Raw genomic sequence first — 116,837 nt, 5'->3', positions numbered from 1 at the left:
CACACAGTGAACGGGTCAAAGGCAGTCAGCTGTGACAACCTTAATCCATGACACTGTAGCCTTGGCTATACTTTGCTGTACAATAAATTAGGAACCACATAAGCGTTGTTCCATTTCTGTCATTAACCACTTCATCTAATTAGACAAAGTCCTTACGGTCTTAGCAGATGTGAAGGACTGAATGCATTATATGATGACAGCACCCACATAACATCTGCCACAGCCTGCTTTCACCTTAACAATTCTCTCAGATCTGTCAATATTGAAGGGGTAGTTGTGGCTAGAGATTTGCATTGAGCATTTGCCAGACTCTCCTTAGTCAGTTTGTTTGTGTATGTTCCCTTCTTTAAAAAATGCACTCATGTAAAGAGCTGCTGATCATCAAGCACAACAACCACCTGAGCCCCGCTACCATCCAGAAGGCGAGGTCAGTACAGGGAACACTGGTCACTTTAACAATGTTTACATATTTTGCATTACTCATCTCATATTTATATACTGTATTCTATTGAATTCTATTCTACTGTCTCTTAGTCTATGCTGCTCCGACCTTGCTCGTCCAAATATTTATATATTCTTAATTCCATTCCTTTACTTTAGATTTGTGTGTATTGTGTGTATTGTTGTGAAATCGTTAGATATTACTTGTTAGATATTACTGCACTGTTGGAGCTAGAAACACATGCATTTCGATACTTCCACAATAACATCTGCTAAATACGTGTATATGACCAATACAATTGCATTTGATCATTGACCTGCTGGTGCTGGCTGAACATGTCATTCTATAGACCAACAGAGGGCAGCCTTGCACCACAAAACTCACCCTTTTGCAATTATTCTCTCTCTCTCTCTCTCTCTCTCTCTCTCTCTCTCTCTCTCTCTCTCTCTCTCTCTCTCTCTCTGTGGCCCTTATCATCCCTTGCTTTAAATAAATCAATAGTAGTAATAAACATCTTGAATAAGGGAAGAAATTAAAACTTTTCAATTGTGACTGACGGCCATTGATAGTCTCCGCAATTCCATTGTTAGAAAGATAAACATGTCAGACGTCCAGCTGTCAGGGTGCTCATAAAAATGACCAGTGATGGGGGAGGGGCAAGGATAGAGAGGGAGAGATGGGCTCCTTACACAGTGAGACAGTTTACTTTTTTCCCTTGTCAATCTACACACATACCCCATAATGACAAAATGAAAACGGTTTTTAGACATTTTTGCAAATGTATTAAACATAAAAAATGTAAATATCTTATTTACATAAGTATTCAGACCCTTTGTTATGGGGCTCGAAATTGAGCTCAGGTGCATCCTGTTTCCATTGATCATCCTTGAGATGTTTCTACAACTTGATTGGAGTCCACCTGTGGTAAATTCAATTCATTGGACATGATTTGGAAAGGCACACACCTGTCTATATAAGGTCCCACAGTTGACAGTGCTTGTCAAAGCAAAAACCAAGCCAAGACAGGATTGTGTTGAGGCAGAGATCTGGGGAAGGGTACAAAAACATTTCTGCAGCATTGAAGGTCCTCAATAACAGTGGCCTCCATTATTCTTAAATGGAAGAAGTTTGGAATCACCAAGACTCTTCCTGAGCAATTAGGGGAGAAGGGCCTTGATCAGGAAAGTGACCAAGAACCTGACGGTCTCTCTGACAGAGCTCCAGTTCCTCTGTGGAGATGGCCTTTATGGTAGGCCTTTATGGTAGGCCTTTATGGTAGGCCTTTATGGTAGGCCTTTATGGTAGGCCTTTATGTTAGAGTGGCCAGACGGAAGCCACTCCTCAATAAAAGGCACATGACAGCCTGCTTGGAGTTTGCCAAAAGGCACGTAAAGACTCAGATCATGAGAAACAAGATTCTCTGGTCTAATGAAACCAAGATTTAACTTTTTGGCCTGAATGCCAAGCGTCACATCTGGAGGAAACATGGCACCATCCCTACGATGAAGCATGGTGGTTGAAGCATCATGCTGTGGGAGACTAGTCAGGATTGAGGGAAAGATGAACAGAGCAAAGTACAGAGAGATCCTTGATGAAAACCTGCTCCAGAGCACTCAGGATCTGAGAGTGGGGCAAAGGTTCACCTTCCAACAGGACAACGACTCCAAGCACACAGCCAAGAAATGCAGTAGTGGCTTTGGGACAAGTCTCTGAATGTCCTTGAGTGGCCCAGCCATTGCCCGGACTTCAACCTGATGGAACATCTCTGGAAAGACCTGGAAATAGCTGTGCAGCAACACTCTCCATCCAACCTGGCAGAGTTGGAGAAGATCTGCAGAGAAAAATGGGAGAAACTCCTCAATACAGGTGTGCCAAGCTTGTAGCGTCAAAGGTGCTTAAACAAAGTACTGAGTAAAGGGTCTGAATTCTGATGTAAATGTGATATTGCTGTAATTTTTATATATAAATTTGCCAGAGAGAGAGAGAGAGAGAGCACACAAACAGATATTGGTTATAATGGATAGATGACAAGAATGTGAAATGGAATGAAAAGAAAAGAAAAAAGAAGAAAGGATATAATCCCTTTATGATATGTGTAATTAACATTTTGTGGTCTGAGGAAAATGTAAAGAAATGCTATTGTTTGACTCTAGATGAAAAGGACTTCATATAGGAAACAATGTATTACTTGACTCTGATTCAGAGAGGTTGGGCTAAATGCGGTAGACACATTTCAGTTGAATGCATTCAGTTGTGGAACTGATAAGTTGTCCCATTTCACTTCCCTTTCATATATGTAGGCTATGTGATATTCCATTTGATTCTTTTCTGGCATTTAGTTAATGCAAGCTCTCTAGCTATCCGGTTTTACTTGATGTAGCCTATAGCCTATATATATGTGTATTGTTTAGTTGTAATGAATTACCTGGAACAAAGTAGCAGTCTGTTTCAATTGTTTTTGTTGTCTTACGAATTAGAACTACAACATGCTTCTTCTGCATTCACAAAACTGACGTGAATTTCCATGTAAAAAATCTTGTTTGTTTATAAATAATGTATGTTTTTCATGATGCTTTTAGGTCGAATTATTTATCAATGGGCTTTCCAATCTTCAAATAATTAACGGTAGGCTATATAATTATTGTTAGGACTATAGCCTACAATTATCGTCATTATTATTTATTTCACGAATAAGCTCTTTGTCCAGCCAATATGCTTTTTTTCTCTTGTCGATAATTCCCAAGTCACCTCACCCTAAATGTGTGCGTGTGTGCGTGTGCCCGCCCGTGTCCCGGGGGACGTGGCAGACGGATGGGCCGTAATGTGGTTGTCTCGGCTCGTCTGGAGGAACACCTGCCCCGTCCGTGGGGAGAGTGTCTGTCCGCCGACTACAGAGCGAAGCTCCGGCTCGGACACTGGCCCAGTGCCCCAGACCTCGCCTCTCCAATCTGGAGAAAATATGAAATACCCTGGCGTCACCGACATCTCTAGGAGATTTTTTTGTTTTTCGAAATTCCACCTGAACGTATGTCTATCTATCCAGAATCTCTATACAACACCAAACATTTAAGAATATTTTAACTTAAAAAGCTGTTTATTTGATTTAACAAATTCTGTTTCTGTTTCATATCCATGGGTTACTACGAAAGGACACCCTGAAATGTTGAGCAATCTTTGGAAAACAGGTATTGGCTACAGTAAACTATGGAGTTTTTGTCACCCAAAAAATGTTACTATGAAAAAAGCATGAAACCAACAAACTTCTGGACAATCGAAAAATCGAACAATGAAATTGTAAGCCTAAATTTGAAACTATCTCACCATACTAACGAAATATTGTCATTTCCCTTGCAACCTTTGGACTTAACAAGGATTTCACATTTTTTGTGGAAAATGTTAAACAGATCAAATCTGATAAAACTGCAATTAAAGAGCAACAATATCCACTGTTGTCAGAGTATAAATTGTTGTTATATAATTCAAATAAATATGCGTGTGCAAACACCAGACATAAGAAATGACACAATGTAAACATTCATTGACAAATAAATAACTTACTAGGCCTAATCCACAAACCAACAACGAATACAATATAAAACATCTAATTTCTGTAAATAAGTGCCCAGTTATATTCTACTTTGAACATCAGTGCTGATTTCAGCACGTCTCTGCAGCTATAGGTCCTTTAAATCAGCCCTGTCCACGGAGAGAAGTTTGGCCCTGGCAGTATATAAGTCTATAAGCTAACAGTACTATAGCTTTCAATTTTAGGAACATAGGCTATAAGAAGTAGGACATCCCGACATTATTGCATTTTCTGACACAACAAATTTGGATTGAGGTGACTCAGCAGCAGCACTGAATAAGTCTGTGGGAAAGTCCAGCGGGGCAGCAGTTTATTTCCATCACAGCACTGTGAAAGAGAGAGACATTAGGTCCTGTTTTATTATGTGTCCCTGGCCTAGTGGCACCACACCAGGGGACTTCGGCAGACACCATAGGCACGACAGGGCTCCGAGGCCAGATATGTGGCAACAATGTCCACCCTTCTCGGTCTCCATGGGAAGATCTCAATTACATACTCCTTGCATCCTCTCTCCTCTCTCCTTGTCTCCTTTTCAAAACCCATTGGAGGAGACGGAGGAACCTCTGGTTTTCTCATCCAATTAGTTTTGAGAAGGAGAAGATAAGAAAGGAGAGAGGATGCGAAGAGTATGCAATTGAGATCTTCCCCATGTTCAGTCTTCTCTCCTTCACTGACAGATGTCCATCCCTAACGCGTGCCCTACGCGTCCAGCACATGGTTGAGGTAGGTGATGTAGCAGATTGCCAGCCGGAGGATTTCGATCTTGGACAGCTTCTTGTCTGGCGGCAGTGTCGGGAGAAGTTTCCTCAGCTCGGCGAACCCAACGTTGAAGGCCTCGACGCGGATGCGCTCTCTCGTGGCGTGTGCGGACCGGTACTTGTCTGTGGCACGCCGCCGCCTCCTCTTCTCCTCCCTGCTGAGGGAAGGCATGGACAGAGATCGCGCCTTGCCCTCGCCCTCTGCAGGCTCCGCGGGCAGGGGGGCGCACTCCATCTTGATGCCGTTCAGCAGGGTCTCTGTGTCGGGCTGCCCACAGGGCAGGTCGGCATCTGGCTGGTCTGGACTTAGCATCATCTTCAAGCAGTCTGTTCTGTGATCAGTTTTCAGATCAAAGGTTCAACAACCCCTGTGTGAGAGATATGGGTTTAGTCTTATAACAGAGGAGAGATCAGGGGTGAGAATATGTTAGGTTTCTGTGGACAATTAGATTTTTAAAAGTGAGAGAATATTTTGGTGAGATGCATGTTCGCACTCCTGTTGTGCACTGTCCATGGTGCTGATTCTAACAACTCACTTCATTGTCTAGGCCTATCAGGCAGCTCAATTCTGATATTTTTCTGGCCAATTAGATCAGCTCTGAAAAAGATCTGATGTAAAAAGATCTGATGTGATTGATCAAAAGACCAATTAGTGGCAAAAATATCAGAAGTAGACTGCCTGTGTAAACACAATCCATATGGATTGTCTTATCTGGCTTTTTTATAAGCCCTATGTAGGGTCTATCGAAATAGCCTATTAGCCTACTACTCATAAAGTTTAGCAATTCTGGCTAGTCTGCCCATTTTAAAACTGTCTCGTATGTACATTTCATGGGAACACATTTCCACAGGCTGCATTCGATTAAATCCGATAGCTGCGAACATACATCACATAACACAGCAGACATTAATTAAGACTTAATTGAAATGAATTATTGGGAGAGCTCTGAATTCACGTGAGCAGCTGACCATCTGTCTCGCAGACGATTCACGTGCTGTATAGGCTGTGATTGGATGACGCGCGTCTGAAATATGCTGATATACAAACGAGATATCCTTTATGCGCGTTATATAAAGGCACAATATTTATCATGTTACTTTTAGTTTAGAGGGGATAACAGAAATAATTATACAACACTGGAATTATTTCCATACCAAAATAAACATAATCATTGGAAAATTGAAACAGATGTGCCTATAAAACGTTATTATGTTCTTTCAAAATGTTTGTTTCAATTGTAGGAATGTTTAAACTCACCTTATACATTTGTTGAACTTTATCCAAGAAGGGTGTACCGCTGAAGAGTTATTTCCACCTTAAAAACTGTGACTCTTGTTGGTTTCTCTCACGGTCAAACATTTCCAACCCTTCTCACCAACATTTCATGTTCGAGAAAAACTCAATTTAAAGGTGATGCCATCAAAGGTCTTCAAATGAGATGTTTGACTATTCAAAACGATTTTACGTGCCTATTAACTAGGCTATAACCAGGTGTTAATGTTTTCTTTCACTTCTTCGGAGAATCACTTGATTGTCTGAGGATAAAAATCTTCAGAAGTGCTGTCTCTTGACCTCCGCTATAGGAAAACAAAGAAAGTTGTCGTCAGGACCGGGTGCGCTCGTGGACAGAACGACTGCTCCTGTAGTCCGTCTTGTTTTTCCGTGATATTATGATCATATCAGATGCACTCTAGTAAACTGCATGCCAGGGGCCATTCTTCTTTGAGGGGACCGATTACAGGGAATCCTTCTGCCTCCTCTAGACGTGTCTCTCCTCCACACCTGCCGACCCTCTTGCGCGTGCCAGATCGTGTGAGAGATAAGACGAGCCGACCCTAATAAAGCCTCCCGCGGAGTGACGGCACAAGAAGCAATACATGTGGAATTGTATTGTCTGCTTTTTCATTCTTGCACCCTCCCTCCTCCCTCCTTCTTTCACCTGCAGGGATATATGGACACCAATTGTGACATATGGTAGTGTGTATTGGACAGATCCCGGTTCTGGACACACACTTTAATCATTTGACTAAATGTGTTCCTGAGATGATCTTGATCTCCAGAAGTGACAGGACACCATATTGATAAATACATTTTATTGATGTAATGCAACTGTTCCGGTAATGATTTTCGTCTGTTTCTGTGCCTGGTGTGGGGCACAGAATGAAATTATGTGTGTGTGTGTGTGTTGTGTGTGTGTGTGTGTGTGTGTGTGTGTGTGTGTGTGTGTGTGTGTGTGTGTGTGTGTGTGTGTGTGTGTGTGCTTAATTTGTTGTATGTGTTGTTGTATGTGTTGTATGTATATGTCGAACTGCTTTGCTTTATCTTGGCCAGATCCCAGTTGTAAATGAGAACTTGTTCTCAACTAGCCTACCTGGTTAAATAAAGGTGAAATATAAAAAAATACAATAAAAAAATGTGTATCTATATGTCATCTCCAAAACACAAATCAACTCCATTACTGAATCAACCTGAAACAGCTGCTATCTTACTCCCCCATCCACTCACACATAGCTGACCACCACAGTCAAAGCAGGTAGCCACCAGCCTGTTTTAGGAGCACCTTTAGAATTTAATAAGTAAAATGGTCTAATGGTCCGAGGCAGCCCAGCCTTGGTGGACATGGTCCTGGTGATGAAAAATGCAGGTTTAACAGCTCAATACGCTCATAGACGGTCTGGGAGCAGTAAAGGAGGAGAGAAGATAGGGCTTTGTCACCTCATATGCTGTAAAACTACAGAATTACACCTGCTCTGCTATCACTGTCACTTTAATAGGCCTGGGAAGTTAATGGAGCTACTCTACAAGGTTGGTAGGGTGATGTGGAGGAGAGATGGAGGATATATTGGAAGTCACGTGTTTCACTGTATAACCAATGAGAGACATAAACAGACCAACAGCAAGCTCAATAAACGTTACTCTATTACTTGGACCAGTTTCCTCAAATATCATTATATTAAGCTCATGCTACCACAATACACGTACACTATGCCCCCTCACACTCAGAGAAACAAGCAGACTCTAATAAATGAATGAAACTGCATAGATGAGAAAGGAACATAAGGCACCATGGTGTGGCCCCATCCCAGTCAGACTGTGTAGGGGTGTCATGGGAATAAAGAGGCCATAGGTCCAGCAGCCATACTGCCAGAATGAACACACTCTGTCACAGGGGAGGGGTGTGTGTATAGGTGTGTGTGTGTATGGGTGTAGGTCAGAAAAAAAAGTGTGTGTGTGTATAGTGTGTGTCCCACAGGAAAACAGCTGTTTACATTAATTGGACCTTACAAAGGGTAGAGTACTGCACCTCTTACCTTGGCTCAGAGGCCAGGGGTGAAGTAGAACAGGACCGAGCCAGACTGAGGGGTGTCATACAAGGCCAGGGGTGAGGAGTGGGGAGGCTCAGTGCCATCATGTAATTAGGCTGTTTCTCTGTCAAACCAACTTCCCCCTCCCCCCCACACACACAGACCCTGTCACCACTCATCACAAACTCACATATAAACTCACTGTTTCCCAGTAACTCTACAATGCATAATATGACAACGGTACTTCATGAAAACTAATTTATGAAGTACTTTGCTATTAATGCTTGAAAAAGACTTGCATAACGAAGCCCAGAGGTTAGGGTTATGGGAGGTATCATGTTGTGTACGATGAAAAGGAAGTGTCTCAAGTTCCATGTTGTCATCATTTGCAGTGCTGTAATCGTGCAACAGCATATTCAGCTGCATGTCACCCAGACCGGAAGGATAGATCACACCTATTGATTTTCTGTGGCACCTTTTGACAGGATGATGAATTGGGAATCCTTTCAACAGCTTAATTCACCTTAAACACTGAATCAATGGGGATGGATTCTACCAACTTTCAGTGGGGATGGATTCTACCAACTTTCAGTGGGGATGGATTCTACCAACTTTCAGTGGGGATGGATTCTACCAACTTGTGCTCTCTCCAGCGTGCTGTAGCCTACCAACCAGTTAGCCACCCAAACAATGGACCCTTGTGGGAAGCCCTCATTGTATAGTACAACAGTAACAATATGCCAACTTCATTTTCAAGTATATTTCTGTATGGATAAACCAAAGTAAGACTCTCCCCCTTCTATTCTTCCTTTGCTCTACTCTCTCTCATTCTCTCCCTCTCTCCCTCTCTCTCTTCTGGGTACCCTAGGTCTGCTCTAGCCTGGAAACCATCTGTTCCATCATGTAAAAGGATGGAGGGAGCCCCAAACCTTATCTCTCATCTGTCTGTGTGTGTGGAACCAAGTCAATCTGTGACCCTTAAAATATGGGTCCTTCCTTGTATGTGTAGGGACATTTTATGAGAGTTGTTATTTTCTGTTTCACTGTTGGTTAGTCAAAAAGAGTGTGGAATCAGTTGTTTGGAATGGTAATTTCTATTGAGTATCTATCTAGAAACCACCTTGCTGTTTTGTGATTGGTGGAATGTGAGTTAATTTAAAGAGAGAACAGGAAGTAGCTGAGTTCCTGCATGACTGTATCTGTGTGCAGTTAATGATTAATGATCATTTACACCTGGATCTTGCAGCTAGCTAGCTGCTACCCGAGTGACTATTGGCTAACGTCGGTCCCGGAGCTAACATCAATTATTCTGGAGCATGCCAGCTGAAGAGTTCCATCAGCCACTCCTGGGCTACAATCACCTATCCGGACCCGTTTTACTGCCGATGCGGAGCCCCATCAGGCCTTCACGACTGGACTACCGACGTTATCTGCCCGAGGGAGTTTTCCAACTGGCCCCTCCGTCGCGGCGTAACCTGAACGCCCATCTGCGGCCCGCTAATCATTAACTGTCTTATCGGCTGCTATCTTAATAGGTCTATCGGACAATTTTCTCGGAAACGCACGAGGTGGCTAAAAACAGACCTCCCTCCATCTTCTGCCAGCTTGCTACCTATGGCCCGGCTATCTGTCTGAATCTCACTGGACCTGTAACGACTGCCTTTAGAGAGAGTGGACCAAAACGCAGCGGAGTTAGTGTTCAACATATTTAATTATTGCCGTAGCACTATTCAAACAAAACAAGGAACTGACAGCTAACACAGTCCTGTCAGGTGAAACACACTAAACAGAAACAATTACCCACAAAACCCCAACGGAAAAACATGCACTTATCTGTGACTCCCAATCAACAGCAACGAACTTCAGCTGTGCCTGATTTGGGAGCCACACACGGCCCAAAACAAAGAAATACAAACACATAGAAACAGACCATAGAACGCCCACCCAATGTAACACCCTGGCCTAACCAAAATAAAGAACAAAAAACCCCTCTCTATGGCCAGGGCGTTACAGGACCCTTATGATCACTCGACTAAGCATGTCTCTCCTTAATGTCAATATGCCTTGTCCATTGCTGTTCTGGTTAGTGTTTATTGGCTTATTTCACTGTAGAGCCTCTAGCCTTGCTCATTTTACCTTATCCAACCTTTCAGTTCCACCACCCACACATGCTATAACATCTTCTGGTTTCAATGATGTTTCTAGAGACAATATCTCTCTCATCATCACTCAATGCCTAGGTTTACCTCCACTGTATTCACATCCTACCATACCTTTGTCTATACATTATACCTTGAAGCTATTTTATCCCCCCCAGAAACCTGCTCCTTTTACTCTCTATTCCGGACGTCATAGACAACCAATTCTCATAGCTTTTAGCCGTACCCTTATCCTACTCCTCCTCTGCTCCTCTGGTGATGTAGAGGTGAATCCAGGCCCTGCCTAGCTCCACTCCTATTCCCCAGGCGCTCTCTTTTGATGACTTCTGTAACCGTAATAGCCTTGGTTTCATGCATGTTAACCTCTCTAGGGTAGGGGGCAGTATTTGCACGGCCGGATAAAAAACGTACCCTATTTAATCTGGTTATTACTACTGCCCAGAAACTAGAATGTGCATATAATTTTACGGCTTTGGGGTGGTACCAGGTAGGTTCATTGATCATTTGTGTGAGATTGAGGGCATGAAGCATAGATTGTAGGATGGCTGGGGTGTTAAGCATGTCCCAGTTTAGGTCACCTAGCAGAACGAGCTCTGAAGATAGATGGGGGACAATCAGTTCACATATGGTGTCCAGAGCACAGCTGGGGGCAAAGGGTGGTCTATAGCAGGCGGCAACGGTGAGAGACTTGTTTTTAGAGAGGTGGATTTTTAAAAGTAGAAGTTCAAATTGTTTGGGTACAGACCTGGATAGTAGGACAGAACTCTGCAGGCCATCTCTGCAGTAGATTGCAACACAGCCCCTTTGGCCGTTCTATCTTGTCTGAAAATGTTGTAGTTAGGGATGAAGATTTCAGAGTTTTTGGTGGACTTCCTGAGCCAGGATTCAGACACGGCTAGGACATCCGGGTTGGCAGAGTGTGCTAAAGCAGTGAATAAAACAAACTTAGGGAGGAGGCTTCTAATGTTAACAACCCTCTAGACGTGCTTCAATGCCATACAACTCTCCTTCCATGGCCTCCAAATGCTCTTAAATACAAGTAAAACTAAATGCATGCTCTTCAACCGATCGCTGCCTGCACCTGCCCGCCCGTCCAGCATCACTACTCTGGACGGTTCTGACTTAGAATATGTGGACAACTACAAATACCTAGGTGTCTGGTTAGACTGTAAACTCTCCTTCCAGACTCACATCAAACATCTCCAATCCAAAGTTAAATCTAGAATTGGCTTCCTATTTCGCAACAAAGCATCCTTCACTCATGCTGCCAAACATACCCTCGTAAAACTGACCATCCTACCGATCCTCGACTTCGGCGATGTCATTTACAAAATAGCCTCCAATACCCTACTCAATAAACTGGATGCAGTCTATCACAGTGCCATCCATTTTGTCACCAAAGCCCCATATACTACCCACCACAGTGACCTGCATGCTCTCGTTGGCTGGCCCTTGCTTCATACTCGTCGCCAAACCCACTGGCTCCAGGTCATCTACAAGACCCTGCTAGGTAAAGTCCCCCCTTATCTCCGCTCACTGGTCACCATAGCAGCACCCACCTGTAGCACGCGCTCCAGCAGGTATATCTCTCTGGTCATCCCCAAAGCCAATTCATCCTTTGGCCATCTCTCCTTCCAGTTCTCTGCTGCCAATGACTGGAACGAACTACAAACATTTCTGAAACTGGAAACACTTATCCCCCTCACTAGCTTTAAGCACCAGCTGTCAGAGCAGCTCACAGATCACTGCACCTGTACATAGCCCATCTATAATTTAGCCCAAACAACTACCTCTTCCCCTACTGTATTTATTTATTTATTTTGCTCCTTTACACCCCATTATTTATATTTCTACTTTGCACTTTCTTCTACTACAAATCTACCATTCCAGTGTTTTACTTGCTATATTGTATTTACTTTGCCACCATGGCCTTTTTTGACTTTACCTCCCTTATCTCACCTCATTTGCTCACATTGTATATAGACTTATTTTTCTATTGTATTATTGACTGTATGTTTGTTTTACTCCATGTGTAACTCTGTGTTGCTGTATGTGTCGAACTGCTTTGCTTTATCTTGGCCAGGTCGCAATTGTAAATGAGAACTTGTTCTCAACTTGCCTACCTGGTTAAATAAAGGTGAAATAAAAATAAATAAATACAATTAAATCTACAAAATAGTGATCAGTCCCCATCCCAGTTTATGTCCTCTGTAGAGAGTCATCCATCCACCATTGAAAGAACCCTCAAACTACATATGTGTCATTGTGGATCCAAATAAAATATTCAAGTGTGTGTGTGTGTGCTCTCCCTGTCTCCCTTGAGTCTAGGGTGTTTGAGGACCATCTGTTACTTTGTATTAAGCCTTCTTTTTCCTTCATTTCACCATTCCTTCTCTTTCATCCCTCTCATCTTCCCTCTCTTCCTCCCTACAGTGTTTTTGTTGTCCAAGGTATCGCCAAGGTCTGTATCGCCACGGTCTGTATCGCCAAGGTTTTGTAGCCGTCCTATTTCTCTCACTCATATTGACTGTTTGCTTGTCTCTGTATCATTCATTGTTTGAGTGGAGACTCTCATCCACTGCAGATGGTGAAGTACCATGATTAACCAACATGCAGAGTGAATCTCAGTTCATTTCTCTGTTTCTCTATCTCTGTCTGTCTGGTTGCCATCTGCTGTCATCTTTTGTTTCTGGTGGTCTGGAATCAGATGGCATCTAATCGATCACCTTTGTAACCATGGCTACTGGAAGACAGGAGAGGGAGGGCATGAGGAGTAAGGGAAGGAATGAAGGAAAAAACGAGGGATGGAGTGAGAATTCCATTGCTTCACACACACACACACGCACGCACGCACGCACGCACGCACACACACACAAGTGCGTGCACAAAAAACAAAACATGTAACAGTTAAAGAAAATAATACTAAATCCTTTTTGCTGCATGTGTGTTGAAAATATTTTGGGTAATAATTCATCCCCTGCTTTTTGGTTCATGCTGAGACTGAGACTGAGTTCAGGAAAGGTGCCTGCAGAAATCAATACAAATTATTCCAAGGTTTTCCATGTTATATTGATCCGATTTGGAATGTCGTTTTACAGGCAGAGGTATTTTATTTATGGAATAATACTAGCCCAACTTTATGGCTGCTAGATGTCACGGACATACACACATTGTGTGTGTGTGTGTGTGTGCGTGTGTGTCCCCACACATTTCCCTTCAGTCATCTCCTCTCACCTGAAGCAACATTCCCCACCCCTCTGACGAAGAATGACAGGAATACAATAGAATATAGAAAATAGTACAATACAATACTGTACAGTTGTCCATCCATTCCATGTTAGCTTAGAAATCCACTCCAGTTTTTCACCCAAGCTTCCATCTTCTTAATTCACACACTGAACAGTGATTAAAATACAAGCAAGAAAAAACAACAACAAAGCAGCAGAAAAACAAACGCTTAGCAAATGTGTAATTGGTTCGGAGAAGCGTGAATGGAAAAGAAGAGGAGATGTATTCGCTGTGGACAGAACACACACCTGAGACTGAAAGCATCACTGCTGGGCATCCCCATGTATGCATTGGTGAAATGCTAATGTTAGCTTCCCCATTAAAAAATCCATCCACTTCAATTAGCGACGCACGCTAAGCAGCTAAATGCTACGAAAATCTCAGTGATGTATTGAAATAGGCATCAGACAGGACACCTGTTTCTGGTTTACAGGGTGTTCAGGAGGGAACTGGATGGGTATGTCAATGTCACAGGGATTCCTCTGAACTGAGACCTGTAATCAAAGTGAGACCTGTAGAAATGAAGAAAGAGAGAGAGAGTGAGGAGAGAGAGAGAGAGAGAGAGAGAGAGAGAGAGAGAGAGAGAGAAAGGTTAGAAAGAGAGATTACCACTTGCCTCTACCCTACCATAATGACCTATAGTGTCCCAAGGAGTGATTCTGAACAACATATGTCAGGATCAATGAACTAGTATATGGTAGATCTGTAACATGCTACAGTAATGTACAGACCCACACAAGATACTTTCAACAGAATGTCTATTATAAACTCCCTCTGTGTTGGGGCTCTCTCTGTTATGGATGAGTGAACATCACTTCAGCCCCTTGGCCCTGTGGGAGTATGGGTAAAGAAAACAGAAAACATCCAAAGATGGGTGCCCAATCATCCTTGAGATGAGAAGAAAAAGGCAGAGAGGAGTGAAAGGAGAGGTGGGGAGGAGGGAGGAAAGGAGTGAATAGGAGAGGAGTAAAGCAGAGGACAGGAGATAAGAAGAGGAGAGTAACACACTCCCTTGGAGGATGTGAGTGACCTTTCCACTATACGACTATGCAGTAAACTCAGGGTCTAATACATTTATTCAGTCCTGACTGTGACACACTGTGCTCTGAAGGTCTTCACCCAGCTCAGTACAATCTATACAGGCTGGACATCATGTATGTGTGCTACACTGGGACATGCAGAATGTGTGTGTGTGAATGTGTCTGTATATGTGTGTATATATGTGTGTGTGTGTGTGTGTGTGTGTGTGTGTGTGTGTGTGTGTGTGTGTGTGTGTGTGTGTGTGTGTGTGTGTGTGTGTGTGTGTGTGTGTGTGTGTGCCTGTGCGACAGGACCACTCCTGCCTGTTTGCTCACTTCCACAGATGTGTGTTTGCCTGTAAGCTCTGAGTGAGTCTGATAAGTCTGTTGTATGACTCTGTCTCCATAGATGCCCATCTCTCCCTCTAGGGATCTATCCAATTTTCCAGACACTGATTAAGCCTAGTTTAGGACTAAAGCATTGCCAACGGAGATTCTCCATTGAAAGAGCTTTTTAGTCCAGAATTTCACTGAACCTAAATGGTTCCATATAGAACCCTACATGGTGCAATTTATGAATTATGGCTACTACTATGAAATAGTCATATTTTAAGCTAATAATGTACTTTAATAAACAAATAAATAATGGACAAAAGTATACCTGCATAGTTTTCAGAAGTTATTGTCATTATATGTGTTGGTGGCTCGGGGTGAATCTCTTTGTTTGAATGATGGCCCTCGTCAACTCTGGCTGACTTCTTTACAGTACATTACAATACAATGCAATATACTTTGGTCATTAGTTACAGTGAACAACAGAAATGTATCTTCTGCTCCATTCTCAACCCCCCCCCCCCCCCCCCCCCAAACAGCACACCTCACACATACAGTTAAGATGATCACAGGTTCAAGCTGCATGCAGTGCCTCTGGATGGAAAGCATGTTGTGGGGTTAGGAGCCTTGCGCAAGGGCCCAAAGGTAGTGGAACGTTTTGAGGATGTGAACCCAGCAGCCCTTCAGTTGTCAGATCAATTCCACCCATTTTTGTCCAGCGCCCGTCTCGGGATTCGAACCGAACACCTTTTGACTACAGGTCCAACTCCTGCCACAGGTCCAAATCCTTAGCCGCAGGGCTACCTGTTTGACTGTACCAGAGAAAAATTTAAAAAAAAGCAAAAACATGAGTTAATCTGGAAAAATAAACATGAGTTAACCTGGAGAAATAAACATGAGTTCATCTTCAGAAATAAACATGAGTTAATCTGCAGAAATATACATGAGTTAATCTGCAGAAATATACATGAGTTAATCTGAAGAAATATACATGAGTTAATCTGCAGAAATATACATGAGTTAATCTGAAGAAATAAACATGAGTTTATCTTCAGAAATATTCATGAGTTAATCTGGAGAAATAAACATGAGTTAATCTGGATAAATAAATATGAGTTAATCTGCAGAAATTAACATGAAGACAAAACGCTATGAAGACATATAATTATTACAATGTAGAAGAACAATTTACATGCATGTATTGTTAGCACCAACCAAAAGAGATATCATCTGCCTCTGATAGTTCGGAGTAACTGGCAGGTTGAGGAAAAGATAGTGTGTTAAAAGTCATATAATGATTAAATAGGGTATTGAATCACCAAGACTTATTATATGTAATTTATTAGAAATAATTTTACATACTGTGCCTCCTCTCAGTCAGCAGATAAACAGCAGATAAACTTTGTTTGTCTTGACTGTAGTTTATCATATGACCTAGGCTTAATATATTTGAATTAAATAATCAACTTTGCTTAACATAATACATTGGAAAATAACATGCTTTATTGGTAGGGTACTTGCAAGTTGGTTCAACCACCATCCTCTTGCCTCATCATGCTGGATGGATTGGCAGTTGTTTTTTTAATCCAATGGCATTGGCAGTTACATTTTGAATTGACTGATCCAAAAGGTTCTAGATAGCAGGAGTTCCCAAACTCGGTCCTGGACTGAGTTTGGGAAACCCTGCTAAATAGAACCACTTTTTTATCTGATTTTATGCTTTTAATAAACACAATATCTCCTCTTGCTTCTAGCTAGCATTTAGTTTGCAGCAGCACAGGTTTGTATGAACCTTGTTGTTTGCCACTTAGACCTCAGCAACAATGTTGCAAAATATGAATTTGATCTTCCCCTTGCCATAGAGAGCTGTGTCGGATGTCTGCTAGCCATTTTTCTGATCAGGCAAAATCATGCAGCATCATTAATATGGATACAAATGTCAATGGAAAACAGTTACAACAAATTAAAAGCTTATTTCAGCTGTAATTTCAGAGTTTGATGTAACTGGTTTAGCTTTTGTTAGCTGTTGATTTGTAAAATCCCCATTACACTCTGGGGTAGGGATAGAACCCCTCACAGTTCTTTGCCTTCACTGGGTATATACACTCATTGGCCAGTTCATTAGTTGCCCCAATCTAGTACTGGGTCGAACCCCCTTTGCCTGCAGAACAGCTTGAATTTTTTTGGGAATGGAAACATCGCTGAATAGGTATCAGAGACCTTACGTGTGCCAGGAAAACTTTCCCACACCATTACACCACCACCACCAGCCTGTACAGTTGACACCAGGCAGGATGGGACCATGGCTCATGCTGCTACGCCAAATCCTGACTCTGCCATCAGCATGACGCAAGAGTAACCGGGATTTGTCAGACCAGGCATTGTTTTTCCACTCCTCAATTGTCCAGTGTTGCCTACTGGAGCCACTTCTTCTTGTTTTGAGCTGATAGGAGTGGAACACGGTATGGAAGTCTGCTGCTATAGTCCATTTGTGACAAGGACCAATAAGTTGTGCATTCCGAGATGCTGTTCTGCACACCACTGTTGTACTGCGCCATTATTTGCCTGTTTGTGACCCGCCTGTTAGCTTGCACGATTCTTGACATTCTCCATCGACCACTCATCAACAAGCTGTTTTTGCCCATAGGTCTTCTGCTGACTGGATGTTTTTTTGTTTGTGGTAGTCTCAGTAAATCCTAGACACTGTCGTGCAAGAAAAGCCCAGGAGGCCGGCCGCTTCTGAGATACTGGAAGCGGCTCACCAGGCACCAATGATCATACCACGCTCAAAGTGACTTTGGCCACTAGTTTTGCCCATTCTAACATTCAATCAAACAGTAACTGAATGCTTCGATGCCTGTCTGCCTGCTTTATATAGCAAGCCATGGCCATGTGACACTGTTTGTAGGAGCGAACCATTTTTGTGAACGGGTGGTGTACCTAATAAACTATGAACCTTTTTTAGTAGTGTTCTTTAATCTCATCCAAAGAACCAAAAGGTTAGAACCCCCAAAAAATAGTTTTCTAAGAGTGAATACGCTATTTTCTGGGTTTAACCTGTTGCTAGGTAACCCTGGGTCACAGCTGTTGGCTAAGTCAGACCCTTATTCTACCATTATGGTAAATCTGAGCCTAATTTATTAGTCTGATACAGACAGGATGAGCCAGGATGAGCTTGTACAGGAGTAGGGCCTTGCAAAACGCTACTGCACAACTCAATGCTATATCCAATTTCCGCTGCATTTCTTATGAAACTGTAAAGACATTCTATTTCATATGGACTATTTCTGGAGATAAATTGGACCTGCTACCTTTGTGATGAGGACCTACAGTATATCTGCATATGTCTCACCCAGCAGTCTGCTTTAGACCTACTCCCATTGTGACGTTGTTAGCATGATTCGATGTTTGTGTGCCATGGGGAAACAGGGCTTTGTGCCCTCTTCTATCTTGATTGTCGGTGTATCATTTACACACATAGGTTTACCACCGGACCATTGATTACGGGATGATGAGTTCACATTAACCCATGGGAGTGCCAAATAATTCAGCCCCATGGACAGCACACCGAAAATTGAGCTCAAAATCAGCACCATGGACAAGCATTGGTGTTGCTCCATGAAGCTGTCCATGGTCTTGAATTGTAGTTTATATTGACAGCTCTTAAAAGTGTCCTGCTGTGACATCCATCAATTTGACGTTTGGACATATTTGGTAGGACATGGCCTACGAAAATTTCATGAACAATATTAAGTGGTAGAAGACCATGGTGCTTGCCTACGGAGCTGTAAGGGCAACGGCACCTCCATACCTTCAGGCTCTGATCAGGCCCTACACCCAAACAAGGGCACTGCGTTCATCCACCTCTGGCCTGCTGGCCCCCCTACCTCTGCGGAAGCACAATTCCCGCTCAGCCCAGTCAAAACTGTTCGCTGCTCTGGCACCCCAATGGTGGAACAAGCTCCCTCACGCCGCCAGGACAGCGGAGTCAATCACCACCTTCCGTAGACACCTGAAACCCCACCTCTTTAAGGAATACCTGGGATAGGATAAAGTAATCCGTCTAACCCCCCCCCCCCAAAAAAAAAGATATAGATGCACTATTGTAAAGTGGTTGTTCCACTGGATATCATAAGGTGAATGCACCAATTTGTAAGTCGCTCTGGATAAGAGCGTCTGCTAAATGACGTAAATGTGGAACCAATCAATCCCCCTGTTTTAACTCCATAGACTTAATTGGAACATCCACGTTCTCTAAGTAAAGACGCTTTTGAGAAGTTGCTCTTCTGGTGAGAGGATAGTGTTTTTTGATGCTTTAGATCTCGGACAGTCGTGCTAGGCCGTTTTTGATCAAAACCCAACGCACCTGCACTTCTAGAAACAGTCTCTCCCTCGAGACCCGGGGACGTAGTCTCAGGGACTGTTCTGGGGGGGGGGGCAGTGCCCCTGTGACAACAATTTTGGACCCCCTTGTGGCCCCCCTAAATGTGGAGCATGAAATAATTTTTGCTATCGTTCTTTTTTTTTTTACATCCGTTATTAGACAGTTGCAACGCGGAACACCAATGATTATGAACATGGTCTTTTGCCTGCTAATGCCTACAATGCAGTGAAGAAAACAATATGACAACAATAACGTCTAATGTAACTGGCCCCTCTAACAGTACAACTGGCCCCAGCTTGGCCCCCCCCCAGTTGAAATGGTCTAGAACCGCCACTGCGTAGTCTCCCCTGGCTTGCGCCTCAACCTAATTACGCACCATCTGCCCATCTCTTCGCGCCTCCACCAAAGCCGTGGCTGATTGTTATAATATTATACGGAGCAAAGGGATGCAACTGGGGGACAGGGAATGAAGAGTGACGGAACGGGAATTAATCAAATCTAGCAGCAGAACCGAGCCATTCCCTTCAAGGATGGATGGACGGACCCGAACCTGCCCAAAAACCAATCCCATTATTTATAAACCCACAGCTGTAGACCGAAGGATGGAAAATTAGGATTTGTTTGGACATTTTAACTGTTATTTTTTCTTGGGAAGTCCACACACTGTGGAATAACACATGCAAATCGATTGCTCAGTTTGTGCGTTGAATGTGATTAACCAGATCTAGTGACAAAAAATGTGTTGAAGTTAACTATAGGACAGGAAAATCTCATGGTTCCCTACCATGCCTAACCAAGATATAGGCCTACATACAGACCTCATAGGCTGCTTTTTTGTCTGCTCGTAGGCCTACATTATTGGATGGTGGCACGAGAACAGAAGGATTTATTCTGAACAAAAATATAAACGTAACATGTAAAGTGTTGGTCCCATGTTTTATGAGCTGAATATGAGATCCCAGAAATTGTCCATACTCACAAAAAGCTTACTTCTCTCCAAATTTGTTTACATCCCTGTTAGTAAGCATTTCTCCTTTGCCAAGATAATCCATCCACCTGACAGGTGTGGCATATCAAGAAGCTGACTAAACGGCATGATCATTACACAGGTGCAGCTTGTGCTGGGGACAATAAAAGGCCACTAAAATGTGCAGTTTTGTGACACAACACAATGCCACAGATGTCTCAAGTTGAGGGAGCGTGCAATTGGCATGCTGACTGCAGGAATGTCCACGAGCGCTGTTGCCAACATCGTTTTAGAGAATTTGGCAATATGTCCGACCGGCCTCAACCACAGACCACGTATAACCACAGCAGCCCAGGACCTCCACGTCTGGCTTCTTTTCCTGCGGGATCACCTGAGACCAGCCACCTGGACAGCTTATGAAACTGAGGAGTATTTCTGTCTGTAATAAAGCCCGTTTGTGGGGAAAACTAATTCTGATTGACTGAGCCTGGTTCCCCAGTGGGTGGGCCTATGCCCTCCCAGGCCCACCCATGGCTACACCCCTGCCCAGTCATGTGAAATCAATAGATTAGGGCCTAATGACTATTTAAATTGACTGATTTCCTTATATGAACTGTAACTCAGTAAAATCGTTGAAATTGTTGCATGTCGCTTTTATATTTTTGTTCAGTATATATGCATAACAAGCCACACCAATAATGTTGGAATCCATCGAATAAAACCGATAATCTAAGAGTTTGACAGCATTGCAAGGAAACGAGAGACAACAAGACCACATCTAACGCCTCTATTGGAAGTTGTTCCATGTAGCCCGAGCATTTCATCAACATTTTCTTATAATGTAGCCTGTGTGTTCCCAATACATAGGCCTAAGGTTGGGGAGTAACTGATTACATGTAATCACATACTTTTGAACAACTAGATTACTTATTGGATTAGTTTTAAATTTAGAAACTCAAAAAAGGTACGTTACTGATTACAGTTTTGGAAAGGTAACTAGCAACGGATTGCTCTAAGCACAAAATAAAAAGGCATTTTAATTATATGAAGAGTGCCTTGGTCCTCCTTTTTGAAAGTAATGGATTGCATTTAGAAAGTAATCTACCCAACCCTGGTAGGTCCTACAGTATTATAACTGCGATATTGCCATCCGAATTAACACATGATCAATGGATGTTGGTTCAAAACAGCAAAAATGCTAATAAAAATAAAAGTGAACATGGCTAACATACCATTAATCGATGCTGTACCAGGTACCATCACAACCCGTGTCAGGCCCAGTGCAGTCGAACTTCAGTTTTTCCATATTGTACAACAGCTGATGAAACTAGTGTTATTTCCTGATAGTTGCTGGTTGAAAATACAATATACACAGGATCTTCTAATCAGCAGGTTTGCATGGGCAGGAATTTCAGCTTTCCATTGTCACGTCCTGACCAGCAGATGGAGCTGTTGTAGTAGTTTGGTGGTCAGGACGTGGCAGTCTTGTGGGTGTGTTTGAATGTTCTGTGTGTTTTGTGACTCCTGATCAGGAACAGCTGGGGATCGTTGTTCCTGATTGGGAGTCATATATGTGGGAGTATGTTTGTCACTGGGGGTTGTGGGTGGTTGTTTTGCACTGCGTTTTCTAGCCTGCCAACTGTTGCTGCTGTCGTGTTTATTGTTTCCTGTGGATGCTTTACTCCTTTTGTTGGCTAATTAAAGATGAGTATTCACATACCTGCTGCGCCTTGGTCCATTTATGAAGACAGCCGTTACATCCATGGTGACCTCCCCATGTGGTAAATTGGTTAATAGTTCCAAACCTCTGCCAACGAGAGCTAGTTTTCCCCTTGCCACTCAATCTACACCCCGAATAGCCATAGCAAAATTATTGCTTGAGAATACACTAGCATGTGAACACCACTTCAAATTAGTGGATTCGGCTATTTCAGCCACACCCGTTGCTAACAGGTGAATAAAAGCAAGCATACCGCCATGCAATCTTCATAGACTAACATTAGCAGAAGAATAAACCGTACTGAAGAGCACAGTAACTTTTAATGTGACACCGTCATAGGATGCCACCTTTCCAACAAGTCAGTTCGTTAAATTTCTGCCCTGCTAGAGCTGCCCCGGTCTGCAAGTGCTGTTATTGTGAAATGGAAGCAGCAACAATGGCCCGGCAGCAAAGTGGATTAGCCACAAGCTCACAGAACAGGACCGCCGAGTGCTGAAGCGTGTAGAAATCTCGCCACCATTGGACTCTGGAGCAGTGGAAACTCGTTCTCTGGAGTGATGAATCATGCTTCACCATCTTGCAGTCCGATGGACAAATCTAGGTTTGGCGGCTGCCAAGACAACTACCTGCCCCACTGAATAGTTCCAACTGTAAAGTTTAGTGGCGGAATAATGGTCTGGGGCTGTTTTTAATGTTTCGGGCTAGGCCCCTTAGTTTCAGCGAAGGGAAATGTTGACACTACAGCATACAATGACATTCCAGACAATTCTGAGAACATGCAGAATTCTGCTCCTTGGTGGACACATTTTGTCATGACACCGTGATGTCAGTATGACTGATACTTGCAGCACAGTAGTCAGTCCAACAGGTGTAAGACTGACCTGGATGACTAATAACCGAAATGACTAGATTGGACTCTTAAGCAATGTACTCTGAAGGTAGTCTGGTCACCTATGAATCAATTAAGTGAACGCACCCATCACCACACCTTAACCAGTCAGCATGGCTGGTCATTTTAATGTTTGCCACCCAAATGAGCAATGTTGTGCCAGTGCTAAAGGATTAACAGTAAATCGTGTTTGTTACTGTGATTAGATCAGTGACATTCATTTGGTTTAAGTTTAGTGTTTGTGTGCCTCTGAGGCACCGAGTCCTTCCAAAATACAGCCACAACTCATGGACCACCATCTGGGATGCTCATTATTCACATTCAGTGAGAAACCAAATGATTCAACCATGAAGTCTAAGAATTACAAACTCAACTGGCACAGCAGGCTATCATCTGTCTCCATCTAGTGGAGGAGTGGCAGCAAGACACCCAACATGCATTCTGCTGGTCATCTGAACATTAAGTCAGTGAACCCCCTCCAAGCCATGACAAAAAAATAAAATTCAGCAACTAGGTAAAGAAAATGCATTGCTGCCATGTTTATTATTAATTTCAGTTAAAAGTTGTGGGTAAATCACTGGAGTATGTATTGGGCTTGTTCCTCATGTACAGGACAGTTACCAGAATGCCCACACAGAGAAGGCCCAACACCATCACCAATCCCACCACGACTGCCTCTGGAGAGACACCTAGGATACAAAAGGACTTGGATTTAATGTGATCAAACAATGCTCAGGCTACATGGAATTATTTATTTTAAGACTAACACACAACTAAATTAAGGTAAAGTTTGTGTTGTAGCGTAGTTACCTGCTTCAGATGGATCCTCAGCCAACATATGAGAGTGCTGTGCTTCAGCCTGCACTTGCTGCTCTCCAGCATGTACTTCCTGGTCCCATTTCACATAGGTGTCCTGGATGAAGATTGGCCCCAGCATAGCATCCTCTTCCCACGCTACATCTGGAGAGAGAAGCACACCAGTCACACATAGCTCTTGTATAAGGCTGATTTAGCCATTGAAATCACTTAACCAACTTTCCTCCATATAGGTCAGATTCATTCTAGCACAATTATGCATCTTCAAGCATTCCCCTGCTCAGATGTTGCATGCATTAACCAATGGTCACATACCATGTCATTGGGCACCAGATTGCTATAACATGTTAGCTGACATGCAAAATACCTGTCCAGGCATTGTAAGACCTGGCATGCATCAGCAGCATCTGAGTGGGAACACAACCCATACCTGAATCAGAGGGCAGACTCCTCCCCTTCCTCTGGCCACAGGAAGTCTGACAGCAGCCACACACCTCATCATCCCCGTCAGCTCCTACCCAGCTAGAGAAGAGCGGAGAGGGGATTATGACTACCATTGATAGGCCTCTAACAATACCAATGCCAAAGAAACCCATGCATACCGGTTGGATCCTAAAGCGAAGGAGCAGGCCTTGTGCTCCATGTCTAGGGGAGCAGTTGCTATAGAGGCCTTCAGGCTACAGGTGATGTAGATCTATGAGAGATTTCTATTAGCTGGTGGAAATGTATTATGGACTCCACACACCATATGCAGTGCACACATCCCAAGTCAGATACATTACCTTTGTTTCTGATATTTACATTAACAGTCCTAAGCCATGCATACATATGGGCCCACATTCACAAAGCGTCTCAGAAGTGCTGAACTAGGATCAGTTCGACCTTTGAAACAAAGAATTTGAGAGTAGACCTAATTCTAGATTAGAATTACTTTGAGACACTGAATACAGGCCCAGATTTGGCATGTTCTAAGTAATAGCCATAGTGGTATAACCCCATCAAAGGCATGTCCGCAGCCCAGACAAAGTGACTCACATTGGGGCTGGTCTGCTGCTGGAAGCGGAAGGCATCTAGCTGGAGGTGGAGTGTGTCCAGCTGAGAGCGGACCAGGAACTGGGAGACAGAGCCTGTCTGCAGGGCATCAGTTACACACCTGGAGGGACAAAGGTAGGTTAGGAGGGTAGTGGGACATCCTGGTCCCTCTCCTGGTAGCTACTTACATTCTACCATAGCTATACAGGGATAAGGGGAAACATAAATTTCCTTAGTACAAGAGAGGTGTGGAAATCACTCATTGAGGGAAGTCTAAATTCAAGACTGTTGCGGGGGGGGGGGGGGGGGGGGTTAATGCAAATTTAAAGACAAAATATACTTTCATATTGGCCCTTACCCATGGTTCTGGATGAAGTCATATATGGGAGCAGAGTTGGTGTCAGGGACCAGGGTGGCCATACAGCTGTCCACAAACACACGCATGGGCACATGGTGATACTGCTGCACAGACGCTGCCAGATGAATAATGTCTCCCAGGAAGTAGACATTAGATGACCTCTCATACTTCCAGTCGTCTATGAAATATTTTAAACAGATGCACTCAAACTGTACAGTAAACAGAGCAGATGTGCATAGATGGATTAACAGTAGTTGTGCTCTATTGAACCCAGATTGTTCAGAGGATTACGAACCATTCATGAGTGCGAGGGTGAAGGTCAGGGAGTCCTCAGCTACTTTGGTAGCACCATAGGGAAGCCAGGTGGGCCTCAGGGCATTGCTGCTCACATTGAGTCTCCTGGGGTAGGCAGAGCGTAAGGGATCATGTTTCCATTGAGATCATAGTATAATGGTACATTGATTCTGGAACTATAGTACACCACACACCTCAGATAGTGGCACTCAATGCGGACTGTGGCATCATTGGTCCTGACAATGGAACTGACACCTTCCGGTGTTGGGGTGTAGATCAGGGTGAAGGCATAGACAAGGTAGTCCTCTGTCATCTTACACCCCAAAAAAAAAATTCACTAGACATTGCACCATATTTAAGTAACCCTTATGCAGTGGAAATCACAGTACATGTAGAACCGTAGTAAATTACTTCCTAGCTATTCCAAACACTGAAGCCCTTACCGTCAGCACACTTCCACAGGCGTGCAGCTCAGACTCAAACAGCAGGACCTGGGCTGAGAGGTCCAACTCCGTGGAGACACAACCTCCCAGGGAGACATCCTCCGCCTTCACTAGCTGGCCCGTCCCAAACAGGTCCAGTTTGGCCTCCACCCGCACCCTGCTCTCCCCACAGCGGGCCCCCACACTCCTGACAAGCTCTGGAGGGGTCAACACCACCTTCACAACAGACTGGGGATCAGGAGACTGGGCTGTGACCTGGGGCTTGGCTTTGTCCTGGACTTGCTCCCTAAACTCAGGTTTAGTTGGTGACACATCATCATAGCTCAATGAGACAGGTTGTCTAGCAGGCCCTCTCTGTGAGTTCCAATGTGTTTCACAAACCCAGCCCAAACAGAGAAGCACAAATAAATATAGAGATCCTCGCTCCAGCTGCCCCATGATGATGTTGATGATTATTATTATTATTATGACTATGGTCTGCTTTACAGCAACCACAATGAAGACCTCTCTGTACTAAGAACATATTTTATAGTCACATGACTCCTCCCTGTTTCTCATTTAGTGAATTGCCTACCAGCTAAGATTATTACACACACCTGTCAGCATTGTTAAACACACTGATTGGCTCTGCTCTTATGCTTTGAAAAAGCCTTAGTATTGTTTCCCCTTCCTTGAAGTTATCACTGATTTAACACAATCTAAGATCGTTGAAAACAAGGGTTCCACTATATAGCTTTTACCAATCCCGTCATGGAAGATCAGTCATTACTCAAACTTTCAGCACAGATAATATCGGCATCTTTGTCTTTGTAAATGGATTTGAAATGTAACAAGTAAAACATGAAAAATGTGTTAATGTTCCTATCTTAAATTGTTCCACTCAGTATTTACACCAAGGATGAACCCATGGATCGTTTTCATAAAATGCACTGGAACACTGTACAATGACCACAAGATGGCAGTAATAACTCCCATTTCCCAACCCTGAGCATCATTGGCGCTTCTGGAATGAAAATGTGTGTGTACATGAAAGAGTTTGTGACATCTGTTCACTCTGTAAACTGCATGGTCTGAGTTATACGAGGGGACCTTAAAAGGTGGGCTGCAGATGTTTCCTTCGTGCTGTTATAAACCCCTGGAGCCTGTGTGCCCCAGTCTGATATCTAACCTTACGCAACACCAGTGGTGTAAAGTACTGAAGTAAAAATACTTTCAAGTACTTAAGTAGTTTTTTTGGTATCTGTACTTTACTATTTATATTTTTGACAACTTTTACTTCACTGCATTCAAAAACAAATTATGCATTTTTTGCTCAATACAGTTTTCCGGACACCCAAAAGTACTCGTTACATTTTGAATGCTTAGCCGGACAGGAAAATGGTCAAATTCACACACTTATCAAGAGAACATCCCTGGTCATCCCTACTACCTGATCTGGCGGATTCACTAAACACAAATGCTTTGTTTGTAAGATATGTCTGAGTGTTGGAGTGTGCCCCTAGCTCTTAGTAAATTAAAAAAACAAGATGGTGCCATCTGGCTTGCTTAATATAAGGAATTTTAAATTATTTACACTTTAACTTATGATACATTTTAGCAATTACATTTTCTTTTGATACTTAAGTATATTTAAAGTATATTTTAAACTTTTCCTCAAGTAGTATTTTACTGGGTGACTTTCACTTTTACTTGTCGTTTTCTATTAAGGTATCTTTACTTTTACTCAAGTATGACAATTGGATAATTTTTCCACTACTGCACAACACAGTGAGAAATACAGTGAGTATAACAAACATTAGGAACACCTTCCTAATAATGACTTTCACCCCACTTTTATCGTAAGAACAGACTCATTTCATTGTGGCATGGACTCTACAAGGTGTCGAAAGCGTTCCACAGGGATGCTGGCCCATGTTGACTCCAATGCTTCCCACAGTTGTGTCAAGTTGGCTGGTTGTCCTTTGGGTGGTGGACCATTCTTGACACAAAGTGGAAAAAATTGAGGGTGAAAAACCCAGCAGCGTTGCAGTTGTTAACACAAACCTGTGAGCCTGGAACCTACTACCATACCCTGTTCAAAGGCACTTAAATATGTAGTATTGCCCATTCACCTTCTGAATGGCACATATACACAATCCATGTCTCAATTGTCTCAAGGCTCAAGCATCCTTCTTTAACCCATCTCCTCCCCTTCATCTACACTGATTGAAGTGGATTTAACAAGTGACATCAATAAGGGATCATAGCTTTCATCTGGAATCACCTGGTCAGTCTGTCATGGAAGGAGCATGTGTTCTTAATGTTTTGTATACTCAGTATATACCCCCCAGCACAACACATGATATAGGCAAGACTCACATTAAACATATCCCCAAGCAAAACATATGACCTACATTTGAAGTCAGAAGTTTACATACACCTTAGCCAAATACATTTAAACTCAGTTTTTGACAATTCCTGACATTTAACCCTAGTAAAAATTCCATGTCTTATCCTCTTGACGTTACCGTAGGATAGGGGGCGCCACAGCGCATTTTGAAAAAAATTTGTGCCCATTTTCAACGGCCTACTAATCAAACTCAGAAGCTAGGATATGCATATAATGAATACCTGTGGATAGAAAACACCCTAAAGTTTCTAAAACTGTTTGAATGGTGTCTGTGAGTATAACAGAACTCATATGGCAGTCAAAACCCCGAGACCGATTGAAACAGGAAGTGGAATTCTGAATTGTGGACTCAACTTCACATCTTTGCCTATGAATCACACCGTGAGCTATGGTTCATTGAGCACTTTCTATTGCTTCCACTAGATGTCCCCAGTCTTTACAAAGTGGTTTGAGCCTTCTACTGTCGAAACTGAATGAATGAGACGCTGTGGAAATTGGTCACAGGGGGAGGGCCATCACCATTATGACGCCGGTGGCCCTGTCTACCCCCTCCTTTCGAAACGTTTTGAAACACAATACAATCGTCCCCCTCAAATCTTATTGTCTCTCTTGTTGAAACAGGCCCTGAAGATTTATGTTATACAACGTTTGACATGTTTGAACGAACCTAAATGGGGGAAAAATGTTATTTTTCGAAACCGCTGTCCCGCGCCCGACGGAGCATTTGGATACAGCCTTCAGACGCGCTAACAACAGCAAGCTAATGGAACATAAAGGATGGACTTTTTCGACCAAAAATACATTTGTTGTGGACCTGGGATTCCTGGAAGTGCTTTCTGATGAAGACAACTAAAGGTAAGGGATTATTGACAATAGTATACAAGATTAGATGTGATAGGCGATTGTTCCAAGATGGCGCCGAGCTGGATTTACTAGCTAATTTTCTGAGTATCGCATCCCCTTTTATCGCAAAGTGTGATTACCCAGTAAAGTTATTTTTAAATCTGGTATGACAGGTGCTTTCAAGAGATATTCATCTATAAATCTTAGAATGACAATATTACATTTTAAAAATGTTTTCGAATAGTAATTGAGTAAATTGTAGCACTGTTTCCCGGGATGCATTTGAGGGAAAATAGTTAGTCAACGTCAGGCGCCGATGTAAAATGCTGTTTTTATATATAAATATGAACTTTATTGAACAAAAGAATGCATGCATTGTGTAACATGATGTCCTAGGTGTGTCATCTGATGAAGTTTGTAAAAGGTTAGTGCTGCATTTAGCTGTTTTTTGGTTATTTGTGATGCATGTGGTTGGTCGGAAAATGGCTATGTTGCTACTTTTACCATGTACTCCTCTAACATAATCTAATGTTTTGCTTTTCCTGTAAAACCTTTTTGAAATCGGACAACGTGGGTCGATTCAGGAGAAGTGTATCTATAAAACGATATGAGACAGTCCTATATTTGAAAAAAAATAATAATTTAATTTCGTTATGCTAATGTCGCTAGGAGTTTTTCGCTGGATGTTGATCCCGCTTACGGGACGAGAGGCTCAAGAGGATTTATGTTAGGATCACCACATCATTTTAAGAATGTGAAATGTCAGAATAATAGTAGAGAGAATGATTAATTTCTGCTTTTATTTCTTTCATCACATTCCCAGTGGGTCAGAAGTTTGTGTACACTCAATTAGTATTTGGTAGCATTGCTTTTAAATTGTTTAACTTGGGTCAAACGTTTTGGGTAGCCTTCCACAAGCTTCCCACAATAAGTTGGGTGAATTTTGGCCCATTCCTCCTGACAGAGCTGCTGTAACTGAGTTAGGTTTGTAGGCCTCCTTGCTCGCACACACTTTTTCCGTTTTTTACCACAAATTTTCTATGGGATTGAGGTCAGGGCTATGTGATGGCCACTCCAATACCTTGACTCTGTTGTCCTTAAGCCATTTTGCCACATATTTGGAAGTATGCTTGGGGTCATTGTCCATTTGGAAGACCCATTTGCAACCAAGCTTTTAACTTCCTGACTGATGTCTTGAGATGTTGCTTCAATATATTCACATAATTTTCCTTCCTCGTGATGCCATCTATTTTGTGAAGTGCACGAGTCCCTCCTGTAGCAAAGCACCCCCACAACATGATGCTGCCACCCCCGTGCTTCACGGTTGGGATGGTGTTCTTCAGCTTGCAAGCATTCCCCTTTTTCCTCCAAACATAATGGTCATTATGGCCAAACACTTACATTTTTGTTTCATCAGACCAGAGGACATTTCTCCAAAAAGTACAATCTTTGTCCACATGTGCAGTTGCAAACCATAGTCTGGCTTTTTTTATGGCGGTTTTGGAGCAGTGGCTTCTTCCTTGCTGAGCAGCCTTTCAGGTTATGTCGATATAGGACTCGTTTTACTGTGGATATAGATACTTTTGTACCTGTTTCCTCCAGCATCTTCACAAGGTCTTTTGCTGTTGTTCTGGGATTGATTTGCACTTTTCGCACCAAAGTGCATTCATCTCTAGGAGACCGAACGTGTCTCCTTCCTGAGTGGTATTTGTGGTCCCATACTTGCATACTATTGTTTGTACAGATGAACGTGGTACCTTCAGTCGTTTGGAAATTGCTACCAATGATGAACCAGACTTGTGGTCTACAATTTATTTTCTGATGTCTTGGCTGATTTCATTTGGATTTTTCCATGATGTCAAGCAAAGATGCACCGAGTTTGAAGGTAGGCCTTGAAATACATTCACAGGTACACCTCCAAATGACTCAAATTATGTCAATTAGTCTATCAGAGGTTTCCTAAAGCCATGACATCATTTTCTTGAATTTTCCAAGCTGTTTAAAGGCACAGTCAACTTAGTGTATGTTAACTTCTGACCCACTGGAATTGTGATACAGTGAGTTATAAGTGAAATAATCGGTCTGTAAACAAATGTTGGAAAATGACTTGTCATGAACAAAGTAGATGTCCTAACCGACCAGTCAAAACTGTAGTTTGTTATTAACAAGAAATTTGCAGAGTGGTTGAAAAACTAGTTTTAATAACTCCAACCTAAGTGTATGTAAACTTCTGACTTCATCTGTACCTTACCTTCACAACATACTGAGCATAATACATGTACCTTTACAGTGAACTGAGAAACATTCCAGGAAGAGCAACACATGATACACCATCAACAGCCTGAAAACACATCAGCATGGGCCAAACATACACTGAACAGAAATGTAAAACGCAACATATAAAAAGTGTTTATCCCATGTTTAATGAGCTGAAATAAAATATTCCAAAAATGTTCCAGACACACAAAACGCTTATTTCTAACATGTTGTACACAAATACACCTGAACAAATCAATTAGCTAATTAAACGGCATGATCATTACACAGGTGCTCCTTGTGCTGGGGACAATAAAAGGCCACACTAAAATGTGCCGTTTTGTCACACAACATAATGCCACAGATGTCTCAAGTTGAGGGAGCATGCAATTGGCACGCTGACTGTAGGAATGTCCACCAAAGCTGTTGCCAGAGAATTTAATGTAAATTTATTTACCATAAACCACATCCAACGTTGCTTTAGAGAATTTGGCAGTATGCCTAACCAGCCTCACAACAGCAGACCACGTGTATGGCAATGTGTGGGCGAGCGGTTTGCTGATGTCACCATTGTGAACAGAGTGCTCCATGGTGGAGGTGGGTTATGGTATGTGCAGGCATAAGCTACAGACAACAAACACGATAACATTTTATCGATGGCAATTTGAATGCATAGAGACATGGTGAGCAGATCCTGAGGCCCATTGTTGTGCCAGTCATCCACCGCCATCACCTCATGTTTCAGCATGCTAATGCACAGCCCCATATCTTAAGGATCTGTACTGAATTCCTGGATGCTGAAAATGTCTTAGTTGCATACTCACCAGACATGTCACTCCCTGAACATGTTTGGGATGCTCTGGATTGATGTATGGCAGCATGTTCCAGTTCCCGCCAATATCCAGAAACTTTGCCCAGCCACAGGCCATAATCAACAGCATGATCAACTCCACGCGAAGAGATGTGTCATGCTGCATGAGGCAAATAAGGGTCACACCAGATACTGACTGGTTTTCGGATCCACGCCCCTACTGTTTGTTTAAGGTATCTGTAACCATCAGATGCATATTTGCATTCCTAGTCATGTGCAATCCATAGACTAGGGCCTAATTAATTTATTTCAATTGACTGAGTTCCTTATATGAACTGTAACTCAGTAAAATCTTTGAAATTGTTGCATGTTGTGTTTATATTTTTGTTCAGTCTATATCATAACACTGGACTGCTACCATCTTGCAATGCCCTGTACCAGTCCACACATACCACACACAAAAAGACTCCCCAAAAAAGCAGGTCTGTGCTGACGTCAAGCAAATTTAGAGATAGATAGAATGGCGTGACAAACCAAACACATATGTCTCACTCATGTTCTGGCTCATTCTGTGTTTACATGCATGCATACCCAAGTGCTAATGTGTAGCAGTTGTTCCTTAGTACCCCCATGGAAACAGGGTTAGTGTGTGTGTGTCCAGATGTAGGCCTGCACAGGCTTTGTTGTCTTTTCCGTGTTGGTCAGAGTTCCTTTTCATGAGACCGCATCCCGTGAGTCAGTTTAACCGCAGAGAGACCAATGCCTGGAGAGGGGACGTACAACAACATTACAGGAGCAACACAGCACAGTAAAGCGCACAACTACTCAATCACATCTGCACCTAGGGTTGCACAACTACAGGTTATTTACCAAAGTTACCAGTATTTTCAGTAATTTTGGTAATTAACAGGTAAACTATGGTAACTTTGGTCATTTATACTTGATTAACTTTTTTTTTTATATATATATATATATATATATATGTGTGTTTATATTGTCCATGTGTTGTTAGAAGATCGACCATATGGTTCAAGAGAAACAAGCCAAATGAATGATTAAAGCATAATCAACAATGGTATTAACTTTGCAACTCCTCCAACTATTTACTTTTGTCACAACTGCCACCACTTTCGTGGCAAAACATTTACAACATAGACACATTGACATAGCTAGGAAAATAAATATGGTGTTCAATAAGCTGATAGGTTATCCTAAATATAACCTTTTATAGCCTTGTCATTATATTTTCTATTTTAAATCAGATTGTTTTATATTTTGTACATGTGGTAAGGCCACACAGGGCCAGAGATAATTAGACACCTGTGATAATCTGGGAGGAAAAAGGCCACTAGATGTCATGTTATAAGTTACATACAATCCTTGAAAGTTACCAAAATTCTGATAGGTTTCTAAAGGGATGGTATATTTTTGATAACATCCGAAGCTTACCAGTAAACTATCTGCACCTATAGCACACACAACTCAGATGCCAGCATGAAAAAAACTGTCAGCTCACACACAGATGCATGCACATGCACACATACACAGGCAAACCCAGGGATATAGTTCGGTCAGTCGTCCCACATTGTCTGCACCATAGGATACAAATATTGTCCAGAATAGCTTCAACAATGCTTAGCATGCTTCACAGGCAATAAGGAACACTGTCCAAAACTGTGATAAGGGGGGATATTCTCAATTACAAAAAAAGTCTGTCCTCTCCTAGACTTGTCTGTCCTCCTCTCACCGAGACCTGGAAACCGATGTGGTCGAGGAGTGTGTCAATTTGGTAGTAGGCGAACGGAAGAGTGCCCTCCTCTCCTCGATAGCCTCCTTCTGCCGAGGAAGCTGTAGTGTATCCACTATGCTCCCTATTATGGAAGGGTTTTGAAATCCACCACACCCCCTTTGAATCAGCTGTTGTTTTCTCTCATAGGAGAAAAGCATGGACAGATTTCAAAACCATGTGCTACATATCTTTTACCTATAAAATGTCTGGCGGAATCAGCTAAAAGTCGCACAAACCCAATTGAGCTTCTCCGGGGGAGAGGGAGAGAGAAATGACAGATTGATTGATTAATTGACAGATGACTAGCTTGATTGCTGATTGACAGGCAGCTGTGTGAGAGGGTTCGTTTGGTCCAAAGAGCATTACAAAAGCAGCAGTCTCAGCCATTTTTCAGTCACAGTCACTTTCCTCTCCAAGCCACCTTTATCCTTAGTGCAACACTATACAAAATGGGTAAGTGATGTGCAGCAGTCCTAAATGTTTTTGTGTGTGCCATTTTCATCTGATTTTTTTATTTTTATTTATTTATATATTTTTTTTATCTTCTGTTGCAGCTGATAAGAAGGTTCTGATCGTGTACGCCCACCAGAGTACTGGGTCGTTTAACGCTGCGGCCAAAGACATGGCTGAGACAGTTTTGACTACTCAGGGCTGTAAGGTGGAGGTGTCTGACCTCTATGCCATGAAGTTTAAAGCCTCTGCTACTGCTGCAGACATCACTGGTAATGGACTGAACCATGTGTTGCTTAATTGCGGTAGTGAATGATCTGTGTAAGCTTGAGTGCCTGTTAAATGCTTAAGAGCATAACTCTTCTGTGGGCAAGTGCTTTTTATTCTCACTTCGGTTATGCTTTACCAGGGGATGTGAAGGATGCTGAGCACTTTCAGTATGGAGAGGAGACCATGCTGGCATGGAAGGAGGGCCGACTCTCTGCTATCACTGAGGAACACCGCAAACTCTCTGAAGCGGAGGTTGTCATATTCCAGGTGATCTGCTGTCATATTGTCTAGCGTCTTAAGAAAATTGGCTTCATCAGCTTGAGCCTAGAACTTATTTTAAGTGTAGACCCTTCAGCTCTTTACTTTTTTGATGGTGGTTGAAATGCACCCATTCAAGGTACTGGTTGACTGGTGTCTCCCATATCTCAGTTCCCCATGTACTGGTTCACTGTTCCTGCCATCATGAAGGGCTGGCTGGACCGGGTGCTCACACTAGGATTTGCCTACACCTCAGAAAAGAGGTACAGCCAGGGCATCTTCAAGGTAAGGGATGCAATCCCATAATCACTGTTGAAAGCCCAATGCAGCTGTTAAACTGTAAATTATTTGTTCCAAGTACCTCATTAACAGTATTACAATAAAATAATGGTATTTTAGCAATTTTGCTTTGATTGACTGGGGAATGTAATCTGAATTAGTGCCAAGTGTTGCCACTAACTAGTTTACTGCCTGGTGTCACCTAGCAAATTCTCTCCACCTGCTGCTTTAAAGGTCCTGCGTAGATTGTAATTAGTCAGCAAGTTACACTTTTTTCATTTTTGGGGACATGACTTCTTTGTAAACATGGTCCATCCATATCAATCTCGCCTCACCTGGTTTTTCCTCTTCCTCCAGGACAAGAAAGCCATGCTGTCCTTCACCACTGGATCCCACGAGTCTATGTTCAGTGCCAATGGTATCAATGGAGACATGAATGTCACCCTGTGGCCACTGCAGGTATGTTAGGCTTAGCTGACACTACCAGCATGTAGCCTGCTATACTGCAACGAGCTTCTGCGTTCATCTGTTATCCTGGCTGTCTGCTTTTATTATAAGTATTTGACTTCCAGGTTGGCAAGTTATCATCTTGATGGGAGGATTGTGTCATTTGGATGACACGTTTTGATATATGTACTTGAGCATGTTCATGAAACTAGCTTCTCTCCCTATAGAACGGCATCCTGCACTACTGTGGCTTCCAGGTTCTGGCTCCTCAGATCTTCTGGGCTCCACCCCACATCACCTCTGAGGCTCGAAAGCATGCTGGAGGCATGGCGCACACGGCTGCAAGGGCTTCTGGGAGAAATGCCACTTACCTTCACCCCTTCGGACAGCTTTGATGGTGGGCGGGGCTTCCAGCTCAAAGAGGATGTCCAGCAGAAGCTCGCAGCCAATGAGTTTGGCCTGTCTGTTGGCATCCACCTGGGCAAGCCCCTCCGACCCAACAGCCAGATCAAAGCTGGGGTGTGAAGGATACTGGAGGACTGTCTCCTCTACACATGCTGTTTATGTGCTAAATGCGAAATAAATATGGGTTTCTTAAACTGAATGGTCTTCACTTGAATAAGAAGTGTGGTATTAAATGCTTTAACCAAGGTTTCTTTATGGGTGAACTGATTAAACTCCTCTGCAGTAAAACAGCTTTTAACAAATTCTGGTATTTGACGTTGATCACTACTCTTCTATGCTCACTACATTAGCTGCCATGACCTGTATGCTGTCTCACTGAAGGGCTGGCTAGAGGTCTCAGACCCTTGTCCATCTCCCAGAGTTGGCTTTGGTTTAGGTCAACAAGTGGTCTGTGCCCTGACACTCCAAGCACTCAGCCTCACCAGAGGACATGATGCATGTCTGTGTAGGAGAAGGCTTTCCACAGGCAAGGTCGCAAAGTGAATTGTTTACATGATCATTAAGTCATTGACTTGTGCTATGAATACGCTGCTTCTGATATTTTAGGATTTTTGCAGTAACTGTTCAGTGATTGCAAATACACCTGGCATTTGCAGCTGCTTGGTGTGGAAGAGGCCTTTAACTAGGCAAGTCAGTTAAGAACAAATTCTTATTTTCAATGATGGCCTAGGAACAGTGGGATAACTGCCTTGTTCAGGGGCCGAACGACAGATTTGTACCTTGTCAGCTCGGATTCGATCTTGCAACCTTTCGGTTACTAGTCCAACACGCTAACCACTAGGCTACGCTGCTGCCCCTATGACTCCCTTGTGGGAGTGCCCTTGTTTTGGTGGCACTCACTCCTTGCCCCAAAGTGGGAATGTGGTCAGAGCAATTGGGGTTCACCTGGGACCGCTGTTCCAGAACACAAAGGTCAACATCTAGCTTTTGCGCTGTTAATATGACCAGAGGTTTTCGTATGAGTGTAGCCATGATTGTCAGAACTAGTTGGGTTTGGGCCAGGGTATGTGTTTGTCTCTAGAGGGAGATCCCAAGTCTACAGTCTTATACCCATCCTGCTCTGCTATTCTCACACTGAATGCTAGGAAGGCTATTCGACCACACAATGGGAGGAAGTGGGTACTCTCTTGCCAGGCCCCGCTTTCCGATTACATTGTCTGAGAACAATAATCAGAATTAGGAAAAAATACCTGAGTTTTTGCTTATAACTAGGTAGTTCGTTTCTGTCTCGTTTTCCTGTTACTTTCCGATCGTTAGCCAGTTATTTCAACACTAAGTAATTCGCCGGTCATTTCTATATAGTTTCAGTGTACCTACTGGGCCTTGACACTATTCCAAAGCAATGATCTGTTATGTAAATTGTTCTTAATAGTTTGTGTACCTTAACATTACGTTCTACCTTTATTTTGATGTATATCCAATTTAAGTTCAGGCGATTTCTCCCCAGACAGATGAACACAATCACATGTAATTAAGATACTATAGTCATTAATGGCACATTTATTGTGAGGGTAGCCAGTCTGGGCCCATGTGTGAATGCGCTGGTTACTGCGTTCTGGCTTCAGGTCTGCTTGTGTTGTGGTGCATGTAGATTGAATGGACATGGGACACACTGCTGCCGGTTCTGGTATTTTATTACTGGATGAGATTAAATAAATGCAGTGCAAAGCAATAACATCAAATTACTAGCCTCTATGCTGCACTGCTATTATTCAAAAGTAATATTTTCCTATTACATTGTCTGAATGAAATTTATAATTTTTTTGTGTCACATGTTCCAAAAGACGCCTGGCTAATATACATGTATGAAGCAAGTAGCCAAAAATATGGCTCCAGCAGATACCTTCTCAGGGTACAGACGTTGTGAGACAGGATGTTGAATGGTGCAAGAGAGGATGTGTTACTGCCCCCAACAGCACGGGTGGCGAATTACATGATTAGCTAGCTCGAAGTAGCTAGTTAGCTCTGAAGTAGCGCTAGCTACCAGCTATGTCCTAGACCAGAGCTCTGGTCAGGGCGTGAGAGTGCTCCATGTTTAAACACCAACAGAGACACAAAAATGCCATCTGAGAAATTCGCAGACCAGGCGCACCATCTGCAAAAATACAAGAGTAAGACAAAATGAAACAAATACACTTGTGGACCAATTTACCTAGATTAGATTAAATACTTGCAGCAGTGAGTGAATGCACAGTAATTACATGAAAATCAAATCAAATGTTATTGGTCAAAAACACATGGTTAGCAGATGTTATTGCGAGTGTAGCGAAATGCTTGTGCTTCTAGTTCCGACAGTGCAGCAATATCTAACGTGTAATCTAACAATCCCAAAACGACCTAATACACACATCTAAGTAAAGGAATGGAATAAGAATATATACATATATGGATGCGCAATGACAGAGCGGTATAGGCAAGATGCAATAGATGGTATAAAATACAGTATATACATTTGACATGAGTGACGCAAGATATGTAAACATTATTAAAGTGGCATTACTATAAGAGGTTAAAGTGACAAGTGATCCATTTATTAAAGTGGCCAACGATTTCAAGTCTGTATGTAGGCAGCAGCCTCTCTGTGTTAGTGATGCACCTGTACAGCTTTGATGCACCTGTACTGACCTCACCTTCTGTATGGTAGAGGGGTGAACAGGCAGTGGCTCGGGTGGTTAATGTCCTTGATGATCTTTTTGGCCTTCCTGTGACATCGTGGGCTGTAGGTGTCCTGGATGGCAGGTAGTTTACCCCCGGTGATGCGTTGTGCAGACCGCACCACCCTCTGGACAGGTATGCGGTTGTGGGCGGTGCAGTTGCCATACCAGGCGGTGATACAGCCCGACAGGATGCTCTCAATTGTGCATCTGTAAAAGTTTGTGAGGGTTTTAGGTGACAAGCCAAATTTCTTCAGCCTCCTGAGGTTGAAGAGGCACTGTTGCACCTTCTTCACCACAGTCTCTGTGTGGGTGGACCATTTCAGTTTGTCCATGATGTGTACACAGAGGAACTTAAAAATGTCCACCTTCTCCACTGCTGTCCCGTTGATGTGGATAGGGGGGTGCTCCCTCTGCTGTTTCCTTAAGTCCACGATCATCTCCTTTGTTTTGTTGACGTTGAGTGAGAGGTTGTTTTCTTGACACCACACTCTGATGGCCCTCACCTCCTCCCTGTAGGCTGTCTCATCGTTGTTGGTAATCAAGCCCACTACTGTTGTGTCGTCTGCAAACTTGATGATTGAGTTGGAGGCGTGCATGGCCACGCAGTCATGGGTGAACAGGGAGTACAGAAAGGGGCTGAGCACGCACCCTTGTGGGGCCCCAGTGTTGAGGATCTGCGAAGTGGAGATGTTTCCATCCTTCACAACCTGCGGGCGGCCCGTGAGGAATTCCAGGACACAAATGCACAGGGCGGGGTTGAGACCCGGGCCTCAAGCTTAATGATGAGCTTGGAGGGTATTATGGTGTTGAATGCTGAGCTATAGTCAGTTAACAGCATTCTTACATAGGTATTCCTCTTGTCCAGATGGGAAGGAGATTGCATCGTCTGTGGACCTATTGGGGGCGGTAAGCAAATTGAAGTGGCTCTAGGGTGACAGGTAAGGTGGAGGTGATATGATCCTTGACTAGTCTCTCAAAGCTCTTCAGGATGACATAAGTGAATGCTACAGGGCGATAGTCATTTAGTTCAGTTACCTTAGCCTTCTTAGGTACAGGAACAATGGTGGCCATATTGAAGCATGTGGGGAAAGCAGACTGTGATAGGGAGAAATGGAATATGTCCGTAAAAACACCAGCCAGCTGGTCTGCGCATGCTCTAAGGATGCGGCTAGGGATGCTGTCTGGGCCGGCAGCCTTGCGAGGGTTAACACGTTTAAATGTCTTACTCACGTCAGCCACAGAGAAGGAGAGCCCACAGTCCTTGGTAGCGGTCCACATCGGTGGCACTGTATTGTCCTCAAAGCAGGCAAAGAAGGTGTTTAGTTTGTCTGGAAGCAAGACGTCAGTGTCCGTGACGTGGCTGGCTTTCCTTTTGTAGTCCGTGATTGTCTGCAGACCCTGCCACATACGTCTCGTGTCTGAGCCGTTGAATTGCGACTCCACTTTGTCTCTATACTGACATTTCGCTTGTTTGATTGACTTGCGGAGGGAATAACTACACTGTTTGTATTCGGCCATATTCCCAGTCACCTTTCCATGGTTAAATGTCCCAGTCCGCGTGATCAAAACAATCTTGAAAACGTGGATTCCGATTGGTCAGACCAGCGTTGAATAGCCCTTAGCACGGGTACATCCTGTTTGAGTTTCTGTCTATAAGAAGGGAGGAGCACAATCGAGTTGTGGTTAGATTTGCCGAAAGGAGGGCGGGGGAGGGCCTTGTATGCATCGCGAAAGTTAGAGTAGCAGTGATCCAGTGTTTTACCAGCACGGGTGCTACAGTCAATATGCTGATTGAATTTAGGTTGCCTTGTTCTCAAATTTGCTTTGTTAAAATCCCCAGCTACAATAAATGCAGCCTCAGGATATATGGTTTCAAGTTTGCATAAAGTGCAGTGAAGTTCCTTGAGGGCTGTCGTGGTATCGGCTTCAGGGGCGATATACACGGCTGCGACAATAACCGAGGAGAATTCCCTTAGGAGATAATACGGTCGGCATTTGATTGTGAGGAATTCTCGGTCAGGTGAACAAAAGGACTTGAGTTCCTGTATGTTGTTACAATTACACCATGAGACATTAATCATGAAACATACACCTCCGCCTTCTTCTTCCCGGAGAGAGGTTTATTCCTGTCGGCGCAAAGCACAAAGAATCCAGGTGGCTGTACCGACTCTGACAGCATATCCCGAGAGAGCCATGTTTCCGTGAAACAGAGTATGTTACAATCCCTGAAGTCCCTCTGGAAAGCAACCCTTGCCCTAATTTCATCTACCTTGTTATCTAGAGACTGGACGTGAGCGAGAAATATACTCGGAAGCGGTGGGTGGTGTGCGAGCCTCCGAAGGCTGAGGACTAGAAGCGAGGCAGCCCTCTCTGTTGGCGCCATCTCGCGCTGATGCCAGCATGCAAGTACTGTAAGCTCACATACAGATGCATGCACACACACACACACACACACACACACACACACACACACACACCTGCACGTACACAGGCAAACCCAGGGATATAGGCTCTCAGCTGTGTGAGACGGTATGTTTGGTCCAAAGAGCATTACAAAAGCAGCAGTCTCAGCCATTTTTCAGTCACAGTCACTTTCCTCTCCAAGCCACCTTTATCCTTAAGGCAACACTATACAAAATGGGTTAGTAATGTGTAACGGTCCTAAATGTTTTTGTGTGTGCCATTTTCATCAGATTTTTTTGATCTTCTGTTGCGGCTGATAAGAAGGTTCTGATCGTGTACGCCCACCAGAGTACTGGGTCGTTTAACGCTGCAGCCAAAGACATGGCTGAGACAGTTCTGACTACTCAGGGCTGTAAGGTGGAGGTGTCTGACCTCTATGCCATGAAGTTTAAAGCCTCTGCTACTGCTGAAGACATCACTGGTAATGGACTGAACCATGTGTTGCTTAATTGCGGTAGTGAATGATCTGTGTAAGCTTGAGTGCCTGTTAACCTCTCTGGGCTAGGTGGGACGCTTGCGCTTGCGTCCCACCTACTCAACAGCCAGTTGAATCCCGTGGCGCGTTATTCAAATACCTTGCTATTACTTCAATTTCTCAAACATATGACTATTTTACACCATTTTAAAGACAAGACTCTCGTTAACCTCTTATGGCTAGGGGACAGTATTTTCACGGCTGGATAAAAAACGTACCCGATTTAATCTGATTATTAGTCCTGCCCAGAAACTAGAATATGCATATAATTATTAGCTTTGGAGAGAAAACACTCCACAGTTTCTGAAACTGTTTGAATGGTGTCTGTGAGTATAACAGAACTCCTATGGCAGGCAAAAACCTGAGATGCTTCTGTTCAGGAAGTACCCTGTCAGACCTTTTATTTTCTTTCTTTGACATCTCTTCCAAAAACTAAGGATCTCTGCTGTTACGTGACACTTCCCACGTCTCCAATGGAGTCTCAGAGCCCGGGAAAAACAGGAATGACGTAATTCAAAGCCCTGGCTGAAACAAAGGAGAGCAAAAGCTAAGTGGTCACTCAGTGGACTAAGCCTTACGCTCGCGACCCTCCCCGCCCCCGGCTTTCGGTTTTTCCCTCAGTATACAGACAGGCAGATTCCCGGTCGGAATATTATCGCTTTTCTACGAGATAAATTGCATAAAAATTGGTTTTAAACAGAGGTTGACATGCTTCGAAGTACGGTAATGGAATATTTAGAATTTTTTTGTCACATTCTGCGTCATGCTCGTGGCCGAGATTTAGCGTTGGGATAGTGTCTAGAACGCACGAACAAAACGTCTTGATGGAACATAACGATGGATTATTTGGGACCAAACCTACATTTGTTATTGAAGTAGAAGTCCTGGGACTGCATTCTGACGAAGAACAAGCAAGGTAAGAACATTTTTCTTATAGGAAATGTGATTTTGGTGAAGGCTAAACTGGTTGGGTGTCTAAATAGCTAGCCCGTGATGGCTGGGCTATGTACTTAGATTATTGCAAAATGTGCTTCATCCGAAAAGCTATTTTAAAATCGGACATATCGAGTGCATAGAGGAGTTCTGTATCTATAATTCTTAAAATAATTGTTATGCTTTTTGTGAACGTTTATCGTGAGTAATTTAGTAAAATCACCGGAAGTGTTCGGTGGGAATGCTAGTTCTGAACGTCACATGCTAATGTAAAAAGCTGGTTTTTGATATAAATATGAACTTGATTGAACAGACATGCATGTATTGTATAACATAATGTCCTAGGTGTGTCATCTGATGAAGATCATAAAAGGTTAGTGCTGCATTTAGCTGTGGTTTGGGTTTATGTGACATGATATGCTAGCTTGAAAAATGGGTGTCTGATTATTTCTGGCTGGGTACTCTGCTGACATAATCTAATGTTTTGCTTTCGCTGTAAAGCCTTTTTGAAATTGGACAGTGTGGTTAGATAAAGGAGAGTCTTGTCTTTAAATAGCTGTAAAATAGTCATATGTTTGAAAAGTGGACGTTTTCGGATTTTAGAGGAGTTTGTATTTCGCGCCCCGCCCATCGTTGGATATTGGAGCAGACGTTCCGCTAGCGGAACGTGTAGATGTAAGAGGTTTTTAATCTAACCACACTGTCCGATTTCAAAAAGGCTTTACAACGAAAGCAAAACATTAGATTATGTCAGCAGAGTACCCAGCCAGAAATAATCAGACATCCATTTTTCAAGCTAGCATATAATGTCACATAAACCCAAACCACAGCTAAATGCAGCACTAACCTTTGATGATCTTCATCAGATGACAATCTTAGGACATTATGTTATACAATACATGCATGTCTGTTCAATCAAGTTCATATTTATATCAAAAACCAGCTTTTTACATTAGCAGGTGACTAGCATGTGACTAGCATTCCCACCGAACACTTCCGGTGAATTTACTAAATTACTCATGATAAACGTTCACAAAAAACATAACAATTATTTTAAGAATTATAGATACAGAACTCCTATATGCACTCGCCATGTCCGATTTTAAAATAGCTTTTCGGTGAAAGCACATTTTGCAATATTCTAAGTAGATAGCCCGGCATCACAGGGCTAGCTATTTAGACACCCAGCAAGTTTAGCACTCACCAAAGTCAGATTTACTATAAGAAAAATGTTATTACCTTTGCTGTTCTTCGTCAGAATGCACTCCCAGGACTTCTACTTCAATAACAAATGTTGGTTTGGTCCCAAATAATCCATTGTTATATCCAAATAGCGGCGTTTTGTTTGTGCGTTCAAGACACTATCCGAAAGGGTAAATAAGAAATATTCCATTACCGTACTTCAAAGCATGTCAACCGCTGTTTAAAATCAATTTTTATGCCATTTTTCTCGTAAAAAAGCGATAATATTCCGACCGGGAATCTGTGTTTAGGTTCAACAACGATAGAAAATAAAAACATGGGGTCGCCTCGTGCACGCGCCTCAGCCAATTGTCCTCTGATAGAGCACTTGCCAAAAGCGCTAATGTGTTTCAGCCTGGGGCTGGAATTACATCATTCAGCTTTTCCCGGGTTCTGAGAGCCTATGGGAGCCGTAGGAAGTGTCACGTTACAGCAAAGATCCTCAGTCTTCAATAAACAGAGTCAAGAAGCTCAAGGAATGGTCAGACAGGCCACTTCCTGTAAGGAATCTTCTCAGGTTTTTGCCTGCCATATGAGTTCTGTTATACTCACAGACACCATTCAAACAGTTTTAGAAACTTTAGGGTGTTTTCTATCCAAAGCCAATAATTATATGCATATTCTAGTTACTGGGCAGGAGTAGTAACCAGATTAAATCGGGTACGTTTTTTATCTGGCCGTGCAAATACTGCCCCCTATCCCCAACAGGTTAACAATTAACTCACTAGTGTTTCATTTAAAAACAACAACAACAAAAAATGGTAAAGAAACCAAATGCTTTTTAGCAACTTTCTCAAGGAAGAATTTTGCTCGGACAGTGTTGGAGGATCTTATTAGTCTAACTAGTTTACCGCCTGATGTGATGTCACTGTCAAGAAGCTACTCCACCCATGCAAAGCCTGCTGATTTAGAAGGCCGTGTGTAGATGGAATTGTCAACCAGCAATGAACAGGAAATGACTCTGATCACACTTTCATCAGCTTTTATACAATATGACACAGGAGACATGTACAGCAATGGGCCTTGAATAAACCTCAAATGGTTGGTTTTGCCATGCTCCTTCATGGTTCCCATTCTGTGGTCCCTCAATGTCTCACCTCGTTTCCCTACAGGAAAAACCATGTTGTCCTTCACCACTGGATCCCAGGGTCTATGTTCAGTGCCAATGGTATCAATGGAGGCATGAATGTCACCCTGTGGCCACTGCAGGTATGTTAGGCTTAGCTGACACTACCAGCATGTAGCCTGCTATACTGCAACGAGCTTCTGCGTTCATCTGTTAACCTGACTGGCTGTCTGCTTTTATTATAAGTATTTGACTTCCAGGTTGGCCATTGCTAATTGGCGAATTACTTCAGTTGGCTATATCAGTTTATGTTTTATCTACTTGAACATTATTGAATAACTTAATTACCTCCCTGTAGAACAGCATCCTGCACTACTGTGGTTTCCAGGTTCTGGCTCCTCAGAACTTCTGGGCTCCACCCCACATCCTCTCAGACTCTAGAAAGCATGCTGGAGGCATGATGTACACGGATGCAAGGGCTTCTGGTGTACCTTCACCCCCTCAGACAGCTTTGATGGTGGGTGGGGCTTCCAGCTCAGAGGATGTCCAGCAGAAGCTCACAGCCAATGAGTTTGGCGGTCTGTTGCAATCCACTTGGGCAAGCCCCTCCCACCCAACAGCCAGCTCAAAGTTAGTGCGTGAAGGACACTGGAGGAATGTCCTGCTCTTCTCTGTACATGCTATTTACGCTCTAAATCACAAATTGGTGTCCTTAAACCTAACGGGTTTTCACTTTAACAATTGTGGCATTAAAGGGGACATCAACACTAGGATTTAGAACGCCAGTTAACTAAATCGCCATATTGGCAGTGTTGCATCACTGGCAGACATTTTTGGAACTCCGAAAAACGGCACAATTTAATAAGAGTAGCTCAGTCTGAGAATAAGTTTATAACAGGATGAAATGACGTTAGGGAGCCAATAAACCTACTAAAGCCGTTGATGTGGAGCCTATCGTTGCCCCAGCTCAGAGTTATGCAGCCTGAAACGCCTCAGCTAGAGAGTCGGCGTAGCGGTGATAATCTGGTATGAGTGAGGTTGCTACCAGATAAAGGCTAGGGAGTACACGTGTGTGTTGTAGAGATTGTGGCAACACAGGACAAAATCCTGGTGGCTGTATTACATCCAGTCAGTTAGCTGTCTGGATGGAGATGTATTAGATATGTCACTAATCTTTATGAAGGACTTCCTGGCAAAAGAGGTTACTTGACCTGTCAGCAGCTGTTATGCCAGTTAAATAATTGAGGACATATGTTGACTATAAATTGTTGAAAGCTAACAGTGGGTAGGTGCTCTACATAAAATGGTAACTAATGTTTATCACAAGTGCGACGGTACCGCATTCCCCTTTTGATAAGAGGACCAGAGTTCAAATCTCAGACAGCATCATGATTTATGTAATCTCATTCTAACCAATAATGAGATGTGCTCATTATGAATACATTGCTTTAGTTTTGGTGTCAGACTAACTTTTCTTAGTATTTTGTTTGCATAGCATACAGGCTGGCGTCTTATTGCCAGTTCACCCTACGGGCACAAGGGAGAATTGGACGAGGTGTGCGGCGTGTCATCCCTGCGATTGTCGTCTCTTAAGGCAGCATACCCAGAAGCAAGTGGCATTTACGTAGGGTTTGAGTTTGCATAAAACCAGTTAATTTAGTAAATCTAACCTGCTGTAATTTAAGACATATGCCTGCGCCTTATGTAAAAATATGAGTTAGCTTGTAACAGGTTCAAGCATAACCAGCAACTTGCTTTGTAAACTTCTTTCAACGCGTACTAACCCCGTGTCCCTGTTGCTAGAGTAGTGACTTCAACTAGCTTTGGCTTCCATCTATTGGAATGGTAACTACTAGTTGGCAGAATCATAATTCACTTTTAATATATGCCATTTAGCAGGCGCACTTATTCAAAGCGACCTGGCTACATGGTAGTTGAAACAGGATTACAAAAATGCATAGTAAGTTACAGGGTTAAGGTGTTTTTACAAGTTCCAATGAAATGAAAGGATTCACATGAAAGGCTTGTGATTGCATGTCTTTGCCTCAAGCACAAGGTCAATAGTAGCATACCTTAGAGACAATCAGCAGCTGCAACATCCATTTTTTTTTTCACTTATAAATTAATGATAAATAACCATTGATTCTTGAATCAAACTTATAAATGCCTCATGAGCTTAGTTCAACTGTCGTACCTGATCAGAACCCCAAATATATATATTTACTGTTTGTAAAACACAATACTGCCTCAAATCATGGTTAAAACGATCAATTTGATATCATGGATTGCCAGTCCTTGCATCTATAGCTCCTTGAATTTGAGTGGCTACATTTCTTCAGCTCCATCCCTGCAACTTTTTACCAAAAGCAGAACAGTGAGGACACTATCTACTACTGATAGCCACTTTGAGGAGTTGCAGATTAAATACACACCAAAATATTAGATACTACAACAATGTCACATCACTCAGTGAATATGCAGCACAGCAAACAATCAAATGTATTTTACAAAGCCCTTTTTGTGTCAAAATAATAACCACAGTGGTTATAGAGGGTTCAACACCTCAGGAACAAATCTCAGTTGGCTTTTCATAGCTGAGCATTCATAGGTCGAGACAGCAGGTCAGGGACAAGGTAGCACACCCGTTGAAACAGGTAAAAGAAATGCACTCCCTTTATGGATATGTGTATCTTTGAATTCATTGTTTAATGGCCTGCACCTCCATTTTTGGAACACCAGCCCACTCCCCCAAAGTGACTGCTACTCTCTCTCTCTGGGCACTCAGGAGAGTCCACTGGGATGGTCCTAGAGCCAGATATGTTACACAAATCAAGGTTCTGATTTTACTATAAAATATATGACAGTACCTCTGGCTTCCCAATGGCCAGGTGTCAGCATGTGAGTCCCTCAAGTGCACCCTCACACTTGGATGCCTGTCAGTGGCCAGGGTTTTAATACTGTACCCATGGGCCTGTTAGTAATAATGGTTTTTTTATTATCCTGAAGGTTCCTACATCCTCTTCATACATCCACCAAATACAACCCTTAGGCTAGCTACAAAATATAGGTTAGGATATAGCTTACTTCAATGTGTTGCAGGCCTCTCTCTAATCCCTCCCTCTCCAACCAGTAGATGTTCTTCAGCAGTGTCCAGGATGGTGTTAGAGCCAATGGAAGCACAATGGCCTGGGTTTTCACATGTGCGTCTCCAGATACGATCAGTGGACTGTCACCAATTGTAGACAATGGCCTCCGTGTGCTGGGTCCACATGTGGTTAACCTCTGGCACAATGTAGATGCGCTGTTGTTTTGTAAACTGTCGCAGTGACATGGACCCCAGGCTGAGGAGGTGACATGATTCTACAAATATGGAGTGGGAGCTGCCAGTAAGGAAGACCTCTAATGGCACCAACAGATTCCCTGCAAACAACTTTCCCACTCTGGTCTGGGACTTCCTCCTGTGGCCCACAACACACTGTCTCCATTGTGATGGTAAAACCATTTATTTTGATTTATGACACCTGCTTGACATCCTGGCTCATGGCAGACATTGAACAACTCCTTCAGCTTGCTATGAATGACTATGTATTTCGGATCTTGCACACACTCTTCGATAGTAAACTCAGCAAAAAAAGAAACGTCCCCTTTTCAGGACCCTGTCTTTAAAAGATAATTCGTAAAAATCCAAATGACTTCACAGATCTTCATAGTAAATGGTTTAAACACTGTTAACCATGCTTGTTCAATGAACAATTCATGAACATGCACCTGTGGAACGGTCGTTAAGACACTAACAGCTTACAGACGGTAGGCAATTAAGGTCACAGTTATGAAAACTTAGGACACTAAAGAGGCCTTTCTACTGACTCTGAAAAACACCAAAAGAAAGATGCCCAGGGTCCCTGCTCATCTGCGTGAATGTGCCTTAGGCATGCTGCAAGGAGGCATGAGGACTGCAGATGTGGTCAGGGCAATAAATTGCAATGTCCATACTGTGAGACGCCTAAGACAGCGCTGCAGGGAGACAGGATGGACTGCTGATCATCCTCGCAGTGGTAAACCACGTTTAACAACACCTGCACAGGATCGGTACATCCGAACAGCACACCTGCGAGACAGGTACAGGATGGCAACAACAACTGCCCGAGTTACACCAGGAATGCACAATCCCTCCATCAGTGCTCAGACTGTCCGGAAAAGGCTGAGAGAGGCTGGACTGAGGGCTTGTAGGCCTGTTGTAAGGCAGGTCCTCACCAGACATCATCAGCAGCAACGTCGCCTATGGGCACAAACTCACCGTCGCCGGACCAGACAGGACTGGCAAAAAGTCCTCTTCACTGACGAGTCGTGGTTTTGTCTCACCAGGGGTGATGGTCGGATTCGGTGTGAATCGTCAAAGAAATGAGCGTTACACCGAGGCCTGTACTCTGGAGCGGGATCGATTTGGAGGTGGGCAGTGTGTCACAGCATCATTGGACGGAGCTTGTTGTCATTGCTGGCAATCTCAACGCTATGCATTACAAGGAAGACATCCTACTTCCTCATGTGGTACCCTTCCTGCAGGCTCATCCTGACATGACCCTCCAGCATGACAATGCCACCAGCCATACTGCTCGTTCTGTGCGTGATTTCCTGCAAGACAGGAATGTCAGTGTTCTGCCATGGCCAGCGAAGAGCCCGGATCTCAATCCCATTGAGCACGTCTGGGACCTGTTGGATCGGAGGGTGAGGGCGGACATTTCTGCAGGAATGACCCTAGCCCTCACCCTCCGATCCAACAGGTCCCAGACGTGCTCAATGGGATTGTCTTGCAGGAAATCACACACAGAACGAGCAGTATGGCTGGTGTTATTTTTTTAATCTCTCCATGAGCATGGCCTTATTTCTATTACAGCATATTGGATGACTCTCATTCATATTCCATTGTAATATCGATAGGTTTAGGCTACTACGTGAAACTCAAATTTTCCCTATACCCATCATGAGGTTACAACAACCTAGCCTATGAATGAAAGTTTACAAAGTAGGTGCACACTGGTCGGGAGACAAATTTGAGGTGATAGAGAGTGACATTCAATACCGCCTTGCACACTCTTGCCTGCATCTAGCTGACATAGGGTGTAATCATTAGTCCAACAGCTGCAAAAAGAGTTTCTGTTGGACAAATTCAGGTATGTTTATCCCCGTTTGGTTCAATTTGCTTCCATTTAAGAAAGTTTTCCAACAGAGTCGGTGGAATGAACACACCCCTGATCACGCATAAACAGAGTTCACTCTCATAACAGCCACGTTGTATTCCTTCTCTCCCCTTTGCTTGTGGACTTCAATGCACAACACATCAGCTGAATGTGACCAGGTGAAAAAACCTTTCCAAACCTTGTCATAACCGCTACACACAGCCTACATATTTTGTCACCATATTAGTTAAAGTAACATAATATTCAGCATAGCTAATAGAACTAACGCGTTAGTAAACCTGCTAAAATCGTGCAGTAACGTTAGTGTACAGTCAGTAAGCAGTTACACCGGTGGGCCCCGTTTGCAATAAATTAGTAAAACCAAAAGCTTACCTTGACTTGGAAGAGTTCAAGTGTTGTGTTGGATAGTCATAGCAAGCTAGCTAACAAAGCATCCCTTTGTTTGAGCAGGGTGTTTCAGTAGGCTAAACTAGCTAGCTGCATTTGCTAGCTAAGTAAGTCAAACTGAAAAGAAATGACAATCTCTCTTGCTTCTCCTTCATTTTGGAATAAATTAATTTGTTAAACTGTTCAACTATTGTCTTTTTCTTCGAGTCAACTACTCACCCTATTTTATACACTGCAGTGCTAGCTAGCTGTAGTTTACGCTTTCAGTACTAGATTAATTCTCTGGTCCTTTGATTGGCTGGACATGTCATGATGCAAGAGCTCTGCTGCAAGAGCTCTGCTGCAAGAGCTCTGCTGCAAGAGCTCTGCTGCAAGAGCTCTGCTGCAAGAGCTCTGCTGCAAGAGCTCTGCTGCAAGAGCTCTGCTGCAAGAGCTCTGCTGCAAGAGCTCTGCTGGGCTGGAGGATGTACTCTGGAAGTTCAAATCTAATCAAATCAAATGTTATTTGTCACATACACGTGTTTAGCAGATGTTATTGCGGGTGTAGCGAAATGCTTGTGGTTCTAGCTCCAACAGTGAAGTAATTTCTAACAAGTAATATCTAACAATACACACAATCTAAAGTAAATGAATGGATTTAAGAATATAATATTTTTGGACGAGCAATGTCAGAGCGACATATAATAAGATACAGTAGGATAGAATACAGTATATACATATGAGATGAGTAATGCAAAATATGTAAACATTATTAAAGTGACAAGGGTTCAAATTATTAAAGTGGCCAGTGATTTCAAGTCTATGTATATAGGGCAGCAGCCTCTAACGTGCTAGTGATGGCTATTTAAGTCTGATGGCCTTGAGATAGAAGCTGTCATAATTACTGTGTAAGTCTATGGAAGGGGGATGAGAACCATGAGCCTACTACGTTTTGTATTGAAGTCAATGTACCCAGAGGAGGACGGAAGCTTGCTGTACTCCGGCTACACAATGGTGCTACCCTACAGAATGCTGTTAAGGCTACTGTAGACCTTCTTCGCAAAATAGTGTGTTTAAATCAATTATTTGGTGATGTGATTATAGTTTTATCAAACATTTTTACTTGTATATATTTTACAATTAAACGTTTTATGAAATTCACTGAGGATGGTCCTCCCTTTCCTCCTCTGAGGAGCCACCAATGATGTAGGCCATATGAACTTCATCCTTAACAATTCAGACGATTTTGGAGCTGTATTGGACTGAAGACAACACACCTCTCCCTGTCTTCCCCAACCGGCTCTCCGGACTTCCAAAGACAAGTTTGCATTTACTTTCCTATATAGCATTCTTGTCTTCCTCCACAACCACCGCTCTGAGACCCAGGGCTGTTGCCTCGCGGATTTGTTCCTCCATCCACCACGGAATTTAGCATGTAGAGGATGTTTTCATTGCTTCTTGAAGACTAGAACTAGCTAGCTGGTAAATTAGGCTTTTACCCAAAGCCCATTGGCAAGACCGCTATTATACAGTACATCCTCCCCTCACACAAAGGCTGGAAATGCTTCAAGTTACTCCTATTTTAATTAAATCCCTAAGTTGGTCGTTACTATGTGGCAGTGTCATCTCTCTATCACTGAGTTGTTTTCCCTACAGTTTTAGTTAGCCAGCTAGCCTAACTTCATCTTGGCTCTAGTGCAGCGTAGCAAATTGACGAGGAAGCATGCAAATAGCATGCATATGAGAACCAATAGAAAATTTGCTCCAAATTTGAGTTAACTTCCCCCTTTTACAAGCTGGAGTTTCCAGACCAGTGAGACGCAGCTCGCGCATCAGCCAGGCAAGGTATCGGCGGCTGCTTGTTGTGAAAAGCCTTGTTCAAGTCATTTTTGGGGTTTTTCATATTCTAATCTGTTATTTTTCCTACAGTCTGAACAGCCAAAAAGCACATGTGTCACGTCCTGGCCAGTATAAGGGTTAATTAGTATTGTAGTTTGGTCAGGACGTGGCAGAGGGTATTCGTTTTATGTGGTTCGGGGTGGTGTGTTTTGTTGAAGGGGCATTTGGTTTAAGTATTCCGGGGTTTTGGGCACTGTTTGGTTTTCAGGTATTCTATGTTTAGTCTAGTATGTCTGTTTCTATGTTTGGTTAATTGGGGTTGGGACTCTCAGTTGAAGGCAGGTATTGTCTATCTGCCTTTGATTGAGAGTCCCATATATTAGGGTGTGTTTGTGTTTGTTATTTGTGGGTGATTGTTCTGTGCTTAGCCTTATGCCTAGCCAGACTGTTTTTGTCGATCGTATTTCGTTTTCGTTTTGTTATTTTTGTATGTTCATTTTGAAAATAAATAAACGTCAAGATGAGCCTACACGTACCTGCTGCGTTTTGGTCCTCCTTCACCGACGACAACTGTGACAACATGGAGTTGGGTATTTCAAGTCACAAATCAGATACAAATATGATTCCTGACCATGCGACTAGTCTGAACGGTAAAATCTTATTTATTTGCCCTCAAGTGGTTTTTAGACTTATTTGGCATATCTTGTAGCTTGCTAGCTACTCTGATAGTTTGACAAGAAGATGTGGTAGCTAACTATCTTAATAGTTTTTACAAACAAATTAGTGAATGTGTTAGAAAGCTAAATGGCTACCTAACTAGTTGACTGCTGTGCCTAGCCAAAAATGACTTGTTTTGAAAGTTAGATCATGTTTTCCTTTGAGGCTTTAAAAGTGTTCCTACACTATTTTGAACATTCGAAGCAACTGCAAAATTTCCATGGCAGGCATTGTTGTCACCTTATCTCAGGGTTTCCCAAACTTGGTCTTGGCCCAGGACAGACCCTGCCTTAGCTTTCTACATAACTTCTGAGTGATAGGAAGCACAAGCACCACCACCACCAATCAGCCTACACCACTGTGCACACACCAGTCATTACTATGACAACTATCATAGCCATGTCAGCAAATGACTGCTGTCTGAACACACACAATTCCGATTTGGTTACTTGTAACTTGTGGTTTGGACAGTCAGTTTCCAAAACAGATTTGAAAAACCAAAACTGATTTGAGCGTTAAGTCCTGTATTGTGAACAAGGCTTAAGAGGCCTCTTTGATCTATGACTGCCATGTGGTGTTTGGAGCCAGTGTGAGCATCCTCATTTCGTCTGAACTCAACGCTTGCCACACGCCCCTCCGTGGTTCACCACACAGCAGAGGCACACCGGGAACATGGTCAGAACGCTTGGGGTCAACTGGGAAGGCTGTTCCAGAACATAGAAAGCAAAACCACACAGATTATGGGGAGCTGATGCTTTTTGTAGTGTTTATGTGAGCAAGACAGTGTGTTTATGAGGTAGGACCAGGAGCTTTCCCTGAACGTATAAGAGGTTTCTGCCATCTAACATTCGCCACATCAAAAGTAGTTATACTTAAGTATGTACAGGCTCGGAAGTAGCCATGATTGTCAGAAATAGTTTAAGTGTTTGGCTGAGGTATGTCTTGAGGGAGATCTCCAGTCTTGTACCCATCCTGCTCTGCTATTATCCTCCATGGTTCTCTTCTCCCACATTCTGACTGGTAGGAAAGCTATTTTCCCCACAATGCTAGGAAGTGGGTACTCTCTTGCCAGTCCCAGAGCCCGGCTGTCTGGAAGATCAGATCTGGATCTCTCAAGGAGCCAAAATACAAATATCCATTCCGAAAAACCTTTCTGGCACTGTATTTGAAGCAGGAGCAACAGTTGTGAAACACACACAAACCAACAGAAGTTTTTAAAGGCACTGGTTGAAAATGTCCAAAAGGAACCAATAGTAACTCAAATTAAGCACACAGTAGAACCTACAGTGACTCTGACATAGTAGACCCCTTACAATGAGCCAAATCAATGTATTAAATGGATATGACACTTTTAAGAGCAGTAACTATTTATCAGGGGAGAGGTTTGAATGTATGTTTATTAGATAATGCAGCGATGAACCATATAAGTGTGCTGTGATTGATCTGTTTTCCGCTGGCCACTGGTGTTTTGACGGGGCAGTAAATTAGTCCCTCTGTTTGAGCCAGACATGAAAAAGGGTTAACAACAGGTCAGTCATTAAAAATGATGAACTGCCACAGGAGGCTACCAGGAGAAAGAGAGAGATGAAAAATACAGATTGAAGCAGAGATGGCGAGAGAGCAATGGAGTGGAAGAAAGATGGGGAGAGTTGGGCAGGAGAGGACTGAGAAAAAGTGAAGGAGAGAAAGTTTTTACATTTTTTTACATTTTAGAAAGTGAGAGATAGACGGAGAGAAAGAGAGAGTGAGAGGTGGAGAGGTGAAGACTGAGGGAGATTTATATGACCCATGTATTAACCTTTCACTCTGTCAGAGGACACATTAAAAAACAACCAATTACCACCTGTGAAAGAAATGCAGGGGTCGTGTGTGCGTGCGTGCGTGCGCATGTGTACAATGTGTACAGTATGTTAGGGGGGAGTGAGCTGCATTTACAGCAGCTGGATTGAGATTGACAGACAGGAAAAGTGTGTAATCAACCACCAATGTCTAGCTGCCCTCCTGCTCCACCTCAAATGAATAGCATGCTATTCTCATGCTTAAATTCAAGGTCAGAATAATCATAGAGAAAAGTGCATAAAAAGAGAAACCCCCCTTAGACTTTAGTACTTTTAGGCGTCCGCCATTGGTCTTTGCTCATTAGAGCAATTCTAACACACTGCCTTTTGGGTCAGAGCTCAGCAGGTGGAGAGCTAAACCTAATATACAGAGACAAACATACGGTCAACTGCCCGGCACCCTCCACAGCAACCCGCCAAAGCCCCCACCATTTCTCCGCAAAATCTGGACCCATACAAATCAGCCAGGATAGACAATCTGGACCCTCTCTTTCTAAAGGTATCTGCCAAAATTGTTGCAACCCCTATTACTAGCCTGTTCAACCTCTCTTTCGTATCGTCTGAGATTACCAAAGATTGGAAAGCTGCCGTGGCCATCCCCCTCTTCAAAGGGGGTGACACTCTAGACACAAACTACTACAGACCTATATCTATCCTACCCTGTCTTTCTAAGGTCTTCAAAAGCCAAGTTAACAAACAGATTACCGACCATTTCGAATCCCACCGTACCTTCTCCGCTATGCAATCTGGTTTCAGAGCTGGTCATGGGTGCACCTCAGCCACGCTCAAGGTCCTAAATGACGTCATAAACACCATCGATAAGAGACATTACTGTGCAGCCGTATTCATCGACCTGGCCAAGGCTTTCGACTCTGTCAATCACCACATTCTTATTGGCAGACTCAGCCTTGGTTTCTCAAATGATTGCCTCGCCTGGTTCACCAACTACTTCAGTGTGTCAAATCGGAGGGCCTGTTGTCTGGACCTCTGGCAGTCTCTATGGGTGCGCTTCAGGGTTCCATTCTTGGGCCGACTCTCTTCTCTGTATACATCAATGATGTTGCTCTTGCTGCTGGTGATTCTCTGATCTACCTCTACGCAGACGACACCATTCTGTATACTTCTGGTCCCTCTTTGGACACTGTGTTAACTAACCTCCAGACGAGCTTCAATGCCATACAACTCTCCTTCCGTGGCCTCCAACTGCTCTTAAACGCAAGTAAAACTAAATGCATGCTATTCAAACGATCACTGCCCGCACCTGCTCACCCGTCCAGCATCACTACTCTGGACGGCTCTGACTTAGAATACGTGGACAACTACAAATACCTGGGTGTCTAGTTAGACTGTAAACTCTCCTTCCAGACTCACATTAAGCATCTCCAATCCGAAATTAAATATAGAATCGGCTTCCTATATCGCAAGAAAGCATCCTTCAAAAATGCTGCCAAACACACCCTCGTAAAACTGACCATCCTACCGATCTTCGACTTCGGTGATGTCATCTATTAAATAGTCTCCAACACTCTACTCAACAAAGTGGATGCAGTCTATCACAGTGCCATCCGTTTTGTCACCAAAGCCCCATACATTACCCACCATTGCGACCTGTACGCTCTCGTTGGTTGGTCCTTGCTTCATACTCGTCGCCAAACACACTGGCTACAGGTCATCTACAAGTCTCTGCTAGGTAAAGCCCCGCCTTATCTCAGCTCACTGGTCACCATAGCAGCACCCACTCGTAGCATGCGCTCCAGCAGGTATATCTCACTGGTCACCCCCAAAGCCAATTCCTACTTTGGCCGCCTTTCCTTCCAGTTCTCTGATGCCAATGACTGGAACAAACTGCAAAAATCTCTGAAGCTGGAGACTCATATCTCCCTCACTAGCTTTAAGCACCAGCTGTCAGAGCAGCTCACAGATCACTGCACCTGTGCATAGCCCATCTATCTACCTACCTCATCCCCATACTGTATTTATTTATTTATCCTGCTCCTTTGCACCCCAGTATCTCTACTTGCCCATTCATCTTCTGCACATCTACCATTCCAGTGTTTAATTGCTATATTGTAATTATTTCGCCACCATGGCCCATTTATTGCCTTAACTTACCTCATTTGCACTCACTGTATATAGACTTTTTGTTTTCTTTTGTTCTACTGTATTATTGACTGTATGTTTTGTTTAGTCCATGTGTAACTCTGTGCTGTTGTATGTGTCGAATTGCTACGCTTTATCTTGGCCAGGCCGCAGTTGCAAATGAGAACTTGTTTTCAACTAGCCTACCTAGTTAAATAAAGGTAAAAAAATATATATAAAAAAAATACTGTATGACTCTGATAAAATGTGGAAGTGAATCACTGAACTGTAGGTTAATAACACGCTGTAGCTACAGTATATCCCATCTCTGAACCACACTCTATTGTGGTGAATTCAGACACAAGACTCACGCCAGCACTAGCCACACCGTAGCCAGCCCGATTTACTGGCGTCTGCTCTAAGGAAGACGTTTTTATGGACTTATATTCCTTCTGTCGCTCATTTAGAGCGTGTGTGTGTCTCAGCCCCAGAGAACAGTCAGAGAGATGTCAACAAATACGCTGTGCCTGTCGGTATTAATACAGTGTTCTATTTGTAACATTTTTAATAGAGGGAAAATAATCCTCAGGGAGAAAATACTACAACAAACACCAGCACCTTCCTTCACTTACTGGACTCCACGTCTTTCACCTGCTTTTTCCTCAACTTCTCCTTCCACTGTGAAAATATCCTCTCTCTGGAGGAGGAGCGTAAAGGAAGCCATTTTGACTGGAAACAGTGGAACGTCGCACACACCTTCTGGTCATTACAGTATGCTTTAGGTTAAATGATCCATGATTCAAATAAAATCAAATCAAATTGTATTGGTCACATACACATGGTTAGCAGATGTAACTGCGAGTGTAGCGAAATGCTTGTGCTTCTAGTTCCGACCATGCAGTAATATCTAACAAGTAATCTAACAATTTCACAACAACTACCTTTTGCACACGTCTAAAGGAATGAATAAGAATATGTACATATAAATATATGGATGAGCGGCAGCCGAACGGCATAGGCAAGATGCAGTAGATGGTTTAGAGTACAGTATATACATATCAGATGAGTAATGTAGGGTATGTAAACGTTATATAAAGTGGCATTGTTTAAAGTGACTAGTGATACATTTATTACATCCAATTTTTTATTATTAAAGTGGCTAGAGATTTGAGTCAGTATGTTGGCAGCAGCCACTCAATGTTAGTGATGGCTGTTTAACAGTCTGATGGCCTTGAGAAATAAGCTGTTTTTCAGTCTCTCGGTCCCAGCTTTGATGCACCTGTACTGACCTCACTTTCTGGATGATAGCCGAGTGAACATGCAGTGGCTCGGGTGGTTGTTGTCCTTGATGATCTTTTTGGCCTTCCTGTGACATTGGGTGGTGTAAGTGTCCTGGAGGGCAGGTAGTTTGCCCCCGGTGATGTGTTGTGCAGACCTCACCACCCTCTGGATAGCTTTACGGTTGTGGGCGAAGCAGTTCCCGTACCAGGCGGTGATACAGCCTGACAGGATGGTCTCGATTGTGCATCTGTAAACGTTTGAGTGTTTTAGGTGACAAGACACATTTCTTCAGCCTCCTGAGGTTGAAGAGGCACTGTTGGGCCTTTCTACCATGGATTAAGATCGATACAGCCCAAAGCACACTCACACGGTAATTCCGGCTCTAATGAATGTCTCGACATCAGCCTGCATTAGCCTCCATTCCAGCTCTGATGAATAGAGTGCCAGGCACTAAGGGGCTGACATTAGACAGCGACGGGCTGTTTCATATTTAATGGTATAGTGTGAGTGTGACTGGGAGGCTCAGTGTGGGGCTTGGTGGTGGCAGGGCAGGTTTGGAGTGACAGGGTTAAGACTCGAGTCAGCCATTAGACTCCTCTCTAAAGCCACTCTATGCTGTAATGAGAAGCAGACCTCCTCAGACAGACCCCTACTGCACTATCTACAGCAGAGTCTGGGTACTAATGGGAGAAACAGGCAGCCACATGGGGAGCACTACTCTCTCTCTCTGTCTGTCTCTCAATTCAATTCAAGGGTCTGTCTGTCTGTCTCTCTGTCTTTCTCTCAATTCAATTAAATTCAAGGGTCTGTCTGTCTGTCTCTCTGTCTGTCTCTCAATTAAATTAAATTCAAGGGTCTGTCTGTCTGTCTCTCTGTCTCTCTCAATTCAATTAAATTCAAGGGTCTGTCTGTCTGTCTCTCAATTCAATTCAATTCAAGGGTCTGTCTGTGTCTGTCTGTCTGTCTGTCTGTCTATCTCTCTCTCTGTCTCTCTCTGTCTCTTTCTCTCTCTGTCTCTGTGTCTCTCACTGTCTCTCTCCCTGTCTCTCTGTCTGTCTCTCAATTCAATTAAATTCAAGGGTCTGTCTGTCTGTCTGTCTGTCTCTCTCTCTGTCTGTCTCTCTGTCTCTCTCTCTGTCTCTCTCTCTATTCCAATCTAAGGAGCTTGTTTGGCAATGCGAAACATGTTTATATTGCCAAAGCAAGTGAAATTGATAATAAACAAAAGTGAAATAAACAGTAAAAAAAGAGCATTAAACATGCCTGTCTCTCTTTGTCTCTATCTATCTATCTCTCTCTTTGTCTCTATGTCTGTCTGTCTGTCTGTCTGTCTGTCTGTCTGTCTGTCTGTCTGTCTGTCTGTCTGTCTGTCTGTCTGTCTGTCTGTCTGTCTGTCTGTCTGTCTGTCTGTCTCTCCCTCTCTATGTCTGTTTAAGGGGCTTGATTGGCATGGGAAACATACGTTAACATTGCCAAAGAAAGTGAAATTGATAATAAACAAAAGTGAAATAAACCAAAAAAATGAACAGCAAACATTACTCACAAAAGTTCCAATAGAATAAAGACATTTCAGATGTCATTATGTCTATACACAGGGTTGTAATGACATGCAAATAGTTAAAGTACAAAATTATAATAAATGCACATAAATATAGGCTGTATTTACAATGGTATTTGTTCTTCACTGATTGCCCTTTTCTTGTGGCAACAGGTCACAAATCTTGCAGGTCTGTGTAATCTGAGGGAAATATGTGTCTCTAATATCGTCATATATTTGGCAGGAGGTTAGGAAGTGCAGCTCAGTTTCCACCTCATTTTGTGGGCAGCGTGCACATAGCTTATCTTCTCTTGAGAGCCAGGTCTGCCTTCGGCGGCCTTTCTCAGTAGCTTTTTTTTCTTAGTAGTTTTTGTAAATTCTTTTTAATGTGTCTTGTAATTATCTTTCTGTTTTCTCATCAAATCAAATCAAATCAAATTTATTTATATAGCCCTTCGTACATCAGCTGAAATCTCAAAGTGCTGTACAGAAACCCAGCCTAAAACCCCAAACAGCAAGCAATGCATGTGAAAGAAGCACGGTGGCTGGGAAAAACTCCCTAGGAAAAACTCCTGAGAAAGGCCAAAAACCTAGGAAGAAACCTAGAGAGGAACCAGGCTATGAGGGGTGGCCAGTCCTCTTCTGGCTGTGCCGGGTGGATATTATAACAGAACATGGTCAAGATGTTAAAATGTTCGTAAATGACCAGCATGGTCAAATAATAATAATCATAGTAATTGTCGAGGGTGCAACAAGCACGTCCGGTGAACAGGTCAGGGTTCCGTAGCCGCAGGCAGAACAATTGAAACTGGAGCAGCAGCATGGCCAGGTGGACTGGGGACAGCAAGGAGTCATCATGCCAGGTAGTCCTAGGGCTCAGGTCCTCCGAGAGAAAGAAAGAAAGAAAGAGAGAATTAGAGAGAGCATATTTACATTCACACAGGACACTGGATAAGACAAGAGAATACTCCAGATGTAACAGACTGACCCTAGCCCCCCGACACATAAACTACTGCAGCATAAATACTGGAGGCTGAGACAGGAGGGATCAGAAGACACTGTGGCCCCATCCGATGATACCCCCGGACAGGGCCAAACAGGCAGGATATAACCCCACCCACTCTGCCAAAGCACAGCCCCCACACCACTAGAGGGATATCTACAACCACCAACTTACCGTCCGAAGACAAGGCCGAGTATAGCCCACAAAGATGTCCGCCACGGCACAACCCAAGGGGGGGGCGCCAACCCAGACAGGAAGACCACGTCAGTGGCTCAACCTACTCAAGTGACGCACCCCTCCCATGGACGGCATGGAAGAACACCTGTAAGTCAGTGACTCAGCCCCTGTAAAAGGGTTAGAGGCAGAGAATCCCAGTGGGAAGAGGGGAACCGACAAGGCAGAGACAGCAAGGGCGGTTCGTTGCTCCAGCCTTTCCGTTCACCTTCACACTCCTGGGCCAGACTATACTTAATCATAGGACCTACTGAAGAGATAAGTCTTCAGTAAAGACTTAAAGGTTGAGACTGAGTCTGCGTCTCTCACATGGGTAGGCAGACCATTCCATAAAAATGGAGCTCTATAGGAGAAAGCCCTACCTCCAGCCGTTTGCTTAGAAATTCTAGGGACAATTAGGAGGCCTGCGTCTTGTGACCGTAGCGTACGTGTAGGTATGTACGGCAGGACCAAATCGGAAAGATAGGTAGGAGCAAGCCCATGTAATGCTTTGTAGGTTAGCAGTAAAACCTTGAAATCAGCCCTTGCCTTAACAGGAAGCCAGTGATTTGGTTAGGTCTAATTGTGTTGCTGTCCTGTGGCTCTGTGGGGTCTGTTTGTGTTTATGAACAGAGCCCAAGGACCAGCTTGCTCAGGGGGCTCTTCTCCAGGTTAATTATCTGTAGGTGATGGCTTTGTTATGGAAGGTTTGGGAATCACTTCCTTTTAGGTGGTTGTAGAAATTAACGGCTCTTTTCTGGATTTTGATAATTAGTGGGTATCGGCCTAATTCTGCTCTGCATGCATTATTTGGTGTTTTACGTTGTACAATGAGAATATCTTTGCAGAATTCTGCATGCAGATTCTCAATTCGGTGTTTGTCCAATTTTGTGAATTTTTGGTTGGTGAGCGGACCCCAGACCTTACAACCATTAAGGGCAATGGGTTATCATGACATTGGCCTATGGGTAAGGTTTATGACCCCCCCCATAAATACCTTTCTCCCTTCCCTCTCTCTCTGACTCTACTGAAGGACTCTTGAATAGCCTTTGTTAAACATAGAGAGTCTGGGAACATCAAACAAGTGGGGGGAAAGGAACCATGTTTCGGGAATAGAACCAGTTGAAAATATGCGTTGGTACTTAATGAATATGATGTCAGTTCGGTTGTCATCTGAGACATTATGACTGATGACAGGATGACATAAACTGTATCTGGGAAAGTCTACGCATTCTAGTTATCAGATTCACATGGAATTGTTGTGCAATTTAAATGTTTAAATATGACAACTATTTGTGAAAAGATGGAATGTAATTTTAGCTTCCAAATGAGAGAATTGGGTTTTCATAAGGTTAGAGCCCTGCTCAATCAGTGGCCCGCCCCTGTGAAGAGACATGGGTTATAACCTATGAAACACACCCTTCTCTCCCTCCACTATATAAGCCCTTGACAAAAATGTAACCTTCTGTTCCGAGGACAATAGGACGACGGTCCATACGTTAAAAAGGACTAACAAGTCAACTACAGAACTAAGCCAACCTCAGCGTGAGCTTTGGTTGTGAATGGTATGAACTTTGAACTCTTATTCACTAAAGAAGTGAGACCTCCTAGCCGTTGAGTTAGCAACAGCAGCTGTAAACGTGGGCTAGGAAAGGACGGACGACGTATCCAGACTAACACACAATGAAGATACTACAACATATCCAATTTACCACCAGAGACATTCTTCCGAGGACAGGAAGATATCTGTTGTCCAACACAGCCAGCATCTACGACCAACCTACCGAAGCGCAGCTCAGAGTAAATATTTATTGCATTTTCCTTTTCCAAATGGGCGGTAATTTAGAATGCATAACATACTGTATTTACGAAAGCTTAGCTTCTCCCTTTGTGTAACAACAGTTGTCATGGAGAGAAGAGGACCAAGGCGCAGCAGGTATGTGAATACTCATCTTTAATTTCAAAAAAAGAGTAAAGCATCCACTTGACAAAACAATAAATGATACCCACGACACGAAACAGTTTTGCAGGCTCACCAATGCAGTACAAAAACAACCACCCACAACCCCAAAGAAAAACACACACACCTATATAGGACTTCCAATCAAAGGCAACTCAACACACCTGCCTTCAATTGGAAGTCCCAATCAACAACCCAAACATTCACATACACAAAACTGCCACGTCCTGACCCCAAAACTAATACAATAGCTCCATCTGCTGGTCAGGACGTGACAGTACCCCCCCCTCAAGGTGCAGACCCCGGAATGCACCTACCAACAGAAAACACCAACAAAAAACCCCTAAACAATAACCCCTAAACAATAACCCCTAAACAATAAGGGAGGGAAGGGAGGGTGGCTGCCGTCACCGACGGCACTGTGCTACACCCCCCCTCCCCAACCCACCTATCCTGGAGGTGGCTCAGGTGCAGGACGTGGACCTTGCTCCACCTTCGGTGTAGCCCACTTCGGTGGCGCTGCTAGCTGCGCCGGGCATACGGGCCACTTGGGCTGACCCTGGCAGACGGACCACTCGGGCTGGACCGGAGGACAGGAGGGCCACTCGGGCTGGGCCGGAGGACAGGAGGGCCACTCGGGCTGGACCGGAGGACCGGAGGGCCACTCGAGATGGGCCGGAGGGCAGGAGGGCCACTCGGGCTGGGCCGGAGGGCAGGAGGGCCACTCGGGCTGGACCGGAGGGCAGGAGGGCCACTCGGGCTGGGCCGGAAGGCAGGAGGGCCACTCGGGCTGGGCCGGAGGGCAGGAGGGCCACTCGGGCTGGGCCGGAGGGCAGGCAGGAGGGTCACTCGGGCTGGGCCGGAGGGCCACTCGGGCTGGGCCGGAGGGCAGGAGGGCCACTCGGGCTGGGCCGGAGGGCAGGAGGGTCACTCGGGCTGGGCCGGAGGGCAGGAGGGCCACTCGGGCTGGGCCGGAGGGCAGGAGGGCCACTCGGGCTGGGCCGGAGGGCAGGAGGGCCACTCGGGCTGGGCCGGAGGGCAGGAGGGCCACTCGGGCTGGGCCGGAGGGCAGGAGGGCCACTCGGGCTGGGCAGGAGGGCCACTCGGGCTGGGCAGGAGGACCACTCGGGCTGGGCCGGAGGGCAGGAGGGCCACTCGGGCTGGGCCGGAGGACCGGAGGGCCACTCGGGCTGGGCCGGAGGGCAGGAGGGCCACTCGGGCTGGGCCGGAGGGCAGGCAGGGCACCCTGGCAGATCCGGGCAGGCGGGCACCTCTGGCAGAACCGGGCAGTCTGGCCACCCTGGCAGAACCGGGCAGTCTGGCCACCCTGGCAGAACCGGGCAGTCTGGCCACCCTGGCAGAACCGGGCAGTCTGGCCACTGGCAGAACCGGGCAGTCTGGCCACCCTGGCAGAACCGGGCAGTCTGGCCACCCTGGCAGAACCGGGCAGTCTGGCCACTCTGGCAGAACCGGACAGTCTGGCCACTCTGGCAGAACCGGACAGTCTGGCCACTCTGGCAGAACCGGACAGTCTGGCCACTCTGGCAGAACCGGACAGTCTGGCCACTCTGGCAGAACCGGACAGTTGGGCCACTCTGGCAGAACCGGGCAGTCGAGCCACTCTGGCAGTTCCGGGCAGTCGGGCCACTCTGGCGGCTTCTGACTAGCGGGCGGCTCTGGCGTCTCCTGACTAACGGGCGGCTCTGGCGGCTCCTGACTAGCGGGCAGCTCTGGCGACTCCTGACTGGCCGGCGGCTCTGGCGACTGTTGACTGGCGGGCGGCTCTGGCGACTGTTGACTGGCGGGCAGCTCTGGTGACTGTTGACTGGCGGGCAGCTCTGGCGACTTACGACTGGCGAGGCTGGGCTGACGCACTAGACTCCTGATGCGTGGGGCTGGTACTGGACGTGCCAGCCTGGAGACACGCACCTCCATGCTAGTGCGTCTAGCGGGAAACACCGGACCGAAAGGGCGCACTGGCGGTCTTGAGTGCAGGGTTGGCTTCACCCCTTCCGGCTCGATGCTCACCTTGCCCTGGCACCTGCGGGGCGCTGGTACCGGGCGGACTGGGCTGTGCGTCCGTATAGGCGAGATGGTGCGTACCTCAGCGTAACATGGCGCCCTCCACCTCATACGCACCTCCCTGTAGTCACGGGTAGCTGGCTTACGGCTCTTCCCTGGCCTGGCCAAGCTACCCGTGTGCCCCCTCCAAAAAAATTCTTGGGGGTGCCTCTCGGGTTTCCTACCCAACCGTGTTCCAGCATAACGTTCCCGTTGGTTCCTCTGTCCATCTGCCTCCACTCTCCTGAGTGCCTCCACCTGTTCCCATGGGAGGCGATCCCTTCCGGCCAGGATCTCTTCCCAGGTGTAGGCTCCCTTGCCGTCCAGGACGTCCTCCCATGTCCATTCCTCCCTTTTTTTCTCCTGTGGCTTCCTCCTCTTCTGCTGCTTGGTCCTTTGGTGGTGGGTGGTTCTGTAACAACAGTTGTCATGGAGAGAAGAGGACCAAGGCGCAGCAGGTATGTGAATACTCATCTTTAATTAAAAAAAAAGAGTAAAGCATCCACTTGACAAAACTATAAATGATACCCACGACACGAAACAGTTTTGCAGGCTCACCAACGCAGTGCAAAAACAACCACCCACAACCCCAAAGAAAAACCACACACACCTATATAGGACTTCCAATCAAAGGCAACTCAACACAACTGCCTTCAATTGGAAGTCCCAATCAACAACCCAAACATTCACATACACAAAACTGCCACATCCTGACCCCAAAACTAATACAATAGCTCCATCTGCTGGTCAGGACGTGACACTTTGTTCCTCAGTCTTCCCGCTGTTTCATTCAAGCCCAACCCACTCTGTGTAACAAGCCATCATACAGCTTCCTTCCCCCTGGGAAGTTTTCTGTATGACATAATTTGTATTCTGTGTATATGTAATTCTGTGTGATTAGTTAGGTATTTAGTAAATAAATAATTAAACCCAATTTTGTATTGCTGATTCAACTTGTTAGCCAGGGTTCGTGAAGATAACCAAGAATTTACAACTTTCAGATGAGACTGAAATAAGGTGATGATTAATATTGACTGCTATTGATGTAAAATATTACTAGGTCTTTAAGAGTTTATTCGGAAGATAACAGCTCTATAAACACTCTTTCGTTGTGCCCCGACTTTCTAGTTAATTACATTTACATGATTAGCTCAATCAGGTAATATTAATTACAGAGAAAGGATTTTATAGAATTGCATGTCATACCACTTAATCCGGCATAGCCAAAGACATGACAGGGTTCTATAACTGATTCAATTCTTTTTAGCCATGTCCTAATTGATATGTCAAATTTTATGTTCCTTTTGATGGCATCTCTCAGCTCGTTCACAGCTTTGTGTAAGTTACCTGTGGCGCTGATGTTTAGGCCGAGGTATGTATCGTTTTTTGTGTGCTCTAGGGCAACGGCATCTAGATGGAATTTGTATTTGTGGTCCTGGCAACTGGACCATTTTTGGAACACCATTATTTTTGTCTTACTGAGGTTTACTGTCAGGGCCCAGGTCTGGAAGAATATGTGTAGAAGATCTAGGTGCTGCTGTTGGCCCTCCTTGGTTGGGGACAGAAGCACCAGATCATCAGCAAACAGTAGACATTTGACTTCAGATTCTAGGAGGGTGAGGCTGGGTGCTGCAGACAGTTCTTTTGCCCTTGCCAATTTGTTGATATATATGTTGAAGAGGGTGGGGCTTAAGCTGCATCCCTGTCTCACCCCCCGGCCCTGTGGAAAGAAATGTGTATGTTTTTTGCCGAATGTAACAGTATACTTGTTGTTTTTGTACATGTGTACATGGAATGTCACATGTTTTTCCCCCAACACCATTCTCCATAATTTTGTATAGCAGACCCTCATGCCATATTGAGTCGAAAGCTTTTTTGAAATCAACAAAGCATGAGAAGACTTTGCCTTTGTTTTGGTTTGTTTGTCAATTAGGGTGTGTAGGGTGAATACATGTTCTGTGGTATGGTAATTTGTTAAAAAGCCAATTTGACATTTGCTCAGTACATTGTTTTCTCTGAGGAACTGTACGAGTCTGCTGTTAATGATAATGCAGAGTATTTTCCCAAGGTTGCTGTTGACGTATATCCCCCGGTAGTTATTGGGGTCAAATTTGTCTCCACTTTTGTGGATTGGGGTGATCAGCCCTTGGCTCCAAATATTGGGGACGATGCCAGAGCTGAGGATGATGTTGAAGAGTTTAAGTTTAGCCAATTGGAAATTTGTGCTCTGTATATTTTATCATTTCATTTAGGACACCATCAACCCCACAGGCCTTTTTGGGTTGGACAGTTTGTATTTTGTCCTGTAGTTCATTCAATGTAATTGGATAATCCAGTGGGTTCTGGTTGTCTTTAATAGTTGATTCTAAGATTTGTATTTGATCATGTATATATTTTGTTTGTTTGTTCTTTGTTATAGAGCCAAAAGATTGGTGAAGTGGCTTATCCATACTTCATCTTTTTGGAAAAAATAACTGTTTGTGTTGTTGTTTGTTTTGAGTTTTCCAATTTTCCCAGAAGTGTTTCAATTCAATGGATTCTTCATTTCCATTGAACTGATTTTTGACGTACTGTTCCTTCTTTTTCCATAGCTTATTTCTGTATTGTTTTAGTGATTCACCGTAGTAAAGGCGTAGACTCAGGTTTTCTGGGTCTCAATGTTTTTGGTTGGATAGGTTTCTCAATTTCTTTCTTAGGTTTTTGCATTCTTCATCAAACCATCTGTCATTGTTGTTCATTTTCTTAGGTTGTCTGCTTGAAATGTTTAGATTTGATAGATATTTTTGGTATTAGCTGAGGGAATCTGAGAGGTCAAATATACTGTTTAGGTTTTCTACTGCCATGTTTACACCTTCATTATTACCTTTTTGTAACGGTCTTCGTATGAAAGGGACCAAGGCTCATTTTAACTTTTAATTTAGAACACTGAAAACACAAAATGCACAGTAATGCAGGCTACACACAGCAATGCACAAACAACTTCCCACAAAGGGATAGGTGAAAACAGGGCTACTTAAGTATGACTCTCAATCAGCAACAACGATGTACAGCTGTTCCTGATTGAGAGCCATACCAGGACAACAAAGAAATACACAACATAGAAAACCATAGAAATTCAAAACAAGAACATTACCCAAAAACCCCGGAACACATAAATCAAACACCCCTCTTACATAAATACATATACCATTAAACCCCGAACCACATAAAACAAATACCCCCTGCCACGTCCTGACCAAACGACAATAAACAATAACCCCTTATACTGGTCAGGACGTGACACTTTTGTCTAGGAAATTATCTAGAAGGGATTGAATTTGTTGTTGACTATTTTTTTTTGGAGGGGGGTAGAGTTCCGCAACATTTTCCCTCCATCTATAGCATTTCTTAATATGAATTAGTTCCTTTGGCTATGATGCCTCATGATTGAGCATAGCTTTGTTCAAGTTGAGTGTGATTTTGCTGTGATCTGGTAGGGGTGTCAGTGGACTGACTGTTAACGCTCTAAGAGACTCTGGATTGAGGTCAGTGATAAAGTAGTCTACAGTACTATTGCCAAGAGATGAGCTATAGGTGTACCTACCATAGGAGTCCCCTCAAAGCCTACCATTGTTAAAATGGCGCCGGAAAGAAATGGCAGCAGTTTTACGGGCACCTAACCAATTGTGCTATTATGTTTTTTTTGTGCATTATTTGTAACTTATTTTGTACATAATGTTTCTGCCACCGTATCTTACGGCAAAAAACAGCTTCTGGATATCAGGACAGCGATCACTCACCTCGGATTAGACAAATATTTTTTTCTTCAACAAGCAGGAAGTACAGGATATACTGCGAACACCCGACAAGGCCGACATCCCCGTTATTGGCAAGAGAAAGAGACACGGGTACAGAGGACACAGAGCGGGGTGCCTCGTAAGGATCCGGAGAAGGCTAGTGGGAAAGCTGCCGTTAGCATCAATATTACTCGCCAACGTACAACCATTGGACAATAAATTAGACGAGGTACGATCAAGAATATACTACCAACGGGACATAAAAAAACTAACATCTAATGTTTCACGGAATCGTGGCTGAATGATAACATGCATATTCAGCTAGCAGGATATAAGCTGCACCGGCTAGATAGAACAGCACACTGCGGTAAGACGAGGGGGGGCGTTCTGTGCACATTTGTAACAACAGCTGCTGCATGAAATTTAAGGAAGTCTCTATATTTTGCTCGCTTGAAGTAGAGTATCTTATGATAAACTGTAGACCACACTATTTGCCAAGAGAGTTTTCATCTATACTTTTCGTGGCTGTTTATTTACCACCACAGACGGACGCTGGCACTAAGACCGCACTCAGTCAGCTGTATAAGGAAATAAGCAAACAGGAAACCGCTCACCCAGAGGCGGCGCTCCTAGTGGCCGGAGACTTTAATGTAGGGAAACTTAAATCAGTTTTACCTAATTTCTGTCAACATGTTAAATGCGCAACCAGAGGGAAACAAATTCTAGATCACCTGTACTCCAAACACAGAGACGCATAAAAAGATCTCCCTCGCCCTCCATTTGGTAAATCTGACCACAATTCTATCCTCCTGATTCCTGCTTACAAGCAAAAATTAAAGCAGGAAGCACCAGTGACTCAGTCTATAAAAAAGTGGTCAGATGAAGCAGATGTTAAACCTAGAGGACTGTTTTGCTATCACAGACTGGAACATGTTCCGGGATTCTTCCAATTGCATTGAGGAGTACACTCCATCAGTCATTGGCTTTATCAATAAGTGCATCGAGGACATCGTCCCAACCGCGACTGTACGTACATACCCCAACCAGAAGCCAAGGATTACAGGCAACATTCGCACTGAGCTAAAGGGTAGAACTGCTGCTTTCAAGGTGCGTGACTCTTTTAATAAATCCTGCTATGCCCTCCGACGAACTATCAAACAGGCAAAGTGCCAATACAGGGCTAAGATTGAATCGTACTACACCGTCTCCGACGCTCGTCTTATGTGGCAGGGCTTGCAAACTATTACAGATTACAAAGGGAAGCACAGCCGCGAGCTGCCCAGTGACACGAGCCTACCAGACGAGCTAAATCACTTCTATGCTCGCTTCGAGGGAAGCAACACTGAGGCATGTATGAGAGCATCAGCTGTTCTGGATGACTGTGTGATCACGCTCTCCGTTGCCGACGTGAGTAAGACCTTTAAACAGGTCAACATTCACAAGGCCGCGGGGCCAGACGGATTACCAGGACGTGTGCTCCGGGCATGTGCTGACCAACTGGCAGGTGTCTTCACTGAAATTTTCAACATGTCCCTGATTGAGTCTGTCTGTAATATCAACATGTTTCAAGCAGACCACCCTGCGCACAAGAACACTAAGGCAGCCTGCCTAAATGACTACAGACCCGTAGCACTCATGTCCGTGGCCATGAAGTGCTTTGAAAGGCTGGCAATGGCTCACATCAACACCATTATCCCAGAAACCCTAGACCCACTTCAATTTGCATACCGCTCAAACAGATCCACAGATTATGCAATCTCTATTGCACTCCACACTGCCCTTTCCCACCTGGACAAAAGGAACACCTACCTGAGAATGCTATTCATTGACTACAGCTCAGCATTCAACACCATAGTACCCTCAAAGCTCATCACTAAGGTAAGGATCCTGGGACTAAACACCTCCCTCTGTAACTGGATCCTGGACTTCCTGACTGGCCGCCCCCAGGTGGTGAGGGTAGGTAGCAACACATCTGCCACGCTGATACTCAACACTGAAGCACCTCAGGAGTACCTGCTCAGTCCCCTACTGTACTCCCTGTTCCCCCATGACTGCGTGGCCAGGTATACTCCAACACCATCATTAAGTTTTCAGACAACACAACAGCGATAGGCCTGATCACCGACAACAACAAGACAGCCTATAGGGAGGAGGTCAGAGACCTGGCCGGGTGGTGCCAGAATAACAACCTATCCCTCAACGTAACCAAGACTAAAGAGATGATTGTGGACTACAGGAAAAGGAGGACCGAGTACGCTCCCATTCTCATCTATGGGGCTGTAGTGGAGCAGGTTGAGAGCTTCAAGTTCCTTGATGTCCACATCACCAACAAACTAGAATGGTCCAAACACACCAAGACAGTTGTGAAGAGGGCACAACAACGCCCATTTCCCCTCAGGTGACTGAAAAGATTTGGCATGGGTCCTCAGATCATCAAAAGGTTCTTCAGCTGCAACATTGAGAGCATCCTGACTGGTTGCATCACTGCCTGGTACGGCAACGCTCGGCCTCCGACAGCAAGGCACTACAGAGGGTAGTGCGTACGGCCCAGTACATCACTGGGGCTAAGCTGCCTGCCATCCAGGACCTCTACACCAGGCGGTGTCAGAGTAAGACCCTAAAAATTGTCAAATACCCCACCCCAGTCATAGACTGTTCTCTCTACTACCGCATGGTAAGCAGTACCGGAGCCCCAAGTCTAGGACCAAAAGGCTTCTCAACAGATTTTACCCCCAAGCCATAAGACTCCTCAACAGTTCAATCAAATGGCTACCCGGACTATTTGCATTGTGTGTGTCCCCCCCAACCCCTCTTTTACGCTGCTGCTACTCTCTTTTTATCACATATGCATAGTCACTTTAACTATACATTCCTGTACATACTACCTCAATTTGCCCAACTAACCTGTGCCTGTATATAGCCTCGCTACTGATATTATTCACTCTTTTTACTGTTGTTTTTTATTTCCTGACTATTGCTCACCAAATACCTATTTCTTACTTAACCTGTTGGGGTGTAGGGGGCAGTATTTTCACGGATGAAAAAAACGTACCCAATTTAAACAGGTTACTACTCTGGCCCAGAAACTAGAATATGCATATTATTAGTAGATTTGGATAGAAAACACTCTGAAGTTTCTAAAACTGTTTGAATGGTGTCTGAGTATAACAGAACTCATATGGCAGGCAAAAACATGAAAAAATTCCAAGCAGGAAGTGGAAAGTCTGAGAATTGTAGTTCTTCTTTTACATTTACATTTACATTTAAGTCATTTAGCAGACGCTCTTATCCAGAGCGACTTACAGATTGGTGCATTCACCTTATGATATCCAGTGGAACAACCACTTTACAATAGTGCATCTAAATCTTTTGGGGGGGGGTTAGAAGGATTAGTTTATCCTTTTGATTCTCTATCGAAACTACAGTGTCTGTGGTGTGACGTTGCACTTCCTAAGGCTTCCATTGGCTGTCAACAGCCTTCAGAAAGTGGTTTGAGCATTCTCCTGTCACTGGGCAGATAATAGGAGCTCAGTTACTGAGTGGACTGCCTGTGGACAAAGGGATTGGATATGCGCAGTCACGCGAGGGCGCCGTTCCTTCTTTTTCTTCTTGAATGAATATGCTATTGTCCGGTTGGAATATTATCGCAATTTGACATTAAAAATACCATAAAGATTGATTTTAAACAGCGTTTGACATGCTTCTAAGTACGGTAATGGAACATTTTGACTTTGTCTCTGGTAACACGCTCGCGCGTTATGCCTTTGGATAGTGACCTGAACGCACGAACAAAACAGAGGTATTTGGACATAAATATGTATTATTTCGAACAAAAACAACATTTCTTGTGGAAGTAGCAGTCCTGGGAGTGCATTTTGACGAAGATCAGCAAAGGTAAGCCAATATTTCTAATACGAATACTGAGTTTAGGTTGCCCCGAACTTGGCGGGTGTCTGTATAGCTCGCTGTGATGGCTGAGCTATGTACTCAGAATATTGAAAAATGTGCTTTCTCCGTAAAGCTATTTTAAAATCTGACACAGCGGTTGCATCCAGGAGTAGTCTATCTATAATTCTTTAAATAATTGTTATATATTTTGTCAACATTTATGATGAGTATTTTTGTAAATTGATGTGCACATTCACCGGACGTTTTGGTGGGAATACATTTTCTGAACACCACGCGCCAATGTAAAATGCTGTTTTTGGATATAAATATGAACTTTATCGAACAAAACATACATGTATTGTGTAACATAATGTCCTAGGAGTGTCATCTGATGAAGATCGTCAAAGGTTAATGCTTCATTTAGCTGTGTTTTGGGTTTTATTGACACACGTTCTTGCTTAGAAAATGGCTGTGTGATTATTTTTGTCTATGTACTCTCCTAACATAATCTAATGTTTTGTTTCGCTGTAAAGCCTTTTTGAAATCGGACAATGTGGTTACATCAAGGAGAAGTGTATCTTTAAAATGGTGTAAAATAGTTGTATGTTTGAGAAAGTTGAATTATGACATTTTGTTGTTTTTGAATTTGCCGCCCTGATATTTCACTGGCTGTGTCCCGCAGGTGGGTCCCACGTAGCCCATAGAAGTTAAATTACACTGTTGGTTAGGTAAGTAAGCACTTCACTGTAAGGTCTACACCTGTTTTATTTGGCGCACGTGACAAGTAAACTTTGATTTGATTATGTACATACCCAGAGTCCGACACAGCTGCAGGAGTTGTCACCCATTTTTGATCAAATCAAATGTATTTATAAGGCCCTTTTTACATCAACTGATATCTCAAAGTGCTGTACAGAAACCCAGCCTAAAACCCCAAACACAAGCAATGCAGGTGTAGAAGCACAGTGGCTAGGAAAAACTCCCTATAAAGGCCAGAACCTAGGAAGAAATCTAGAGAGGAACCAGGCTATGAGGGGTGGCCAGTCCTCTTCTGGCTGTGCCGGGTGGAGATTATAACACAACATGGCCAAGATCTTCAAATGTTCATAGATGACCCACAGGGTCAAATAATAATAATCACAGTGGTTGTCGAGGGTGCAACAGGTCAGCACCTCAGGAGTAAATGTCAGTTGGCTTTTCATAGCCGATCATTCAGAGTATCTCTACCGCTCCTGCTGTCTCTAGAAAGTTGAAAACAACAGGTCTGGGACAGGTAGCACGTCCAGTGAACAGGTCAGGGTTCCATAGCCTCAGGCAGAACAGTTGAAATTGGAGCAGCAGCACGGCCAGGTGGACTGGGGACAGCAAGGAGTCATCAGGCCAGGTAGTCCTGAGACATGGTCCTAGGGCTCAGGTCCTCCGAGAGAGAGAGAGAAAGAAAGAAAGGAAGAGAAAGAGAATTAGAGAGAGCATACTTAAATTCACACAGGACACTGGATAAGACAGGAGAAATAGATAATACTCCAGATATAACAGACGGACCCTAGCCCCCCGACACAAACTACTGCAGCATAAATACTGGAGGCTGAGACAGGAGGGGTCGGGAGACACTGTGGCTCCATCCGACGATACCACCGGACAGGGCTAAACAGGCAGGATATAACCCCACCCACTTGGCCAAAGCACAGCCCCCACACCACTAGAGGGATATCTTCAACCACCAACTATGAGCAGTAAAACCTTGAAAACAGCCCTTGCCTTAACAGGAAGCCAGTGTAGAGAGGCTAGCACTGGAGTAATATGATCAAATATTTTGGTTCTAGTCAAGATTCTAGCAGCCGTGTTTAGCACTAATTGAAGTGTATTTAGTGCTTTATCCGGGTAGCCGGAAAGTAGAGCATTTCAGTAGTCTAACCTAGAAGTGACAAAAGCATGGATACATTTTTCTGCATAATTTTTGGACAGAAAGTTTCTGATTTTTGCAATGTTACGTAAATGGAAATAAGCTGTCCTTGAAACAGTCTTGATATATTCGTCAAAAGAGAGATCAGTGTCCAGAGTAACGCCGAGGTCCTTCACAGTTTTATTTGAGAAGAATGTACAACCATCAAGATTAATTGTCAGATTCAACAGAAGATCTCTTTGTTCTTGGGACCTAGAACAAGCATCTCTGTTTTTTGCGAGTTTAAAAGTAGAACATTTGCAGCCATCCACTTCCTTATGTCTGAAACACAGGCTTCCAGCAAGGGCAATTTTGGGGCTTCACCATGTTTCATTGAAACATCCGATAGGATAGGAACGCTGCATATGGCCCAGGAAGCCTGTAAACAGTAGCTATGAAAAGTGATTGAGTAGGTTGCATAGATTTCATGACTAGAAGCTCAAGAGACGAAAACATATATTGTTTCGTAAATTGAAATTTGCTATCAGAAATGTTAGCAACACCTCTGCCTTTGCAGGATGCGCGGGGGATATGATCACTAGTGTAACCAGGAGGTGATACCTCATTTAACACAGTAAATTCATTAGGCTTAAGCCATGTTTCAGTCAGGCCAATCACATCAAGATTATGATCAGTGATTAGTTCATTGATTATAACTGCCTTGGAAGTGAGGGATCTAACATTAAGTAGCCCTATTTTGAGATGTGAGGTATCACAATCTCTTTCAATAATGGCAGGAATGGAGGAGGTCTTTATTCCAGTGAGATTGCTAAGGCGAACACCACCATGTTTAGTTTTGCTCAACCTAGGTCGAGGCACAGACACGGTCTCAATGGGGATAGCTGAGCTGACTACACTGACTGTGCTAGTGGCAGACTCCACTAAGCTGGCAGGCTGGCTAACAGCCTGCTGCCTGGCCTGTACCCTATCTCATTGTGGATCTAGGGGAGTTAGAGCCCTGTCTATGTTCATAGATAAGATGAGAGCACCCCTCCAGCTAGGATGGAGTCCGTCACTCCTCAGCAGGCCAGGCTTGGTCCTGTTTGTGGGTGAGTCCCAGAAAGAGGGCCAATTATCTACAAATTCTATATTTTGGGAGGGCCAGAAAAAAGTTTTCAACCAGCGATTGAGTTTTGAGACTGCTGTAGAGCTCATTACTCCCCCAAACTGGGAGGGGGCCAGAGACAATTACTCGATGCCGACACATCTTTCTAGCTGATTTACACGCTGAAGCTATGTTGCGCTTGGTGACCTCTGACTGTTTCATCCTAACATCGTTGGTGCCGACGTGGATAACAATATCCCTATACTCTCTACAATCGCCAGTTTTAGCTTTAGACAGCACCATCTTCAGATTAGCCTTAACGTCGGTAGCCCTGCCCCCTGGTAAACAGTGTATGATTGCTGGATAATTCGTTTGAAGTCTAGTACTGCGAGTAATGGAGTCGCCAATGACTAGGGTTTTCAATTTGTCAGAGCTAATGGTGGGAGGCTTCGGTGTCTCAGAACCCGTAACGGGAGGAGTAGAGACCAGAGAAGGCTCGGCCTCTGACTCCGGCTCGCTGCTTAATGGGGAGAACCGGTTGAACGTTTCTGTTGGTTGAATGAGCGACACCGGTTGAGCATTTCTACAGCATTTCCCTCCGGAATCCATGAGAAAGTTGTCTGGCTGCGGGGACTGTGCGAAGGGATTTATACTACTATCTGTACTTACTGGTGGCACAGACACTGTTTCATTCTTTCCTACACTGAAATCACCCTTGCCTAATGATTGCGTCTGATGCTGGGCTTGCAGCACAGCTATCCTCGCCGTAAGCCGAGGATAGCGACTGCAATTAGAAGGAATCATGTTAATCCCAAAGATTGGAAAGCAGCTAAAGTCATCCCCCTCTTCAAAGGGGGGGGACACTCTTGACCCAAACTGCTACAGACCTATAACTATCCTATCCTACCCTGCCTTTCTGAGGTCTTCGAAAGCCAAGTTAACAAACAGATTACCGACCATTTCGAATCCCACCGTACCTTCTCCGCTATGCAATCTGGTCTCAGAGCTGGTCATGGGTGCACCTCAGCCACGCTCAAGGTCCTAAACGATATCATAACCGCCGTCGATAAGAAACAATACTGTGCAGCCATTTTCATCGACCTGGCCAAGGCTTTCAACTCTGTCAATCACCATATCCTTATCGGCAGACTCAACAGCCTTGGTTTCTCAAATGATTGCCTCACCTGGTTCACCAACTACTTCTCTGATAGAGTTCAGTGTGTCAAATCGGAGGGCCTGTTGTCCGGGCCTCTGGCAGTCTCTATGGGGGTGCCAAAGGGTTCAATTCTTGGGCCGACTCTCTTCTCTGAAAACATCAATGATGTTGCTCTTGCTGCTGGTGAGTCTCTGATTCACCTCTACGCAGACAACACCATTCTGTATACTTATGGCCCTTCTTTGGACACTGTGTTAATGAAATATAGTTAGTTGTGAAAAACAGATTTGTTCCCGAACTTTGTACCCAAACTAAACACTGGATAGCTGCAGGAACAGGGTTGGAGAGCCCATGGCATACAAAGTTGGGGCGGAATATCCAGCTAGGTCACCTGTGACACAAGAAACATGGATGAATGTCTAACTCTGACATGAGACTTTTAGAGCTGGTAGCAGCACAGCGAGAGGCTGCATGCTCCTCTAACAGTGGTTGATGCATGGAGTGAAATAAGTGTTCTTATAAGCCCAGACATTTCTATATGGAATTCTGTGTGAAAGCAGAGTTTTTATGGTTTCCACTAAAAGAGGAGGATCCCAGCCTTCTACTGCTACAATATTTATTTCTCAGCTTCTGATATTAAGCATTGTCCCGCTATAAAACCAGAGGAGCCTACCAGCCTCCATTCGCTATTCAAGTGCATATGGATGACGTGTATTTTTTCCCCTACACCTGTTCTTGCCCATTTGATAACGGGCCATTCTAAATCAAAACTAATTGTATATATTAAATAGTTAAATTGAGAATAGTTATATGGGGAAAAATATGATCGCTTGCGTGTGCAGCCTGAGGAAAGAGTAAACAGTATTGCTTCAAGTCTCAGAGCGAGTGATGTCACCGATTGAAACGCTATTAGCGTGAACCCCGCCAACTAGCTAGCCATTTCACACCGGTTACACAACGAACAGAGCACAAGCCTTTTTTTTACTTTTTTATATCAATGGCTTATAGCCGCATCATGCAGCCCATATTAGTTTTGATTTCTAAGACATTCCAGAGTTTGTATCATTCACAAATACATTTGCCATGTAACTCTACATCTGGAGTACAGGACCCATTTCAAAGTATGACTTTTATGCACAATATAGTTACTTCTTAAGCTAAACCGTAATGGACCAGTTTCAAATGATATACTTTTACATTCAACATATAGTCACTTCATATGCGCACTCGCTCCGGAATGGGAAAAATATTATTTATATTTTATTCAACTAAGTTCAAGTATATTCTTCATACTAGAAAGTCATATAATATAAAATAATGGCACGGGACTTACAAGCATACCTTGTCTGCTAAGCAAACTAGCCTACAGCCTATGGCATGGCGCATACAGTAGCCAGCATAGCCAGCTAACATACAGTTGTCTGACTCATATTCTGTTCTTCTGGAATACATTTCTTCATATTATAATGTTTCTTTAGACCATTGGATGTGCCTCAGAGGAGGACAATCCTCCTCAGTCAATTTCATAAAAATAAAAATGGCAACATTTTTAAAAAGTTATCCTTTTTAGATAAAACTATACTAAATATAATACAGTCACCAAATAATTGATTAAAACACACACTTTTGCAATGAAGGTAACAGTAGCCTCAACAGCACTCTATAGGGTAGCACCATTGTGTCACCAGAGGACAGCTACTGTAACTACTGTCCCCCTCTGAGTACATTGACTATAATACAAAACCTAGGTGGCTCATGGTTCTCAGCCACTCCCATAGATTTACACAGTAATTATGAAAACTTCCAGAGGACATCCTCCAACCTATCAGAGCTCTTGCAGCATGAACTGACATGTTGTCCACTCAATCGAAGGTGAGAATGAATCTACAACAAGTTCTCAATTACAACTGCGACCTGGCCAAGATAAAGCAAAGCAGTGCGACACAAACAACAACACAGAGTTACACATGGAATAAACAAACATACAGCCAATAATACAATAGAGAAGGTCTATATACAGTGTGTGCAAATGAGGTAGGTTAATTAAAACTTCTTTGGGGTAGGGGAGATATTATTAGTAGATTTGGATAGAAAACACGCTGAAGTTTCTAAACCTTTTTGAATGATGTCTGTGAGTATAACAGAACTCATATGGCAGGCAAAACCCTGTGAAGAAATCCAACCAGGAAGTGTGGAAATCTGAGGTTTGTAGTTTTTCAAGTGATTGCCTATCTAATATACAGTGACTGTGGGGTCATTTTGCACTTCCTAAGGCTTCCAATAGATGTCAACAGTCTTTAGAACGTTGTTTCATGCTTCTACTGTGAATGGGGAGAGAATAAGAGCTCTAGGAATCAGATGACTGAGAAAATGACATGAGCTTAATCATGCGCGCTCCCGTGAGAGTTAGGTGTGTTCCTTTTCATTTCTGAAGACAAAGGAATCGTCCGGTTGGAATATTATGTAAGATTTATGATAAAAATATCCTAAAGGTTGATTCTATACATCGTTTGACATGTTTCTACGAACTGTAATATAACTTTTTTGACTTTGTCTGAACTTACTGCACGAGCACAGTGCATTTGGATTACTCGACTGAACACGAACAAAAAGGAGGTATTTGGATATAAATATGGACTTTATCGAAACAAAATCAACATTTATTGTTGAACTGGGATTCCTGGGAGTGCATTCCGATGAAGATCATCAAAGGTAAGTGAAGATTTATAATGCTATTTGTGACTTCTGTTGACTCCAAAATGGCAGGTATCTGTATGGCTTGTTTTGATGTCTGAGCGCTGTACTCAGATTATTGCAAAGTTTGCTTTCGCTGTAAAGCTTTTTTGAAATCTGACAGAAGTTTCTGTAATTCTGTGCATAACACTTGTATCTTTTATCAAAGTTTATGATGAGTATTTCTGTAAATTGATGTGCTCATTCACTGGAAGTTTAGGAGGCAAAACATTTCTGAACATTACACGCCAATGTAAAATGGGGTTTTTGGATATAAATATGAACTTTATCGAGCAAAACATACATGTATTGTGTAACATTGAGTCCTGGGAGTGTCATCTGATGAAGATCATCAAAGGTTAGTGATTAATGTTAGCTGTATTTCTGGTTTTTGTGACGCCTCTCCTTGCTTGGAAAATTGCTGTGTGGTTTTTCTTGTCTAGGTGCTGTCCTAACATAATCTAAAGCTATGCTTTCACCGTAAAGCCTTTTTGAAATCGGACACTGTGGTTGGATTAACGAGAAGATTATCTTAAAATGGTGTATAATACTTGTATGTGTGAGAAATTTGAATTATGAGATTTTTGTTATGAATTTGGCGCTCTGCTATTTCACTGGCTGTTGGCGAGGTGGGACGCTACCGTCACACATACCCCAGAGAGGTTTTAAGGGGGATGAGGCAATAAATAGGCCATAGTGGCAAAATTATTACAGTATGGCAAATTAAACACTGGGGTGATAGATGTGCAGAAGATGAGTGTGCAAGTAGCGATACTGGGGTGCAAACAAGCAAAATAAATAATATGGTGATGAGGTAGTTGGATGTGCTATTTACAGATTGGCTATGTACAGGTGCAGTAGTCTGTGAGCTGCTCTGACAGCTGGTGCTTCAAGCTAGTGAGGGAGATATGAGTCTCCAGCTTTAGTGATTTTTGCAGTTCGTTCCAGTCATTGGCAGCAGAGAACTGGAAGGAAAGGCGGCCGAAGGAGAAATTGGCTTTGGGGGTGACCAGTGAAATATACCTGCTGGAGCGCGTGCTGCGGGTGGGTGATGCTATGGTGACCAGTGAGCTGAGATAAGGCGGGCCTTTACCTAGAAATGACTTATAGATGTCCTGGAGCCAGTGTGTTTGGCGACGGATATGAAGCGAGGGCCAGCCAACGAGAGCGTACAGGTCGCTGTGGTGGGTAGTATATGGGGCTTTCGTGACAAAACGGATGGCACTGTGATAGACTGCATCCAATTTGCTGAGTAGGGTATTGGAGGCTATTTTGTAAATGACATCGCCAAAATCAAGGATCGGTAGGATAGTCAGTTTTAGTAGGGTATGTTTGGAAGCATGAGTGAAGGATGCTTTGTTGCGAAATAGGAAGCCGATTCTAGATTTAATTTTGGATTGGAGATGCTTAATGTGAGTCTGGAAGGAGAGTTTACAGTCCAACCAGACACCTAAGTATTTGTAGTTGTCCACATATTCTAAGTCAGAACCGTCCAGAGTAGGGATGCTGGACGGGTGGGTAGGTGTGGGCAGCTATCGGTTGAAGAGCATGCATTTAGTTTTACTTGTATTTAAGAGCAGTTGGAGGCCACTGAAGGAGAGTTGTATGGCATTGAAGCTAATCTGGAGGTTTGTTAACACAGTATCCAAAGACGGGCCAAAAGGATACAGAATGGTGTCGTCTGCGTCGAGGTGGATCCGAGAATCACCAGCAGCAAGAACAACATCATTGATGTATACAGAGAAAAGAGTCGGCCAGAGGATTGAACCCTGTGGGACCCCCATAGAGACTGCCAGACGTCTGGAAAACAGGTTCTCCAATTTGACACACTGAACTCTGTCTGAGAAGTAGTTGGTGAACCAGGCGAGGCAGTCATTTGAGAAACCAAGGCGGTTGAGTCTGCTGATAAGAATGTGGTGATTGACAGAGTCGAAAGCCTTGGCCAGGTTGATGAATACAGCTGCACAGTATTGTCTCTTATCGATGGCGGTTATGATATCATTTTGGACCTTGAGCGTGGCTAAGGTGCACCCATGACCAGCTCGGAAACCAGATTGCATAGGGGAGAAGGTACGTGAGTAGATGTGGTGAGTAGTTGACTCAAAGAGAGAGAAAGACAATAGTTTAACAGTTTTGAACAAATTCAGTTCTTCCAAAATGAAGAAGAAGCAAGAGAGAGAGAGAGTAATTTTTTCCCACTTTCAGTTTCACTTACTTAGCTAGCAAATGCAGCTAGCTAGTTTAGCCTACTCAAAAACCCAGCTCAATCAGAGGGATGCTATGTTAGCTAGCTGGCTATGACTATCCAAGACCGGAACTCTTCCAAGTCAAGGTAAGCTTTTGGTTTTACTAATTTATTGCCACCGGGGCCCGCCAGTGTAAGTGCTAAACTACTTACACTGTAACGTTACTGCATGATTGTAGTGGGTTTACTAAAGCTTTAGTTCTATTAGCTATGTTGACTATGACGTTACTTTAGCTAATATGGTGACAACTATCTAGGCTGTGTGTAGCGGTTATGATATGGTTTGGCTTGAAAGGTTTTTTCGCCTGGTCACATACAGTTGATGTAAGTCCACAATCGAAGGGAAAAAGTGAGAGGAGGAGAGTGCATAGATGCGAGAAGGCATACAACGAGGTTGCTATAAAAGTGAGCTGTGTTTACCCATGATCAGGGGTGTATTCATTCCGACGATTCTGCTGAAAAACGTTTCTTAAACAGAAGCAAACAATTTTTTGCAACTGTTGGAGTACTGATTACACCCTATATCAGCTAGATGCAAGCAAGAGTGTGCAAGGCGGTATTGAATGTGTCTGTCCATGTGTCACTGTCTGTCACCTTCGTGGTAAACTATAATTCATAGGTTATGTTGTAGCATGATGGGTATAAGGAAAATGTTTGTATCATGTAGTTGCCTAAACCTATCACTGTTACATTGAACTGGGTGAATAGAATATGAATGACAGTCATTCAATATGCTGTAATAGAAATAAGGCCATGCTCATGAAAAAATAAAACTGATTTAGACCTGCCTAAATAAAATAATGGATGTATTGTGATGGTGTAGGGCAGGCTATATTCAATGGATTTATTGTGATGGTGTAGGGCAGGCTATATTCAATGGATTTATTATACTTTTTTAAATGAAGCTGTTCCAAAGTTCTGCATCAGCGGCTTGTGTGCATGGAGGCCTGGAGATGCTAGATGTGTATATGCTCTTTAATAGTAAATTACCATGAGACCGGCAGTCATTTGCATAACAATTGCCAGCTGACAAAATGCAATGACTGCCAGAGCCCTAATTTCACTTAATTTTAACATTCTGTCATAAAAAAAAAATAGTTTTCCCATCTCAAGAGGTTAAATAAAAAATGACTATAGTAAGTGCCTATTAAGTGCCAAATAAAGTAGCTAGGTCACCATAACAGGGTTTTCTATTTCTTCTTAAATCAGCCATAAATCCCTAGCTTGTGACAGGGGAAATGGAGGCTTGTTATGTGAAAAAGGGAAGGGCAATGGAATACAAGCCTGATTTTTTAAAAATGTTTTATTGTTAAAACATTTCTAGCCTGTATATTGGTTGATGTGCTATGCTTGACCTGCTCAGTTTTCCACCAGAAAACACCAGAACATTTCCAAAAAGAGTAGAACCAGCTCACCAGCTTTTAGATTTTCAGTGTTCTTTTTTTAAAGGAATAGTTTCACTATATTAAAATGAGAGTTCATGTTGGGGTTGACCTTAAAATGAGTGACAGACGTAAATTAATCACTAATCACATCTTCAGAAATGACCTTGTCAAAACAACAAAATAACTAGGGCTTTACAATGATGGTGAGACATTTTGGGAATAAGTGGGTTAAAATCACTCCTAGAAGTGACACAGGGTTGACGGAGGGACAGGTCAAAATGCTGGATTTTGGCAGTTTAGCGAGCGTTTATTCGTATAAAAAAATGTGAATGCTGCATGTGGTCTACAGTATGTTACTTCATTTAATATATAAGGCTTTTAAAATTCAATGTTGGTGCACAGTTTCTACTTAAATTATCAAAGGGATGCAAAAGGCACTCTTTCCATGGAACAATCCAGGATAAGCCAGGTGAACCCTCATTCATAGAGGTCATACTCAGGTGAATGAAGCTCGAGACAATGTGTTTTCTCCAGTTATTAAACTGTGATGATAGAAGGATAGACATCCTCAGGCTGGATGAGATGTGTTCAAGATAACAGTACATAGGGGCTCTGAGTGACTGAACAAGTGAGCACTACTGGAGAGGGAGAAAGAGTGAGAGAAGAGAGAGAGAGAGAAGAGAGAGAATGCAAGAAAGGGAAAGACAAAGAGAGAAAAAGTTGTTACCGTCTCTCCTTCGCTCTAAGACATTTCAAGCGAAAGGTAAACTGAGAAGAAGTAAGAAATAAGTATTTCGCACCTGTATGCCTCCATAACAAAGCGTCTTGGTAAACTCTGGCTTTTCCTGCATATTTGACATTTAGTCAGTAATCAGGATTCAGCGGTGTTCTATTCATGGTCACTGTGAGGGACACAGTCAGTGTATGGAATGTCTTTATGACCGTGCTACGTGACAGGAACACACTCTCTCTGCCAAATATACACCTGCATGAGTCTGACCCTGAGACACAACATGAGATCACATGACTCTCCTCCTACACACACGCAAAACAACAACATGAGAGTGTGTCACATTTTCTTATGAAACACACACAACAACATAACATCCACAGAAATACAATTTCTATGGTAACACCTGAGATCTCTTCACCACACAAAAGCATTTAATTACGTATGTTGTCTCTAGGAGCAAGGAGTTGAGGGGGGGATGAGAGAAAATGTGGAGAGTGAGAGTGGGGGTGTGGTGAGAGGCAGGAGGGAGGAAGAGAGGGGGTGAGGTTGCGTGTAGCAGGAGGGTGGGTTGTACAGTGGAGACAGGGTTGAGAGGGTGAGGAGTATGGGGTTGAGGAAGGTTGGGGAGTAAAAGAGTGGGTCAGGGTGAATAGAGTACATGGGATTGGAGAGGGACCCTCTGAATGGAGATTTGAACCTCTGTCTCAGCCCCCCTTAACTCTTAAGGATCTGCCCCTTTTTTTCAATTTTCACCTAAAATGACATACCCAAATCTAACTGCCTGTACCTTAGGACCTTAAGCAAGGAAATGCATATTCTTGATCATATTTGAAAGGAAATACTTTACAGTTTGTGGAAATGTGAAATTAATGTAGGAGAATATAACACATTAGATCTGGTAAAAGATAATACAAAGACAAAAAACATGCGTTTGTATTGTGTACCATCATCTTTGAAATGCAAGGGAAATGCCTTAATGTACACTGCTCAAAAAAATAAAGGGAACACTTAAACAACACAATGTAACTCCAAGTCAATCACACTTCTGTGAAATCAAACTGTCCACTTAGGAAGCAACACTGATTGACAATACATTTCACATGCTGTTGTGCAAATGGAATAGACAACAGGTGGAAATAGGCAATTAGCAAGACACCCCCAATAAAGGAGTGGTTCTGCAGGTGGGGACCACAGACCACTTCTCAGTTCCTATGCTTCCTGGCTGATGTTTTGGTCACTTTTGAATGCTGGCGGTGCTTTCACATTGTCCGTAAGCTTGAGTTCATTTGCACACAAAAAATCATACAATCATATCCTTGTTAATAATTCAGACAGAGAAGAGCTCCAACTTCTTAATCACAGACTAAATTTTGTCCCAAACATTGAATATAGTTGCGGAGAGTCCCTGTAATCCTAGATTCAGATCATTCACGCGAGAAAAAGCATCACCCAGATAGGCCAGTCATGTGAGAAACTCGTCATCATGCAAGCGGTCAGACAACTGAAAATTATGGTCAGTAAAGAACTTTAAGCTCGTCTCTCAATTTAAAAAAAACATGTCTATACTTTGCACCTTGATAACCAGCACACTTCTGTATGTTGTAAAAGTGTTGCATGGTTGCTGCCCATATCATTGTGTATTGCAGAAAATACACAAGAGTTCAGGGGCCTTGCTTTAATGTCCAAATCCTCTTTCAAGCTGTCAGGCATTCCCTTGGCAGCAAGAGCCTCTCGGTGGATGCTGCAGTGTACCCAAGTGGCGTCAGGAGAAACTGCTTGCACGCGTGTTACCACTCCACTATGTCTCCCTTTCATGGCTTTTGCTCCATCAGTACAGATACCAACACATCTTGACCACCAAAGTTCATTTCATGTCACAAAGCTGTCCGGTATTTTTAAAATATATTTTGTCCTGGTTTCCAATGGTTTGCAGAAGAGGATGTCTTCCTTACTTGACCCCTCATAAACGTAACGGACATATACCAGGAGCTGTGCCAGGCCCGCCACATCTGTTGACTCATCCAGCTTTAATGCATAGAATTCACACTGGCTTGTATGCAAAGCAGTAATTGTTTCAAAACATCTCCTGCCATGTCACTGATGCTTCATGAAACAGTGCTGTTTGATGAAGTCATTGGCTGTATAGTTTTTTGGGCCTTTTCCCCCAGCATTGTCCCAGCCATATCCGCGGCAGCAGGAAGAATTAAGTCCTCCACAATAGTATGGTGCTTGCCTGTCCTAGCCACTCAGTAGCTCACCATATAAGACGCTTATAGCCCCTTCTTATGGTATCTGTTGCTTTTATACATGTCTTACTACTCGAAAGTCGTCTTAATTCTCACTCAAAAACCCACGTGGCTTATTTTTCAAATTGGCATGTTTTGTTTCTAAATGTCTGGGCAAGAGTGACGGTTTCATTGAGTTGTGAGATATGTGCAAAAGTACTATAACACACTGTGGCTGAGGAAAGGCCCTACTCCCAATATAAGTGAACCCCAAATCAATGTAGTTCTCATCATATTTGCGCCTCTTCGATGGTCCAACGTCTCTGTCTGTTGTCCATAATAGCTGTCAGTGTCCATAATAGCTGGGCTAACAACAAATGTAGAATTACTGATGCTAGCATTGGATGTGCTCGTGGAAGCAAAACAACTTGTATCTTTGACAGGTACAGGTGTAGTACTGCTGCTAGTAGCAATACTACCGGTAGAGCTGGTATGTCTCTCTATGGACGCGGTCCTTACTTTTGTAAACTATTTATCAATTTTCGAGCAAACGGAATGAGCAGCAGCTACGTTTTGCTACATTTGGCAGTGAAACGAGGCTACTCGGGCGGGAAAAAAACCTCATCCAAATGTATAGCTCCGTTCGGAAAATATAAATGAACTTTTCGAAAATGTGAAGAAAAATATAATGTATATCTTTAAAAAATAAATGTGAATCACATTTGTATTTGGCGTACTCCCAACAGCATTGCGCATACCCCTCTCTTGTAACTCACTCTCAGCCTCCTCTACTACACTGCTCTATCAGCCCCTCTACTGTAACTCTCTCTGAGCCTCCTCTACAGCACCGCTCTATCAGCCCCTCTACTGTAACTCTCTCTGAGCCTCCTCTACAGCACCGCTCTATCAGCCCCTCTACTGTAACTCTCTCTGAGCCTCCTCTACAGCACCGCTCTATCAGCCCCTCTACTGTAACTCTCTCTGAGCCTCCTCTACAGCACCGCTCTATCAGCCCCTCTACTGTAACTCTCTCTCAGCCTCCTCTACTGTAGCTCTCTCTCAGCCCTACAGGTATACAGGGTGGGAGGACAATGCCACGCTGAAGAGGGCTTAACATGAAGGACTTTTGTTTCTTTCTCTCGCTGTCTGTCCTCCATCTCTCCCTACCTCTGTCTCTAAACCATGATGACCTTGAGCAGTGCCATATGAGGATAGTTTACAGCGACCACCCTGTCCACTGCTGAACATCATTAAACTACAAGATTGCAGATAAAAACAGCTCCTGTTGAACTAGTGTATAAGTAAACTCAAACAGAGAGAATGTCTTGTACGCCAGTTAAGAAATAAACAAACCTTTCCAGCCCGCAGGCCAACAGAAACAGGTACCTGGGTTTAGACTGAGACACTACCTTGTATTTCCTTCTGTCTCTAACTCTGTCTCTGTCTCTAATAAGGTTGCATATTTGGGGGAATATTCAGAGGTGGAAACTTTCCATGGGAATATATGGGAATTAACAGAAATACATGCAAATTAATATTAATACCATTTAAATGTAGATGGTTTTTGTATTGGATATATTTACCATATCATATGGAGACAGAAACATAAACATTTTACCTTATCATAAATATACATAATTGCAAATGATTAAATCCTTCCAATAGAAATTTTAAAAAACTATTAAGTTAAGAATTTTACTTTAATTAAATGAGTTGACTCTTCACATGGGATGATTCCACTGAACAAAAATATGCAACCGTGTTTTGGTGTGTGTGTGTTCCCAAACAAGGACCAGTTGTGCTCTGAGGCGGTTGATGTTGGTGGGATTTGGAGGATGATGGAGGCAACAGGGGAAAGAGCCTCAGATCCACAAAGTCCTTTCCACCAGGTGGCTGAAGAGATGTGTTGGCACAACTGCCATATTGCATCTCCATCCCAAAGACAATGCAAATAGTCCGGGTAGCCATTTGATTACCTGTTCAGGAGTCTTATGGCTTGGTGGTAAAAACTGTTGAGAAGCCTTTATGTCCTAGACTTGGCACTCCAGTACCGCTTGCCATGCGGTAGCAGAGAGAACAGTCTATGACTGGGGTGGCTGGGGTCTTCCTACGTCTTATTGGCAGACTCGACAGCCTTGGTTTCTCAAATGATTGCCTCGCCTGGTTTACCAACTACTTCTCTGATAGAGTTCAGTGTGTCAAATCGGAGGGCCTGTTGTCTGGACCTCTGGCAGTCTCTATGGGTGTGCCACATGGTTAAATTCTCGGGCCGACTCTTCTAACCAGGCATCCTCTACTGACGGGATGAGGTCAATATCCTTCCAGGATACCCTGGCCAGGTCGATTAGAAAGGCCTGCTCGCTGAAGTGTTTCAGGGAGCGTTTGTCAGTGATGAGTGGAGGTTGTTTGACCGCTGACCCATTACGGATGCAGGCAATGAGGCAGTGATCACTGAGATCTTGGTTGAAAACAGCAGAGGTGTATTTAGAGGGCAAGTTGGTTAGGATGATATCTATGAGGGTGCCCGTGTTTGCGGCTTTGGGGTGGTACCTGGTAGGTTCATTGATAATTTGTGTGAGATTGAGGGCATCAAGCTTAGATTGTAGGATTGCTGGGGTGTTAAGCATGTCCCAGTTTAGGTCACCTAGCAGCACGAGCTCTGAAGATAGATGGGGGGCAATCAGTTCACATATGGTGTCCAGAGCACAGCTGGGGGCAGAGGGTGGTCTATAGCAGGCGGCAACGGTTAGAGACTTGTTTTTAGAAAGGTGGATTTTTAAAAGTAGAAGTTCAAATGGTTTAGGAACAGACCTGGATAATAAGACAGAACTCTGCAGGCCATCTCTGCAGTAGATTGCAACACCGCCCCTTTGGCCGTTCTATCTTGTCTGAAAATGTTGTAGTTAGGGATGGAGATTTCAGAGTTTTTGGTGGTCTTCCAAAGCCAGACCTAAAGCAAGGATATATATATTCTTGATACCATTTGAAAGGAAATACCTTGTAGTTGGTGGAAATGTGAAATTAAATTAGGAGAATATAACACATTAGAACTGGTAAAAGATTGTTTTTTGTACCATCATCTTTGAAATGCAAGAGAAAGCCATGTATTATTCCAACCCAGGTCCAATTTAGATTTTGGCCACTAGATTGCAGCAGTGTATGTGCAAAGTTTTACACTGATCCAATGAACCGTTGCATATCTGTTCAAAATGTTGTATCAAGACTGCCAAATTTGCCCAATTGGTTTATTAATACATTTAAGTTTATAATTGTGCACTCTCCTCAAACAATAGCATGGTATTCTTTCACTGTAATAGCTACTATAAATTGGATAGTGCAGTTAGATTAACAAGAATTTAAGCTTTCTGCCCATATCTGATATGTCTATGTCCTGGAAAATGTGCGTTACTTACAACCTCATGCTAATCACATTAGTCTACATTAGCTTAACCGTCCCCTGGTTGGGACACCGATCCTTTAATTTAACTCTTTCAGCTTCCTCTACTGCACTCTTCTATCAGCCCCCTCTACTGTAACTCTCTCTCAGTGCCATATGAGGGTAGTTTACAGTGACCACCCTGTCCACTGTTGATCATTAATAAACTACAAGATTGCAGATAAAAACAGCTTATGTTGAAACAGTATATAAGTAAACCCAAACTGAGAGAGAATGTCTTGTACGCCAGTTAAGAAATAAACAAACCTTTCCAGCCCGCAGGCAAACAAACAGGTACCCGGGCTTAGACTGAGACACGGCTCTAACTCTGGCTCGGACTCTGGCTCGGACTCTGGCTCCGACTCTGGCTCGGACTCTGGCTCGGACTCTGGCTCGGACTCTGGCTCCAACTCTGGCTCCAACTCTGGGCTCTAACTCTGGTCTCTAACTCTGGTCTCTAACTCTGGTCTCTAACTCTGGGCTCTAACTCTGGGCTCTAACTCTGGGCTCTAACTCTGGGCTCTAACTCTGGGCTCTAACTCTGGGCTCTAACTCTGGGCTCTGGCTCTGGCTCTGACTCTGGCTCTGACTCTGGCTCTGACTCTGGCTCTGACTCTGGGCTCTAACTCTGGCTCTAACAACGTTTTTTGTTATGTTTGCACATGATTTTGCCTTGTGTTTCTTGACTATACCACATCCACTGCATTTGACATTGTCATCAGGATGTCAGACAGACGTCAAAGTAATAGACAGTTTATAATTGCCATACATTTTTTTTTCAGTTGGTACATATTTTAATCATATTGGGTGTTTTTGGTCTCACATGTCTGGAGGCGCTGGGTTGAGCCGGTTTTGTGGTTGCTCTGAGTGAGTGGAGGGCTGTGGGTGTGAGTCTATGGGTAGCTTTATGTTGTTGACCTCAGTTTCATAAATAGTCACTAACAGTTGAGAGGAACTGAGAGAAGACGGGTGTGGGCTGTGAACTTTATTTGTGTGGAAGGGAACAATACATATTTTCATACTCACGATTGAATAACACATTTTAAATACAGAATTCATGGTATAGGGTACAACCACAAGCTTGAATTGGCAAATGCAATACATGTTATATGAAGTTAGATGGGTCTATCACCCAAACCACAAGAATGAAAATGACAAAATTAGTCTAGTTGCTATACATTGAAATGAGGAATGTGCACAAAAAAAGTATAGATTTCTATCATAAACATATCTCAGATGATATATGACTGCTATTAGCGTCTCACTTTGGCAGTCTCTGCACACCAAAAATCCAGCTGTGTACAAAGCACAAACGTGTTTCAGTCTCTTGGGCAATTGTTTGTGGGATGTAAAGTGGAAGGAAATCCGACGCCTTTTCCACTCTTGTAAGAAACAATGAATGTGTTGTGGGACTTGCCTTGGAAGGCGTATCACTCACTACGCAGTATATTAACAAGTGCAGTGGGAGGTATGAGGCCAGGTTCACTATCGCTGGGAGGAGACGGGACACTCACCCACTCAGTCAAAGCCAGATAGCGGAGAGCTCACAACCACCATCTCCCCATCTCGGACAAAGCATAACATAACTGGACATCACTTCGCACTAGACACTGTGCCATTTCTTCGAAGAGGCCACAAATAAGGGATTTTTTCTCTCAATTACAAGTAAGGCATTTTACATACATTTTAGTTTATTTTGCTAACCAATTGACAGGAGCATCTCCATAACAAGAGGCTGCGGACCAAAGAGCTGCAGTCCTATAATGTCGGTTCCAGAAACACTTATGTTTCAGCAAACACTGTATTTGTTAGGCTAATGGTGTATTATTGCAGCGGAGTTTTGTGTAACATATTAGCCTAATGTGACTACTGGCCTCTGAAACTTCTCAAGTCATTCTAGTCATAGATAGAGACATCCTCTTTCGCAGCGGGGCGCGCGGATTAGCTGTGCCCATTCAATGAGCGCCGCCAGTTTACTACACTGAGTCCGCTGGCATTTGATAAGGAATGTGGTTTGTTGTCACGGCAGATGTAAACCTGATTACAATGGGACGGAATTGAATGTGCACTCAGATAGATAGGCTTCAGGTCGTGTGTAAAGGTGTCGTTCCACGAAATGAGTCCCTTTTGCGACCCATTCATATTTTATTTTGTAGAAATTGTGCACCAATATTGCAATATAGCCTGTCATATTAAATGTGAAGTTCCCGTTAATATTGACAATACATGGACAATTCTATAAATCAGATTTATAATATGAAGAGACTTTATAAAGTGCAAAAATTGGCCCTCTGTGCAACCTCTGACTTCTAAGAAGATTTTAATCCACTCAACCGCAACATTTCCCAAATCATTTTAAAGCCCAATATTTTTTTTTGCTTTGTCAAAGTAATTTCTGAAGATTATTATTTATTTCATGCAGTTAATGATTCATTTAAAACTGTCACTCATTTTGCAAACTGGTCTCAGTGCATTTGAATTATTCTGTACTTAAATCCGAGACACTCCCTTTAGTATGATATGCATGATTGGGGAGTAACGGATTACATCTAAGGGATTACAAAAATTACAGCAAAAAAAAGAACTGTAATCCGGTACGTTACCAACAAAAATATTGTAATCAGATTACAGATACTTTTGAAAAACTAGATTATTACTTCGAGGATTACTTTTACATTCAGAAAGGATGGTTGCGAGAAGAAAAAAAAATATTTGACACTTCTGTTTTCTTAATGACATTCAAATCAGCATTGGAAAAAATCTGAATGTGGTCTCTGACTTGTGTGTTTGATCAATGTGTGATCAATGTGTGTTTGATCAATGGGGAAAATAGCAGGAATAGGCTTTTTGTAGGCTACAGTCCAAGCTATGTCTTCCAATGATGTGACTGCTGTCGGCATCCAAAGATTATCCGACTTGAATAAACTCTTGGAGGTAAGGATGACAGTAGAGGTGTAGTCTACGGCGATACGGATATCACTTATTACTGATATCTACATAGCTCATTGATGTAAATCATTGCTGCGCTCTCATTCAGCTATTTGCGCTTTATGGACTGTGGTTGTTGTGGATGGCTGTTCACAAATCTAAATGTGTATTTGAAACCAATAGTCGTTGAATTTAAGAAGTTTAAACTGCCTATCAATCATGGTTTTTGAAACCAGTGGACAGCCAGTGAAAAATGCGCTCTTGCAACAGCTGCATAGTTCGGATCCAAGCCTATGGAATTAAAGTGGGGCTTTTATTGCTCAATCTAATTCATGCTGATGTAAGAGTGTAGGTTCCGTCCCTCTTCGCCCCAACCTAGGCTCGAACCAGGGACCCTTGCACACATCAACTACTGACACCCACGAAGCATTGTTACCCATCGCGCCACAAAAGCCGCGTTGCAAGGGAAACCCTACTTCAAGTCTCAGAGCGAGTGACGTCACTGATTGAAACGCTATTAGGGCGCACCACCGCTAACTAACCAGCAATTTCACATCGGTTACACTGATAAAATACATCCATAGGCCTAATGGACACAAGCTCAAACTCGCACACTTTTGATTGCCTCTAAGCATGTAGTTGCTTTCATCCATTTTTGGATGGATAGATATAAACTCATGAGGCATGTATAAATTATATTCTTCAGTAATCAATGGATATATATATATATATCCATCCATTGATTACTGAAGAATATAACTTATAAATGCCTCATGAGTTTAGTTCAACTGTCACACTCCATGACAACCCAAAATATAAGCTTGTTTTTCTCCAATGTTTGTAAACTTTGTAAATGTAAACAAACACTTTTGCCTCATATGGTTAATAAAAATATTTGTATCAGGGATGGTCAGTCCTCGCATCCATAGTTCTGACTATTAATTTGAGAGTGGTTACATTTCTCCAGGCCCATCCCTCAGTTTATCAAAACTTATAATGCCTCTTAAGGGGAAAGTAATCTAAAATTAACGGAATCAGATTAAGTTACTGAGTTTGGGTAATCCTAAAGTTACGTTACTGATTACAATTTTGGACAGGTAACTAGTAACTAACGGATTACATTTAGAAAGTAACCTACCCAACCCTGATGATATGTTACGTTTGGTATGGTTATTTAAAACAGATGGTTATTTAAGGCAAAAACAAAAGTAGGATGGTTGGTCGGATTGTATGGGTAGCTGTATAACGCAAACGTCTAGCATCTCAAAGGTTGCAAGTTCAACTCTCATCACGGACAACCCCTAAATTTAACACTAACCTTAACGTTAGCCACCTTGCTAGAATTCGTAGCATGGTATGCAAATTTATAACATTGTATGTTTCTCAAATTTGTTACATACTGTACGTTTTGCAAATTCGTAACATTCTGTTATGTGAACTGAAGTCTCGTTTTAATATGATGACGCTAACCCTTAAAAGAAAACATCTAAAGAAGCATTGAACGTCTGTTAGTCAAATGTAAAAGCAGGTGAACTGGTTCAACTCCTTTTGGCCATTTTCTGGTGTTTTGTGGTGGGTTAGAAATGTTTGAACAAGAAAAAAACATTGAGGCTTTCATTCAATTACTGCTCGCTGTTGCACACAAGCTTCCATTCCCCTAGTCACAAGGGGCACGTTCACATAGCACCTTAGCCCAGGACTAAGAGCCTCATCAGCCCTGGACTAAGGGAGATTTTAGTCCGTGGCTAATGCAAGTGTTCACACTTGCACATTCTAATGTGGGATAGCACCAGCCTTAGCCCAGAAACACGGTGCCAAAGTAGCCAGTGTGAAATGGGGTCAAGAACACATGTTCTCTGTCCAATCACAAAATCAAAATATTCCGTCCAATTTCAAAAGCTGCACTTAATTTGCAGATGCTCGTGATCCCTGGGATGTGTTCCTCACAAAGGAATGGTATATGATTTCATCCTTCCATCTGAGGATAAAAACCTAATAAAATAATACTTTTGTCCATGCAAAAACATTGGTTGCTATGGTTAACAAAAACGGTTGCTATGCAGGCTGGCGTCTTCTCATTTTTATAGCCAACTGCTCCACAAACAGCTGAACGGGCAGAAAACGCTCAATTGTCATCAGTTTTCATAGCTTTTCTATTGATATTTAATTGGATATATGCTAGCAAACCATTATAATAATAGTGTTGCATGATTTCGCATAGATCAGAAAAGTGAATGTCTCGTCCATGCACAGCATTCTCTGTACAGGGGCAATATATTTCAAAATCGAAACATTGTTTCCGAGGTCTGACAAGCAGACAGGAAGGTTTATACAAACCATCGCTGTTGGAAATCGAAGTCTAGAAGCAAGAGGAAATAGGTTAATAAATGCCATAATGCTTATAACATTGGTCGCTTGGTAGAGATAGAATGTTGGTTGCATGTGTGTTCGTCTGTTAGCCAGGACTTTGGTATATAGTAGTGTGAAACGATTTACAAATCTACCAGTCACTCAGATTTTTACCAGTCAAAATATTGTTTCCGGCTAAGATTACACAAATGAAACACAAACTGATGATCATGCTTTGTAATGTTTCTAGAACAAGAACTGTGTTACTAGTAAGAAGTAATGTGGTATATTGTTTAATTTCATTTAAAAAAAAACTTTTTTACCAAAATATCATATAAAATATATTTGTGTAATGTGTAACTCTGTGTTGTTGTTTTTGTCGCACTGCTTTGCTTATCTTGGCCAGGTCGCAGTTGTAAATGAGAACTTGTTCTCAACTGGCCTACCTGGTTAAATAAAGGTGAAATAATATATTTAAAAAAAGCACAGATGAGACCAACATGTTCACCTGCCCCCTTAACTGCGGGAGGTTACCGTGGTAGTGCGATTTGAGTCATGTTTGCACTTGTGAGATCGAGTCTGACTAGACTAGAGGCATTGTCTTCTCATCCATAGCAGTTGAATCTCAAACATAGAAAAACAAACTAGCTTGTCAACAAAACAATGTAAATAGCCAAGAAACACAAGGACTCAATCTCACTTCTGTAGACTTTTGTTTCAAGTAAATTAGACCAACTGTTATGCCTGTGCACAGCGCTTCTAAAATCTTTCAATCAGCTCTTCACATGTTCACAGCTGCCAGCCAGGCAGTTGTAGTGCGATTCATTTACCAGCTATGAAACAAAACGGCTACTGCAGCATTTCTTTAACTATAAATGTGATCCTACTTGACTATACATGTGATCACACGTGACAATTTTTATTCACAAAATAATGTTAGTGAAATGCTCGCAATGTGAAGCCCTGACAGACATCTTACCTGCCAGTGCTAAAATCTACCCGCATGTGGCAGGTGTTAATTTTAGGCCCTGCTAGCTCTCATGGTAGGTAGTCTATCTATGTTGTAACCAGCTCAGCCTCATTGGGTGTTTGGAGTGTGATGAACTAAAGGTTTGTGATCTGAATATTCCCCTTTTGCTTTGGGGGCCAGATGACAGGGGGAGGAAGGAGAAAGAGCAAGATAAAAGTGTGCAGCTGCTGCTATTAGGGAGAATGACAAAACTACTGTAGTAAAGGGCAAGAAGTTACGGACACCGACGTCTCGCTTCCAGACAAACTAAACACCTTCTTTGCCCGCTTTGAGGATAATACAGTGCCACCGACGCAGACCGCTACCAAGAACTGTAGGCTCTCCTTCTGTGGCCGACGTGAGTAAGACATTTAAACGTGTCAACCCTTGCAAGGCTGCCTGCCCAGACGACATCCCAAGCCGCGTCCTCCGAGCATGCGCAGACTAGCTGGCTGGTGTGTTTACGGACATATTCAATCTCTCACTATCCCAGTCTGCTGTCCCCACATGCTTCAAGATGGCCACCATTTTTCCTATACCCAAGAAAGCAAAGGTAACTGAACTAAATGACTATTGCCCTGTAGCACTCACCTCTGTCATCATGAAGTGCTTTGAGAGACTAGTCAAGGATCATATCACCTCCACCCTACCTGTCACCCTAGACCCACTTCAATTTGCTTACCGCCCCAATAGGTCCACAAATGATGCAATCGCCATCACACTGTACACTGGCATATCCCATCTGGACAAGAGCAATACCTATGTAAGAATGCTCTTCATTGATTATAGCTCAACATTCAACACCATAGTACCCTCCAAGCTCCTCATTAAGCTTGAGGCCCTGGGTCTCAACCCTGCCCTGTGCAATTGGGTCCTGGACTTCCTGACGGGCCGGAAACAACATCTCCACTTCACTGATCCTCAATACTGGGGCCCCACAACGGTGCGTGCTCAGCCCCTCCTGTACTCCCTGTTCACCCATGCCTGCGTGGCCATGCACACCACCAACTCAATCATCAAGTTTGCAGATGACACAACAGTAGTAGGCTTGATTACCAACAATGACGAGACGGCCTACAGGTAGGAGGTGAGGGCACTCGGAGTGTGGTGTCAGGAAAACAACCTCTCACTCAACGTCAACAAAACAAAGGAGATTATCGTGGACTTAAGGAAACACCAGAGGGAGCACCCCCCTATCCATATCAACGGGACAGCAGTGGAGAAGGTGGAAAGTTTTAAGTTCCTCGGCGCACACATCACGGACAAACTGAAATGGTCTACCCGCACAGACAGTGTGGTGAAGAAGGCGCTATAGCGCCTCTTCAACCTCGGGAGGCTGAGGAAATTTGGTTTGTCACCGAAAACCCTCACAAATTTTTACAGATGTACAGTTGAGAGCATCCTATCGGGCTGTATCACCACCTGGTACGGCAACTGCACCACCCACAACTGCAAGGCTCTCCAGAGGGTGGTGCAATCTGCACAACGCATCACCGGGAGCAAACTACCTGCCCTCCAGGACACCTACAGCACTCGATGTCACAGGAAGGCCAAAAGATCATTAAGGACAACAACCAGCCGAGCCACTGCCTGTTCACCCCGCTACCATCCAGAAGGCGAGGTCAGTACAGGTGCATCAAAGCTGGAACCAAGAGACTGAAGAACAGCTTCTATCTCAAGGCCATCAGCCTGTTAAACAGCCATCACTAACACAGAGAGGCTGCTGCCTACATACAGACTTGAAATCATTGGCCACTTTAATAACTGGATCACTAGTCACTTTAATAAGGTCACTTTAATAATGTTTACATATCGTGCATCACCCATCTCATATGTATATACTATATTTTATACCATCTATTGCATCTTGCCTATGCTGCTCTGTCATTGCTCATCCATATATTTATATGTATATGTTCTTATTCCATTAATTTACTTAGATTTGTGTGTATTTGGTAGTTGTGGAATTGTTAGATTACATGTTAGATATTACTGCGCTGTCGGAACTAGAAACACAAGCATTTCGCTACACTCGCAATAACACCTGCTAACCATGTGTATGTGACCAATACAAATGATTTGATTTGATGTTGTGTGCCAGAGGTGAAGGGGTCAAGTGCCAAATAGCAATGAAAGGGGCTATCAATTGAATAGCGCCATGATCGTTGAAAGAATGAGCTGAAACCACAGACAGCCCTAACACAACACACACATGTCTATTGGCCACTGCTCCAGGTACATGCACTAACACACTCAGTCACAGATATCGCAGACAGCTTGGAGTGGGCAACGTGGTATTCTGCAGTCACACACTATCACACAGCTCTCACACACCAGCTGCTCTAAGCGGTCACGTTTCAATGCACTTTAACACGCTGTGTCGCCCAGCGGCGCTGACTGTCTTTGACCATGGCTGGACCGGGTCTAAAGTAGTTAAACCCCCCGGCAACACAGTGTTTTCCAGAAGCACATGGAGTAGCTAGCCAAATAGAAAAAGTAGCCAGCCAGGATCCTGAAAAGGTATTCATTCAGTGTATTGTTTTTTTGGGGGATATCTTCTAGGCTTATATGATCAGGACTATTTTCTAGGTAAGAAAACATAAACCTTTTTTTTAACAATTAACCTGTCCTCTCTTGAGATTAAAGTATTTTATAGCAAGATATGCATTTCCCACAATTATGGCTCCCCAGTGGGTGGGCCTGGCTGCCAAGTGGTTGGGCCTATGCCCTCCCAGGCCCACCCATGGCTGAACCCCTGCCCAGTCATGTGAAATCCATATACTAGGGCTGTCACGTCCTGACCAGCAAAGGGAGTAATTGTATTATAATTGGTCAGGACGTGGCAGATGGGTATTTGTTTTGTATTGTTTAGGTTGAGTGTGAATTTTGTAGGTGTGTTTGATTTATTATTTCCGGGTTTTGGTTTATGTTCTATGTTTTGTATGTCTAGGTTCATTCTAGTTCTATGTATTTCTATGTCTAAGTAATGGGTGTTGGACTCTCAATTGGAGGCAGGTGTTTCTGTTGCCTCTGATTGAGAGTCCTATATATAGGTTTGTGTTTTGGTTGTAGTTTGTGGGTAGTTGTTTTTGCATTGTGTTGTATATAGCCTGCAAAACTGTTCCTGTCGGTCATTGTGTCTTGGTTTTTTCGTGGTGTTCACATTTAAATAAAATATGATGAGCACGCAACCCACTGCGTATTGGTCCACTTTTTACGACAGCGATTTCTCCATATCTTCAGACGAAGAGGAGCGTGACAGAACTACCACCACAAAAAGACCAAGCAGCGGAGGAAGTCTGGTGAGGACCGGGGAACACGGCTGGTAAGGGAGCCCGAGAGGCAGCCCCAATAATATTTTTTGGGGGGGCACCACAGGTAGTTTGGCTGGGCGAGGATTGAGACCCAGGCCAAATCCCCGTACTGTTTTTGGGCGACATATGACTGGACAGGTCCCGTGCTTAGGAGTAATGGGTGCTGTGGCGAGGCGGGGTATTTTCAGGCCGGTATGCGCAAGTACCAGCGCCCTGCATCTGCAAGGGGAAAGTGGGCATCCAGCCAGTAGGGGTGATGCCAGTCCTGTGCTTGAGACCGCCAGTGCGCCTCTACGGTCCAGTGTTTCCCGCTAACGCACTAGCCTTGAGGTGCGTGTCTCCAGGCTGGCACGTCAGTACCAGCCCCACGCATCAAGCTTCCAGTGAGTCAGCCCAGTCCAACTCAGCCTGTTCCCGCTCCTCGCACTAGCCCTGAGGTGCGTGTCACCAAGCTGGTACCTCCACTACCAAGCCCCACGCATCAGGCTTCCAGTGCGTCAGACCAGGCCCGAGTATTCGGCAAAAGTGCCTCGTCCAGAGTGTCCAGCAACAGTTGCCTAGTCCAGAGGTGTCCGGCAACAGTTGCCTCGTCCAGAGTGTCCGGAAACCAGGGAGACGGCCGCCAGTCCGGAGACGGCCGCCAGTCCGGAGCCGCCGGGGCGCCGCCCGCCAGCCTGGAGCCGCCAGGGCCACCCGCCTGTCGGGCGCAGCAAGAATTGCTCGCCGGGCGCAGTCAGGGTCGCCCACCACCAGTCCTCCGGCGCGGCCAGGGGCGCCACCTAAGTGGGCGACGCCGAGGGTGGAGCGGAGAGTCCACGTCCCGCACCTGAGCTACCCTCCAGTATAGGTGGGTGTTGCACAGGTGCCGTCGTTGACGGCAGCCACCCTCCCTTCCCTCCCTCTAGTTAGGGGTTTATTTTTTGGTTGTTTTGTTGTCTAGGTGCATTCGGGGTATGCACCTTTTGGGGGTGGGGTACTGTCACATCCTGACCAGCAAAGGGAGTAATTGTATTATAATTTGGTCAGGGCGTGGCAGATTGGTATTTGTTTTGTATTGTTTAGGTTGAGTGTGAATTTGTAGGTGTGTTTGATTTATTATTTCGGGGTTTGGTTTATGTTCTATGTTCTATGTTTTGTATGTCTATGTCTTTGTATTTCTATGTCTAAGTAATTGGGTGTTGGACTCTCAATTGGAGGCAGGTGTTTTCTGTTGCCCTCTGATAGTCCCTATATATAGGTTTGTGTTTTGGTTGTTTTTGCATTGCGTTGTGTGTGTATATAGCCTGCAAAACTGTTCCTGTCGGTCATTGTTTCTGTTTTTTCGTGGTGTTCACATTTAAATAAAATATGATGAGCACGCAACAGCTGCGTATTGGTCCACTTTTTTCCGACAGCGATTTCCCCATATCTTCAGACAAAGAGGAGCGTGACACGGGGCCTAATGAATTATTTCAATTGACTGATTTCGTTATATAAACTGTAACTCAGTAAAATCTTTGAAATTGTTGCATATTGGGTTATATTTTTGTTCAGTATAAGTGGAAAATGTACCCGGCTGGAAATTTGTGTGTAACCCGGTTGTACAGCCCGGCGCTAGTGGCAAACACTGATATCCCGGCTCTGATGTCTCCCCACATCTCAGTATGTGGACATGTGTGCCAATCAGGAGGAAAAGGAGAGGTTATATCTTTCATGTTTAGGGTTTGTTCTTCAATCCCTCACATCCCTCCCATCATGTTCTGACTGTCAGGGGAAGAGAGACATCATACCTGAGTGTAAGAGGACCAATCATAATCAGACATACAGAGAGGTCAGAGGTTGTGCTGTAATAAATATTGAGCAGTGTGTGTAAGTGTTCATGATGCATGTTGCATGAGTGTGTAGGATCCCTTTGCGTGAGTGTGTGTACTGTATATGATTAGTCTCAAATGTTTTCAGATCACATAGCTGTGGTTATGACCGAGCTGTCCTTTGATCATCTTGCGATGACAGCTCTTCCCTTTCTGGAGGTGCAGAGGCTAATGTTTCCCTTGTAACAAACACCAAAAAGGAGGAGAATTATTTTAAGCGGCATCCGGGTTTCTCATCCCGACTGACGCTGGATCTGGGAACGCCAGGAAAGTTTAGAAAATACATAATGTTTGGGTTACAGATCCCACTTCCTCACATTTAATCTGATGTTGTGTTTTTTTGGACTAATGGCAACATAGCTGGTTGCTGCCCTCTGACTGGATGCAAAAGACAGCTTTGGCAGGTCATTCCTCAATCATCCAAAACAACAGAGCTATTATGAATTAATAAAGCATTGTTTTAAGAGTTAACTACATTTAGATTTCTGTCAGATCTGGTGGCTTAAATAAGCTTGTGTTTTTTTTTTTGTTAATTTCATTTGGGTGCCTATTAGATCTCATAACATACTGTAGAATGCAGGGCTCTGTTAAGAAGTGAATTGCTTTTCCTGATCTAGCTCTGCCCCAGGAACGAGTGAGGGTCAGGACTGATGGGGTTGAGATCTTGTTAATAAAAGTCAAAGGAAACTCAGGGCAGCGCTCTCTAAATGTAGTTCAAACATTTACTGTGCCATGGCAAACAGACAGATCTGATAATCAGGACTGAGGGCTGCTGTCTTCTTGTCTCTACAGATCCCAGATCAGTGAGGTGTGCGTTGATCGTTCCCAGCCAACGGCCAGAAGGATGAACGCTCTCGATCTGGTATGAGCTGTTAGACACATGGGAGGACCTGAACCTCACAGGCCTCCTGGAGAACGGGACGCGGGTGGAGATGGGGTGGCTGTTCCCACGGCCTTCGACCGCAGCGCCCTTGCTCCACTCCATGTGCATCCTCTACGTCTTCATCTTCGTGGTATGTTTGGCCGCCAACGGCCTCGTCCCTCTGGATCAAACATCCGTGCCCAGCACACCACCTCAGCTCGCCTCCCCCTCGCCACGAGACGCACCTCTACATCGCCCATCTGGCGGCGGGCTACCTGTGCGTGTGCGTCACCACTGCCCGTGTGGGTGAGCTCCTGGCACAGCACGGCCACTGGCCCTTCAGCGAGTTGGCGTGTAAGCTCACCCAACCTACTCTTCTCCGTTAACCTCTTCAGCTCCAATCTTCTTCCTGGCCTGCATGAGCGTCGGACCGCTACTGCGCGTGACCGCGGCCGGCCGACAGTGAGGATGGGGGCCGGCGCCGAAAGCTGATTCGCCACGGCGTTGTGCATGGGGGTGTGGCTCCTGGCTCTGGTGGCTTCCCTGCCGGACACGTACTTCCTGCGGGCTCTGAGGTCATCACAAGGGGAGGTGAGTGCTGTGCAGGCCGGTGTACCCAGAGGAACACCCTAGGAGTGGATGGTAGGGGTCCAGCTGAGCTTCATCCTGCTTGGTTTCATCATCCCCTTCCTGTCATCACTCTGGCCTATGCCCTCCTGGCCAAAGCACTCTCCTCCTCCTTTTCCTCCTCGGCAGTGGAGCAAGAGCGTCGTGTGAGCCGCAAGGTGTCCTGGCCTACATAGTGGTGTTCCTCGGCTGCTGGGGCCCCTACCACGGGGTGCTCCTGGCCGATGCCCTCTCCCTGCTGGGCCTGGTTCCTCTGAGCTGTGGGCTGGAGAACGCCCTCTACGTGGCGCTGCACCTCACCCAGTGTCTGTCCCTGCTCCACTGCTGCTTTAACCCCATCCTCTACAACTTCATCAACAGGAACTACCGCTACGACCTGATGAAGGCCTTCATCTTTAAGTACTCCACACGTACAGGCCTGGCCAGGCTCATAGAACAGACCCATGTTTCTGAGACAGAGTACTCTGCCGTCGCTGTGGAGAACACACCACAGATCTGAGACTGAACTCTAGAACACACTCTGGAACTCAAAAACACATCAAGGACATTTAGAACATAGTCTAGATCAGTGGTCACCAACTGGTCCATCTCCAAGGCTTTCCTAGTCGATCGCCAAACATTTCTGTAAAAAGCCCAACGATAAAGCCTTGCGTTCTTAATTGATTTGCACTGTTTGCGGTAGGTGCACTTCATTCAGCTGCCCTGCGTGCTGGGTAGTCGAAGTGTTTCCATTTTTTATCATTTAAGGTACAAACTCTGCCTACCCGGTGGTCCTGGAGATCAAATCAAGTTCACCTATAGGCCTACCGCTGGCCAATCAGATACACTATATATACAAGAGTATGTGGACACCCCTTCAAATGAGTGGATTCGGCTATTTCAACTTCACCGTTGCTGACAGGTGTATAAAATCAAGCACACAGCCATACAATCTCCATAGACAAACATTGGCAGTAAAATTGCCTTACTGAAGAGCTCAGTGACTTTCAATGTGGATGCCACCTTTCCAACAAGGATGCCACCTTTCCAACAAGTCAGTCAAATTTCTGCCCTGCTAGAGCTGCCTCGGGAAAATGTAAGTGCTGTTATTGTGAAGTGGAAACGTCTAGGAGCAACAACGGCTCAGCCGCGAAGTGGTAGGCCACACAAGTTCACAGAACGGTCTGTCCTAGCATTGCCTGTATTCGAGCTGCAGCAGTGATTGTATATAGAGTTGATCCAATAGCTGCATTATTTTCTAAACTGCTAGAGGTGTGTGTGTGCGTACGGGTGTGGGGACCTCAAAGTCCACTTTGAAAATAGTTCGAAGGGCATTAAAATACTGTACATATATTATCATTATGAGATTGTTATTAACTTTAGATATTTTTGTACATATTTATGCTATGCTTCGACTTTTCAACTTTGTATTTTCTATGTTTTTACTCATTGTGTTGTGGATTCAGAAGTCCATTTCAGTAATGTCTATGTGTTCATAAAGCTGCCTCATTGAAAATGAGAGTCCCTTGCTCTGTGACACCAGTCCTGCCGTTTACTTCAATCTCATAATGCTTTGAACACAGCTCCCTTTCCTCATCTCCCTCCTTCGGTGACGCCTGACCTAGAATGACTAGAGAGGTCCCGGAATTGTCTCAGAAAATGTTGAGTTTTCAGAACAGGGATCATTTAAGGAGAGGAGACAAGGAAAGGAAGCTAGGTAGGAGTGTTGACACAGCCTCTATCTCTATCACCACATATAGCATAGCTGTAACCATACAATACGTTATGGCTAATATTAGCATTAGCGATAATAGTGAGACATGTGTGCTTCATATGGCATCTAGGACGCTGCATCAGCACACAGACCACACCACAGCACAGACAGAGAGGGCTTTATGACCAATAACCCAACACAGCTTTACTGCATCCATGTGTAGGCAGCCACAGCCACAATGCTGGACAGATGTGTATAAATGCTGCAGACTATCAACACGAAAAAGAGGAACTACATTCTGAATCTTTTATTGGGATATATCCTGTGTGTGTCAATGTATGTCTGTGAGTGCGAGAGACAGCTTGTATGTGGGCGTGCATGTGTCTGTGTGTGTGTGTGTGTCTGACTACATGTTGTGGGCCACAGTGCAAACCATGTGACTCACACAGTGTTCCATGCCAAATTATGATGTTGGATATAGAGATGAGCATGATTATTTGAATATTAAAATGTCCGAACGGATGTTAGTATTCGAATACTTGTGTGAATATACATTTCTGCTAGAAAAAAAATCTATAGGCCTATTTTAAACACCGACAACAGTAGAAATCAATTTCTCGAGCTGAAAGACGATGGCCAAAGCTTACCCATTATGTTGCACAATGATGTAAATAATTCATATTTTTAGTCATAGTACATTATGATACATTTGAGCTTGAAATGCCAAATCCGAATGTGTGACTTTGGATGTTTCTGTGAGTCTTAAGCCTTTTTTCTTATGGGATGACGTGCAAATTCTTTACAGCCTATGTTTTGTTTCAAAGTTGGGTTTTATTTAAATGTTACCACCTACCAACATGGCAATGTTAATTAATCAGAAACATCTGCTGTAAAGTTCTTCCTATTCGCAAGTCATCTGAGAGCCAAACAGCTTTTCTCTGTAGCAAAAACTTGGGTTTCTACTAGATAAAACAGCCACAAAGTCAAAATGGTCTATACCATACAAATTCGTGAAAACAAAAATGTGCTTTTTGGTCTTCATTTAAGGTTAGAGTTAGGCTAAGGTTAGCAGTGTGGTTAATGTTAGGGTTTAGGTGAGAGTTTGATTAAAAATCAAATTTTAAGATGTGAAAATGTAGAAATAGACGGGGTTCATGACTTTGTGGCTGTGTTAACTAGTGACAACCCTACAATTGGCCGCCTTGCCATGGAGCAAATTAAATTAACACAAATTAATGTTTTTGCATCTCCCCTCTTTTTTTACAAGCAAATTATCATAATCCATTGGATAATTTGTCAAGTTTCACTTATTTTTCTGCTAGTCTGCATTCCAGTTCCACCTCAGACACCACCAAAACAACCACTATGCCGATGTCGGCTAAAGCGGAAACTGATTGAATATAGTCCTTAAGTTAAAAAAACACAAGTATTTTTAATATTCCGGATATCCAACAAAAATGTATGATACTATTCAAATATTGAACAGATGTCAAACCCCCTATCCCTAGTTGGATATGTCCTAAACATTTATGTGTACAATGCTATTTCTGTCTGTGGTGTAGCCAAACATATTTAGTTTGATACATTGTCATGAGTCATCGTGTTATCTGATTGGATGCATATGTATCCTATTACATTGTAAGGTTGCAATCCTAGCAGTGATTATTAAAAAAGAAAGAAACAAAGACCAGCATGTCTACAAGAAGAGGCCTTCCATTATATTATATAGAGATATTTTATGTTTACTGTATGCTGTGGATTTTGTTACTCATTAAATACCATCAATTAATACTGTGTCTGAAGATCTTTTGCTTTGCATTAGTACTTTAATCACAGCTTTTTAATTAAAGTAACAAATGGGTGAAATGTAACCAGTGTTTATTGCATTACTGGACAGCTTTAGTATAGCAGCTCTGACTGGACACCTCCGGTGATAAAGTGAGCTACAATTTAAGCAATAAGGCTTCAGAGGGTGTGGTACAGTGCATTCGGAAAGTATTCACACCCCTTTACTTTTTCCCTATTTTGTTACGTTACAGGCTTTTCTAAAATTTATGAAATAGTTTTTTTTCCTCCTCAATCTACACACAATACCTTATGAGACAAAGCAAAAATAGTTTTTTTAAAAATGTGACACATTTGCAATATGTGAAATTCACATTACATAAGTATTCAGACCCTTTACTCAGTACTTTGTTGAAGCACCTTTGGCAGTGATTACAGCCTCGAGTCTTCTTGGGTATGAAGCTACAAGCTGGCACACCTGTATTTGGAGAGTTTCTCCCATTCTTCTCTGCAGATCCTCTCAGCTCTGTCAGGCTGGATGGAGAGCGTCACTGCACAGCTATTTTCAGGGTCTCTTCCCGAGATGTTTGATTGGGTTGAAGTCCGGGCTCTGGCTGGGCCCCTCAAGGACATTCAGAGACTTGTCCCGAAGCCACTTCTGTGTTGTCTTGGCTGTGTGCTTAGGGTCGTTGTCCTGTTGGAAGGTGAACCTTCACCCCAGTCTGAGGTCCTGAGCGCATTGGAACAGATTTTAATCAAGGATCTCTCTGTACTTTGCTCAGTTAATATTTGCCTCGATTCTGACTAGTTTCCCAGTCCCTGCCACTGAAAAACATCCCCACAGCATGATGCTGCCACCACCATGCTTCACCATAAGGGACGGTGCCAGGTTTCCTCCACATGTGACGCTTGGCATTCAGGCCAAAGAGTTCAATCTTTATTTCATCACACCAGAGAATCTTGTTTCTCATGGTCTGAGTCTTTAGGTGCCTTTTGGCAAACTCCAAGCAGGCTGTCATGTGCCTTTTACTGAGGAGTGGCTTGTGTCTGGTCACTCTACAATGAAGGCCTGATTGGTGGAGTGCTCCAGAGATGGTGTCCCTCTGGAATATTCTCCCATCTTCACAGAGGAACTCTGGAGCTCATATATAAAATGTGGAAAAAGGTCAAGGGGTCTGATTACCTTTCAAATGCCCCATATATATAAGCGTTAAGGCCCGTGGGGGTGTGGTATATCGCCAATATACCATGGCTAAGGACTGTTCTTTATGCACGACACAATGCGGAGTGCCTGGATACAGCCCTTAGCCGTGGTATATTGGCCATATACCACAAACCCCCGAGGTGCCTTATTGCTATTCCACATGGAATTCCATAGTCTTTCCTACCAGAATTATGATGACAATCATAACATTTACTGTAGCTATAAAATTCTAGATAGAGTGATACCGCTAAGGTTAAAAAGTGCATCAACATTAGCAGAGAACAGACAAGAGCCTCCATGTGGTTCTACGGCATGTGTTCAGACTCTCATATGGTTTTGATCTTCAGGCAGGGCCGGAGGAACACACTGATTGGGCTAAACTGCAGTAACACACAGTAACACACAAACTCCTGCTGTTCACGACTCTGACTGAAGAGCATGTGTTTCTTTGGGCTCGCACTGTGTCGAGAAGTGTTTTCGCTTCCCTTCACGAATTCGTCAGTAATGATTCACTTTGATTTCTAAACACAATGTGCCGTTGGATGTGCTTAGTGCTATAACAGGACGAGTCAAAGGGTAGTATTCCAGATCCAGCCATCATTACATAACTAAACACATTGATTCTCGGTAACATACGCAGACCATCCACTCTGGGGCAAACTCTGTCAAGTGTCCTGTCAGGAGCTGTCTACTTTAGAGACAGCACTCTCGCTTATAGCGGGCTTCTGTTCTCCACCGTTATGAACACACACATTAAATATCTGTGAAATACTCCTCTGTTCACATGGCCCTACCACAGATAGGAAGGATATACAGCACAGTCACAGTACATAAAGCACAACAAGGAGGCGGAGTATGGTACTGTAAGTGCCACAATATGGTTTGTAATGTTGAAATCATCTTTTGTTTGACTTGATGTAAGCCATTCTCTCTCTCTCTCTCTGTGTGTGTGTGTGTGTAAGACTTACAGTACAGCCTGTTTGATTTAAGATGGACAGATAATGGGTCAGATAAGATATTGGTGGAGCAATAGATCTCATGGTTCATGCCCTGCTGATGCCCTGCATATGTAAGGGATACTTGATTGGTTAGGATTGCCTCTTTGCTGACCCAGTCAATCAGTAAACAGAACCAAGACATTCTAAGGAAGGTCCAATAAACCTCCTTCCGTCTGGCCACTCTACTGTAAAGGAACGATTGGTGGAGTGCTGCAGAGATGGTTTTCCTTCTAGAAGATTCTCCCATCTCCACAGAGGAACTCTGGAGCTCTGTCAGAGTGACCGTCGGGTTCTTGGTCACCTCCCCAACAAAGGCCCTTCTCCCACAATCGCTCAGTTTGGCCGGGCGGCCAGCTCTAGGAAGAGTTTTGGTGGTTCCAAACATCTTCCATTTAAGAATGATGGAGGCCACTGTGTTCTTGGCGACCTTCAATGCTGCATACATTTTTTGGTACCCTTCCCCAGATCTGTGACTCTACAAAATCCTGTCTCGGAGCGCTACGGACAATTTCTCATGGCTTGGTTTTTTCTCTGACAAGTACTGTCAGAGCAAGTGTGGTACCTTATATAGACAGGTGTGTGCCTTTCCAAATCTTGTCTAATCAATTGAATTTACCACAGATGGACTGCAATCAAGTTGTAGAAACATCTCAAGGCTGATCAATGGAAACAGGATGCACCTGAGCTCAATTTCAAGTACCATAGCAAAGGGTCTGAATACTTATGTAGGTATTTCTGTTTTTATTTGTAATAAATTAGCAAACATTTCTAAAAACCTGTTTTTGCTTTGTCATACCATGTGTCATATATATATATTATATATATATATATTATATATATATGACACATGGTTTTGAAAGCCGGGGCTAATAATGTTGATATATGCTTATACGTGCAGAGGTTATGGACCCGGTATTTAGACATCGCCTCTACCGGCACCCTCATACACCTTCTGTCATGCCCTGATCTGTTTCACCTGTCCTTGTGCTTGTCTCCACCCCCTCCAGGTGTCGCCCATATTCCCCATTATCCCCTGCGTATTTATACCTGTGTTTTCTGTTTGTCTGTTCCCAGTTTGTTTTTTGTCAAGCTTACCAGCGTTCGTCCTGTCAGCTCCTGTCTTTTCCCATCCTCTTTTTTTCATCCTCCTTTTTTGATCCTTGCCTGTCCTGACCCTGTACCTGCCCACCTGACTACTTTGCCTGTCCCTGACCAGCCTGCCGTCCTGTACCTTTGCCCCACCTCTGAATTACCGACCTCTGCCTGACCTGACGCTGAGCCTGCCTGCTGTCCTGTACCTTGGCCTCTACTCTGGATTATCGACCCCTGCCTGCCTTGACCTGTCGTTTGCCTGCCCTGTTGTTACAATAAACATTGTTACTTCACACAGTCTGCACTTGGGTCTTATCTTGATTCCTGAAACGTTCCCTCTTGCACACCTCACCCTATCCTACACACCCACACATTGTCAGAGCAGCATGCTAGTGTCAGCCTGAATGACGGAACTTCAGAGAAACGCCTGTGAACAGATGGTAGCTGTTTAAACCTTTAAGACACAAAACCTGAACAAAACCATTTATATGATACTCTTCCATCACATTATCAAAAACTTGATTTTGACTGTTGCCTATTTTACTCATCCAGCTTATTCCTATTTATCTTTATTTTGGATAGAAAGAGAGAATGGCAAATATATTAAAAGTCATATCAATAAAGGGATAGTAGGAAATGGATAGAGACCATAAGTGAGCAGCAAGCCAAACTCATGGTCCATATAACCCTTTTCCCCTCACACCATAGTAACCCTGTGGGATACCATATTCTTTATTTAAAACATTTTTTAAAATTCAAACAACTTCATCCACTAAGATTGACACTTGATGTAACTGGTACAGTATAATGAATGGCCTACCTGGTGTGCTGGAAGTCTTCGTGTGAAAGTGATACCCTAGTTAGAAATATAGCACAGAACAGTGTGAAAATGACAGTGAGGTTTATGTTTAACTTTATGTTTAACTTCAGACTCATAACTCTTGGGAAACAGACTTTTGAGTGACATGACGTCCGTGGTGAAAAACAACATACAGTATTTTATGGGCTCCTCTGAAGTCTTTAAAAAAACACAAAGAGATGTTTGGCTTACGTTCACACATCTCCAGTACAGTCAGGTTCATGACAATATTTAAGTTTACGAATGTCCTCTCTCTTGCTGTGTTCCTGTCTGGGGCAGGGTTTGGTTTCCCCCAGTAAAAACAGGTCTGTTTGCTGAGACACACACATGCAGTGTGCAGACAGCTTTATAAACAATGTATGTCTCACAGGCCTTTCTTTCCGTGTACAGGGAGACATAATGACTTGGTTTCTCTGAAAACAGTCTGAAAACAGAAGCCATAGAAGAGAAGTGTCTGTCCCGCTCACACTGTTACACAGAGTTATTCACACCAACAGGCACACACACACCATCAGCATGGTGAATGAAACCAACAGAGTTACACTAACACTGACTTGCAGAGGTAACCTGATTACTGTTGGTGATTACATATTCTCCTATGGATGCTTTGAGACACGTTACGAGAATTTACACACTAACAATTTACATTTTACAATTTACATGGGGCTCAGAGTGCTCAGATAGGAATGAATGCCGGTATCCACTTTGGAATAAAGAAATGCACATCCAATGCCAGAAACCTAATTCATGTTATTGGCTTTTTGCCTGGAAATGATCACACATCTTTAAACCACTAGAAACATCATGTAAATCAATTGCCTCCCAAATCAAGCGGGTCGGAAAAACGCTAATGTTATTGACCTTATAACACGAGGGCAATAATTACAACCTAAACCATAGAGGCAAGTTCTGGAGGCTCCAAGAGAGATGGTCTGGCCTCCAATGTACTGAAAGTGATGTTTTCTCTTTTCCCCCATCAGGCACTCACCCATTTTGTCACACACATTCTCTCAAAACTTTCTCACAGTCAGCATGTGTTTTGTTTATGTTCCTGTCCTGGACGTAGAGCTAAGGATGTCTCAGCTTATCTGGAGGTGTGGAATATTGCGCTTCATGGTATGGGCCAGACAAATGTCTTCTGTCTTATATAACACACTATAGGACAGTGGAATTTCTCTCTCTCTCTCTTCTCTCTCTCCTCTCTCTCTCTTCTCTCTCTCTCTCTCTCTCTCTTCCTCTCTCTCCTCTCTCTCTTTCTCTCTCTCTCTCTCTCTCCTCTCTTCTCTCTCTCTCTCTCTCTCTCTCTCCTCTCTCTCTCTCTCTCTCCTCTCTCTCTCTCTTCTCTCTCTCTCCTTCTCTCCCCTCTCTCCTCTCTCTCTCTCTCTCTCTCTCCTCTCTCCTCCTCTCCTCTCTCTCCTCTCTCTCTCTCTCTCTCTCTCTCTCTCTCTCTCTCTCTCTCTCTCTACCCAGCAGGATAGAGACAGGGCCTGGTATCACTGTGAGTATCAGTTCTCTCTCACCCCCACACACACTTCTCACCCTGGCTCCAGCCACCTTTCAGTAAACACCTACGGAATAGAGAAATAGCCATAATAACTAGGAAGATGATCCCTGGTTTTCTGCTCCTGTTTTGGCTTTCACAGAGACATACCCCTCCCAGTTACTGATAGTTCCCCCAGATTCCCTCGTCCGGCTCTTTTGTCTCGCACTCAAGCATCCCTCTATTCTCATGTTGTTTGTCGCAGCTACACACTCGCCAAGGCTCTTAGTGTTACACCCTGTGCACCCCACTGTGATAAGATTGTACGCAAACATACACACACATGCCCGAGTGAACACACATACACATACACACTCTCATGCACTCACCCTCACAGAGAATAAAGGCTGAACCCCCTGTGTGGTTTCTCTCAGTTTCCTCCTGTGATCATAATAAAAGGGACTATTTCCTCTCCACTGTTGCTGTGGGCTCAATATCTGAGGACGTAAAAGTTAGACAAATTAGTTTGCAAAAAGTTCCATAGCTCCATTCAAAGTGAATTGAATTGAGATGAATGGAGCGGAAGCTGTATTTTCTGGAGAGGGGGAAGGGGGATGGGGAAAGGAGGCAGGGGGGGTTAGAGTGGGGGAGCCGTGTATTTGGGAGGTATGTTACGCCCAACACATCCAACACCGAACACTATTGAGATAGGTTATCTTAAAACGCAGATCACTGTTGGAATCTTAGACATAACAGGTTATTAATCAAGCCCATGGTACAGTATCTTAACCCCAACCACATCTCTATGCTAAATTATATCTCTCTGCTCTCCCCTCTACACACACACAGTGCTTCACACAGGTCGGACACATGATTCCCAGTAAGAAAGATGGAGGGAATGGAGAAAATAACAATCAGATAATTAACTATCCTGAAAGCACAATTTCATTAAAGGACAGTTCAGGAAGTAGTTTGAACCTGGAAACTTTAATTCCAAGTTTGAACCTAGAGTGATGTACTTCACCACTTCCTTATTGTGAAGATTCTTTAGGAAATAAAATCTCCATTATTACTCAGAATGACACCGGTATTCTTTGGAGTCCATGGTTTCCTGGCCTTTCCTGGTCATTTTGCATACCAACAGGCTCATCACAAAGCCAGCTAATGAGGCAAACATGACACCTAGAAACAGTCCCTTGTTCCTTGTTGTTGGTTGTGAAGTCATACCTGCCTCTGTGTCTCTGTCTCAGTCATGATGAATGACCACTACCTGCTCTCTGCTCTCTCCATCCTGACCTTGCACTTGGTACATGATCAGCGGTGTTGCAGTAAGCGCATCTGAGCAGGGATGATTGGGACAGACCCAGTGTGTGTACTACCTCCATGACTCCCACTGGTTAATAGGCTTCCTTCACGTGTGTGTCACCTTGGGTTTCAATATAGCCGGAATAACAGCGTCTGGGCTGGTTAAAGAGTATTGGTGTCTCTGAGGGGTCTTTGACTTGGTTTGCTAACTACCTCTGTCAAAGAGCGCAGTGAATAAAGTCAGAACATCTGCTGTCTCATCCACTGCCTGTCACCAAGGGAGTACCCCAAGGCTCGATCCTAGGCCCCACGCTCTTCTCAATTTACATCAACAACATAGCTCAAGCAGTAGGAAGCTCTCTCATCCATTTATATGCAGATGACACAGTCTTATACTCAGCTGGCCCATCCCTGGATTTTGTGTTAATAAACGCTCTACAACAAAGCAATCTTAGTGTCCAACAAGCTTTCGCTGCCCTTAACCTTGTTCTGAACACCTCCAAAACATAGGTAATGTGGTTTGGTAAGTAGAATACCCCTCTCCCCACCAGTGTGATTCCTGCCTCTGGGGGTTTAGAGCTTGAGGTAGTCACCTAATACAAGTACTTGGGAGTATGGCTAAACGCATCCCTAGCCTCGTCTTCCGAGCATGCGCAGACCAGCTGGCTGGTGTGTTTACGGACATATCAATCTCTCCCTATCCCAGTCTGCTGTCCCCACATGCTTCAAGATGGCCACCATTGTTCTTGTACCCAAGAAAGCAAAGGTAACTGATGTAAATTACTATTGCCACGTAGCACTCACTTCTGTCATCAAGAAGTGCTTTGAGAGACCAGTCAAGGATCATATCACCTCTACCTTACCTGTCACCCTAGACCCACTTCAATTTGCTTACCGACCTAATAGATCCACCGATCCCATCACACTGCACACTGCACACCGCCCTATCCCATCTGGACAAGAGGAATACCTGAGAATGCTGTTCAGGAATACCTAAGAATGCTGTTCATTGACTATAGCTCAGCATTCAACAACATAGTACCCTCCAAGCTCATCATTAGGCTCAAGGCCCTGGGTCTGAACCCCGCTCTGAGCCTGGACATCCTGACAGGCCACCCACAGGTGGTGAAGGTAGGAAACAACACCTCCACTTCGCTGATCCTCAACACTGGGGCCCCACATGGTGCGTGCTCAGTCCCCTCCTGTAATCCCTGTTCACCCATGACTGCGTGGCCAAGCACAACTCCAACATCATCATTAAGTTTGCTGACGACACAACAGTGGTAGGCCTGATCCCTGACAACGATGAGACAGCCTACAGTGTGGTGCCAGGACAACAACCTCTCCCTCAATGTGAGCAAGACAAAGGAGATGATCGTGGACTGTAGGAAAAGGAGGACCGAACAGGCCCCCATTAACATCGACGAGGCTGTCATGGAGTGGGTTGAGAATTTCAAGTTCCTTGGTGTCCACATCAACAACAAACTATCATGGTTTTAACACACCAAGATAGTTGTGAAGAGGGCAGACAACACCTTTTCCCCCTCAGGAGAATGAAAATGTGGCATGGGTCCCCAGATCCTAAAAAAGTTCTACAGCTGCACCATCGAGAGCATACTGACCGGTTGCATCACCCCCCGGTATGGCGACCACTTGGCATCCGACTGTAAGGCGCTACAGAGGGTAGTGAGTACGGCCCAATACATCACTGGGGCCAAACTTCCTGCCATCCAGGACCTATACTAGGCGGTGTCAGAGGAAGGCCCAAAAAATGGTCAAAGACTCCAGTCACCCAAGTCATAGACTGTTCTCTCTGCTACCGCACGGTAAGCGGTACCGGAGCACCAAGTCTAGGTCCAAAAGGCTCCATAACAGCTTCCACCCCCAAGCTATAAGACTGCTATACAATTAATGAAAGTCACTTTGTGTATAACCTTGTTATTGTTGTGTAATTTTATTGTTTTACTTTTCATTTTATTTTTTACTTTAGTTTATTTAGTAAATGTTTTCTTAACTCTATTTCTTGAACTGCATTGGTGGTTATGGGCCTGTAAGAAAGCATTTCACTGTAAGGTGTTGTATATTCGGCGCATGCAACAATACAATTTGATTTGAACAACAATTTGGTTAATTTTTCTTCTGTCCTTATTCTTACATTCCCTATCTTCCTTTCTCCACTCTCATTATATTCATCCTGCTCTCCTCTCTTTACCTCCCTTCCTCTCTCTACTCTCATTACGTACATCCCCCTTTCCTGTCCTTCCCTCTCTTCCTCTCTCCACTCTCATTATATACACCCTGCTCTCCTGTCCTTCCCTCTCTTCCTCTCTCCACTCTCATTATATACACCCTGCTCTCCTGTCCTTCCCTCTCTTCCTCTCTCCACTCTCACTCTCATTATATACACCCTGTTCTCCTGTCCTTCCCTCTCTTCCTCTCTCCACTCTCATTATATACACCCTGCTCTCCTGTCCTTCCTCTCTTCCTCTCTCCACTCTCATTATATACACCCTGCTTTCCTGTCCTTCCCTCTCTTCCTCTCTCCACTCTCATTATATACACCCTGCTTTCCTGTCCTTCCCTCTCTTCCTCTCTCCACTCTCATTATACACCCTGTTCTCCTGTCCTTCCCTCTCTTCCTCTCTCCACTCTCATTATATACACCCTGCTTTCCTGTCCTTCCCTCTCTTCCTCTCTCCACTCTCATTATATACACCCTGCTTTCCTGTCCTTCCCTCTCTTCCTCTCTCCACTCTCATTATATACACCCTGCTTTCCTGTCCTTCCCCTCTTCCTCTCTCCACTCTCATTATATACACCCTGTTCTCCTGTCCTTCCTCTCTTCCTCTCTCCACTCTCATTATATACACCCTGCTTTCCTGTCCTTCCCTCTCTTCCTCTCTCCACTCTCATTATATACACCCTGTTCTCCTGTCCTTCCCTCTCTCTCCTCTCCACTCTCATTATATACACCCTGCTTTCCTGTCCTTCCCTCTCTTCCTCTCTCCACTCTCATTATATACACCCTGCTTTCCTGTCCTTCCCTCTCTTCTCTCCTCTCTCCACTCTCATTATACACCCTACTTTCCTGTCCTTCCCTCTCTTCCTCTCTCCACTCTCATTATATACACCCTGCTTTCCTGTCCTTCCCTCTCTTCCTCTCTCCACTCTCATTATATACACCCTGCTTTCCTGTCCTTCCCTCTCTTCCTCTCTCCACTCTCATTATATACACCCTACTTTCCTGTCCTTCCCTCTCTTCCTCTCTCCACTCTCATTATATACACCCTGTTCTCCTGTCCTTCCCTCCTTTCTCCCTCTGTCTCCCTGCCCTATGTGGACTATGTCTGCCAGACTGGCTTATACACTAGAGCTGAGGAGGTGCTGTCATAATGGAAACATCTGATATACTGATACCCAAAGGCTTCCCCCCCTCACTCTCACGCTTACACTCAGTAATCAATGGAGGGAATATGTATTGTTCTGTGTGTGTTTGTGTACTGTGTGTGCAAGTATGTGTGTTTTATGTGCTCATTGCACCTCATGTGTGTGTATGTGTGTGTGTGTATGTTATGCAAGCGGGTGAGAACCTTTATGGCTGGACTGTTTACACTTTCTCACACAGGCAGATGGCTAAAAGCCTCTCGGTGGGCCCTTAGCTGGTACACATTTTAACAAACGACCCAAAGTGCTTTGGGGCCTCTCGTCATTACTGACTTCCCTGAACCTACACTATGAAGTTTAACCCCGACTCCGTAATCTAACGATACCACAATGTCATTACTTTAGTGGATCATAGGTAAAGATGTATGTGATGAATAGCGTTGTGTGGATAGAGAACAAGCGCTTTGTGCCATTAGTCATGGTGGGAAATGAACTGTGTTATTAGGACCCTGTTAACCACTCTCCTCTCTGTTTTCCCATGTTCTGTTCTCTTCA

General features: G+C 43.7%; 2 protein-coding genes and 3 pseudogenes across 2 annotated transcripts; 3 read left to right on the top strand and 2 right to left on the bottom strand.

Moving 5' to 3' along the window:
- Nucleotides 1–3,942: 3,942 nt before the first annotated feature.
- LOC115161528 (helix-loop-helix protein 2-like) lies at nucleotides 3,943–6,185 on the bottom strand. The gene is made up of 2 exons (XM_029712508.1): nucleotides 6,045–6,185; nucleotides 3,943–5,154 (listed from the first exon to the last, which is right to left on the bottom strand). The coding sequence occupies exon 2, from the start codon at nucleotides 5,100–5,102 to the stop codon at nucleotides 4,728–4,730; it is 375 nt and encodes a 124-aa protein (XP_029568368.1). The 5' UTR covers nucleotides 5,103–5,154; nucleotides 6,045–6,185; the 3' UTR covers nucleotides 3,943–4,727.
- Nucleotides 6,186–23,366: 17,181 nt separating this feature from the next.
- On the bottom strand, nucleotides 23,367–28,328 carry LOC115160535 (zona pellucida sperm-binding protein 3). The gene is made up of 10 exons (XM_029710700.1): nucleotides 28,302–28,328; nucleotides 25,795–26,085; nucleotides 25,546–25,664; nucleotides 25,353–25,456; nucleotides 25,058–25,235; nucleotides 24,703–24,820; nucleotides 24,270–24,361; nucleotides 24,098–24,189; nucleotides 23,662–23,811; nucleotides 23,367–23,540 (listed from the first exon to the last, which is right to left on the bottom strand). Exons 1-10 carry the CDS (start codon nucleotides 28,326–28,328, stop codon nucleotides 23,404–23,406), a joined length of 1,308 nt encoding a protein of 435 aa, XP_029566560.1. The 3' UTR covers nucleotides 23,367–23,403.
- A 5,910-nt stretch (nucleotides 28,329–34,238) lies between these two features.
- On the top strand, nucleotides 34,239–36,190 carry LOC115161134 (NAD(P)H dehydrogenase [quinone] 1-like; annotated as a pseudogene).
- Nucleotides 36,191–41,492: 5,302 nt separating this feature from the next.
- Nucleotides 41,493–89,978, top strand: LOC115160534 (NAD(P)H dehydrogenase [quinone] 1-like; annotated as a pseudogene).
- Nucleotides 89,979–101,925: 11,947 nt separating this feature from the next.
- On the top strand, nucleotides 101,926–103,326 carry LOC115160533 (atypical chemokine receptor 3-like; annotated as a pseudogene).
- Nucleotides 103,327–116,837: the final 13,511 nt, after the last annotated feature.

The sequence above is a fragment of the Salmo trutta genome, chromosome 24, assembly GCF_901001165.1.
Source record: "Salmo trutta chromosome 24, fSalTru1.1, whole genome shotgun sequence".
NCBI lineage: Eukaryota > Metazoa > Chordata > Actinopteri > Salmoniformes > Salmonidae > Salmo > Salmo trutta.
Note: the sequence above shows the minus strand (reverse complement) of the source record. Positions and strands in the feature narration are given on the sequence as shown.

What these genes read in the sequence shown, in the direction of transcription:
- LOC115161528 (XM_029712508.1), bottom strand. Translation starts at nt 5,102, where the DNA reads ATGATGCTAAGTCCAGACCAGCCAGATGCCGACCTGCCCTGTGGGCAG.
- LOC115160535 (XM_029710700.1), bottom strand. Translation starts at nt 28,328, where the DNA reads ATGCGCTGTGGCGCCCCCTATCCTACG. An exon ending in AGCAGCAGACCAGCCCCAAT is followed by an intron (nt 24,362 to 24,702) that starts GTGAGTCACTTT and finishes AATCTCTCATAG; the next exon opens with ATCTACATCACCTGTAGCCT. An exon ending in GAGTCTGCCCTCTGATTCAG is followed by an intron (nt 23,812 to 24,097) that starts GTATGGGTTGTG and finishes TTCTCTCTCCAG; the next exon opens with ATGTAGCGTGGGAAGAGGAT.